This window comes from Rattus norvegicus, chromosome 1 (assembly GCF_036323735.1).
Source record: "Rattus norvegicus strain BN/NHsdMcwi chromosome 1, GRCr8, whole genome shotgun sequence".
Classification (NCBI taxonomy): domain Eukaryota; kingdom Metazoa; phylum Chordata; class Mammalia; order Rodentia; family Muridae; genus Rattus; species Rattus norvegicus.
The window spans coordinates 148,569,565-148,696,213 of record NC_086019.1 but is presented as its reverse complement, the minus strand read 5'-3'; the positions used below and the strand labels follow the sequence as shown (position 1 = coordinate 148,696,213).

The 126,649-nt window shown below is 38.0% G+C and overlaps 1 protein-coding gene across 1 annotated transcript; it reads left to right on the top strand.

Annotated features, from left to right (window-relative positions):
• The first annotated feature begins 12,544 nt into the window (after positions 1 to 12,544).
• LOC134485148 (vomeronasal type-2 receptor 116-like) lies at positions 12,545 to 61,605 on the top strand. The gene is made up of 6 exons (XM_063280968.1): positions 12,545 to 14,076; positions 34,204 to 34,483; positions 39,274 to 40,080; positions 40,781 to 41,008; positions 41,512 to 41,635; positions 60,698 to 61,605. Exons 1-6 carry the CDS (start codon positions 13,880 to 13,882, stop codon positions 61,603 to 61,605), a joined length of 2,544 nt encoding a protein of 847 aa, XP_063137038.1. The 5' UTR covers positions 12,545 to 13,879.
• The last annotated feature ends 65,044 nt before the right edge of the window (positions 61,606 to 126,649 follow it).

Here is a 126,649-nt window from a genome sequence, read left to right as displayed (position 1 = left end):
ACTCTCCATAGATGTCTTATGACACCATGTTCAACAGACACCATGGTCAAGGAAACTCTTTTAAGGACAAAATTTAATTGGGGTTCGCTCACATGTTCAGAGGTTCACTCCATTATCATAAAGGTTAGATCACAGCAGCATTCAGAAAGGAATGGTAACAGGCCAAGGTGAGAATTCTACATCTTCATCTGAAGACTGCTAGCAGAATATTGACTTCCAATAGCTAGAATGAGGGCTTTAAACCCCACACCCTCAATGACAAACTTCCTCCAACAAGGACAAACCTACGACAATAGTGCTACTTCCTGAGTCAATATTTACAAGCCATCACAATAGATAAGTGTGTTTATTTCAGGGTCTTAAATTTATTCTATTAATCAACCTGCCTATGCATATACTACATGTAGGTTTCTTATTGCTCTGTAGTACAGCTGAATGTCAGGAATGATCATACCTACAGAAGTTTTGTTAATACTCACGACTGTTATAGCCATCCTGGTTTTGTTGTTGTTGTTGATGATGATGATGCTGTTGTTTTATTCTTCCATATAACTTTAAGAATTGACCTTTCAAGGTTTGTGAAGAGCTACCTTGGAATTTTGATAGGAATAGCATCGAATCTGTAGATTCCTTTCAGTAAGATTGAAACTATTATTATGTTAATCCTATCAATCCATGATTATGTGAGTTCTTTTGATTATCTGATAAAGTCTTCATTTTCTTTCTTCAGCAACTTGAAGTTCTTGTCATACAAGTCTTACACTTTTGTAGACTGAGTTACACCAAAATCTAATGAATGCTGTACTAAGAGAATATTTAATGGAAATGTCTTATACCAGCAATTTTAACATATATCTGAAAAATGTGGTTAAAAAAAGAAGAAACACACATAAGATGAATAGAATAATCAAAATTGGTACATAAATCAATAAATGAGAAACAAATAAAACAGTGAAAAGAATTAAGAAATACAAGAGCTGGTTCTTTGAGAAAGTCAAGAAGATAAACAAATCATTCAACCAAGCTACCTAAAAGACAGGGAAAGTGCATCCAAATAAACATAATCAGAAATGCAAAGGGAAACATAAAAACAGACTGCAAAGATAATCGAAGAATCATTAACTCTTACCTCAAATGTCTTTACTCCACAAAATTAAAACATTTTAATGAAATTGATGATTTTCTGGACAAATAACACTTAAAAATGTTAAATCAAGATCAAATAACCTATTTAAACAGCTCTTATAACTCTTAGGGATTAAAAAGCAATTATAAAATTGCTCCCAACCAAAAAAAGGTTAGGCCCAATACAAATACTCCTTAAATTATTCCACTAAAGAAAAATAAAAATACCACAGCAAAATTCATTTTATCAGTTCACAATCACCCGGATAATTAAACCACACAAAGTCAACAAAGAAAGAGGATTCCAGATCAACTTCTTTTCTAAACATATATGCAAAAAATTCAATAAAATACTTGCAAATGGAATCCAAACAAACATCAAGATCATCATTCTCTGTGATCAAATAGGCTTCATCCCAGGGAATCATAGATGTTTCAGTTAAAAAAAAATCAATCATTGTACTCTACCATGTAAACAAACTAAAAGAAAAAAATCTATCTTATTATCTCATTAAATGTTGCAATGGCCTTTCACAAAATCCAAAACCCTTTCATATTAAAAGTCTTTGAAAGTTCCTTGATAAAATGTACCCACTTAAACAGAATAAAAGCTATATACAGCAAGACAATAGCAAACATAAATTAAACAGAGAGAAACTTAAAGCAATTCTACTAAAATGTAGGACTTCCTCTATCCCTATCAATTCAATATATCACTTGAAATTCTAGCAAGAGCAATAAGACAACTAAAGGATATCAAGAGGATACAAATTTGAAAGGAAGAATTTACAGTATTGCTATTTGTGAGTGATATGATATTATACCTAAGTGACCCCAACATTCTACCAGAAAACTACAACAGATAATGTAAAAAACATGACCAAAGTGGAAGGATGCAAGGAGAAAAAAAAGAACAACCACCACCATTATTTTATGAGAACACAGGAACTCTAAGGGTGCAAATAGTGGACTTGCATCCCTGGTTTGAATCCTACTTGATATAGTGGATGAGGTTTTTAATGTGTTTCTGGATCATTTTGCAAGTGATTTACTGAATATTTTACATATATATTTAGAGGAAAGGATTGTTGAAGTAGCATTTTTTTAATCAAATGATGAACAGTCTGAGGATAAAACTACAGAAACAAATGTCTATTGTCTTTTCTTAATCTTTATTAACTTGAGTATTTCTTATTTACATTTTGATTGTTTTTCCCCTTCCCGGTTTCCAGGCCAACATCCCCCTAACCCCTCCACTACCCCTTCTATATGGGTGTTCCCCTCCCCATCCTCCCCCCATTACCACGCTCCCCTCAACAATCATAAGTGAACTGGAGTTCATTCTTAGCAGGACCAAGGGCTTCCCCTTCCACTGGTGTTCTTACTAGTTTGTTCATTGCTACCTATGAGGTTGGAGCTCAGTGTCAGTCCATGTATAGTCTTTGGGTAGTGGTTAAGTCCCTGGAAGCTCTGGTTGGTTGGCATTGTTGTTCATATGGGGTCTCGAACCCCTTCAAGCTCTTCCAGTCCTTTCCCTGACTGTTTCAACGGGGGTCCCGTTCTCAGTTCAGTGGTTTGCTGCTGCCATTCGCCTCTGTATTTGCTGTATTCTGGCTGTGTCTCTCAGGAGAGATCTACATCCGGTTCTTGTCAGCCTGCACTTCTTTGCTTCATTCATCTTGTCTAATTGGGTGGCTGTATATCTATGGGCCTCACGTGGGGCAGGCTCTGACTGGGTGTTCTTTCTGATTCTGTTCTAAACTTTGCATCCCTATTCCCTCCCAAGGGTATTCTTGTTCCCCGTTTAAAGAAGGAGTGAAGCATTCGGATTTTGGTCATCCATCTTGAGTTTCATGTGTTCTGTGCATCTAGGGTAATTCAAGCATTTGGGGTAATAGGCACTTATCAATGAGTGCACACCATGTGCATTTTACTGTGATTGGGTTAACTCACCCAGGATGATATTTTCCAGTTCCATTCATTTGCCTATTAATTTCATAAAGTCATTGTTTTTGAGAGCTGAGTAATATTCCATTGTGTAGATGTAACATATTTCTGTATCCATGCCTCTGTTGAAGGGCATCTTTGTTTTTTCCAGCTTCTGGCTATTATAAATAAGGCTGCTTTGCTAAACATAGTGGAGCATGTGTCTTTGTTATATGTTGGGACATCTTTTGGGTATATGCCCAAGAGAGGTATAGCTGGGACCTCATGTAGTTCAATGTCCAATTTCTTGAGGAACCTCCAGACTGATTTCCAGAATGCTTGTACCAGTCTGCAATCCCACCAAGAGTGGAGGAGTGTTCCTCTTTCTCCACATCCTTGCCAGCATTTGCTGTCACCAGAGATTTAGATCTGAGCCATACTCATTGGCGTGAGGTAAAATCTTAGAGTGTTTTGATTTGCATTTCCCTTATGACTAAAGATGTTGAACATTTCTTTAGGTGTTTCTTACCCATTCGGCTTTACTCAGCTGTGAATTCTTTGTTTAGCTCTGAACCCGATTTTTAATAGGGCTATCTGTCTACCTGCTGTCTAACTTCTTGAGCTCTTTGTATATTTTGGATATAAGCCCTCTATCAGTTGTAGGATTGGTAAAGATCTTTTCCCAATCTGTTGGTTGTCGCTTTGTCCTAACAACAGTGTCCTTTGCCTTTCAGAAACTTTGCAGTTTTATGAGATCCCATTTGTCGATTCTTGATCTTAAAGCATAAGCCATTGGTGTTTTGTTCAGGAATTTTTCTCCAGTTCCCATTTGTTTGAGATGCCTCTCCACTTTTTCTTCTATTAGTTTGAATGTATCTGGTTTGATGTGGAGGTCCTTGGTCCACTTGGACTAAAGCTTTGTACAGGGTGATAAGTATGGTTCGATCTGCTTGCTTCTACATGTTGACCTCCGGTTGAACCAGCACCATTTGCTGAAAATGCAATCTTTCTTCCATTGGATGGTTTGGCTCCTTTGTCATAAATCAAGTCAATATAGGTGTGTGGGTTCATTTCTGTGTCTTCAATTTTATTCCACTGGTCTATCTGTCTGTTGCTGTACCAATACAACACAGTTTTTATCACTATTACTCTGTAATAGCGCTTGAGTTCAGGGATAGTGATTCCCCCTGAAGTCCTTTTATTGTTAAGGATAGTTTTAGCTATCCTGAGTTTTTTGTTATTCCAGATAAATTTGAAAATTGTTCTGTCTAACTCGCTGAAGAATTGGATTGGTATTTTGATGAGGATGGCATTGAATCTATAGATCGCTTTTGTTAAAATGACCATTTTTACTATGTTAATCCTGCCAATCCATGAGCATGGGAGATCTTTCCATCTTCTGAGGTCTTCTTCAATTTCTTTCTTCAGAGGCTTGAAGTTCTTATTGTACAGACTTTTACTTGCTTGGTTAGAGTCACACCGAGGTATTTTATATTATTTGGGACTATTATGAATGGTATTGCTTCCCTAATTTCTTTCTCAGCTTGTTTCTCTTTTGTGTAGAGGAAGGCTACTGATTTATTTGAGTTAATTTTATACCCAGCCACTATGCTGAAGTTGTTTATCAGCTTTAGTAGTTCTCTGGTGGAACTTTTGGTATCATATAAATATACTATCATAACATCTGCAAATAGTGATATTCTGATTTCTTCTTTTCCAATCTGTATCCCCTTTATCTCCTTTTTTGTCTGATTGCTCTGGCTAGAACTTCAAGAACTATATTGAATAAGTAGGGAGAGAGTGGGCAGCCTTGTCTAGTCCCTGATTTTAGTGGGATTGCTACAAGGTTCTCTCCATTTAGATTAATGTTAGCTACTGGTTTGCTGTATATGGCTTTTACTATGTTTAGGCATGGGCCTTGAATTCCTATTCTTTCCAGGACTTTTATCATGAAGGGGTGTTGAATTTTTGTTTATATAATGGATTACATTGATGGTTTTCCATATATTAAACCATCCCTGCATGCCTGGGATGAAGCCTACTTGATCATGGTGGATGATTGTTTTGATGTGCTCTTGAATTTGTTTTGCCAAAATTTTATTGAGTATTATTGTGTCATTTCTGATTTTGTTAATTTGTACACACTCTCTGTGTCCTCTTGTTAGTCTGGCTAAGGGTTTATCTATCTTGTTGATTTCCTCAAAGAACCATCTTTTGGTTCTGTTGATTCTTTGTATGACCCTTTTGTTTCTACTTGGTTGATTTCAGCTCTGAGTTTGATTATTTCCTGCCTTCTATTCCTCCTGGGTGTATTTGCTTCTTTTTGTTCTAGAGCTCTTGGCTGTGCTGTCAAGCTGCTAATATATGCTCTCTCCTGTTTCTTTCTGAAGGCACTCAGAGCTATGAATTTTCCTCTTACCACAACTTTCATTGTGTTCCATAAGTTTGAGTAGGTTGTACCTTCATTTTCATTAAATTCTAAGAAGTCTTTACTTTCTTTTTTTATTTCTTCCTTGACCACGTTATCAGTAGAACATTGTTCAATTTCCATATATATATATATATGTGGGCGTTCTTCCCTTATTGTTTTTGAAGACCAGCTTTAGCCCACGGTGGTCCGAGAGGATGCATGGGATTATTTATATCTTTCTCTATCTGTTGAGGTTTGTTTTATGACCAATTATATGGTCAATTTTGGAGAAAGTACCATGAGATGGTGAGAAGAAGCTGTATCCTTTTGCTTTAGGATAGAGTGTTCTATAAATATCTGTTAAGTCCATTTGGTTCATGACTTCTCTTAGTCTATCTATGTCTCTGTTTAATTTCTGTCTCCATGATCTGTCCACTGGTGAGAGTGGAGTGTTGAAATCTCCTACTATTATTGTGTGAGGTGCAATGTGTGTTTTGAGCTTTAGTAAGGTTTCTTTTACGTATGTAGGTGCCTTTTTATTTGGAGCATAGATATTTAGGATTGAGAGTTCATCTTGGATTTTTTCCTTTGATGAATATGAAATATCCTTCCTCATCTTTTTTAATGACTTGTAGTTGAAAATTGATTTTCTTCGATATTAGAATCGCTACTCCAGCTTGCTTCTTCTGACCATTTGCTTGGAAATTGTTTTCAAGCCTTTCACTCTGAGGTAGTGTCTGTCTTTGTCTCTGAGGTGTGTTTTCTGTAGGCAGCAGAATGCAGGGTCCTCATTGCATATCCATTTTGTTAACCTATGTCTTTTTATTGGGGAGTTGAGACCATTGATGTTGAGAGACATTAAGAAATAGTAATTATTGCTTCCTTTTATATTCATATTTCAATGTGAGATTATGTTTGTGTGCTTTTCTTCTCTTTGTTTTGTTGCCAAGATGATTAGTTTCTTGCTTTTTCTAGGGAATAGCTTGCCTCTTTACGTTGAGCTTTACCATTTATTATCCTTTGTAGCACTGGATTTGTAGAAAGATATTGTGTAAATTTGGTTTTGTCATGGAATATCTTGGTTTCTCCGTCTATGTTAATTGAGAGTTTTGCAGTATACAGTAACCTGTGCTGGCATTTGTGTTCTCTTAGGGTCTGTATGACATCTGTCCAGGATCTTCTGGCTTTCATAGTCTCTGGCAAGTAGTCTGTTGTGATTCTGATAGGTCTTCCAGGCACACAGCAAGCAAGTATTTATGGCTTGGCATTCATACACAGTTGTCCCTGGCAGCACCACGCTTTGAGGGATTCAATTTGAGTTGTTCCCAGAAAATAAAGTGCAAAGGAGATAAACCAAAAATCACTATTGCTGGACTTATCCAGATAGATCTGCAGGCAGGAAATTGGGATAAATAGTGTCACATGGTAATTGCTGATTTCTACAGACATCTGGGATTGTGGTTAGAGGTTTAGGTTGCAATTATAGTTGCAGCCTTAATATTCATTCATTGTGACGTTTTTAACATTAACAAATAAAACAAATAATGTATAAACTCCTATTTTCATGTTAGTATTCTTCTCTTACCTGTTTTTCCCTTTACATTCCAAATCTTGTCCCCCTTCCAGTTCCTACTCCAAGAATTAATAACATCCACCCTCCATGTTGCCTCTGGGAGGGTGCTCCACACACTCCACCACCACCCATGAATAACCCTTTCCGTGGGACATCAAGTCTTTACAGAATTAGGCATGTCCTTTTCACTGAGGCCAGACAAGACAGATATATGTGCTCTAAGCAATGGACCAGCTGATTTATGCTCTTGTGTTAGTAGCTTAGTCTCTGGGATCACCCAGGGTTTCAGTTTAGTTGATATTTTGGTCTTCTTATGGGGTTGCCTTCCCCTTGTGCTCCTTGAATCCGTCTCCTAATTCTTCTATAGGATCCTTGACCTTAGTTCAATTGTTGGCTGTAAATATTTTCACCAGAGTCTGTCAGCTAATGATAGAGTTTCTCAAAGGGCAGCCTTGCTAGGCTCCTGACTGTAAACACAAAATGGCGTCAGTAAGTGTCAGGGTTTGGTGCCAACACGTGGGATATATCCCAAGTTGAGCCAGTCACTGGATGGCCTTTCCTTTGATTTCTGTACATTTTGTCCTTGTATTTATTTTAGTCAAGAACAATTCAGAGTCAACCCATGAGGAATATCCAATGGCCAAGAAGTACCTAAAGAGATGCTCAACATCTTTAGACATCAGGGAAATGCGAATCAAAACAACCCTGAGATTCCAACTCATACCAGTCAAAATGACTAAGATAAAAAAGTCAGATGACAACAGATGCTGACAAGGATGTGGAGAAAGAGGAATATTCCTCCATTGTTGGTGGGATGGCAAACTGGTACAACCACTCTGAAAATCAGTCTGGAGGTTCCTCAGAAAATTGGACATTGGACTATAGGAGGACCCAGCTATACCACTCTTGCACATATACCCCAAAGATGTTCCAACATACAACAAGGACACATGCTCCACTATGTTCATAGCAGCCTTATTTATAATAGCTGGAAACAACCCAGATGCCCGTCAACACACGAATGAAGACAGAAAATATAGTACATCTACACAATGGACGATTACTCAGCTATCAATAACAGTGATTTCATGAAATCACAGTAAAACACATATGGTATGTACTCACTGATACGTGGATATTAGCCCAAAAACCCAAATTACCTAACATACAGTACACAGACCACACGAATCTCAAGAAGACAAATGACCAAAGTGCAGATGCTTTACTCCTTCTTAAAATGAGGAACAAAAATATTCATAGTAGGGGATATGGAGGCAGAGTTTGGAGCACAGACTGAAGAAATGGCTATTCAGAACCTGCCCCACATGTGCCCCTTATATATACACCTACCAAGACTAAATAAGATTGAGGAAGCTAAGAATGGCATGCTGACAGTAACCAGATATAGATGTCCACTGAGAGACACAGTCAGAGCATATCAAATACAGAGGTGTATGAAAGCAGCAAATCACTGAACTGAGAACGGGACCCCCATTGGAGGAATTAGAGAAAGGATTGAAAGAGATGAAGGGGCTTTCAATCCCAATAAGAACAACAATGCCAACCTACCAGAGCTCCCAGAGATTAAACTACTACCCAAAAACTATAGATGGACTGACCCATGGCTCCAGCTGCATACGTAACAGAGGATGACCTTATTGGGCACAAATGAAAGGAAAAGCCGTTGGTCTTGCCAAGGTTGGACCCCCAGTGTAGGGGAATTTGGGGGTTTGGGAAGAGGGTATGGATTGGGAGGGGAACACACTTGTATTAGAAGGGTAATGGGATGGGATAGGAGGCTTATGTCCAGAAAAATCTGGAACGGGAATGACCTTTGAAATGTAAATAAAAGATATCCAATTAAAAGAAAGAAGGAGGACATCCTGAGTTTTGCAGGCAAATGGATGGAAGTAGAAAATGACATGCTGAATGAGGTAAGTTGGAGCCAAAAGGACATGCATGGTATGTTCTCACTAATGGGTGGTTATTAACAGAAAAAATTAGAGAATATCCAGAACACAGGCCACAGAATTCCAAAAGGTCACCAACCTGAAGGGCTCAAATGAGTTTGCCTCGGTCCCACTTTAGGGGGGGGTGATAAAGCAACGAAAAGCAGGGAGGAAGGTAGGGAAGGAGAGGAGATGAAAGGGCATTCGTGTTAAGGGAAGGGGAACATGATCTTTTATTGGGTGGGGGAAAAGATTTAAATCCTGAGGGCCAACAGAAAGAATGGAAATAGGAGACCTCTGGAGAAAGGACTTTGGGAAGACCCTATAGATTGTACTAGAGACCTATGAAGTGAGAGACTCTCAGGTCTCAAAGGTGGGAACCCTAGATGAATGGTCCTACAGTGGAAAGAGGGAACTTATTTAATCCACCCCCAGCAGAGAGACAGGGCATCAAGTAAAGGATGGGGTTGCTATCCTACAGCTAAAGGTCTAACCCATAATTCTTCCTCTCTGAAAAAAAAGCAGGGATGGATATGGAGAAGAGCCAGAGGAAAAGCAGGTCCAGTGACAGGCCCAATGTGGGATCTAACTCAAAAGGAGATCCCAAGACCTGACACCATTTCTGAAGCTATGGGGTGTTCACAAAAAGGGACCTACCATGACAGCTCTCCAAAAGACCCAACATGCAGCTGAGCCAGATGCAGATATGTGTACCCAACCAATGAATAGAAGCTGCTGTCCCCTCTTATTGAATTAGGGAAAAGCTGGAGGAAGGTAAGAAGGAGGGAAATCCTATAGGAGTACTAGCCATCTCAATTAACCTGGAACCCTGAGATCTCTTTGACATTGGATCACCAACCAGGCAACATACACATGCCTCTGAGATGAGGTCTCCAACACATATACTGCAAAGGACTCCTGGGTCTGTGTTAAGTCAGTGAAGATGCACCTAACCCTTAAGAGACTGGAAACCCTAGGAAGTTTAGAGTTGTGTTGGGGTTCGTCGGGTCAAAACATCCTTGTGGAGATGGGGGGAGGGCAGGAAGGAGTGGGAGGAAATATGGGATTTGGGACCTTCATGGAGTGGACAGTTGGACCAGGCAGGGAATAAAATTTATAGTGTAATATGTATATGTATATGTATACATGTATGTAAATGTATATACAATCCTGAAGGGATTAGGGATACAAGGGACATACCTAAACATAATAAAGACAGTGAACACCAAGCTCATAGACATCAACTTAAAAAAGAAACAAAAAGCAATTCCAATAAAATCAGGAATAAGACAATTTTGTCTGCTCTCTCCATACCTATTCAATATAGTGTTTGAACTCTGAGCTAGAGCAATGAGACAATTAAAGGATATATAAGAAATATGGGCTAGAAGTTAGGATGGTTTGAATAAAAGTAGTATCAGAAGTTCAAGCCAGGTCAATTTCTCTCCCTTCTTAGTGCCTAATTCAGATTAGAACTCTCAGCTATCTTTTTAGTACCATGTATGACTGCTACTACCTTGTGTCACAGAATAAGTATAATGAACTAATCCTCTGAACCTGTATGCCAGCCCAAAATTAAATATTTTCCTTTATAAGTTTCACCACAATCATGTTGCATCTTTGAATCAATCAAACTCTAAAAGAAAAACTGGTACCAGGGATTATGGTAATGCTGTGATAAGCTAGACTATGCTTTTGTTTGGAGAAATGTGAACTTTGGGACTTCTGTATAGAAAAGCAATTGAATTTTTAAGCTGACCTTAAGGGGCCATAGTAGTATGAACATGGAAGACAATTGTGCAGAAAGTGATATGAACTATGACATGCTGGCACATGAAGTTTACAGCTTAGAAACATTTATTGTTATATTTTCATGAAGAATGTGACTGCTTTTGGCCCTTGGCTAAAATAAATCTACCTGAAGCTAAATTGAAGAATTTTGGATTAACAGCAATAGTAGTATAAAATAATTCTAGTACTGACTATGTTGTCTACTTATTAGTGGACAGTCCTATAAATATCTATAATGAAAAAGAACAATCTAATAATATATACACAGTAGGTGAAAAAAATGAATACTAGGAAAATGTTTGAAGAAAAGTCTGATCCTGCATGGAAAAAAATGAGTGGTGATTTAATGGTAAGACCCCACTCAACCAAGCTTACAAATTATGGAAAGAAAATAAAAGCTTGGGCCCCAGTATATTGATGCATACTTTCAATACCAGCTCTTGGGGGAACATATGTAAGCATATATCTCAGTTCAAAGCCAGTCTGACTACAGAGAATGTTCCAGAACCACCAAATGCAGACAGTTAACAAAGCCATTGGGAAAAAATGTAGTGAACTTATAATTGAATTGGGAAGGACAGGACCAGCCCCAGAAAGTAGCAGAAATCGATAGCTTTGGCCATGTAGTTCAGGATTAAGAGTTAAGGATACAAGAAAGTAGATATGGAATATCCCACCATGAGTAAGGAAAGCTATAAGGCAGGTGTTCAACAAGAGAGTCCTGGAATGGATAGGAATGCTGCCTACAAGTTATGTTAATTCTATGGCATAGAGAGAGATAGATAGATAGATAGATAGAGAGAGAGAGAGACAGAGACAGAGACAGAGACAGAGAGACAGAGACAGAGAGACAGAGACAGACAGAGACAGACAGAGACAGAGAGGCAGAGACAGAGAGGCAGAGAGAGACAGAGAGGGAGAGAGACAAGGGACAAGGAGGGAGGAAAGGAGGAAGAGAGAGAGATGATAGAGACCAACACAGAGAGACAGAGAGACAGAGACAGAGATAGCCAGAGAGAAAGATAGAAAAATGCAGAGAGTGACAGAGCAAGGCAGAGAATCAATAAGCTGACTCCTTCACTATATTCTGGATCAGTGCCTTGCTTAGCAAATGTCAGAGCTTTCTCTCGCAGCAGATGAGAATAAATACAGCATAGCCAAACATTATGCAGAATGAGAGACCTTATAATAATCCTTGGCCTTAAATTGAATATCTCTATCAAATCCTTCTACTCAGGACTCAGAGAAATCTGAAGAAGGGTAGGCAGAGTATGAGAGCCAAAGAAGATGGAAGATCCTCTAAATCAGTCTGATAAGTCTCCATATGGACATAGAGAAACTGGGCACCATGTACAAGGCCTTCACTGGTCTGCATCAGATAGGTACCCAAAACTAAAGAGAGAGAGAGAGAGAGAGAGAGAGAGAGAGAGAGAGAGAGAGAGAGAGAGAGAGAGAACATACATTCCTACTCCTACCACAAAAGGATTCATCAATTGATAAATACTTTTAAATGATAATTTGGCTTACTCAAAATGAGACATACCAGGATGGGGGTGAGGGAACTACTATACTAAGGATAGACTTCATGCCAGTATTACATGGTAAATAGAAAAGAAACTCAAGTGCACATTTTGGAATATCTTATCTCATAATGTAATATAAAATGTTTGCTTTATATTTGGTAATTTTTTATTATGGACTAATTTTATGTATTTTAGTATATTTTTTCTTCTCTTTTCTACCCTGCAAATCCTTTTCATATACAATGTGGCTTCCAAGTTACTATTTTTATGGGGTTTCTGAGTCTCAAAACAAGTAGCTCTGTGATTCCTGTGCCTTCCTTTGGCTTCTCTTCTTTACGTTTATCAGTTTCTCCCAAGTACCAGGGATTAGTTTTTGATTGTTATGTTTTATTTTAGTTTATCTTAATTATCCCTAAGACCTTAGATACCTGTTTGTTTTCTGGGAAACGGAAATTTGGTGAATAACAATAGGAGGTTTTATGAGGAGGAAAGGAGAAAATTAGTAAGGGGAAAATGTGATCAAAATTTATGAGTTGAGAAAACAAGCTATTTTCAACAAGAGATAAAATTAAAACGAGAAATAATTCTTCTTAAAGAGGAAAGGAAAAGATACCCAAATGTATTATTTTATGACCAGGAAGAACTTATTCTAAAACTACTGAGTCCATTCCAGGTAGTACTCTATTCATATAAAAAGAATAAATAATGAGTAGAAGTACTATTTCAGTTAGGGAAATGTCACATCTTAAGATATCAATCCATGGGAAATGAGACCCATATTATGCACAGAAGTCAAACTGCATTTTAACGTCTGCCTTGATATTGAAAAACTGCTAGGTATTCCTGATTTCAGAATGATGATTGGTTCTCTAATACCTTCTATTTTGTGAGATTTAGTTCATTATAATGGTAATTAGGTATGAGGGAAATGAGGGAATGTGCATGTGAAAATGTGTGTACATGTGCATAAACATTTATATGTGTGCATGTGTGTGTGCATGTGTGTGTGTGCGTGTGTGTGTATGCATGTGTGAAAGACAGGAAGAAGAATGTATGTTCTGTGGGTGTGTAGATGTCTGGACACCAAATATATTCCATATCACATTCCATATCACAGATATTCTAGGACATGGTACCTCTATGTCTATAGTACACTCTGTCTAGGAGTAGTTGTTTCCTAAGTTCCATAACAAACTTGCTGATTATGTCTGATATAATCTGCATCGAGTACTTAAAATTGTGATTTTATAGTTAACCCAGGAGGATACTTGCCTGGAGACGTCAAGTTGACTGATATGTACAGAATCATAAATACTATTGAAGAATGACCCTTAAACAAAATTACTGAACGTTGCTTGCTCCTGGGCATAAGAACACAGATGCAGAGCCCGAGGCCCGAGAATGCTGATGAGTTCTCCAGAGAGCAAGCTAAGAAGAAAAGAATTAATATAAATGCAGTGATTAGCGACTACGATAGTAAAAATAGGCATAGATATGTATGTGCCTATCTTGAAGGTGCTTTTCTGTGTAACTTGCTTTGCTGCACGTTTACAAATTATTTTTTCTTGGTGAAATTACTAAGATGTTCTCTTTTCTGTTTGCAATTCTTGTCCTGAAGCTTTCTTTTCCTTTGTGCAGTCCAATTGACAACCGTTGTTTTTGGAGATTAAAAACCAAGACATTTTGGGAAGGAGACAAAGAACTTGATTGCTTTTTTTTTATTTATACAAGGTTTGGTCATGTAAAGAATGAACAGTTCAGTGGGAATCTAGACAAGCGGTAAGAGCCTTTAATGTATTTCTCCTTAATTGTATATCAATGGAAATAATACATAGCATGGATATACTTTGCCAGACCTTAATACTCCATACTCTATGTCTTCTCTCTTATTTGCTTTCCCCCCTAAGACATAACCAAGATTTATTTTGTTTTATACCTGACAATTTCCATACTTATCATGCTTACTGTATCTGTTCCAACATTTCAGAGTCATATTTTTAATGCAAGAGTCTATATCACATATACTGCCTACCATTTTGTATATTCATACATTTTTATAGGGGCAGTGACATTTCATAATGTAAAGTGATGTCCTTGATCAAAACTCATCAGCATTGAATGGCAATTCTTGTCAAGTGAAGTATTAATACCTCCTTTTGGCTTTATGTGCACATTCCTTTTTTATTGAATATTTCATTTACATCTTAAATGTTATCACCTTTCCAGATTTCTTTTCCATAAACCCTCTATATCATCTCCCTTACCCCTTCTTCTGTGAGGGTGTTCTTCCACCCAACCTTGCACCCCTTCCTGCCTGCCCACCCTGACAGTCCCCTATACTGGGGCTCCAGCTTTGGCAGGGCCAAGGGCTTTTGCTCCCATTGGTGCTCAACAAGGCCATCATCTACTACACATGCAGCTGGAGCCATGAGTCTGTCCATTTATATTCTTTGGGTCGTGGTTTTATTCCCTGGGAGCTCTGATTGGTTGGTATTGTTGTTCTTATGGGGTTTCAAGCCCCCTCAGCTCCTTCAATCCTTTCTCTAACTTCCCCAATGAGAACCCCATTCTCAGTTCAACCATTTGCTGGTATCATTCTCCCCTGCATTTGTCACATTCTGGCTGAGCTTCTCAGGAGACAGCTACATCAGGCTACTGTCAACATGTACTTACTGGCATCAGCAATATTATCTGGGTTTGGTGGCTGTACATATATATATATATATATATATATATATATATATATATATATATATATATATATATATGACTGGATACCCAGACAGGCTAAGGTCTGATTGGCCTTTCCTTCAGTCTCTGATTCAATCTTTTTTCCTTATCTCCTTCTATGAATACTTTTGTTCCCCATTTTAAGGAGTGAAACATCTGCACTTTAATTGTCCTTCTTGAGCTTCATGTGGCCTGTGGATTTTATCTTGTGTAATCTGAGCTTAGGGGCTAATATCCACTTATCAGTGACTGCATACTATGTGGGTTGTTTTTGTGTTTGTTTGTTTGGTTTTCGGGTTTTGTTTGTTGTTGGTGGTGGTTTTTGTTTTGTTTTTTGTTTGTTTGTGGTTTTCTTGTGATTGGTTTACCTTACTCAGGATGATATTTTCTTGTTCCATCCATATGAGTATAAATTTCTTAATACTGCATTTTTAAACTAACATCACAAATATGGTATATTTATTAGTGTTAATTTTAAATTTCCATGTGTTGACTCTCTGCTGATTCCCTTTTCCTTGTTTCTGATTCATCAAAAATGTTTTGCTTATTGTGAGAATATATACACAATGCATTCTATATCTGTATTTTTACCATAATTTTTCTTTATTAATGAAGTATACTGGATTTAAGATCTATTTTGTGCCATCATGGCAATGCCTCCTATGGCATGCTAAGGACATTGCATGTACATCATAAAGGAGAGTGCACAAAAAAAAATACTATAAATATTTGGTAGTGACCACTGCAAATGTGAAACAGAACTTCATCTCTGAGGCAAATCACAGTGAGGTTTTAGTTGAATTTGCATTAATTATTTATAACATATGGATAAATGCAAAGATGATTTTAGGGACTGTGGAAAAGAAGCAAGACAGTTTCATTAAAACAGTGGAAACAATTAAAAATCTGCAGTGATCTGGTCTAGAGATATAAAACATATCCACAGAGATGATGAAAAATGAGAAGTGATACTAAATGTCATCATATATTGGTTAAACAGACAAAATAATATTCATGATAAAATGGAAAAGCAAAGAGATATTTCAGAGAAACAAGGAATCAGAGAAATAAAAATATTAGAGGTAACAATCAATAGACTTTGAATTTGAAGATCACTTAAATTAGGCAAAGTTCTGCTGTATGCTATCTTAAGTATTCTGGAAGTTAAAGAGAAACTGTTTTCTTAGAAGTTGAGGTAAGGGTATTTGCAATTCCTCAGATCTGATGAATTAACATACGTCAGTGATGTGATCTCCCCTGTGTTCAAGTATTGCTAGAATACTTTTCTATCCAATAGTGAATTATGTTAGCATAGATCCCACAAACTACAAAAGTTGCTGTAATAGTATTGATCATTTCTTTGTTTTTGTCTTTTTTTTTTTTTTTTTTTTTTTTTTTTTGGAGCTGGGGACCGAACCCAGGGCCTTGCGCTTCCTAGGTAAGCGCTCTACCACTGAGCTAAATCCCCAGCCCGTATTGATCATTTCTTAAACTTTGTAAATAAAAGCACAAATTTATTGAAAACTATTATTATATATAATCTTCTCTCAAATATCCATTTATGATATAAATTATCATAAAAGCATGTTTCTATACCTGAAATTTGTCTCCATTCATATATTTTTCCGACACATTTGAATGATGTTTAATAACTATTTGGATACTTCTCTTATGGTTAATAACATGAAAAAATAGTTAACAAAGTCTGACATTGCACAAAATATATTGGAGCACATATATACCTATACATTACCTATATGCTCTTTTGTCAAATTTAGTTAAGATATAATTTATGGAGTCAGTGGAGTAATGATGATTTTGTAAACACAGCTACATTACAAATTATTTAGCTGAAATATATATATATATATATATATATATATACATCATTTTGGATGTATACCTATATGCCTTATGGAAATTTATTTGGAATTATGACTAGCTATTCTGCCCAATTATTTTCTTTTAACATTTTTATGGTATTTTATTTATATAGACAATGAATATATATTATATACATGATTATATACATAGGTGAGCAATCCATATATTTTCAAAATGTTTATATAAATATAAACAAGTAGTCATGATGATATTAATCTATAATATTTCATATACTTATACATTTATATATAACAGTTTTCTAAAATCATTATGAAAAACAATGAAAACACAGATTTTAAAATAATATTCTCTTTTTATGTTCTAAAAACTTCATACATATGCCGTGGATTTTAATTATATGGATATGCTTCTTCCTACCTCTTTTCAACTACTACCTACCAGGACATCTCCCTCTCAAATTTCTGCTTTCCTCTTTGTTTTAAATCAATAACCCCTAAGTCCAATTAGTCTTACTCATATGCACAAGGATATAAAACCAACCACTTGTGAATGGGCTACCTACCAGTGGCCACATAATCAAGGAACTGACTTTCTCTCCCTCTACAGTCACCAATGGTGATCAGCACCTCTGCCAATGATGAGGCATGTGGAGTCCCTTCCCAGTGAACATTGGAAGTTTCCTCTGCTTGACCTTGTATAAGTTTTATGCAGGAGACTCTTGTGAGTTAATGAAATTTAACAGACATGTCATTTCTGTAAGTTAGTATTTATTTTACCGATTTCCTCTCTGTTCCCTAGCTATTGCATTTTTCTGCCTCCTTATACTTCATTTTCTGAATGTCACATGGGGATAAGTGACTCACCTGCAACTGAACACTCAGTGTTATTTATGTTAGATACATTGAATAGCCATAAGTTTCTCAGTAGTTACTACTCACTGAAAGAAGAAGCGTCTCTGACAAAGCAGAAAGCAATACAAACTGCTGTAGAAGCATCAATACTTAAAAAGCAAATTGACAGTATGACCACTTGGCAAAGCAGCTATCTCCCCAGTCAAGAACATTTGGCCATATTTACAGTACCAGACAGGAACAAAAATTGCAAAGTGCTTGGAAAATCCCATAAATATCCCACTACAATGTGACCAAAAGACACATAACAGGCAGGTCAGTATTATGAAATGCTGAGCACTGTGTTGGGTAAGACCTTTGTTGTCCTCCTTTCTAGATGCCTACAGACCACCTTCTGGAACTGTGTAAGCTAGTTATTAGGGAAATCGTTCCTGAATCATAAAGGATGATTTATTTACATCCTACATTCCAAGTGAGTGGATGTAATCAGCAATAAGTACATAGTAGAAGGTACGATCTAGATATGGTGAAGAGCAAAGAGTAAAGGCAATGGTCTATGTTTTGAGAAGAAAAGAGTTTTGTTTTATTCACAATTCAGGAAAGATGATCTAGAACTGTCAGAGTCTTGACGTTACTGTGGATATCAGGGCATATAGTATCACAGAGGTGAAAGCAAGTGCAGAGATACTGAAATGAAAAACAAGTAGCGAGAGAACAAGACAGCAAGATCTCAAAAGAAATATGTTAATCTTTTATAAACACAAACCAATATCCTTACAACTTAATGTGTCCATCATTACTACCAAGCATCAACTTGTGGAATATTCAATGTTTAAGGGTCTCTTGAATAAATTCAAGTCTAAACTGTAAGATCATGAATATAAGAATTGTACAGTATTGACATTAAAGCCCATCCAGTCACTTTACATTCCAGTCACTGCGGTCTTCTGGTCCTCCATCATAGATTCCTTCTCTCCATCTCCCCTTTCTCTTCTCTTCAGAGAGGGTTGGGACCACCTGGGCATTCCACCCACGCTGGTACATCAAGTTTCTGCAAATTCAGACTCATCACCTCCCACTGAGGCTAGACAAGTTAGCCCTGTTAGGGAACAAATTCCAGTCAGACACCAGCTTTAGGGACAGCTTTTCTTCAGTTGTTGGAGTATCCAAATGAACACCAAGCTGAACATCTGCTGTGTATGTGCCAAGGACCTTAGTCCAGCTTGTATATGCTCTTTGGTTGGTGGCTCAGTTTCACATAGCCCCCAAGGGTCCACGTGGGTTGACTCATTTGGTCATCCTGGGAGTTTATACCAAATACAGGCCCTGTAATTCTTCCCTGAAATGTATCATGAAAGTGCCTGAGGTCCACACAAAGTTAGAGTATGGGTATGTGCATCTGTTTCAGTTAGCTGATGAATGGAGCCTCCCAGAGGACAGTTATGGTAGGGTCCTGTCTACAAGCTTAACAGAGTTTCATTAATAGAGACGGATTGGTGCTTGGCCATGGGATGGGTATCATGTCGAACTGGTTATTACTTGGCAGTTCCTTCTGTCACTGTTCTATCTTTGTCAATGCACTTCCTGTAAACAGGATAAATTTTGAGTCAAAAATTTTGTGAGTGGGTTGGTGTCCTTATCCCTCCACTAGAGTTTTTGCCTGGCTCAGGAGGTGACCTCTTTGGGTTCCATATCCCTACTGATTTGCATCTAGGCTAAAGTCACCTGCATTGACTCCTGGGAACCTCCCGCATCCCAAGTCTCTGGCGCATCCTAGAGATTCCCCCAGTCTCCACCACTGCCAGCTGCAGATTTCCATTTATTCTTCTGGCTCTCTTGCCCTTTTCTCTGTCTCTCCACACACTTGATCCTGACTCTCCTCCGCCCTCTCCATCTCATCTTTCAACCGTTGTCTCTAGTCTTCTGCATTGTATGACTATTTTACTCACCCATCTAAGTGAGATTCAATCATTCTTTCATAGCACTTCCGTCATGTTTAGCTTCTTTGGGTCTAGATTGTATGGTGGATATCTTGCACTTTATGGCTAATATCCATTTATCAGTGAGTTCATAACATGCACATAATTTAGGGGCTGGGTTTTCTTGTTCAGGATGATATTTTCTAGTTCAGTCGACTTGCTGGCAAAATGTATGTTCTTCTTGTTTCTAATAGCTCGTATACCATTGTGAATGTGAACGTCATTCTCCATATACATTCTTCAGCAGAGGGACATCTGGGTTGTTTCCAGTTTCTATATATTACAAATAAAACTGCTATGAATATAGCGATGCATGTGTCCCTGTGCAATGGTGGAGCATTTTGGGAGGTATATGCCCTGGAGCATTATAGATGGATATTTAGGTAAAACTATTTACTAATTTATGACTGATTTCTAGATTGCTGCACAAGCGTGCAATCCCACCAGCAATGGAAGAGTGTTCCCCATTCTCTGTATTTTTGCTAGCATGGGATGACATTTGAGTTTTGATCTTAGTTATTACATCTGGTATAAGATGGGATCTCAGGGTTCTTTTGATTTGTATTAACCTGAGGACTAAGGACTTGAACATTTCTTTAAGTGTTTCTCGGCCATTTGATATTCCTCTGTTGAGTATTCTGTTTAGCTCTGTTTGACATTTTTAATTGAGTTACTCATTTTGTTGCAGTCTACCTTTTTGAGTTCCTTATATATTTTGAGTATTATCCCTCTGTCAAATATAGGGTTAGTGAAGATTTCTTTTCTCACTCTGTAGACTGTTGTTTGTAGCTATAGACTGTGTCCCTTGTCCTACAGAAACTTTTCACTTTCATGAGGTTCTATTTATCAACTGTTAATATTCAAGCATGAGCTATTGGTGTTCTTTCCAAGAAATTGAGCCCTATTCCAATTTTTCCCAAATATTTAAAGTTTCTCTTCTATTAGACACAGTGTATCTGATTTTAAGTTGGTGTCCTTGATCCACTTGGATTTGACCTTTGTAATGGATGATAAATATTGACCTATTTGCATTCTTCTACATGTTGACCAAGAGTTAGACCAGCACTATTTTTTGAAGTTTTTTCCTTTTATACTTTTGGTTTCTTTGTCAAAAAAATGAAGTGTTCATGGGTGTGAGGGTTTTCCTAGGTCTTCAATTATATTACATTGATCAATATGTCTGTTTCTATACCAATACCATCCAGGTTTTATTACTATTGTTGTGTAGTGTAGCTTGAGATCAGGGATGCTGATTCCTCTAGAAGTTTTATTCTTCAGTAATATTTTTTCTGTCTGGGTCTATTTCATTTGCCATATAAAGTTGCTCTCTCAAATTCTTTAAGACTGTCTTGATGGTTTGATAATAATTGCATTAAATCTATTCATTGCTTTTGGTATGATGGTCATTTTCCTTATGTTAATTCTACTAATACATTAACATGGAAGATTTTTCCACATTTTAATATCTTCTTCAATTTATTTTTCCAGAGACTTGATAATTCTTTTCATACAGGTGTTTCACTTTCTTGGTTACAGTTAAACCTAGATACTTTATACAATTTGTTCCTACTGTGAAGGGTGTCATTTGTATAAAGGAGGGCTATCACTTTGTTTGAGTTAATTTTGTATCCTGCCACTTTGGTGAATGTGTTTATCCACAGGTAGGAGGTCTTTGGTAGAATTTTGGGGTTGCTTTTGTGTAATTTCACATTGTCTCCAAATAGGAATGCTTTGACTTCTTTTCCAATTTGTATCTACTTGATCTTTTTTAAGTGTTTTGTTGCTCAGGCTTGAACTTCAATTACTATAATGAATAGATAGGGAGACAATGGGCAGCATTATCTTGTCCCTGATTTTAGTGAGATTGCTTTAAGTTTCTCTCAAACTTAATGTTGGCCATTGCCTTGCTTTATGTAGCTTTTATTATTTTTAGGAATTTGTCTTGTGTCCATGATCTCCCAGAACTTTTTTTAAATGAATGACTTTTACTTTTTTTAACACAAATGAAATATCAAAAATTAGATGCATTTAATGAGATAATCATCTGATTTCTTTAACTCTCTGTTTGTTTATGTGGTGGATTATATTGAACTGTCCCTTTATCCCTATAATGAAGCCTATTTAATCATACTAAATGATGTTTTTGATGTATTCTTGGAATTAGTATGTGAGAATTTAACTGATTGTTTTTTCATAGATGTTCATAAGAGATATAGGTCTGAAATTCTCTTTCTCTGATGAGGCTTTCTGTGGTTTGGGTATCAGGATGACTGTGGCCTTATAGAATATATATGGCAGTGTTCCTTCTGTTTCTGTTTTTTGGAAGAATAGCTTGAGGTGTATTGGTATTAAACGTTCATTTTAAAGTCCATTAGAATTCTGTTCTAAAACCATCTGACACTGTGATGCTTTTCATTGGGAGATTTGAAACTACAGCTTGGATTCTGTTTGGGGACTATAGGATTATTTAAGTTGTTTGCTTGATCTTGATTTAATTTTGGTGTTATCTGTCTAGAATACCATTCATTTTGTTTACATTTTGAAATTTTGTGAAGTACAGGCTTTGGAAGTAAGACCCAATGACTTTTTTAATTTCCTAAATTTCCCTTGTATCTCTATCTTTTCACTTCTGACTTTGTTACTTTTGATGCTTTCTCTTTGACTTTTTGGTAGTTTTGCTCATGGTTTGTCTATTTCTTGATGTTTTCAAAGAACCAGCTCTTCCTGTTAATTATTTGTATTGTTCTCCTGTTTCTAAGTGATTGGTTTTGACCATGAGTTTGACTAGTACCTGTCCATTGACTATGACATATCCATTGGTGAGAGTGGGATGTTGAAGTCCTCATTGTTGTGTAATGTTCAACGTGTGGTAAGACCTTTAGTAATGGTCTTTTATGAATGTTGGTTTTGTTGCATTTGGGATACAGACATTCAGAATTGAGATGTCATCTTGGTACATTTTTCCTTTGATGAAAATGAAATGCCCTTCCCCAAGTGTTTGGATTAATTTTGTTTTAAAATCTATTTTATCAGCTACTATACTAGATTCCACAGCCTGCGTCTTTATTCCATTTTATCAGAATACCATTTTACAGCCTTTATTCTGAGGTAGTGTCTATCTTTTCTCTGAGGTATGTTTTTTGGTATGCAGGAGGATAATGGGTCCTGTTTATGTATTCAGTTTGATAGGCTGAATCATTTAATTGGTGACTTGAGTCCAATGATATTGAGTGATATTAATATCCAATGACTGTAAGTTCCTGCTTTTATGATGTTGGTGATGGCTCCGTTTGTGTGTGTGTGTGTGTGTGTGTGTGTGTGTGTGTGTGTGTGTGTGTGCGCGCGCGCATGGGGGGTGTATGTCCTCTTTTTGCTTTTCTGTGAAATGATTAATTTCTTGTGTTTTCTTAGTGTAGTTATCCTCATTGTCTTGGCATTTTCCTCCTAGTATTCTCTGTAAGGATGGATTAGTTGAAATATATTGTTCAAATTTGGTTTTGTCATGAAACATTTTGGTTTCTCCATTTACAATGATAGGAAGTTTTACTGAGTAAAGGAGTCTGAGCTGAAATACCTGGTTTTTATGTCTCTGTTGAAAAACCAGGTGCAATTCTCATAGTTCTGTATTTATATATTACTTAGTCATTTTCCCTTGAAGCTTCTAGTATTTTTTCTTTGTTCTATATATCTCATGTTTTAATTATTATGAATTAGGAGGATTTTATTTTCCAGTACAATATATTTGGTGTTCTACAAGCTTCCTATACTTTTGTAACCATCTATTTTCTTTATTTTCAAATTTTGTTAGATAACCTTATTACCATCATATTTAATTTAAAACATTTTGACCATTTGTACAAAGGGAAAATCTTGTTAGTATTATAAATGCCACCTTTTAGTATTTAGAATTAGCCCAATATTGTGTGGAAGTTTTGTTTGTCCACTCATTTTAAGAGTTAAAAACTGATAAAATACTCTTTAATGTTGTCCTTGTTTTTTATATAACTGTGGGGGGTGTTGACCATGGCACCATAAGAATCTTCTTCTGAGACCAGCAGGATCAGAACTCACTTGGTCCTGCGTTTTGGGATTGCTTCAGATCATGTAACCATGTAACCAAGGGACCTCAAACCAAGTGGTCACAGGTAGTATGCCAAGTCACTTACCAATGGAATTCTTACCCAGGCAAATAGAGTATCACTATCATCTCAAACTCAGTTAAGAGAATGCACTTACCTACCCCTCAATACCATCCCACTCATTAAGTTTTATATACTTCCTGACCTTATGTAATAAATGCCATAAGCTAATTCACCAAGAATTGTCTTACACTGACTGTTTTTAATTGAGCAGTAACAAATAATGGAAGTCTTTCTTTCCTCAAGCACTCATCATTGTCCCTTTGGACCCACCTGTTGAGGCAAAAATCAGAACCACATATGCCTTTTATTTTCAAATACTGTTTACTAACTGATTAAATGTCATTTGTGACTGAAGACTTAATAATATTCTTTGACTATTATTTGTGATACACAATTGACTGCATCATGTTATAGCAATAGTAATATGACGTTTTAGGAAGCACAAAATATCAGATTCTGTCAGACAGTTCATATGAACATCCTCTGCCATTATAGTGTACCTGAAAAAGTAGTCATACAATAATCCTATACATTGTTTTCTATTAACAGACCAAATAGAACATTGGAATTTTACTCTGAAAATAATTAGAGTATTTGGAATAAAACAAACATTGCAATCTATTATAATAAATTTATTGAATTATAGGAATACATTCAACATTCTGGATCAATATTCTATATGTATGAATGTTCACAAAACATATCACTTTAGAAAGGTTATCCCTTCTACAAACATATTCCTCAACATTCAGGATGTCCAGGTGTTGCAGTTACAAATGCCTCAGACAGAACTGTGGGAAGTATGGAATAGTGAGGTCTGTTGTTTCCCCTAATTTCTGACAAGTTTACTAAACTTCTGAGTTGAAATAGCATTTCTTGGTATATGGTTAAGAAATTTAAAACCCACATATGTTAAAATATCTCATGTGTACCTAATCAAAAAATTGCTGTGAGTGAGAAAATATGCTTTCCTTGAGGTTTTTGTTATTAACTAGAACTTGTAGGGTTTTTTAACTGTTTCTAATTAATTTTTTACTCTCCAAATTTTATTCCCTTTCTGGTCCCCCCTCCAACAGTTCCATATGGCATACCTCTTCCCAACTCACCTTGTCTCCAAAAGGATGTACCCATTTACATCTCCCACCCTACCAGACCTCTAAATGCATTGGGTCCTCCAGTCTTTTGAGTTTAGGTGCGTATTCTCTGAGTGAACACAGACTCAGCAGTCCTCTGGTGCTTATGTTTTAGGGCCTCCTATCAGCTGGTGTATACTGCCTAATTGGTAATCCTGTGTCTAAGAGATTTGGGGGTCCAGGTTAATTTAGACTGCTGCTCCTCCTACAGGGTTTCCCTCCTTCTTAGCTTCTTCCATCTTTCCCCTAAATAGACAAAATGGGGCAGCAGCTTCTGTTTTTTGTTGGGTACACATATCTGCATCTGACTCTTTCAGCTGCTTATTGCGTCTTTTGGAGAGCTGTCATGGTAGGTCCCTTTATGTGAATGCCCCATAGCTTTAGTAATGATATCTGGTCTTGGGGGCCTCCTCTTGAGCTGGATCCCGCTGGGAATCTGTCACTGGACTTTCTTTTCCTCATGTTATTCTCGATTTCCATCCCTGTGGGGCAACCCCATCCCATATTTGATGCACTGTCTTTCTGCTGGAGATGGGATTTACAATTCCTCTCCCCACTCTAGGCCATTTCATCTAGAGTCCCTCCCTTTAAGTCCTGAGAATCTCTCACCTCCTGGGTTTCTGGTACATTCTGAAGGGTCCACTGAACCTCCTACCTACCGAAGTTGCCTGTTTCCATTCTTAATGCTGGCCCGGGCTTCAGTGCTTTTCCCCCACCCAATACAAGATGATGTTAATTTTTCTACAAACACTCACCCCCTTTCCCTCCCTTGTACCTTGTTCCTCCCAACCCACTTGTAATTGCTTTCTTCTCCTCCCAAGTGGGACTGAGGTGTCCTCACTTGAGCCCTTTAGCTTGTTGACATTTTTGAGTTCTGTGGACTATATTTCAGGTATTCTGTATTTTTTGGCAAATATCCACTTATTAATGAGTACATATCATGTATGCCACTTTCTATCTGAGTTACCTCACTCACAAAGTCATTTTATAGTTCCATTCATTTGCCTACAAAACTAAGGATGTCCTCATTCTTAATAGCTGAGTAATATTCTACTATGTAAATAAACAGCATTTTCTGTTCCCATTCTTCTGTCATAAGACATCTGGGTGGTTTCCAACTTCTGGCTATCACAAATAAAGCTGCTATGAACATAGTGAAACACGCGCTTTCATAGCATGGTGGGGCATCTTTTGGGTATAATCCCAAGAGTGATATTGCTGGGTCTTCAGGTAGATCTATTTCCAGTTTTCTGAGGAAACTCCAAATTGATTTCCAATGTGGTTGTATCAGTTTGCAATCCCACCAGCTATGGGGGGGTGCCTTGTTCTCCACATCCTTGCCAACTTGTGTTATCACCTGAGGTTTTCATCATAGCCATTTTGGTTGCAGAAAGTAGGAACTTCAGGGTATTTTTGATTCACATTTCTCTGATCACTAAAGACTTTGAACACTTCTTTAGGTACTTCTAAACCATTCAAGATTCCTCTGTTATGAATTTCAGTTTAGTTCTATACCCCATTTTTTAATTGGGTTTTTTGCTCTTTCGTGGTTAGTTTCTCGAGTTCTTTATATATTCTGGATATTGGCCCTCTATCAGATGTGAGGTTAGTGAAGGTATTTTTCCAGTCTGTAATTTGCAAGTTTGTCTAATTGACTATGTCAATTACAGAAGCTTCCCACTTTCATGAGGTTTCATTTATCAATTCTTCATCTTAGAGCATGAGCCATTGGAGTTCTCTTTGGGAAATTTCTACCTGTGTCAAAGAGATCAAGGCTCTTTACCCCTTTCTCTTCGTTTAGATTGACTGTATCTGGCTATATTTTGGGCCCTTGATCTACTTGGACTTGAGATTTGTGCAAGCTGACAATTATGAGTCTATTTTCTTTTTTTCTACATATAGACAGCCAGTTAGACAGCACCCTTCATTGAAGACACTTTGTATTCCATTGTATATTTTTTGCTTATTTATGAAAGACCAAGTGTATGTGTCTGGTTTTATATTTGGGTCTTCAATTTTATTCAATTGTTTAACCTGTCTTGTCTCTATACCAATATTATGCAGCTTTATCACTATTTCTCTGTAGCAGACTTTGAGATTCAAGATGGTGTTTCCCTTTTTTCCTGGTCCTTTTTGCTGGAACAGACTGCCAACCATTCTGCTCCCCTAGAAGACACCATATCCTGAGGCATTCCATAAATTCCGTTGTACTCAGAGCACTTGGTAAGAAAATTCCCAAAGTCCAAGCTGCAGCTGAGAGCCCAATGGACTAAGGGACCTACCCCCCCCCACTACTTCAACCAAATAAATACTACTCCCATTTTCCCTGGTCTTTCTGCTGGGACAGACTGTTAGCTAGACTTCTCCCTGGAAGAGACTATATCTTCAGATATATCAAAGGATCAGCTGCACTCAGCATTTGGTAAGAACAACCCCCCAACAAGTCCCAAAGCAGCTTCTGCAGTCCAGTGGAATCAGGGAACCACCATCTCCCCAAACCCCCGACCCACCAAATACAAATCCCCTACTGCTTGGTCCTTTATGCTGGGACAGGATGCAAGCATATCTGCTCCCTGGAAGAGGCTATATCCACAGACATACCAGAAGACCCACTGTAATCAGAACATTTGACATACTATCTTGAAATATCCACAGACATACCAGAAGAACCACTATACTCAAAATATTTGATATCACATACTGAGGCATTCCAGAAGATCTGCTGCACCTGGGGCATCTGACACCATTATTGGAGACATCCCAGGAGATCTACTGCACTTGGACACCACAGCTTGATGCCATCACTAGGAGAACTCAAATGCCTGCCCTGGTTGCTATATCCAGCAAAACTCTCAATCAGCATGGATAAGGAAACCAAAACTTTCAAGGACAAAATGAAATTCAAACAGTATCTATCTACAAATCCAGTCCTAAGAGATCAGGAATTCAAGGCATAAACCTAAGAATAATAAAAGCAATTTACAAAGCAGCTCTCTGCTCCCAAACCCCGTGGGAGAGAGACCTCACTGCCTGATCAGGTGGGCACTCCTGAGGCTGCAGAGCGGAGGAGACCACCAACACTGCCCACCCCTGCCCACATCTCTGGCCCAAAAGGCAACTGTATAAGGCCTCTGGGTTCCTGTAGGGGAGGGCCCAGGAGCGGCAGGACCCCTGCGCCTGAGACACCGCCGGAACCTGAGGGAAACAGACCGGATAAACAGTTCTCTGCACCCAAATCCCGTGGGAGGGAGAGCTGAACCTTCAGAGAGGCAGACACGCCTGGGAAACCAGAAGAGACTGCACTCTGCGCACATCCAGACGCCAGAGGAAAACACCAAACGTCATCTGGAACCCTGGTGCACGGAGGCTCCCGGAAAGAGCGGCGCAGATCTTTCCGGTTGCTGCTGCTGCAGAGAGGACTTAGGCAGTACCACACGAGCAAACTTGAGCCTTGGAACCACAGGTGGGACCAACTTTTCCCCTGCGGGAGGACTGCCTGGTGAACTCAAGACACAGGCCCACAGGAACAGCTGAAGACCTGTAGAGAGGAAAAACTGCACGCCCGAAGGCAGAGCACTCTGTCCCCATAGCTGGCTGAAGGAAGGCAGGGGAGCAGGTCTGCAGGGCTCCTGAAACACAGGCTTATAGGACAGTCTAGCCACGGTCAGAAATGGCAGAACAAAGTAACACTGGAGATGATCTGATGGCGAGAGGCAAGCGCAGGAACCCAAGCAACAGAAACCAGGACTGCATGGCATCATCGGAGCCCAATTCTCGCACCAGGATAAACATGGAGTATCCAAACACACCAGAAAAGCAAGATCTAGTTTCAAAATCATATTTGATCATGATGCTGGAGGACTTCAAGGAAGACGTGGAGAACTCCCTTGGAGAGCAAGTAGAAGCCTACAGAGAGGAATCGCAAAAATGCCTGAAAGAATTCCAGGAAAACATAAATAAACAAGTAGAAACCCATAGAGAGGAGACACAAAAATCCCTGAAGGAATTCCAGGAAGACACAATCAAACAGTTGAAGGAATTAGAAATGGAGATAGAAGCAATCAAGAAAGAACACATGGAAACAACCCTGGATATAGAAAACCAAAAGAAGAGACAAGGAGCTGTAGATACAAGCTTCACCAACAGAATACAAGAGATGGAAGAGAGAATCTCAGGAGCAGAAGATTCCATAGAAATCATTGACTCAGCTGTCAAAGATAATGTAAAGCGGAAAAAGCTACTGGTCCAAAACATACAGGAAATCCAGGACTCAATGAGAAGATCAAACCTAAGGATAATAGGTATAGAAGAGAATGAAGACTCCCAGCTCAAAGGACCAGTAAATATCTTCAACAAAATCATAGAAGAAAACTTCCCTAACCTAAAAAAAGAGATACCCATAGACATACAAGAAGCCTACAGAACTCCAAATAGATTGGACCAGAAAAGAAACACCTCCTGTCACATAATTGTCAAAACACCAAACGCACAAAATAAAGAAAGAATATTAAAAGCAGTAAGGGAAAAAGGTCAAGTAACATATAAAGGCAGACCTATCAGAATCACACCAGACTTTTCGCCATAAACTATGAAGGCCAGAAGATCCTGAACAGATGTCATACAGACCCTAAGAGAACACAAATGCCAGCCCAGGTTACTGTATCCTGCAAAACTCTCAATTAACATAGATGGAGAAACCAAGATATTCCATGACAAAACCAAATTTACACAATATCTTTCTACAAATCCAGTGCTACAAAGGATAATAAAGGCTAAACCCCAACATAAGGAGGCAAGCTATACCCTAGAAGAAGCAAGAAACTAATCATCTTGGCAACAAAACAAAGAGAAGAAAAGCACACAAACATAACCTCACATCCAAATATGAATATAACAGGAAGCAATAATCACTATTCCTTAATGTCTCTCGGCATCAATGGCCTCAACTCCCCAATAAAAAGATATAGATTAACAAACTGGATATGCAGTGAGGACCCTGCATTCTGCTGCCTACAGGAAACACACCTCAGAAACGAGGACAGACACTACCTCAGAGTGAAAGGCTGGAAAACAACTTTCCAAGCAAATGGTCAGAAGAAGCAAGTTGGAGTAGCCATTCTAATATCAAATAAAATCAATTTTCAATAAAAATCATCAAAAAAGATAAGGAAGGACACTTCATATTCATCAAAGGAAAACTCCACCAAGATGAACTCTCAATCCTCATCTTCGGTTGGTTTATATACAAGTGTGCAATTTCTAGGCTTGAAAGTAAAATAATGCTATCTGGTGCTGGATAGAGGAGCCTTATTTTTTATTATGGCAGCTTGCTATTTTTGTAACATGGTGATTTGGTTGAACACAATAAAGTACATTAGTAACTGATCTCCCCTTCTTCCTGGATGAGTGAGGAGATGATTAAATGTTGATGTCAGCATCCTTGAGCATATTCAGATGAGCTTCTGCTTCTGTTGAAAAGGATGCTGTGTTTGATTGTGGTCCGAAGCTTTGAAGCACTACTTGGCATCTCCTTCCTTGGAGGTCTCACTGTTTAAACATAACAGATTTGATAGCTTGTTGGTAAGGTGAGGTCCAGCTTGTCTCCACTAGGTCATCTTCATGTGAATCCGGTGGTTATACGGTTTTGTTTTAGGGATATTTCATTTTTTTAATAACGGTTTTAGCTGACATTCGTGGAGAGAATGAATCCTTAGAACTGTGCCACTAGTGAAAGGAAATCCTGTCTAGAGTATGTTTCTTTACAAAGCTGTGTCACACCATCCTTTGGGCCCTCTGCTGGAAAAGTAGAATCAAGTCTCAAATAATGCCTTTTAAATTGTATCCTCTAGTATTATAGATGTAGGACAGTACTGTATCATACCTCTGTGGATGTAAAATAGCTTGTACCTGCTTTATGATATGTAGTAGTGACTGTGCTTTATCAGAGCTGTTTTTAATGATGTTGCTCAGAATGTTTTCTTTCCAGATGATGATTGAGAAGCTAATTTAAAAAAAAATGGTGCCATGTACCACAAGAGTAACAGAACTGTGCTGTTTTCTCGGGTTTTGTTTTTTTACTTTTTTTTTTAATGGAGTGTGCTGGATGTCTCTACAGTTTTGTTCAGATGACTGCAGAACCTGGAAAAGCTGTTGCTGCTGTTGATGCATAACACACTGCTATTATTGGTCTTTTTATATAAATATAAATATATATATATATATATACAGATATATAATTTGAATTTTTTGAAACTTTAGCTGTGCTGTCAACTTTGGAAAAAAGTATCCCCGTTTACTGTGTTGAGTTGGCACTGTACAGAAATTAACAGCCATATTGGTCTAGAAATGTTGAACTTAAGTTTCTTCCATTTGTACAGGGGTAACACACTGTATTAAATATGTGAGGTCTTATCTACGTGGGTTTGATTACAAAAACTAATAAAGTATTCTCTAAATTTTAAAAAAAAGTTTGGCTTAAGGCCACACTTTATGTAAGTATACGTGAAAGGAAAAAGACACTTTAGGAATATAATTATGATGTCTTGAGAGATGCTCAGTCGTTAACAGCACTTACTGCGCTTCGAGAAGTCCTGAGTTTAAATCCCAGCAACAAGCTGATGGCTCACAAGCATCTGTAATGGGATCTGATAGACTCTCTGGTATGTCTGAAGACAACTACAGTGAACTTATTATATATAAATAAATGTTTTTTAAAAAGAAAAAAAAACTGCATGATATTGGTACAGAGACAGACAGATAGACAAATAGAATAGAATTGAAGACCCAGAAATGAACCCACACACCTATGGTCACTTGATTTTTGACAAAGGAGCCAAAACCATCCAATGGAAAAAAGATAGCATTTTCAGCAAATGGTGCTGGTTAAACTGGAGGTCAACATGTAGAAGAATGCAGATCGATCGATGCTTATCACCGTGTACAAAGCTTAAGTCCAAGTGGATCAAGGACCTCCACATCAAACCAGACACACTCAAACTAATAGAAGAAAAACTAGGGAAGCATCTGGAACACATGGGCACTGGAAAAAATTTCCTGAATAAAGCACCAATGGCTTATGCTCTAAGATCAAGAATCGACAAATGGGATCTCATAAAACTGCAAAGCTTCTGTAAGGCAAAGGACACTGTGGTTAGGACAAAACGGCAACCAACAGATTGGGAAAAGATCTTTACCAATCCTACAACAGATAGAGGCCTTATATCCAAAATATACGAAGAACTCAAGAAGTTAGACCGCAGGGAGACAAATAACCCTATTAAAAAATGGGGTTCAGAGCTAAACAAACAATTCACAGCTGAAGAATGCCGAATGGCTGAGAAACACCTAAAGAAATGTTCAACATCTTTAGTCATAAGGGAAATGCAAATCAAAACAACCCTGAGATTTCACCTCACACCAGTGAGAATGGCTAAGATCAAAAACTCAGGTGACAGCAGATGCTGGCGGGGATGCGGAAAAAGAGGAACACTCCTCCATTGTTGGTGGGATTGCAGACTGGTAAAACCATTCTGGAAATCAGTCTGGAGGTTCCTCAGAAAATTGGACATTGAACTGCCTGAGGATCCAGCTATACCTCTCTTGGGCCTATACCCAAAAGATGCCCCAACATATAAAAAAGACACGTGCTCCACTATGTGTATCGCAGCCTTATTTATAATAGCCAGAAGCTGGAAAGAACCCAGATGCCCTTCAACAGAGGAATGGATACAGAAAATGTGGTACATCTACACAATGGAATATTACTCAGCTATCAAAAACAAGGACTTTATGAAATTCGTAGGCAAATGGTTGGAACTGGAAAATATCATTCTGAGTGAGCTAACCCAATCACAGAAAGACATACATGGTATGCACTCATTGATAAGTGGCTATTAGCCCAAATGCTTGAATTACCCTAGATGCCTAGAACAAATGAAACTCAAGACGGATGATCAAAATGTGAATGTTTCACGCCTTCTTTAAAAGGGGAACAAGAATACTCTTGGCAGGGAAGAGAGAGGCAAAGATTAAAACAGAGACTGAAGTAACACCCATTCAGAGCCTGCCCCACATGTGGCCCATACATATACAGCCATCCAATTAGACAAGATGAATGCAGCAAAGAAGTGCAGGCCGACAGGAGCCGGATGTAGATCGCTCCTGAGAGACACAGCCAGAATACAGCAAATACAGAGGCGAATGCCAGCAGCAAACCACTGAACTGAGAATAGAACCCCCGTTGAAGGAATCAGCGAAAGAACTGGAAGAGTTTGAAGGGGCTCGAGACCCCATATGTACAACAATGCCAAGCAACCAGAGCTTCCAGGGACTAAGCAACTACCTAAAGACTATACATGGACTGACCCTGGACACTGACCTCATAGGTAGCAATGAATATCCTAGTAAGAGCACCAGTGGAAGGGGAAGCCCTGGGTCCTGCTAAGACTGAACCCACAGTGAACTAGACTGTTGGGGGGAGGGCGGTAATGGGGTGAGGGTTGGGTGGGGAGTACCCATAAGGAAGGGGAGGGGGGAGGGGGATGTTTGCCCGGAAACCGGGAAAGGGAATAACACTCGAAATGTATATAAGAAATACTCAAGTTAATTAAAAAAAAAGAAAAAAAATAAAAAGTTATTGTTATTATCAACAGCATACCACCAGACAGTGAAAATATCGAATCAAATAGGAAGAGGGAAGATCTATATATAAGAGAAAGACTAAAAGTAACAAGGCTATGTGCTTAAATCCAAAAGAATTTTCAGAGCTAGTGATTCAGATAGATATGCCTATCTATTTAATCTACTCATAAATTAATCATGTCTTTGGCCAGCCCTGCTTCTGAGTAAAAGAAATATTATAATTTAGGTGGCAGGTTTATAGGCCTGCGTTTTTTACATATGGTAAGTGTTAGCGTTCCAAAATAAAGGAATGAGCAGATTCACTGTCTTAGAGGAAGTGCTTCCTACCATGCTAACAGATATGGTAATAAAATTGTATTAAAGTTCAAAATTACAGAATCTCACTTGAATCATAATCTACTAAAACATTTTTGAAATCCTTACATAATTACCGAGAAATTATATTCTAATACACCACAGTAACAGTGCTTGTATCACAATAGCATTAGTTTAAAAAAAACAAGCATTAAATACATAAACAATATTAGTGTTATTTAATATTATGTTAAGACTCTAATCTACAATGATCCTTTTCTTCTATTTTCAGGTTGACATCTAAGACTATCCACTTGATTTTGACTCTTTATTTTGCCCTTGAAGAAATAAACAGGAACCCCCATATTCTACCTAACATTTCACTGCTAGTTAAAATTGAATGTGGGCTGCTAGATGATTGGACAATAAACAGTTTATCTTCTAAAAGAGAAAAATATCTTCCTAACTACTACTGTATAAATCAGAGAAGATATTTAATTGTACTTACAGGACCAATGTGGTTAGCATCTGTCATAGTTGGGCCACTCCTATACATAACTAAGAGGCCAGAGGTAAGTTTGAAGAAGCTGATGTTAATGAGGCATTGATTCTTTTCTTTCTGTAAAAATAACATTTATTTGCCTGATCTAATTGTATTCTTTAAAGCTTATGATTAAATAGGCTTGCACTTTCAAGTATATTCTGACCTCTGCCTAGATGGATCAACTCAACTCTTCTGGCTCAAATTCTTCCCTAAAGTCACTAATTGGATATGGCTTTACTCAGCTTCTCATTGATTTGCTTTGCTTGAACAATCACTGCCCATTTGTTTTAGTCTTCTGTCTCCTTTATATTCTGGCTACAACTGCCTCTACTGATGCACATTGAACTGCATGAACTCACAAATTAACTCAACACCATTGCACTGCATTCTTTGCACTGAGTCTCAAAAGTCTGGTTTAACTCTTCTGCATTGAACTCAACTGACTAATTAGAACTCAGAAATCTGCATCCCTCTGTCTCCTGAGTACTTTGATTAAAGGTGTGTACTATCACACCTGCACCTAAACTTTTCTATACTAAAAATTTGCTTTATACTAGGCTGACCTTGAACTAAGTGATCTGCTTGCCTCTGTCTCCTGCCTTCCAAGGAATGCCTATTTCCCAGCAGGATATTTTTTGCCTACAAGTCTTCAGATGTGATCCATTAAGTATAGTCATGTTGCTGGATTAAAATTCCTCTACAGATTTAATTTTCTGATCCTGAGGCTAGTGAAAGTAAGCAAATGAATTTGTCTATTTTGATGCATAGAATTCAAAGCATAAATACACAGATATTTAGAAGCACATGCCATTTTTTTAGCATGAATAAGACTTAAGTGCAATAGACATCTGATGTGCTTCACTATCAGACTTAGTCTTTTCTGTACTTTACAAGACTTAAGAAATTATGTACAATTTTCATAATGGTACAGTTCCTAACATTCCCAAGTTTTGTTTATCACACTTTTTTAGACTAGCAATTTGTTATTTTTATTGATATTTTTATGTACACTTCAAATGTTGTTGTTCTTTGAGAAAATAAACAAGATAGATAAACCCTTAGCCAGAATAAACAGAATGCACAGAAAGAATATCCAAATTAACAAAATCAGAAATGAAAAGGGAGACATAACAACAGAATCTGAAAAAATTTTAAAAATATATTAGATCCTACTACAAAAGGCTATATTCCACAAAACTGGAAAATCTGGAGGAAATGGACAATTTTCTATACAGATACCAGGTATTAAAGTTAAATCAGCATCAGATAAGCCATCTAAACAGTCCCATAATGCCTAAAGAAGTAGAAGCAGTCATGAAAAGTCTCCCAACCAAAATAAAGCCCAGGACCAGATGTGTTTATTGGAGAATTCTATCAGACCTTCATAGAAGAAATAATACCAATACTCTCAAAACTATTCTGCAAAATGGAAACAAACAGAGCACTACCCAATTCCTTCTATGAAGCCACAGGTATGCTTATACCTAAACCACACAAAGATCCAACAATAAAACAGAAGTTCAGAACAATTTTCCTTATGAATATCAATGCAAAAATACTCAATAAAATTCTCGCAGCACAAATCCAAGAAACAACACATCTAAACAATCATCCATCATAATCAAGTAGGCTTCATCCCAGGGATGAAGTGATGGATTCAAAATATGGAAATCTGCATTGGGCACTTGCCTATCTTTAGAGTAATACCCTATAGTTCTGTGGCCAGTTTTTTTTTAACTGAAGTATTTCAAACATTAGTCCATTTGCATTATTTCACACAGTGGTATCTGATTTTTTTTCTTTTAACAACAGCTGCCGACTGCCTATTGTTTTTCATCTAGGGAAATTTTGTGAAATTCCATCTATGTGGGCATGTTCACTGGTATAGACCTTGGACTTTTAAAAAATATTCTACCTTTTAATTTGTATAAGTTCTTTAAATATTCTATGTATCACTTCTCTGCCTTTTGGCTAAGATCAAGTGTAAATATTCTATATACAAATCTATTCTCAAATACATGACCTGCAAGAATTCCCCCCTCCCAGAAAAAAACAAAATATGGAAATCTGTCAACATAATCCACTGTATAAACAAACTCAAAGGAAAAAAAAACACATGAACATGTAATTAGATACTAAGAAAGCATTTGACAAAACTCAACACTCTTCAGGTTAATAGACTTGGAAAGATCAGGAATTTAAGGCCCATACCTAAACCTAGAAAAGCAATATACAGCAAACCAGTAGCCAACATCAAAATAAATGGAGAGAAACTTGAAGCAATCCCACTAAAATCACAGACTGGACAAGAATTCTCACTCTCTTCCTACTTATTTACTATAGTACTCTAAGTCCTAGCCAGAGCATTTACACAACAAAAGAAGGTCAAAGGGATAAAAATTGGGGAAGAAATTCAAAATATCACTATTTGCAGATGATGTGATAATATACTTAAGTGACCCCAAAAGATCCACAGGAGTATTGCTACAGTGGATAAACAACTTCAGATAAGTGTCTGGATATAAACTTATCTAAAACAAATCTGTAGCCCTCCTCTAGTCAAGGGATAAAAAGATAAATATAGTAAAAATGGCCATTTTACCAAAAGCAATCTACAGATTCAATGCAATCCCCATCAAAATACTAAGCCAATTCTTCAGAGAGTTAGACAGAACAATTTGCAAATTCATCTGGAATAAAAAAAATCCAGGATACCTAAAACAATGATTCTCAACAATAAAAGGATTTCTGTGGGAATCAATACCCCTGAACTCAAGCAATATTACAGAGCAATAGTGATAAAAAACTGAATGGTATTGGTACAGAGACAGGCAGATAGACCAGTGGAATAGAATTGAAGACCCAGAAATGAAGCCGCACACATATGGTTACTTGAGTTTTGACAAAAGAGCCAAAACCATCCAATGGAAAAAAGGATAGCATTTTCGGCAAATGGTGCTGGTTCAACTGGAGGTCAGTATGTAGAAGAATGCAGAGCGATCGATGCTTATCACCCTGTACAAAGCTCAAGTCCAAGTGGATCAAGGACCTCCACATCAAACCAGATACACTCAAACTAATAGAAGAAAAACTGGAGAGGCATCTCGAACACATGGGCACTGGAGAAAATTTCCTGAACAAAACACCAATGGCTTATGCTCTAAGATCAAGAACCAACAATGGGATCTCATAAGACTGCAAAGTTTCTGTAAGGCAAAGGACACTGTTGTTAGGACAAAACGACAACCAACAGATTGCCAATAGATCTTTACCCATCCTACAACAGATAGAGGGCTTATATCCCAAATATACAAAGAACTCAAGAGGTTAGATCACAGGGAGACAAATAACCCTATTAAAAAATGGGGTTCAGAGCTAAACAAATAATTCACAGCTGAGGAATGCCGAATAGTTGAGAAACACCTAAAGAAATGTTCAACATCTTTAGTCATATGGGAAATGCAAATTAAAACAACCCTGAGACTTCACCTCACACCTGTGAGAATGGCTAAGATCAAAAACTCAGGTGACAGCAGATGCTGGTGAGGATGCGGAGAAAGAGGTACACTCCTCCATTGTTGGTGGGATTGCAGACTGGTACAACCATTCTGGAAATCAGTCTGGAGGTTCCTCAGAAAATTGGACATTGAACTACCTAAGGACCCAGCTATACCTCTCTTGAGCATATACCCAAAAGATGCCCCAACATATAAAAAAGACACGTGCTCCATTATGTTCTTAGCAGCCTTATTTATAATAGCCAGAAGCTGGAAAGAACCCAGATGCCCATCAACAGAGGAATGGATACAGAAAATGTGGTACATCTACACAATGGAATATTACTCAGCTATCAAAAACAATGTCTTTATGAAATTCATAGGCAAATGGATGGAACTGGAAAATATAATCCTGAGTGAGGTAACCCAATCATGGAAAAACACACATGGTATGCACTCATTGATAAGTGGCTATTAACCCAAATGCTTGAATTACCCTGAGGCACAGAACACATGAAACTCTAGAAGGATGACCAAAATGCAAATGCTTCATGTTTTCTTTAAAAGGGGAACAAGAATACCCTTGGCAAGGAATAGGGAGGCAAAGTTTAGAACAGAGGCAGAAGGAACACCCATTCAGAGCCTGCCCCACATGTGGCCCATACATATACAGCCACCAAACTAGATAAGATGGAGAAAGCAAAGAAATGCAGGTTGACAGGAACCGGATGTAGATCTCTCCTGAGAGACACAGCCAGAATACAGCAAATACATAGGTGAATGCCAGCAGCAAACCACTGAACTGAGAACGGGACCCCCGTTGAAGAAATCAGAGAAAGGAATGGAAGAGCTTGAAGGGGCTTGAGACACCATATGAATAACAATGCCAACCAACCAGAGCTTCCAGGGACTAAGACACTACCCAAAGACTATACATGGACTGACCCTGTGCTCCAACCTCATAGGTAGCAATGAATAGCCTAGTAAGATCACCAGTGGAAGGGGAAGCCCTTGGTCCTGCCAAGACTTAACACCCAGTGAAGGTGATTGTTGGGGGGAGGGTGGTAATGGGGGGAGGATGGGAAGGGGAAGCCCATATAGAAGGGGAGGTTGAGGGGTTAGGGGGATGTTGGCACGGAAACCTGGAAGGGGAATAGCAATCGAAATGTAAATAAGAAATACTCAAGTTAATAAGGATATAAAAAAAAGTAGGGAAACTACACCTTTCACAATAGTCACAAATAACATAAAATACCTTGGTGAGACTAGCATTTTATATTTCGGCTTCCTCATGTTATTTCTCACATTCTATGGCTTACAGCTTTACTATGGGCCATTTCACCCTCTCTTGAGCAACCAAGAACTGTATCCATATCTTTACCAAATGGCTCCTAAGGACACATCTCTGGCACTGGCCATGGTTTCTTTGTTTGTCCATTTCAGCTGGAACTGGGTAGGAGCTGTTGTTTCAGATGATGACCCAGGTTATGAATTTATCTTGGAATTGAGAAGAGAAATGCAAAGGAACAATTTTTGTTTAGCATTTGTGAGTATCATTGTTAGTGATGACAATTTATTTCTGAAAAGGTATAATATCTATTACAACCAGATCAAGATGTCATCAGCAAAAGTTGTTATCATTTATGGAGACAAAGACTCTCCTCTACAGGTGAACTTTAGACTATGGAATTTATTTGATATCCAAAGAATCTGGGTCACTACATCACAGTGGGATATGATCATAAATAATGGAAAATTCCTCCTTAATTCCTTCTATGGGACTCTCAGTTTTTCACATCACTATTCTGAATTATCTGGTTTTAAAACATTTATCCAGACAGCATACCCTTCAAACTACAGTGATGACTTTTCTCTTGGTATATTATGGTGGGTGTATTTTAATTGTTCTTTGTCATTATCTGAATGTAAGAATCTGCAAAATTGTCCAAAGGAAAACATATTTAGATGGTTATACAGGCACCATTTTGAAATGTCTTTGAGTGATACTACTTATGACCTATATAATTCTATGTATGCTGTGGCTTACACACTCCAACAGATGCTTCTGAAACAAGCAGATACATGGCAAATAGATGATGGAAAAGAACCAGAATTTGACTCTTGGCAGGTAATCGCTCTTCCACTACATATCTCATAGAGTCATAGACTTAATTTTTCCGATGAATACTGTAGCTTCTAAGATTCTAAGTTCTTTTCTTTCAAATACACCAATTGCTGTATTCCTTCACTGCATATCATTGAAAATTCTTTTGTTTCTTAAACTCAAGTACAGCCAATACTGAAACTTCCATAATTTCATAATCTGTTTGTGCTAGTTTCCATAATATTTCCACAATAAATGTGTTTCTTATCTTTAATATTTGAATCAAAATATGTTGCTTTCTCATGAAATTCTTATTGGAACAAGAAGGTGACTGACCTTTTTAAATGATCAAGGAATTGATAATCTATGTAATGAATAGGTCCCAAATAACAGAAAAATTCTAGCATTTTCTTCCTCAACAAGGGCCTCAATTTCCTACTTGGCTATCAGATAATAATATACAGAAAATGAGGTAAAGAATGTTTAACTATTCCCACTCATATTTAAGCTGTGCATATTTTAGAGAATTAACTTCACTGAGAAAGAATTATTTAGGAATTTTAATGTTATTGTGCCTATATGTGGCATTTTTCCCACTCTGATATCAGACTATTTGTAATTAAGACACATTATTAAGACAAGTTAAAATCAGAGACAGATTAAACTTTATATTTTCTTTCCTAATCTGTAGGCATAGTTAAAACTAAAATAATAAATGTTTCAGATGCTCTCTTTCCTGAGAAATATCCAATTTATAAACCCTGTTGGTGACAAAGTGAACCTGAATCATGAAGAAAAACTGGATACAAAGTATGAGATTCACCAGACTTTGACTTTTTTGCCAAATCCTGTATTTAAGCTGAAAATAGGAACATTTTCCCAAAATCTATCACATGGTCGACAATTATATATGTTGAAAGAAATGATAGAGTGGAACACAGGCCACCAACAGGTTTGTTGGATTTACTTGTAAAACACTACATGCAACATAAGTTGATCTTATCATTTTCATAGGATACAGCATTTTAAAATTTATTTACAAACTCATTTCCTATACTCCTATACTTGTTTTCAAGACAATTTATTTCCACTAGGACATGTATCTATCTTTACCTATCTATCTATCTATCTATCTATCTATCTATCTATCTATCTATCTATCATCTATCTATTTATCTATCTAGGATTTATAGACATAGATAATATATGTACATATAAATGTACATATTTGTATGTAAGTCATGATATAATTATATAATTCAAAACAATTATATAAATCACAATACAACTATAATTTTATCACAGACTGCAAAGAAGTATTTCTTCTTAATTTAATGCATTATGAAGACATCTTTTTCAGTTTTTCATTTCATTTCTTTTCATTGTCTATGTCATTGTAACTACTGACAGGTAGGTAAATGTTTTTATTTATAATTACATTGTGATTTTCCTCAGTCTCCAACCTCAGTTTGCAGTATTCCTTGTAGTCCAGGATTCAGAAAATCCCCTCAGCTGGGAAAGCCTGTTTGCTGTTTTGATTGTACACCCTGCCCAGAAAATGAAATTTCCAACATGACAAGTAAGTATTTAACTTACCAAAAGTTTAATTACATTGATTAATTTCTCTCATCTATACATGGTTCTTAATGAGGAATTACCACTACTGCGAAGTTAAGTCTCAACCTAATATAAAATGAATCAGGAATTCTGACCATTGACTTAGAAGCCTCCCAAAACCTGGATTACATTTTGACTCATTATTCTCAAAACATTGTACCTAATAGTTTCTTTTGGAAATTGCTTTAGAGTTCTAACAATCACTATAGCATTTCTCTTCAGCAGGATGTATCATAGCACTATGTAATACACCTAAATTTAATCTTCTCTGAGAAATGTGAGTTGCATATACTTATTTATCCAGTATACTACAAGTTTAAATGAAAGGTGTCGATGCTCAGAGATGCTGAAGCCTGTTTGAAAGGCGGGTATTTTGTAGTGTGTCCTAACATAGGGCATGCTGTCATTTCATGAATTGTATTTTCATTTGTACTCAATCCATAAATGAGTTTGGAAAGCAGGATAGAATTTTAAATCAAAATTTTAGAATAATTTTGAGAAGAATTATGAAATAAACATTTCATATTTAGAAGGATATATCTTCTTTGTGACAATGATCCTATGATACATTGATACTGATGCCATTATTACTGCACCAAGTTATTGAATGATGGAAGTAATTTCTTTTGCAGTTATGGCACATATGTAAATAATAAATGTACACTTTCATTTAATGTACTTACCTTTTGTTTCATATAATTTGAATTTCTACATCCTTTTGTTTTGTATAATTTAAATTTAAGATGCACGTAGAATTCAGAGACAGAGAATTGAAGTGATAAGCACACAAGTGAATAGTAGGTTAAGACCAGCTACTAGATAGTGGAGTACTATCTAGAAAATATTGAAGAGTATTATGTTTTAAATATACTGAATAAGCAATTGAAAACAATGATACCCCTACAAAATGGAATATTACTCAGCTATCAAAAACAACGACTTTATGAAATTCCTAGGCAAATGGTTGGAACTGGAAAATATCATCCTGAGTAGGCTAACCCAATCACAGAAAGACATACATGGTATGCACTCATTGATAAGTGGCTATTAGCCCAAATGCTTGAATTACCCTAGATGCCTAGAACACATGAAACTCAAGACGGATGATCAAAATGTGAATGCTTCACTCCTTCTCTAAAAGGGGAACAAGAATACCCTTGACAGGGAATAGAGAGGCAAAGATTAAAACAGACACAGAAGGAACACCCATTCAGAGCCTGCCCCACATGTGGCCCACACATATACAGCCATCCAATTAGACAAGATGGATGAAGCAAAGAAGTGCAGACCAACAGGAGCCGGATGTATCGCTCCTGAGAGACACAGCCTGAATACAGCAAATACAGAGGCGAATGCCAGCAGCAAACCACTGAACTGAGAATAGGACCACCGTTGAAGGAATCAGAGAAAGAACTGGAAGAGCTTGAAGGGGCTCGAGACCCCATATGAACAACAATGCCAAGCAACCAGAGCTTCCAGGGACTAAGCCACTACCTAAAGACTATACATGGATTGACCCTGGACTCTGACCTCATAGGTAGCAATGAATATCCTAGTAAGAGCACCAGTGGAAGGGGAAGCCCTGGGTCCTGCTAAGACTGAACCCCCAGTGAACTAGACTGTTGGGGGGAGGGCGGCAATGGGGGGAGGGTGGGGAGGGGAACACCCATAAGAAAAAGGAGAGGGGAGGGGGATGTTTGCCCGGAAACTGGGAAAGGGAATAACACTCGAAATGTATATAAGAAATACTCAAATTAATTAAAAAAATGAAAAAAAAATAAAAATAAAAAGAAGAAAGAAGAAAGAAAAAAATGAACAAAAAGCAAAACAAAAAAAAAAGAAAAGAAAACAATGATACCTCGGAAATTTTAAAATTTGCTTACTACTATTTGTATATTAAAAATTTGAAAAAACATTTTATAACAAGTAATAATTATAAATTTCTTGAAAAATAAAATGTTTGAATATTTTCCCAAAAGGTTAGATATAATTGCTTAGAAAATATAAGAAAACATGATTAATTATAAAGAAATATACATTCCTGAATATAATTAACAATTACATTGCTTTTAATTTTGTGCTATTGTCTATCCATAATTGAAACAGATTTGAAAATGTCATATGTTACATAATATATGTTAACCATCTCTCCTGTGTTTAATGGCATGTTTACATCTTCAAGAGATAAAGTTTCCTTTCATGCTGTTTTGGAATATGTTTTTATTTTTTGAAACACGCGAAGACTAGCATCATAAAAAACACTTAGAAATATTTTAATTTTTAAATCCTCATTTCTCCTACTTCTATAGGCTCTTCCACTATTCCTCTCCCCCTTTCCTCTGAGAAGATGGACCACCCCCATATCCTCTCACCCTGGCACACCAAGTCTCTGCAGTGCTAGCCATATCCTCTCCCACTGAGGCCAGATGAGGCAACTTAGGTAGAAGAACCTATTCCAGAGATTGGCAACAGCATTAGGAATAGCCCGTTTCAGCACATCAGGACCTACAGGAAGACCAAGCTCCAAATCTGATAAATATGTGCTGGGGTCCTAAGTCCATTCCATGTGAGCACTTTGGTTGGTGGTTCAGACTCTAAGCCCCCAATGGTCCAGGTTAGCTGACAGGTCTGTCTTCTGTGGAGTTCACATCCTCTTCAGGAGCCTCTATCTTTTCTACCACACTCCTATGAAAGTCCAGAACCTTCAGCCTATGTTTGGACATGGGTCTCTAAATCTGTCTGAGTCAGTTTCCCTCAGAGGACAGACATATTAGCTACCTGCCTGCAAATATAACAGTTTCATTAATAGAATCAAGGATTAGTGCTTGCACCCAGGATGAGTCTCCAGTTGAGCCTGTTTTTGGTTGGACATTCTCTTAGTCTCTGCTCCATCTTTGTCCCTATATGTCTTGTAGACAGGATAAATTTTGGATCACAGTTTTGGGTGAGTTGGTTTACTTATCCCTCCACTGGGATTCCTGCCTGGCTACATAAGGTGGCCTCTTCAGGTTCATACCCCACTTCTGCAAATCTCATGTAAGTCACCACCATTGATTCTTGGGTGCCTCCTTCAGACCAGGTCTCTGGCACATTCCCTAGGTGTCCTCCACCAGCCCACTACTTCCAATTACAGAATTCTAGTCTTTCTTATGGCCGTCTGACCATCTCTCCTATCCCACCTGATCCCGTACCCCTCCCACCCCTTTCCTATACCCCTTTCTGCCCACTTCCTTCTCTGAATCTGCCTCCAGGACTATTTTATTTCCCCTTCTAAGTGCTATTCAAGCACTGTCATGTGGGCCTTCCTGTTTTGTTTAGTGCCTTTGGGTCTGTGGAATACAGAATGGGTGTCCTTTATTTTATGGCTATATCCACTTATAAGTGAGTACTTACCATGCATGTCCTTCTGAATCTGGGTTAACTCATTCAGGATGATATTCTTAAATTCCATATCTTTTATTTAAGTGAAAGAATGGAATTCTATTGTGCAGCTGTACCTTACATTTTTTCCATTTGTAAGATGAGGGACCTCAGGCTTTTTACAGTACCTGGTTAATTTTAACAAAAATGCTATGAATATAGTTGAGCAAGTTTCTCCCTAGTATAAAGGAGCAACTTTTAGGTGCAGGCATAGGAGTGATATACTTTAGTCTTGAGGTAGAACTATTTGCAGTTTTTGGAGAAAACATAAAATTGATTTCCAAAGTGGTCATAAAGTTTGCAGTCCTACCAGCAATGGAGAAGTGTTCTCCTTGTTCCATACATTTGCCCTGCACTATCCGTTGAGATTTTGGATCTTAGCTATTCTGATCCGTATAGGATAGATTCTCAGAGACATTTTATTTTGCATTTTCATGATGATTAAGGACTTTGAACATTTCTTTAAGTGCTTCTCAGTCATTTAAGATTCATGAGTTGAAAGTTGTTTCCCTCTGTACCTCACTTTTTACTTTGATTATTTGGGCTGTCAGAATCTAACGTCTTATGTTCTTTATAAATTTTGGATAGTAGTCCTCTGTCAGATGGAGGATAGGTAAAGATCTTTTCCCAATTTTGAGGATGCCATTTTGTGCTCTTGGAAGTCTCTCCTTTGCCCTATCAAAGATTTTAATTTTCATGAGGCCCCATTTATCAATTGTTGATCTTAGAACCTGAGCCATTGGCATTCTATTCAGGATATTGTCTCTTATACCAGTGACTTCAAAGATATTCCCCACTTTCTCTTCTATTAGACTTACTATATCTGGTTTTACATTGAGGTCTTTGATCCACTTGAACTTGAGGGGAATTTTTTGTTTGTTTTTTTTTCTTGGTTTTGTTGTTGTTGTTGTTGTTGTTGTTGTTGTTGTTGTTGTTGTAGTTTCAGGGTGATAGGGATTTATTTGCATTATTCTACATGCACCATTAGATAAGTATCTTTTCTGGTTGCATTGTCAAAATTCTAAAGTCCATAGGTATATCATGTTATTTCTGGGTCTTCAATTCATTTTCAATGATAAACCTAACTGCTCCTATATCAACACCATGCAGATTTTATTACTGTTGCTTTGTAGTAGAGCTTGAAATAAGTGATGGGGATACCTCCAGCCAGTTAGTCTTTTACTGTTCAGGGTTGTTTAGATATCCTGATTTTAATGTTTATTTATTTGTTTGTTTGTTTGTTTGTTTTAGCACATGAAGTTGAGTATTTCTCTATCAAGATCTGTAAAGAGTTGTGTTGGAAAATTTGATGGCATTGAATTAAAAATGAACACTGCTTTCAGTATGATGGCATTTTTCTGTACATTTTTACTATGTTAATCCTACTGATACATGAGCATGGACCATATGTTATATAATTTGAAGATGTGAGGGCTGTTGTTTCCCTAATTTCTTTCATGGCCTACTTATCATTTACAATAAGGAAGGTAATTAATTTTTTAGTTAATATTGTATGCATCCATTTTACTGAAGTTGTTTATCAGCTATTGGAGTTCGCTAGTAGAATTTTTATGGTTGCTTATGTTTGTGAATACTGTCCCATGATCCACAAACTTTGAGAATTTGACTCCTCCTTTTCCAATTTCTATCCCCTTGATCTCCATTACTTGTCTTATTGCTCTATCTAGAACTTCAAGTACTGTATTAATTAGATTGGGAGAGAAGGAATAGCCATGCCTGGTTTCTGATCTTAGTGGAATTTCTTTAGTTTTTCTCCATGTAATTTGATGTTGGCTCATGTCTTGTTGTATATTTCTGATTATGTTTAGGTATGTGCCTTGTATTCATGACCTCTCTAAGACTTTCATAGTGAATTCTAAAATATTGGATTTTGCTAAAGCCTCTTTCAACATGTAATGAAGTGCTCATATGATTTTTTCCTATCAGTTTGTTTAAGTGATGTATTATGCTTATGAATTTTTTATAGGGCACCATCCATGCATCCTTTGGATAAATCCTAATTGATCATGGTGGATGGAGTTTTTGATGTGCTCCTAAGATTTGGTTTACAAGCATTTTTTAAAATTGTTTTTGCATCAATGTTTATAAGAAAAATGGTTCTGAAATTCTCTCTGTCTATTCTTTGTATGGTTTAAGCTTCAGGATGACTGTGGCTTCATATAATGAGTTTGGCAGTCTTCCTTCTGTTTCTGTTTTGTTCAGCAGATTCACGGTTGTTAGTGTTAGCTCTTCTTTCAAACTCTGGTAAAAATCTGCACTAAAAACAATTGGACCTGGGCTTTTTTTTTTTTTTTTTTTTGCTCAGGAGCCTTTTATTGATTTCTCTTTCTTTAGGGTTTATAGGAATGTTTTAATAGTTTGCCTGATCTTCATTTAACTCTGTTAATTTCTATTTGTATAGAAAACCATCCATTTAGATAAGACATTTGTTGCAGTTTTTTTTGTTTTGTTTCATTTTGTTTTTTGGTATGACACATAGGCTTTTGAAATAAAATCATTGCATTTCCTATTTGTCTGTTGTTATGCTTCCATTTTCCTTCCTGGTTTTGTTTATTGGGATACTGTCTCTCTGTCTTTGGGTTAATTTGGCTAAAGGTTTATTTATCTTCTTCATTTTTCTCAATAAACTAGCTCTTCTTTTCCTTGATTCTTTGTATTATTTCTAATTTATTGACTTCAACCATAACCTTGATCATTTTCTGCCTACTTTTTAAAAAAAATAAAATCTTATTTTATTACGTTAAGTATTAGGTAAGAAAAAACTGCTTACTCTGTAGTATTTATGAGACTACACATAAGTTACAATAAGTCAATGTTATAAAATACATAAATTATCAGAATTTACATATGGAACAAACAGGCTTTATATTTAACCTCATCAGGAAAATTATTCTTGTGGTTTCTCCTATGACTCACGAGGAAATTATGCAGTCATGCTTGAATTCATACTAAAATTTTCAGATCTTATTTACAACAGAACATTTTTATTTTATTTGTCTTGGATACTTTATGTAACTCCATTTCAAATGTTATCCCCTTTTGCCCCTCTTCTCTACTCCCTCCTCCTCCTGCTGCTTCTATAAGGATATTCCCATTCGATTCACCCACTCCCATGTCAGGGCTTTAGCATTCCGTACGTTGGGGAAATGAGCCTTCACAGAATCAAGGTTATATCCTCCTATTGATTCTGCAGAATGTCATTCTCTGCTACATATGTGGCTGCAGTCATGGGTCCCTCCATGCATATGCTTGGTGGGTGGTTTAGTCCCTGGTAGCTCTAGGTTTAGGTGGGGCATTGGGGTTTTGGTGGTTAATACTATTGTTCGTTTTATGGTGTTGCAAACCCCTTCAGCTATCTCTAACTCCTCCATTGTTGTCCCTTTGACAAGTCCAATGGTTAACTGCAAGCCTCCTTCTCTATATCAGTAAGGCTCTAGCAAAGCCTCTTATGGGACACCCATTTCTGGCACCTGTCAGCAAGCTCTTCTTGGCACCAGCAATAGTGACTGGGTTTGGTAGCTGTATATGAGATGGACTCCCATATGGGGCAGTCTCTGGATGACCTTTTCTGTAGTCCTTGTTCCACTCTTAGTCCCTGTATTTCCTCCCATGAGTGTTTTGTTCTCCCTTCTAAGAAGGACTGAAGCATTCATATTTTGATCTTCCATCTTCTTGATCTACATATGTTCTGTGATTTTTTCCTTAGGTATTCCAAGCTTGTGTTTTTGCTTTCCTTTTCTGGAGGTTTCCTGTGTATCTTTAAATTCTTGGTATGAGAACTTTCTAATTTCTTTATGAAGACAGTGCTATGAACCTTTCTCTTAGCACTGCTAACATTGTGTCCCATATGTTTGAATATGTTGTGCCTTCATTTCACTTGAATTCTAGAAAAGTTTTTATTACTTGACTTCTTTGATGTCCTAGAGATCATTGAGTAGACAGTCCTTTTTTTCCATATGTGTGTAGACTTTCTGGGGTTTCTACTGCTGTTAAATTACATCATTATTTAATGGTCATTTTATAATGTACAATATAGTATTTCAATATTTTGTATCTGTTGAGATTTGCTTTGGGACTGATTATATGGTCAGTTTTGCAGTAGGATTCATGATGTTCTGAGAAGAAGATATATTCTCTTGTGTTTGGGTGAAATATTCTGTAGGTCTTAGATAGGTTCACTTGATTTATAATGTCAGGTAATTTCATCATTTCTGTGCAGTTTTTCCTGTTGGACATGTCAAACTTTTTGACTGGGATGTAAATATATTCCACTATTAGTGTTTGGCGTTTGATGTGCCATTTAAGCTTTATTAAATTATCCTTCACAAACATAGTTGCTCTTGAGTTTGAGGCATACATGTTTAGAATAAAGATAACATCTGGGTAGATTCTTCCTTTGATGAGTATGATGTTTCATTTCTTGTCTGTTTCAATTAATTTTGGTTGAGACTATTTTATTAGCTATAGAATGGTTACTCTACTTTTTTCTTGTAACCATTTGCTTAGAAGGTATTTCTCCAGCCCTATAACCTAATGTCTATCTTTATTGCTGAGATATGTTACTAATATGTAGCAGAATAATTGATCCTGTGCTTGCATTAATCCTCTTAGCCTTCATGCCTTTATTGGGGAATTGAGTCCATTGATCCATTGATGTTCATGAATATTAATGGAAAATGATTTTTAATTTCTGTTATTTTGATGTTGATGGTGTTATTATGTGTGCATGTGCACATTCTTGTGTGTGCCTCTCTTGTTTGTGCTAGTACAGAATTACCATTCTGTTTACTTGGGTGTTATTATTCTCTTTGGAGTGGAATTTTCATTCTAGTATTTTCTATAGTAATGCATTTGGGGACAGATAATATTTAAATTTGGATTTGTCTTGAAATATCTCATTTTCTTTATCTATAATGATTGAGAGTGTTGTTATATATAGTAGTATAACTGGGCATATGTGAATATTTAGAGGTTGCAAAATATCTGTGCAGGCTGTTATAGCTTTTAGAGTCTCTGTTGAGAAGTCATGTGACATTCAGCTAGGTCTGCCTTTATACGTTACCTGGCCTTTTCCACTTGCCTCTTTTAATATACTCTTCTTAGTTTTGTAGACTTTTTGGAAGATATTTTTTCCAGTATACTCTAATTTTCTTTCTATAAGATTCTTGTATGTTCATAGGCACCTCTTTGATCGAATTGTAAAAGTTTTCTTTTATAATTTTGTTAAAAATGTCTCCTGGTCTATGGAACTAGAACTCCACCTTCTTTTTCTATGCCTCATATTCTTAAGTTAGGTTTTTTTCCTGTTATCCCATGTTTCCTGGATTTTTTGGGGAGTGGTATTAGGATTTTATAGATTTAATAGATTCTTTTACTGAGAATAAATTTGTACTACTGATTCTTGTATGCCTGAGATTCTCCCATCTATCTTCTGTTAGTGATGCTTGCATCTGTTGAACCTCTTCTATTCCCTAGGCTTTACATCTCCAGAATTCCCTTGGTTTATCTTTTCTTTATTGCTTCTGTTTCCATTTTCAGGTCTTAAACAGTTATATTTATTTCCTTCACCCATTTAATTGTATTTCCCGACACTAATTTAAGGGATTTATTTGTTTCACTTTTAAAAGCCTCTACCTTTTCGACTGTAGTTTTCTGTATTTTGTTAAAGGGCTCATTTATTTCCTCTTTAAAGGCCTCTATTGCATTTCCAAGATTGAATTTATAGTCATTTTCTTATGCATTGTTTATTTTAGGTAATTCAGTGCTTGCTGAGATAGTATATCTGTATCGTGAAACAGTCATATTGCCCTTTTTTATTGTGTTGTTTCAAGGCCCTTTAGTTACCTGAATGGCTTTAATTACTGAATGTTCTGTTGTAAAGGAGTATTTGGAGGAGGACTAACCTCAGTGATCCTTGCTCAGAATGTCCTGGCCTGGAGTGGGTTGATATGGGATATAGAATAGAACTCTGGTAGGACTTTAAAGACTGAGGGTCTCCAGATGTTCCAGCTCTCTAACTATACTGAAATGCTCATGATAATGTCTAAAACATCCTAAACACTTTCTTGCTCTTTCTAAGGGTAAAAAGTTCTGGCTTAGGTGATGGACACCTGTACTCTAACAGCAGGGGATTAAGTAATGTGACCTTCGTTCTATGTAAGCAGGTACTACTGTGATGCTCTAACTTTCAGTCTGCTCACAAAAAGAAAAGTGATTTTAGAGTTTATAATTAAATTGCCAAAATTTCCTCTCTTACAACATGGAAAAAATGGAATGAATGAAAAAGGTAGATAAGAAAAAATTCTATGCACTCTTCTCTATGTTCGCAGTACTTATGCATCTTTCATAATACATGACTGCATGGTAAAAGTCCATCACAAGTTCACTCACTAAATCAAATCAAAGATCGAATAAGAAGTCTATAACAGTGAATGTTTACATGAATATACACTAGGAATATTTATATGACTAAACATTCATTAACCGTCACAGCTCCACAGGTTCATCAAGCGTTAAAAACTATAACGAAGTTATTAGTGAAGTTTTGTATAGATAAATCCAGTTAATATTTTATCTTCTGTCATAGGACCAAAAATAAATAATCAGTTCCCATTTTATAACCTTTGGTTAATGGTTTTACATTATCTTGAAATGTGTTCTGAGTACAGAAAGTCTGGGTTTTATATAAGAGGCAATTAACTTTTAATATAATTGGAGGCTAACAGAGTCGTCATTGCAGTTTTAACTATCAGAAAAGAACCTAACAACAGTCCCACTATTAAAGAGCTTCATAAATACTCATATAATTATAGGAATTCTTGTAAGATCATCATTAAAAATTAATGATAGCATCACTACCAGACAGTACATCTTCATAGTTCTGCAGAGATTTGCTCAAAAAGAATTGGCTAATTCCTAGTGATTGTTGTATGTGTAACAATAACAGGAAAAGCATATTAATAGCAAGAATCTTTTCTAAAAGGACTTTCTCCTGGGCTTGCCTAATGGAGTTCATCATAGATATTAATCTAAGGCAAAGTTATTTCAGGAAGATCACCTGCCAAGTATTAGCTTATAGGCTCTTGACAGATCCTGAGGCAGCAGGACTCTGATGGGTATTCCAGTTCAGCAGGTCTGATGAAGGTGTGCAGAGACGTGACAAGAAAATGGATACTAACCAGAGATAACAGGATGTTCATGGCACCCGGGCATGCCCAGAGGGCTCAGCAGGCACGGAAAAGAGGTGCAGCAAGGGAATCTCCCTGTATAGTTCTTGATCAGTATCTTTGCTTCCTTAGAAATAGATTAATTTAATTGCAATACAATTAGGACACATAAAATGTGAAATAATTAATTATTCAGTATGCTTTCAGAGGTGTTGAAGGTGAACATCCATATAAATGAGTTTCACATGATGCTGTAAGGGGAATCATTTAGGAGAAAGCACTTTTGATGCCAATGACACTGAAAGAGAGATGTCATTTGGAGACAAAAGTCATAATAACTCCTAAAAGGCTTTGATCCCAGGTCTAGTTTGCTTCCCATTTTTTTAAATTTATTTACTTTTTAATTTTTTTTGAATTGGGTATTGTTTATTTACATTTCAAATATTCCCTTGCTGGGATTCCTCTCCAAAAGCCCCCTAATCCCTCCACTTCCCCTTCTATAAGGATATTCCCCTCCACACCCACCCCCCTTACTGCCCTCTCTCAACAATCCCCTACACTGTTGATCCAACCTTGGCAGGACAAAGGGCTTCTCCTTCTATTAGTGCCCATCAAGGCCATCCTTTGCTACATATTCAGTAGAACACATGGGTCAGTCCATGTATACTCTTTGGGTTGTGGTTTAGTTCCTGGGATGTCTAGTTGGTTGGTATTGTTGTTCTTATGGGGTTACAAGCCCTTCAGCTCTTTTAGTCTTCTCTCTAATTCCTCCAATGGGAGTCCCATTCTCACTTGAGTGGTTTGCAGCTGGTATTTCTCTCTGTTTTGGCTGTGTCTGTCAGGAGAGATCTATATCTGGTTCCTGTCAGCATGCACCTCTTAATTTCATCAATCGTATCTACTTTTGGTAGCTGTATATATATATGGGCCGCATGTTGTGTGGCAGGCCTAAAATGGCCAATCCTTCAGTCTCTGCTCTAAACTTTGCTTCCCTATCACCTCCTTTGGCTATCTTTATTCCCCATTTTAAGATGGAATGAAGCATCCATATTTTGGTCATCCCTCTTGAGTGTCATGTGTTCTGTTGATTGCACCTTGCGTAATTTGAGCTTTTGGGCTAATATCCACTTATCACTGAGTGCATACCATGTGTGTTTTCCTATGATTGGGTTACATCACTCAAGATGTTATTTTCTATTTTAAATTCATTTTCCTATGAATTTCGTGAAGTCATTGTTTTTGATAGCTGAGTAGTACTCCATTGTGTAGATGTACCATATTTTCTGTGCCTATTCCTCTGTTGAAGGGCATCTGGGTTCTTTCCACCTTCCTGTTATTATAATTAAAGCTACTGTGAACATAGGGGAGCATGTGTCTTTGTTGAACGTTGGAGCATCTTTTGGGTATAACTGGGTCCCCAAGTAGAGCAATGTTCAATTTACTGAGGAACCTCCAGACTGGTTTTCAGAGAGGTTGTACCAGATTGCAATCCCACCAATAATGGAGGAATGTTCCTCTTTCATTGTTGCCAGCATCTGCTGTCAACTTAGCTTTTGAACTTAGCCATTCTGATAGGTATGAGGCGGAATCTCAGGGTTGTTTTGATTTGCTTTTCCCTGATGACTAAGGTTATTGAACATTTCTTTAGGTGCTTTTCAGGAATTTGATATTCCTCAGCTGAGAATTTTTTGTTTAGCTCTGTACCCCATTTTTAGTAGGGTTATTTGTCTCTTTGGAGTCTAACTTCTTAAGTTCCTTATATATTTTGGATATTAGACCTCTATTGGATGTAGAATTGGTAAAGATCATTTCCCAATCTGTTGGTTGGCATTTTGTCATAATGACAGTGTCCTTTACCTTACAGAAGCTTTGCAATTTTTTGAGTTCCCATTTTGTCAATTCTTGATCTTAGAGCATAAGCCATTGGTGTTCTTTTGAGAAAATTTCACCAGTGCCCATGTGCTCTTCCCCACATTTTTTTCTTTTAGTTTGAGTATATCTGGTTTAATGTGGAGGTCCTTGATTCACTTGGACTCAAGCTTTGTACAAGATACTGAGAATGGATCAATTTGCATTCTTCTACGTGCTGACTTCCTGTTGTACCAGTACCATTTGTTGAAAATGCTATGTCTTTTCCACTGAACGGTTTTGGCTCCTTTGTCAAAGATTAAGTGACCATACATGTATAGGTTCATTTCTGGGTCTTCAATTCTATTCCACTGGTCTATCTGTATGTCTCTGTACAAATACCATACAGTTTTTATCACTATTGCTCTGTAATATTGCTTGAGGTCAGGGATGTTGATTACTCTAGAAGTTCTATTATTGTTGAAGATAGCATTAGCTACTCTGGGGTTTTTTATTCCAAATGAACTTCCAAATTGTTCTCTCTAACTCTACTAAGAATTGAATTGGAGTTTTGATGGGGATTGCATTGAATCTGTAGATTGCTCTTGACAAAATAGTCATTTTTATTATATTAACCCTGCCAATCCATGGGCTTGGGAGATCTTTCCATCTTCTGAGATCTTCTTCAATTTCTTTCTTCAGAGACTTGAAGTTCTTATCATACAAATCTTTCACTTGCTAGGTTAACATCACACTGAGCTATTTTATATTATTTGGGACTATTATGAAGGGTGTCATTTTCCTCATTTCATTCTCAGCCTGTTTATCCTTTGAGTTGAGGAAGGCTACTGATTTGCTTGAGTTAATATTATACCCAACCACTTTGTTGAAATTGTTTATCAGGCTTAAAAATTCTCTAGTGGAACTTTTGTGGTCACTTAATTATACTATCATATCATCAGCAGTTATATTTTCATTTCTTCCTTTCCAATTTGTACCTCTTTGACCTCCTTTTGTTGTCTATTTTCTCTGGCTAGGACATGATTACTATATTGAATAAGTAGGAAGAGAGTGGGCATCCTTGTCTAGTCCCTGATTTTAGTGAGATTGCTTCAACTTTCTCTCCATTTAGTTTAACATTAGCTACTGTTTTGCTTTATATGGCTAATACTGTGTTTAGTTATGGGCCTGTGCTTCCTGATCTGTCCAGGGTTTATATAATGAGGGGGTGTTGAATGTTGCCAAATGCTTTCTCAGCATCTAATGAAATGATCATATGATTTTATCTTTGAGTTTGTTTCTAATTGTAATTGGATTCTAGTTGTAATTGGATTACATTGATGGACTTCCACATATTGAACCATCCCTGCATACCTGGGATGAAGTCTACTTGATCATGGTGGATGATAGTTTTGATGTGTTCTTGGATTCAGTTTGCAAGAATTTTATTGTTTATTTTTGTGTTGATATTAATAAGGGAAATTGGTCTGAAGTTCTCTTTCTTTGTTCAGTCTTTGTATGGATTAGGTAGAAGAGTAATTGTGGCTTCATAGAAGGAATTTGGTAGTGCTCTGTCTGTTTCAATTTTGTGGAACAGTTTGGAAAGTATTAGTATTAGGTCTTCTACGAATGTCTGATAACACTCTGCCCTAAACTCTGCAGTAAACCCATCTGATCCTGGGCTCTTTTTGGTTGGGAGACTTTTAATGACTGCTTCAATTTCTTTAGGAGTTATGGGGTTGTTTAAATGGTTTATTTGTTCCTGATTTATCTTTGGTGCCTGGTATTTGTCTAGAAAATTGTCCATGTCCTCAAGTATTCTAGTTTAATTAAATATAAGTTTTGTAGTAGGATCTGATGATGTTTTTAATATCCTCACATTGTTTTTGGATCTCGCTTTAATTTCTGATATTGTTAATTTTGATACACTCTCTGTGTGCTCCGGTTACTCTTACTAAAGGTTTATCTATCCTGTTGATTTTCTCAAAGAACCAGCTCCTAGTTTTGTTGATTCTTCATATAGTCATTTTTGTTTCTATTTGGTTGATTTCATTCCTGAGTTTGAATATTTCCTGCCTTCTACTCTTATTAGATGTATTTGCTTCTTTTTGTTCTAGAGCTTTTAGATGTGCTGTCAAGCTGCTGTTGTATGCTCCCTCCTGTTTCTTTTCAGGCACTCAGAGCTATGAGTTTTCCCTCTTGGCACAGCTTTCCTTGTGTCCCATAAGTTTAGATATGTTGTACCTTCACTTTCATTAAATTCTAAGAAGTCTTTAATTTCTTTCATTTTTTTCCTTGACCAAGTTATCATTGAGTAGAGCATTGTTCAACTTCCACGTGTATGTGGGAGTTTTTTTCTTATTGCTTTTATTGAAGACCTGCCTTAATCATGGTGATCTGATATCTTCCTGTATCTGTTGAGACCTGTTTTGTGACCAAGTATATGGTCAATATTGGAGAAGTTACCATGAGGTGGTGAGAAGAAGGCATATCCTTTAGTTTTAGGATGAAATCTTCTATAAATAACTGTTAAGTAATTTGGTTAATAAGTTCTGTAAGTTTCTCTATGTCTCTCTTTAATTTCTGTTTCCCTGATCTGTCCATTGCTGAGAGTTGGGTATTTAAACTTTCTACTAATATTGTATGAGGTACAATGTGTGCTTTGAGTTTTAGTAAGATTTTTTTTTATGAATGTAAGTGCCCTTGTAATTGTAGCATAGATATTTAGGATTGGAAGTTCATCTTGATGGATTTTTCCTTTGATGAATATGAAGAGTTCTTCCTTATCTCTTTTGATGGTTTTTGGTTGAAAGTAGATTTTACTCAATATTAGGATGGCTAATCCAACATGTTACTTTGGAACATTTGATTGGAAAGTGGTTTTCCAGCCTTTTACTCTGAGGTAATATTTGTCTTTGTCTTTTAGTTTTGTTTACTGTATGCAGTAAAATACTGTGTCTTCTTTACATATTCAGTCTGTTAATCTATGTCTTTTTATTGGGGAATTGAGTCCATTGATGTTGAGAGATATTAAGGAAGAATGATTGTTGCTTTTTATTTTTGTATTTAGAGGTGACATTATGTTTGTGTTTTTCTCTTCTTTTGGTTTTGTTGCAAGGAGATAATTTTCTAGCTTTTTCTACGGTATAGTTTCCCTCCTTGTGTTGGGCTTTTCCATCTATTATCCTTTACAGGACTGGATTTGTAGAAAGATATTATGTAAATTTGCTCATATCATGGAATATCTTGGTTTCTCTCTCAATGTTAATTGAGATTTTTGCTGAATATAGAACCCATTTGTGTTCTCTTAGTGTCAGTATGACATCTGTCCAGGATCTTCTGGCTTTCATAGTCTCTTTTGAGACATCTGTTGTAATCCTGTTAGGTCTGCCTTTATATGATACTTTACCTTTTCCCCTTACTGCTTTTAACATTCTTTCTTTGTTTTGTGCATTTGGTGTTTTGACTATTATGTGACAGGAGGAATTTATTTTCTGGTCCAATCTATTTGGAGTTCTGTAGGCTTCTTGTATTTTTTATGGGCATTTTTGCTTTAGGTTAGGGAAGTTTACTTCTATAATTTTGTTGAAGATATTTACTGGCCCTTTAATTTTGGAGTCTTCACTCTCTTCTATACCTATTGTCCTTAGGTTTGCTGTTCTCACTGTGTTCTGGATTTCCTGTATGTTTTGGGCTAGGAGCTTTTTCCACTTTACATTATCTTTGATGGACGTGTAGAAATTTTATATGGTGTATTCTGCTCCTGAGGTTCTCTCTTCAATCTCTTGTATTCTGTTGGTGATGCTTGTGTCTATGCCTCCTGATATCTTCCCTAGGTGTTCTATCTCCAGTGTTCTCTCCGTTTGTGCCTTGTTTACTTTTTCTGTTTCCATTTTAATCTCCTGGATGACCTTGTTCAATTCTTACCCCTGTTTGGATGCATTTTCCTGTAGTTCTTTAAGGGGCTTTTCTTTTTCCTCTTTAAGGGCTTCTACTTATTTACTTGTGTTGTCCTCTATTTCCTCAAGGGAGTTATTTATGACCTTCTAAAAGTCCTCCATCGTCATGAAAAAATGTGATTTTAAATCTAAATCTTGCTTCCCTGGTGTGTTTGGATATCCAGTGTTTACTTTGGTGGGAAAACTGGACTCTGATGATGCCAAGTATTCTTGGTTTTGGTTGCTTGGGTTCTTGTGCTTGCTTCTTGCCATCAGGTTGTCTCTGGTGTTAACTTGTCTTGATGTTTCTGATGGTGGCTTGACCCTCCTGTAGACCTGTGTGTCAGCACTCTAGTAGACCAGTTTTCTTGTTTTATTTCAGCCAGATAAGGGGACAGATTTTTCTGCTCTCAGGTGCGTAGTTGCTCCTGGTGGCTGGCTTTCAGCTCTCAGTGAGAGCAGCAACCAGAAGGGTCCTGCCCCTATTGATCCTAGGTCCCTGTGTGTAGGGGGCACAGATGGCACTAGACATTTTCCTCTTGAGTTGGGAATATGGGCAGAGAGTACTCTCTTCTGGTTTCTCAGGAGTGTCCTCACTTCTCAGGGTATAGCTCTCCCCCTGCTTCTCATGTTATACTTTGAAACTGCATGGTAGACTAGGCAAACAAGGAAGGTTTTACAGAATTTTATTGGTAATCACCAGGATAAGGAGAGCAAAGACTCACTCTTCTGGCTATTTCTCCAGGTCATTTTCTTCCATATATCTCATGAAGTCATGCTTGATAAATAGGACTAAAAGCAGTACTTCAAATAAATCACTAATGATATCAGTAAGTCAATTTATAATAATTGGTCTTTTATTTCTTATTCTACTGTAATGTGAGAAAGGTTACTCCTTTCAAAGAGTGAGTTAGAAGTACTTGGATATCTGATCCTTAGTGGATAATGGATCTTTGATATCATTTTTAAATTGACTAAATAACTTAGATCTTATAATTTGAGTTAAACCCTAATTTTGAATTTTAGTTGTCAAATGTAAGTCTTATATAATACAGTATGTTTTTTTCAGAATGACCAAATTTTTTTGAACATAATTAAATAATTTTGCATCAAAAATATTTGTAAATATTTTTGGATAGCACTGAAAATCAAATAATTATAAATTAGTAAAACTGGTGTGTACAGTTTCTTACTAAAATTCATACATTGAATCCTAATAGTGATGTGTTAATATGTAGAGGTTTTAACTGCAAAATGATTTAGGAAGTTTCTGGTTGGCTTTAATCCCTATTCATGAACTGTTTTCTGAAATTATAACAGAAAATTTTTAGTATGTGGTTTTAACCTTATATCTAATAGATGTATTAAAATATACAGGGAAAAAGCTGGTTTTCTATTTCTGTTTTTCACAGTTTACATAAATGTTAAATATGAAAAGGTGCCTCTGTGTTTTTCATTCAGAAATATATTTAGTTAAAAAATATCAATAGTCTATCATATTCTATCATTTTCTAGCAAGCTACTGAAAATTTTTTGAATATGCAATATAAATACAATCAAGAAGTTTACCTAATTGTACAATGACAATAGATTTTGAAAATGCTCCTAATTCTTTTTTGTTTGTTTTCTTTTTTGGCATTGCTTTGTTTAATTGTGTTTTAATCCATCATTGTATACCTTTACATTTAAAATGATATCCTTATTTCCAGTCTTTCCTCCACACTCCCCCATTCCACAAACCCTCTTGCCGCTCTGCTTTGGCACTTTGAGGATGCTCCTCCACCTATTCAACTACTCCCATCTCACCCCTCTATCATCCTCTTATACTGGGACATCAGACCTCTCTCCCCACCCATTGGTGTACAAGAAGGCCATCCTCTGCTACACATGTAGTTGGAGTTCTTGGTCCCTCCATGCATACACTTTGGTTGGTGGTTTAGTACCTTGGATCTCTGGGTCATCCATTTAGTTGGTATTGTTCATCTTTGGAATTGCAATCACGTTCAGCAGAGGATGGGGAATTATGAGTAACCACTAGAAAGTCATAGCCTCCAAGGATTGAGAGGTTTCAGGAGCCAATGACAAATGCCTGTAGCTAAAATATCCAACAAAGGGAAAATACAACCTGTACAGACCACTTCCATTAGATAGCCATGGCCCTAAGTTCAGGGATGGGGCCAGTCATGCTTCTCAAATGTTTTAACCCAGAAATATTCCTGTATAAGAAAGAACAGGAACAAAAAATGGAACAGAGACTAAAGGAAAGGCCATCCGGATACCATCCTCCCACCTAGGGATCTATGCCATATACACAAAACCAAACCTCCATACTATTGATAATACCAAGAAATGCTTACTGGTTAGAGTTTAATATGTCTGTGCCCTGAAATATTCTACTACTGCTTGACTAATACAGATGCATATAAACACAACCAAGCATAGGACTGAGCCCAGGGACCCAATAGAAATGCAAGGGAAAGGGTTGAAAAAGCTACTAATTCTTAAACAGCAACCAAATATAATGTCCCATTTATCACAAAAGCTAAGGCCATCCTGACAATGAAATCTGATGTATCATTATGTCTTGTGAAAAATTAAGAATTATTAAATCTGATATTTTTTCTTTCCCAGACATGAATCAATATATCAAGTGTCTAGATGATCAGTATGCCAATCCTGGAGGAACTCACTGCCTCAAAAAAGTTATTGTATTCCTGGGTTATGAAGATCCATTGGGAATGTCTCTGGCTATCTTGGCTCTGTGCTTCTCTGCTCTCACAGCTTTTGTACTTAGTATCTTTTTGAAGCACCAAGAAACACCCACTGTCAAGGCCAATAATAGAACTCTCAGCTATGTTCTACTCATCTCCCTCATCTCTTGTTTTCTCTGTTCCTTGCTCTTCATTGGTCATCCCAGCTTTACCACATGTATCATGCAGCAGACCACATTTGCTGTTGTGTTCACTGTAGCTGCATCTACTGTCTTGGCCAAAACAATTATTGTAATATTGGCCTTCAAGGTTACTAATACAAGTAGAAAAATGAGGTGGCTGCTGGTATCAGGGGCACCTAAATTCATCATTCCAATTTGCACAATGATTCAACTGATTCTCTGTGTAATTTGGCTGGGTACTTCTCCTCCATTTGTTGATGCTGATGGACATGTTGAAAAAGGCCACATTTTGATTTTCTGTAACAAAGGTTCAATTCTTGCTTTCTATTGTGTCCTGGGATACTTAGTCTCCATTGCCATTGCAAGTTTCACCCTTGCATACTTCGCCAGAAATCTGCCTGACACATTCAATGAAGCCAAGTTCCTAACATTCAGTATGCTAGTATTTTGCAGTGTCTGGGTCACCTTTCTTCCTGTCTATCATAGCACCAAGGGCAAGTCTATGGTGGCTGTGGAAGTTTTCTGTATATTGGCCTCTAGTGCAGGGCTGCTTTTTTGCATCTTTGCACCAAAGTGCTTCATTATTTTGTTAAGACCTGAGAAAAAATCTTTTCAGAAGTTTCAGAATATACATTCTAAAATTTAAAACATTCATTAAATTTTTCTGACACACTTGCTAGACCAAACTTATTCAGAAGACTCCACTGACACTACTAGTTGAAATCAAATTTTAGATTCAAACATGGAATTTGTTCCCAATAAAGAAAGGAAGCACTATGTATTAAAATTTAAAAACACGTCTTAAATCTTGGTTCTCATAAATCAAACTGTATGATCAGTCATTTCAATAACTGTTTGCTGTATTTCTTAATTTTATGCTTATACTTGAAGAATGTAAAGACTGGGAATTGGTTCTGAGTTTTATGAATTAATTTCTAATTTTACTTTCCTTGGGAAAAAATGTCTAGTGTGTGTTGTTGTGCTCTATAATAAATAATTATGAGATAAATGCATATGGATATTTCATAAATTAAAGGATGCTTTATTTTGATATGAGAGATAGATATATTATGGAACTATGGGTGATACAAAGAAACATCTTGTAAAATAAGAAATTCCATCCTCTTTCAGTTTAAATCCTGGCAGTATGACAATGCTTCACCAAATCATTCCCCATATGTGCAAATATTAGCAGTATTAAAAGGACATTGTGAGTAATTAAAAAGCAACATTAAAAAGTTGAAAAAATGGTATTTGGGGTGGAAAAGAGTTAACTTGTATGGGTTAACAAATAGTATATTTAAGAAAAAAATAAAAAAAAGAATAAAGCAAAAGTATACTAACGTTTTTAATATGTTTTGCTAACAAAAGGAATATAGATTTACTTAAAAATAAGCTGGCTCTCAAATTAAATATGTATTTTTATATATAATTTTAATGCATTTCTTTATAAACTTTTATGCACAAATAAACTTCAGATATTAGAAATGTAAAAAAAACAAAAAACAAATAGTATATTTAATCACATATCATTTTCTAAAAGTCTCACTCAGAAATAGAACCAGTAACATAGTGGAACAAGAAAAAATAAGTAAAACAAAACATATATACTACAAAGTTTTAAAATGGAGTAAATTATCAGTTGTTGGAGGACCTCTACAAATGTTGAGGAACACATTTCACAAAATAACTTCGAGCAGGTCAGTTACAAAATGAAAATGATCTCATGGGGATAATGAATGTAATTTTGATTACTTTCACACAATTTTCAGTTACTATAGTCTCAATAATAAAAAACATAGAATCTTAAATTTTCTAAAGTCTAATTAGCATTTATGAGAAGAACTTTGTTACTTCTTTGTCATTTTATATTTTAGCAATAGTGTCTGATAGAGTTCTCCTCTACCAGGATTGAAGTGAGCATGATTTTGTTACTTTAGTATGTATCATTTCCAAAGAAACAAAGACATCCTTATTCCTATTAGATTCTTTTTTATTTATTCACTTTACACCCTGCTTACTGCCACTCCCCAAGTCAAATACTCCCACAGTCTTTCACCTATATTCCCCTCCTCTTCTCTGAGGAAGTACTGGGCCCCTCCTGAGTATGCCATACCCCGGCACATTATGTCCTTTTGAGTCTTAGTTAATACACTCAGGATGGTACTTTCTAGTTCTCTGCATTTCCCTGCGATACTCAGAATGGCATTGTTTTTAACAGTTGAATAGTAGTGCATTGTGTAAATGAACAGCATTTTCTCTATCCACTCTACCCTCACGGGTGATCTGTGATGGGGGCCTCATATCAGCTGATGTACACTACCAGGTTGGTGTTCCAGTGTCTGGGAGATCTCCAGAGTCCAGGTAAAATTGAGAATGCTGGTCTTCCTACAAGACTGCCCTAATCCTCTGCTTCTTCCAGCTTTTTCCTCATTCAAAAACAGAGGTCAGCAGCTTCTTTTCATTGGTTGGGTGCAAATATCTGCAGCTGACTCTTTCAGCTGCTTGTTGGGTCTTTCCAAAGACACTTATGATAGGTCCCTTTTTTTGAGCTCTTCATAGTCTCAGTAAGTGTCAGGTCTTTGGGTCTTCCCTTGAGCTGGATCCCATTTTGGTCCTTTTGCTGGACCTTCTTTTTCTTAGGATCATTACCATTTCCACCCCTGCAATTCTTTCGTACAGGAAAAATTATGTTTCAGAGTTGTGACTGTGGGATAGAAACCTCATCACATACTTAATATCCTGTCTTTCTGCTAAAGATGGGCTCTACAGATTCCCTCTCCCCACTGTAGAGCATTTCATCTATGGTCTCTCCATTTGAGATCTGAGAGTCTCTCACCTTCCAAGTCTCTGGTACACTCTGGAGGGTCTTCCAAAACTCCTACCTACTGATGTCGCCTATTTCTATTCTTAATGCTATCCCACAGGGCTTCTGTCCTTTCTCCCACCCAATACCAGATCATGTTCCCTTCACTCTTTTCCCTGTCCATTTCCACCTTTCCCCACTGTGATTGCTTTCTTCTCCCTCCCAAGTGGAACTGAGGTGTTGAGTGGACCCTTGAGATGGTTGAATTTTGAGTACTGTGGACTGTATCTTGGGTAACTTCTATATATTTTTGGCTAATATCCACTTGTTAGTGAGTATGTAACATGTGTGCCTTTTTGGGTCTTAGTTACCTCACTCAGGAAGATATTTTCTAGTTCCATCTATTTGCCTTCAAAAGTCAGGATCTCCTTGTTCTTTATAGATGAGTAGCATTCCATTGTGTAAATGAACCACATTTTTCGTATCCATTCTACTCACATGGGACATCATGGTTATTTCCACTTTCTAGATAGTATAAGTAAAACAACTATGAACATAATGAAACTCTTGACCCAGTGCAAGGTGGTGCATCCTTTGGGTATATTCCCAAGAGTAGCATTGCTGAGTCTTCAGGTAAATCTATTTCCAATTTTCTGTGGAATCTCCAGATTGATTTCCAGAGCGGTTGTACAAGTTTGCAATCAGCAATTGAGGAGTGTTCTGCTTTCTCCACATCCTCCTCAACATGTGTCGTCACCTGAAATTTTGAACTTAGCCATTCTGATTGGTGAAAGGTAGAATCTCGGGGTCATTTTGATTTGAATTTCTCTGATCATTAAGGATTTTGAACATTTCTTTTGTTGCTTCTCAGCCATTGGATATTCCTCTGTTGTGAATTCTCAGTTTAGTTCTTTACCCCATCTTTTGATTGGATAGTTTGGTTTGGTGGTGGCTAACTTCTTAAGTTCTTTATATATTTTGGATAATAGCCCTCTATAGGATCTAAGGTTAGTGAAGATATTTTCCCAGTCTGTACATTGCTGATTTGTCTTATTGACTATGTGTTTCACCTTCAGAGTCTTCGGAGTTTCATGAGGTACCATTTATCAATTCTTGATCTTAGGGCATGAACCATTCAAGTTCTGTTTAGGAAATTTCCCCAGAGCCAATGAGTTCAAGGTTCTTTCCTACTTTCTTTTCTATTAGGTTCAGTGTATCTGGTTTTATTTTGATGTCCTTAATTGACTTGGACTTGAGCTTTTTACAAGGTGATAAATATGCATCTATTTTCATTTTTGTACATAGAGACAGCCAGGTAGACAAGCACTACTTATTTAAGATTATTTCTTTTATCCATTGTATAATTTTGGCTTCTTTGTCAAGATCATATGTGTGTAAATGTGTAGTTTTATTTCTGGATCTTCAATTCTATTCCATTGATCAACCTGTTCCTTTCTGTAAGAATACCATGTAGTTTTTATCACTACTGATCTGTAGTATAGCTTGAGGTAAGGAATGATAATTCCCCCAGTCATTCTTATATTCTTAAATAATATTTTCACTATTCTCTTGGTTTGTTTGTTTGTTTTGTTGGGTTTTGTTTTGTTTTTTGCATTTCCAGATGATTTTAAGAATTGGTTTTTCCATATCTTCGAAGAATTATGTTGGGATTTTGTTGGGGATTGCATTGAATCTGTAGATTGAATCTGTCGGATGGCCATTTTTACAATGTTATTTCTGTGAATCCATGAACATGGGAAATCTCTCCATTTTCTTAGATCTTCTTAATTTTCTTTCTTGAGAGACTTGTAGTGATTGTCATACAGATTTTTCATTTGTTTGTTTAGAGTTACTCCAAAGTATTTTATATTATTTGTGGCTATTAGGAAAGGAATTGTTTTCCTAATTTCTTTCTCATCCTGTTTAACATTTGTATAAAGGAAGGCTATTGATTTATTTGAATTAATTTTCTATCTTGCCACTTTGTTGAAGTGGTTAATCAGTTGGAGAAGTTCTCTGGTAGAATTTTTGCGGTCACTTATGTATACTATCCTATAATCTGCAAATGGTGATACCTTTATTTCTTCTTTGCCAGTTTGTATCCCCTTGATCTCTGTTTGTTGTCTTATTGTTCTAACTAGCCTTTGGAGTACTATATAGAATAGATATAGGGACAATGAGCATCCTTGTGTTGTCCCCAATTTTAGTGAGATTGCTTCAAGTACCTCTCCATTTAATTTGATATTGGCTGTTTGTTTGCAACAAATTACTTTTACTATGTTTTGCATGGGTCTGGAATTCCTGATTTGTTCAATACTTTTAACATAAAGTACTGTTAAAAAATATTGTCAACTGCTTTTTCTGCAACTAAGGAGATGGTCATATGATTTTTTTTCTTTGAATGTGTTTATATGGTGGATTACAATAATGGATTTTGGTATATTGAACCATCTTTGCATCCCTAGCATGAAGCCTACTTCTTTGTGGAGAATGATTTTTTGATGTGTTCTTGAATTCAGTTTTCAAGAATATCATTGAGTATTTTTGCATCAATATCCATAAGCATGTTCGTTCTGAACTTCTCTTTTTTGGGGAGTGTCCTTCTGTGGTATAAGTGTCAGAGAAATTTTGGCTTCATAGAATGAGTTAGGTAGTCTTCCTTCTGATTCTCTTTTATGGAGTAGTTTGAGTAATATCGTTATCAGGTCTTCTTAAATGTCTATAATGATTTCTTCTATTTCCTTATGGAATATGGGCCTAGGTAGATAGTTTACCTGCTCTTGATTTAACTTTAGTATATTGTATCTGTCTAGAAAGCCATGCATTTCATCTAGATTTTCCAGTTTTGTTGTGTGTAGGCTTTTGTAGTAAGATCTGATGACTTTTTTGAATTTCCTCCATTTCTGTTTTTATGTCTCTCTTTTCATCTCTGATTTTGTTAATTTGGATTTTGCCTCTAAGCCCTTTAGGTAGTTTGGATAGAGGTTTATCTACCTTGTTGATTCTATCAAAGAAACAGCTTTTGGTTTTGTTGATTCTTTGTATTGTTCATTTGGTTTCTATTTGGTTATTTGTGTGTGTGTGTGTGTGTGTGTGTGTGTGTGTGTGTGTGTGTGTGTTTGTGTGTGTGTGTGTGTGTGTGTGTGTGTGTGTGTGTGTGTGTGTGTGATTTTGGCTATTTCCTGTTATCTACTCCTCTTGGGTGAGTTTGCTTCTTTTGTTCTAGAGTTCTCAGGTGTGCTGTTAGGTCGCTAGTATAAGATCTCTCCAGTCTCTTTACCAGTGCCTTTAGTGCTATGAATTTTCCTCTATCACTGCTTTCATTGTGTCCCATAAGCTTGGGTATGATGTGTCCACATTTTCATTAAATTGCAGGAAGTTCTAGTTTGTTTATTTCTTCCCAGTCCAAACTATAATTGCGTAGGGAGTTGGTCAGTTTCCATGTGTATATTGGATTCCCGTTGTTTTTACTGATATTAAAGACCAGCCTGATGCCATGGTTGTCTGATAGGGTGAATGAGATAATTTGAAACTTCTTGTATCAGTTGAGGGATGTTTTGTCATCAATTAAAAGTTCAATTTTGGAGAAGGTTCCATTAGATGCTGAGCAGAAGGTATTTAGGGTGAAATATTCTGGAGACTTTTGTTAAATCCATTTGGTTCATAACTTTATTAGTTTCACTGTGTCATTATTTAGTTTAGGTTTTAATTACCTATCCATTGGTGAGAGTGGACTTTTGAAATATCCCCCTCTTGTTTTGTGGGGTTCAATGTGTGTTTTGAGATTTAGTAAAGTTTCATTTATGAATGTGTGGGCTCTGGCTTTTGCGGTATATATGTTCAGAATTGAAACTTTCTCTTGGTGGATTTTCCCTTTGTTTAATATGAAATCTCCTTATTCATCTTGGTTGATAACTTTTGATTGAAAGTCTATTTTGTTGGATATTTTTTTTTATTAACTTGAGTATTTCTTATATACATTTCGAGTGTTATTCCCTTTCCCGGTTTCCGGGCAAACATCCCCCTCCCCCCTCCCCTTCCTTATGGGTGTTCCCCTCCCAACCCTCCCCCCATTGCCGCCCTCCCCCCATAGACTAGTTCACTGGGGGTTCAGTCTTAGCAGGACCCAGGGCTTCCCCTTCCACTGGTGCTCTTACTAGGATATTCATTGCTACCTATGGGGTCAGAGTCCAGGGTCAGTCCATGTATAGTCTTTAGGTAGTGGCTTAGTCCCTGGAAGCTCTGGTTGCTTGGCATTGTTGTACTTTTGGGGTCTCGAGCCCCTTCAAGCTCTTCCAGTTCTTTCTCTGATTCCTTCAATAGGGGACCTATTCTCAGTTCAGTGGTTTGCTGCTGGCATTCGCCTCTATATTTGCTGTATTCTGGCTGTGTCTCTCAGGAGCGATCTACATCCGGCTCCTGTCGGTCTGCAATTCTTTGCTTCATCCATCTTGTCTAATTGGGTGGCTGTAAATGTATGGGCCACATGTGGGGCAGGCTCTGAATGGGTGTTCCTTCAGTCTCTGTTTTAATCTTTGCCTCTCCCTTCCCTGTCAAGGGTATTCTTTTTCCTCATTTGAAGAAGGAGTGAAGCATTCACATTTTGATCATCCGTCTTGAGTTTCGTTTGTTCTAGGGATCTAGGGTAATTCAAGCATTTGGGCTAATAGCCACTTATCAATGAGTGCATACCATGTATGTCTTTCTGTGATTGGGTTAGCTCACTCAGGATGATATTTTCCAGTTCCAACCATTTGCCTACGAATTTCATAAACTCGTTGTTTTTGATAGCTGAGTAATATTCCATTGTGTAGATGTACCACATTTTCTGTATCCATTCCTCTGTTGAAGGGCATCTGGGTTCTTTCCATTTTCTGGCTATTATAAATAAGGCTGCGATGAACATAGTGGAGCACGTGTCTTTTTTATATGTTGAGGCATCTTTTGGGTATATGCCCAAGAGAGGTATAGCTGGATCCTCAGGCAGTTCAATGTCCAATTTTCTGAGGAACCTCCAGACTGATTTCCAGAATGGTTTTACCAGTCTGCAATCCCACCAACAATGGAGGAGTGTTCCTCTTTCTCCACATCCTCGCCAGCATCTGCTGTCACCTGAGTTTTTGATCTTAGCCATTCTCACTGGTGTGAGGTGAAATCTCAGGGTTGTTTTGATTTGCATTTCCCTTATGACTAAAGATGTTGAACATTTCTTTAGGTGTTTCTCAGCCATTCAGCATTCCTCAGCTGTGAATTCTTTGTTTAGCTCTGAACCCCATTTTTTAATAGGGTTATTTGTTTCCCTGTGGTCTAACTTCTTGAGTTCTTTGTATATTTTGGATATAAGGCCTCTATCTGTTGTACGATTGGTAAAGATCTTTTCCCAATCTGTTGGTTGCCGTTTTGTCCTAACCACAGTGTCCTTTGCCTTACAGAAGCTTTGCAGTTTTATGAGATCCCATTTGTCGATTCTTGATCTTAGAGCATGAGCCATTGGTGTTTTGTTCAGGAAATTTTGTCCAGTGCCCATGTGTTCCAGATGCTTCCCTAGTTTTTCTTCTATTAGTTTGAGTGTGTCTGGTTTGATGTGGAGGTCCTTGATCCACTTGGACTTAAGCTTTGTACAGGGTGATAAGCATGGATCGATCTGCATTCTTCTACATGTTGCCCTCCAGTTGAACCAGCACCATTTGCTGAAAATGCTATCTTTTTTCCATTGGATGGTTTTGGCTCCTTTGTCAAAAATCAAGTGACCATAGGTGTGTGGGTTCATTTCTGGGTCTTCAATTCTATTCCATTGTTCTATCTGTCTGTCTCTGTACCAATACCATGCAGTTCTTATCACTATTGCTCTGTAATACTGCTTGAGTTCAGGGATAGTGATTCCCCCTGAAGTTCTTTTATTGTTGAGGATAGCTTTAGCTATCCTGGGTTTTTTCTTACTCCAGATGAATTTGCAAATTGTTCTGTCTAACTCTTTGAAGAATTGGATTGGTATTTTGATGGGGATTGCATTGAATCTGTAGATTGCTTTTGGTAAAATGGCCATTTTTACTATATTAATCCTGCCAATCCATGAGCATGGGAGATCTTTCCATCTTCTGACGTCTTCTTCAATTTCTTTCCTCAGTGTCTTGAAGTTCTTATTGTACAGATCTTTTACTTGCTTGGTTAAAGTCACACCGAGGTACTTTATATTATTTGGGTCTATTATGAAGGGTGTCGTTTCCCTAATTTCTTTCTCGGCTTGTTTCTCTTTTGTATAGAGGAAGGCAACTGATTTATTTGAGTTAATTTTATACCCAGCCACTTTGCTGAAGTTGTTTATCAGCTTTAGTAGTTCTCTGGTGGAACTTTTGGGATCATTTAAATAAACTATCATATCATCTGCAAATAGTGATATTTTGACCTCTTCTTTTCCGATCTGTATCCCTTTGATCTCCTTTTGTTGTCTGATTGCTCTGGCTAGAACTTCAAGAACTATATTGAATAAGTAGGGAGAGAGTGGGCAGCCGTGTCCAGTACCTGATTTTAGTGGGATTGCTTCAAGTTTCTCTCCATTTAGTTTAATGTTAGCAACTGGTTTGCTGTATATGGCTTTTACTATGTTTAGGTATGGGCCTTGAATTCCTATTCTTTCCAGGACTTTTATCATGAAGGGGTGTTGAATTTTGTCAAATGCTTTCTCAGCATCTAATGAAATGATCATGTGGTTCTTTTCTTTCAGTTTGTTTATATGATGGATCACGTTGATGGTTTTCCGTATATTAAACTATCCCTGCATGCCTGGGATGAAGCCTACTTGATCATGGTGGATGATAGTTTTGATGTGCTCTTCAATTCGGTTTGCCAGAATTTTATTGAGTATTTTTGCGTCGATATTCATAAGGGAAATTGGGCTGAAGTTCTCTTTCTTTGTTGTGTCTTTGTGTGGTTTAGGTATAAGAGTAATTGTGGCTTCGTAGAAGGAATTCGGTAGGGCTCCATCTGTTTCAATTTTGTGGAATAGTTTGGATAATATTGGTATGAGGTCTTCTATGAAGGTTTGATAGAATTCTGCACTAAACCCGTCTGGACCTGGGCTCTTTTTGGTTGGGAGACCTTTAATGACTGCTTCTATTTCCTTAGGAGTTATGGGGTTGTTTAACTGGTTTATCTGTTCCTGATTTAACCTCGATACCTGGTATCTGTCTAGGAAATTGTCCATTTCCTGAAGATTTTCAAGTTTTGTTGAATATAGGTTTTTATAGTAAGATCTGATGATTTTTTGAATTTCCTCCGAATCTGTAGTTATGTCTCCCTTTTCATTTCTGATTTTGTTAATTTGGACACACTCTCTGTGTCCTCTCGTTAGTCTGGCTAAGGGTTTATCTATCTTGTTGATTTTCTCAAAGAACCAACTTTTGGTTCTGTTGATTCTTTCTATGGTCCTTTTTGTTTCTACTTGGTTGATTTCAGCTCTGAGTTTGATTATTTCCTGCCTTCTACTCCTCCTGGGTGTATTTGCTTCTTTTTGTTCTAGAGCTTTTAGGTGTGCTGTCAAGCTGCTGACATATGCTCTTTCCTGTTTCTTTCTGCAGGCACTCAGCGCTATGAGTTTTCCTCTTAGCACAGCTTTCATTGTGTCCCATAAGTTTGAGTATGTTGTATCTTCATTTTCATTAAATTCTAAAAAGTTTTTAATTTCTTTCTTTATTTCTTCCTTGACCAGGTTATCATTGAGTAGAGCATTGTTCAATTTCCACGTATATGTGGGCATTCTTCCCTTATTGTTATTGAAGACCAGTTTTAGGCTGTGGTGGTCCGATAGCACGCATGGGATTATTTCTATCTTTCTGTACTTGTTGAGGCCCGTTTTTTGACCAATTATATGGTCAATTTTGGAGAAAGTACCATGAGGAGCTGAGAAGAAGGTATATCCTTTTGCTTTAGGATAGAATGTTCTATAAATATCCGTTAAGTCCATTTGGCTCATGACTTCTCTTAGTCTGTCGACATCACTGTTCAATTTCTGTTTCCATGATCTGTCCATTGATGAGAGTGGGGTGTTGAAATCTCCCACTTTTATTGTGTGAGGTGCAATGTGTGTTTTGAGCTTTAGTAAGGTTTCTTTTACGTATGTAGGTGCCCTTGTATTTGGGGCATAGATATTTAGGATTGAGAGTTCATCTTGGTTGATTTTTCCTTTGATGAATATGAAGTGTCCTTCCTTAACTTTTTTGATGACTTTTAGTTGGAAATTGATTTTATTTGATATTAGAATGGCTACTCCAGCTTGCTTCTTCTGACCATTTGCTTGGAAAGTTGTTTTCCAGCCTTTCACTCTGAGGTAGTGTCTGTCTTTGTCTCTGAGGTGTGTTTCCTGTAGGCAGCAGAATGCAGGGTCCTCGTTGCGTATCCAGTTTGTTAATCTATGTCTTTTTATTGGGGAGTTGAGGCCATTGATATTGAGAGATATTAAGGAGTAGTGATTATTGCTTCCCGTTATATTCATATTTGGATGTGAGGTTATGTTTGTGTGCTTTCATTCTCTTTGTTTTGTTGCCAAGACGATTAGTTTCTTGCTTCTTCTAGGGTATAGATTGCCTCCTTATGTTGGGCTTTACCATTTATTATCCTTTGTAGTGCTGGATTTGTAGAAATATATTGTGTAAATTTGGTTTTGTCATGGAATATCTTGGTTTCTCCATCAATGTTAATTGAGAGTTTTGCTGGATACAGTAACCTGGGCTGGCATTTGTGTTCTCTTAGGGTCTGTATAACATCAGTCCAGGATCTTCTGGCCTTCATAGTTTCTGGCGAGAAGTCTGGTGTGATTCTGATAGGTCTGCCTTTATATGTTACTTCACCTTTTTCCCTTACTGCTTTTAATATTCTTTCTTTATTTTGTGAGTTTGTTGTTTTGACAATTATGTGACGGGAGGTGTTTCTTTTCTGGTCCAATCTGTTTGGAGTTCTGTAGGCTTCTTGTATGTCTATGGGTATCTCTTTTTTTAGGTTAGGGAAGTTTTCTTCTATGATTTTGTTGAAGATATTTACTGGTCCTTTGAGCTGGGAGTCTTCACTCTCTTCTATACCTATTATCCTTAGGTTTGATCTTCTCATTGAGTCCTGGATTTCCTGTATGTTTTGGACCAGTAGCTTTTTCCGCTTTACATTATCTTTGACAGTTGAGTCAATGATTTCTATGGAATCTTCTGCTCCTGAGATTCTCTCTTCCATCTCTTGTATTCTGTTGGTGAAGCTTGTATCTACAGCTCCTTGTCTCTTCTTTTGGTTTTCTATATCCAGGGTTGTTTCCATGTGTTCTTTCTTGATTGCTTCTATTTCCATTTTTAATTCCTTCAACTGTTTGATTGTGTTTTCCTGGAATTCTTTCAGGGATTTTTGCGATTCCTCTCTGTAGGCTTTTACTTGTTTATTAATGTTTTCCTGTGCTTCCCTAAGTGTGTTCATGTCTTTCTTGAAGTCCTCCAGCATCATGATCAAATATGATTTTGAAACTAGATCTTGCTTTTCTGGTGTGTTTGGATATTCCATGTTTGTTTTGGTGGGAGAATTGGGCTCCGATGATGGCATGTAGTCTTGGTTTCTGTTGCTTGGGTTCCTGCGCTTGCCTCTCGCCATCAGATTATCTCTAGTGTTACTTTGTTCGCTATTTCTGACAGTGGCTAGACTGTCCTATAAGCCTGTGTGTCAGGAGTGCTGTAGACCTGTTTTCCTCTCTTTCAGTCAGTTATGGGGACAGAGTGTTCTGCTTTCGGGCGTGTAGTTTTTCCTCTCTACAGGTCTTCAGCTGTTCCTGTGGGCCTGTGTCCCAAGCTCACCAGGCAGCTTTCTTGCAGCAGAAAATTTGGTCTTACCTGTGGTCCCGAGGCTCAGGTTCGCTCGTGGGGTGCTGCCCACGGGCTCTCTGCAGCGGCAGCAACCAGGAAGACCTGTGCCGCCCCTTCCGGGAGCTTCAGTGCACCAGGGTTCCAGATGTTCTTTGGTTTTTTCCTCTGGCGTCCGAGATGTGTGTGCAGGGAGCAGTCTCTTCTGGTTTCCCAGGCTTGTCTGCCTCTCTGAAGGTTTAGCTCTCCCTCCCACGGGATTTGGGTGCAGAGAACTTTTTATCCGGTCTGTTTCCTTCAGGGTCCGGCGGTGTCTCTGGCAGGGGTCCTGCCGCTCCTGGGCCCTCCCCTACGGGAACCCAGAGGCCTTATACAGTTTCCTCTTGGGCCAGGGATGTGGGCAGGGGTGAGCAGTGTTGGTGGTCTCTTCCGCTCTGCAGCCTCAGGAGTGCCCTGACCAGGCGGTTGGGTCTCTCTCTCACCTGGTCTGGGAGCAGAATGCTGCTGTGGGCCGGGATCCGCGGGTGTGGGACATCCGGTAAACACAGAATGTGCCCGGTCCTAGAGAAATTCTGCTTCCGTGTGTCCCAAGCTCACCAGGCAGCTTTCTTGCAGCAGAAAATTTGGTCTTACCTGTGGTCCCGAGGCTCAGGTTCGCTCATGGGGTGCTGCCCACGGGCTCTCTGCAGCGGCAGCAACCAGGAAGACCTGTGCCGCCCCTTCCGGGAGCTTCAGTGCACCAGGGTTCCAGATGGTCTTTGGCTTTTTCTTCTGGCGTCCGAGATGTGTGTGCAGGGAGCAGTCTCTTCTGGTTTCCCAGGCTTGTCTGCCTCTCTGAAGGTTTAGCTCTCCCTCCCACGGGATTTGGGTGCAGAGAACTGTTTATCCGGTCTGTTTCTTTCAGGATCCGGCGGTGTCTCAGGCGCAGAAGTCCTGCCGCTCCTGGTCCCTCCCCCACGGGAGCCCAGAGGCCTTATACAGTTTCCTCTTGGGCCAGGGATGTGGGCAGGGGTGAGCAGTGTTGGTGGTCTCTTCCGCTCTGCAGCCTCAGGAGTGCCCACCTGACCAGGCGGTTGGGTCTCTCTCTCACCGGGTCTGGGAGCAGAGAGCTGCTGCGGGCCGGGATCCTCGGGTCTATTTTGTTGGATATTAAAATGGCAACTCCAACTTACTTCTTGGGACCATTTGCTTGGAAGACCTTTTTCCATCCGTCTACTCTGAAATAGTGTTAGTCTTTGTTAATAAAATGTGCTTCTTATATGCTGCAAAATGCTGGACTTGTTTCCATATCCAGTCTGTTAGCTTACATCATTTTACAGGTGAATTTTGAGTCCATTAATATTGAGAGATATTAAAGTAAAATGACTGTTTTTCCCATTATATTTGTTATTTTAGGTGGCTTTATGTGCTTATGGTTCTCTCCTTTTTGCTTTATTGTGAGATGCTTAATATTTTGTCTTTTCTTTGGTATAGGTACCTTCTTTTTCTTTGTAGAATGCTCTTTAGGGCTGGATTCCAGAGAGATACTGTTTGAATTTGCTTTTGTCCTGGAATACTTTGGATTCTCCATTTAAGTTGGTAGACAATTTTCCTGGGTGTAGTAGCCTGGGTTGGCATTTGTGTTCTTTTAGTGTCTGTATGACTTCTGACCAGGCTTTTCTGATTTTCATAGACTCTGCTGACAAATCTGGTGTAATCTGATAGGTCTAGCTGTGTATGTTACATGGCCGTTATTCTTTGCAGCTTTTAATATACTTTATTTGTTCTGTGTGAAGAGTGTTTGCTTTTCTGGTCCTATTTCTTTGGTGTTCTATAGGTTTTATGTACCTTTATCGACATCTATTTCTTTAGGTTAGGGAAGGTTTTTTTCTATGATTTTGTTGAAACATTTTCAGAGCCATAGAGCAGCAAATCTTCATTTTCCTTTATTCCCATTATTATTAGATTTGCCCTTTTCAATCTATCCTGAATTTCTGGTTGTTATGGGGTAGGGGTTTTTAGGTTTTGAATTTTATTTGACAATTGTGTCAATCTCTTTTATGGTATTTCTACACCCGAGATTCTCCCTTCTATCTATCATTTTCTGTTGATGATACTTACATCTGTAATTCCTGATCTCTTTCCCAGGTTTGCCATTTCCAGGTTTGCCTCCAGCAGTATTTTCTTTATTGTTTATACTTCCATTTTTTAAGTCTTGGACTGCTTTATACAGTTCTTTTGCCTATTTGATTGTGTTTTCCTTTATCTGTTTAAGGGTTTTACTTGTTTCATCGTTTAGGGCTTCTACCTGTTTATCTGTGTTTTCCTGTATTTCTTTCAGTATTTTATATCCTCCTTGAAAGACTCTAGTATCTTTATGTGACAGAATTTTCAGTTGTGCTTGTGTATTTAGGGCTTGCTGTTGTAAGAGAATTGGATTCTAGTGATGTAAAAATATACTGGCTTGTGCTGCTTATGGTCTTGTACTTGCCCTGGCTACAATAGGTCTGGAGGCCTTCAGACTGTTGAATCTTCAGAGGAGTAATCAAGCTGTTGTCCTGAGTGAACCTTTCCTCCAGCGGGGACTACAGACTGTGGGTTCTTTCTCTGTGTGCAGCATAACTCCATGGAGACATTCAGTCTTTTGCATCAGTTTCCTGGCAACGACCCAGAGCCTCCAGGTGTTCTTCAGACTGTGGTGTCAATTGCACAGTTGCTTCGTGTACAAAGGAACTCCTGGAATGCCTTCAAGCTGGTGTGTCCAGCGTATTGTGGATCTTTCAGGATGCCTCTCGTTGTGCAGTCAAATGCCCCAAAGTGTAGGAGATATCCTAGGATGCCTCAGGATGTGCTATCATTCTCTCAGTACAACATATCTTTGGGATGCCTCAGGATATGGAGTCTTCTCAGGAGCACAGTAACCAGCAGTCTGTCCCAGCAGAAAGGAATGGCCATAAAAGGAATCCTATTCTGTAGGCAGAGATTTGAAGGTGTGATGGGTCCCAGAGACCCTGTGTTCCCAGTGGCAGCTTTGGGACTATAGGAGGATTCTTACCAAATGCTTTGCATGCAGTGTATCTTCTGGAATACCTCAGTATATGCTAGTCTTCCAGTGAGTAACATATCTATAAATTCTTAATCCTATAGCTGGGACATTGGAGTTCTACTAAGAAAACACTGCCCCCATCACTCACCCCTTTGGCAATAAGTTCAAGGCTCTTTCCATTTTCTCTTCTATTAGATTCAGTGTATGTGGTTTAATGATGAGGTCCTAGATCCACTTGAACTTGAGCTTTGTGCAAGGTCACAAATATGAATCTAATTTCATTTTTTACATACTGATTGCCAGTTAGACAAGCATTTATTAGAGATGTTTTCTTTTTTCCATTTTATACTTTTGGCTTTTTTGTGAAAGACCAAGTGTGTGTAGGTGTGTGGTTTTATTTCTGGGTCTTCAATTCTATTCCATTGATCACCCTGTCTGTCTCTGTATCAATACCATTCACTTTTTAATTTCTATTTCTGTGTAGTATAGTTTGAGGTTAGAGATGATGATTCCCCAGAAGTTCTTTTACTATTAAGAATTATTTTTTCCATCATGGTTTTTGTCGTCGTCGTTGTCGCCGTCGTCGTCGTCGTCATCGTTGTTGTTCTTGTTCTTGTTCTTGTTTTAGCATATAAATTTTGGGGTTTTGATGGGTATTACGTTGAATCTACAGATTGCTTTTGGAACTATGGCCATTTTTACTGTGTTAATTCTACTAATCCACGGCCTGGGAGATCTCTCAATTTTCTGATGTCTTCTTTGATTTCTTTTTTGAGAGACCTGAAGTTATTGTTTAGAGATACCCCAAGAAATTTATATTATTTGTAACTATTGCGAAAGGTGTGTTTTCTGAACTTTCTTACCAGTTTGTATACCTTTGATATCCTTTTGTTGTCTTTTTGCTTTAGCTAAAATATCAAATACCATATTAAATATATATGGGAAGAGCAGGCATCCTTTTCTTGTCCTAGATTTACTGAGAATGCTTCACATATTTCACCATTTAACTGGATATTGGCTGTTGGTTTGCTATATGATGTTTTATAGGTTTAGGTATGGGCCTTAAGTTCATGATCTTTCCAATACTTTTAACATGAAGGGGTGTTCTGTTTTGTCAAATACTTATTCATCATCTAAGGAGATGATCGTGTGATTTTTTTTTGTGTGTTTCTTTATATAGTGTACTACAAAGTAGATTTTTAAATATTGGACCAAACTTGCATCCCTAGAGTGAAGTTTACTTGATCGTATTAAATGTTGATTTTGATTTGTTTTGGGATTCAGTTTGAGAGAATTTTTCTGAGTATTTTTGAATTGATATTCATAAGAGAAATTGGTCTCAAATTTTCTTTTTTGGTTGAGGTCTTGTATGGTTTAGGTATCAGAGTAATTGTGGCTTCATAGATTGAATTAAGAAGTGTTTCTTCTGTTTCTATATTCTGGAATAGTTTGGAGAGTTTTAGTATTACCTCTTCTTTGAATATATTGTATCATTCTGCACTAAAGCCATATGTCCCTGGGCCTTCCTTGGTTGAGAGGTTTGGAATGAGTTCTTCTATATACTTAGGAGATGTGGGCATGTTTAGATTGTTTGTCTGGTACTCATTTAAATTTGTTATGTGTGAACTGTCAAGAAAATCATCCATTTCACCTAGCTTTTCCAATTTTGTTGAGTATATGTTTTGTAGTATCATACTATATCACATCCAAATACGAATTTAACAGGAAGCAACAATCACTATTCCTCAATATCTCTCAACATCAATGGACTCAGTCTCCCAATAAAAAGACACATATTAACAAACTGGATATGCAATGAGGACCCAGCATTCTTTTGCCTACAGGAAACACACGTCAGAGAGAAAGGCAGACACTACCTCAGAGTAAAAGGCTGGAAAAAACTTTCCAAGCAAATGGTCGGAAGTAGCAAGCTGGAGTAGCAATTCTAATATCGAATAAAATTGATGTTCAACCAAAAGTCATCAAAAAAGATAAGAAAGTACACTTCATATTCAAAGAAAAAAATCCATCAATATGAACTCTCAATCCTAAATATCTAAGCTCCAAATACAAGAACAAGAACACCTACATACATAAAAGAAACCTTACTAAAGTTCAAAGCACACATTGCACCTCACATGATAATAGTAGAAGATTTCAATGCCCCACTCTCATCATTGGACAGATCATGGAAACAGAAATTAAGCAATGACACAGACAGACTAAGAGAAGTCATGAAGCAAATGGATTTAACTTATATTTATAGAACATTCTATTCTAAAACAAAAGGATATAATTCTTTCTCATCACCTCATGGTACTTTATGCAAAAATGACCATATAATTGGTTATAAAACAGGCCTAAACAGATACAGGAAGATGGAAATAATACCATGCATCCTATCAGACCACCATGGGCTAAAACTGGTCTTCAATAACAATAAGGGAAGAACACCCACATATACATGGAAGTTGAACAATGCTCTACTCAATGATGAACTGGCCAAGGAAGAAATAGAGAATTTAAAGACTTCTTAGAATTTAATGAAAAGGAAGGTACGACATACCCAAATTTATGGGACACAATGAAAGTTGTGCTAAGAGGAAAACTCATAGGTCTGAGTGCCTGCAGAAAGAAATAGGAGAGAGCATATATAAGTATCTTGACAGCACACCTAAAAGCTCTAGAACAAAAAGAAGCAAATACACACAGGAGGAGTAGAAGGGAAGAAATAATCAAACTCAGAGCTGAAATCAATCAACTAGGAACAAAAAGGACTATACAAAGAATCCACAGAACCAAAAGCTGGTTCTTTGAGAAAAACAATAAGATAGATAAACCCTGAGCCAGACTACCCAGAGGAAACAGAGAGTGTCCAAATTAACAAAATCAGAAATGAAAAGGGAGATATAACAACAGAGCCAGAGGAAATTCAAAAAATCCTTTTATTGTTGGGGATAGTTTTAGCTATCCTGGGTTTTTTGTTTTTCCAGATGAATTTGCAAATTGTTCTGCCTAACTCTGTGAAGAATTGGATTGGTATTTTGATGGGAATTGCATTGAATCTGTAGAAAGCTTTTGGTAAAATGGCCATTTTTACTATGTTAATCCTGCCAATCCATGACCATGGGAGATCTTTCCATCTTCTGAGGTCTTCTTCAATTTCTTTCTTCAGTGTCTTGAAGTTCTTATTGTACAGATCTTTTACTTGCTTGGTTAAAGTCACACTGAGGTACTTTATATTACTTGGGACTATTATGAAGGGTTTCATTTCCCTAATTTCTTTCTCTGCTTGAATCTCTTTTGGGTAGAGGAAGGCTACTGTTTTATTTGAGTTAATTTTATACCCAGCCACTTTGCTGAAGTTGTTTGTCAGCTTTAGAAGTTCACTGGTGGAACTTTTGGGATCAATTAAATATACTATCATATCATCTGCAAATAGTGATATTTTGGCTTCTTCTTTTCCAATCTTTATCCCCTTGATCTCCTTTTGTTCTCTGATTGCTCTGGCTAGAACTTCAAGAAGTATATTGAATAAGTAGGGAGAGAGTGGGCAGCCTTGTCTAGTCCCTGATTTTAGTGGGATTGCTTCAAGTTTTTCTCCATTTAGTTTAATGTTAGCAACTGGTTTGCTTTTTTGGCTTTTACTATGTTTAGGTATGGGCCTTGAATTCCTATTCTTTCCAGGACTTTTAACATGAAGGGGTGTTGAATTTTGTCAAGTGCATTCTCAGCATCTAATGAGATGATCATGTGGTTTTGTTCTTTCAATTTATTTATATAATATATCAAGTTGATGGTTTTCCGTATATTAAACCATCCCTGCATGCCTGGGATGAAGCCTACTTGATCATGGTGGATTATCGTTTTTATGTGCTCTTGAATTCGGTTTGCCAGAATTTTATTGAGTATTTTTGCGTCGATATTCATAAAGGAAATTGATCTGAAGTTCTCTTTCTTTGTTGGCTCTTTGTGTGGTTTAGGTATAAAAGTAATTGTGGCTTCATAGAAGGAATTTGGTAGTGCTCCATCTGTTTCAATATTGTGGAATAGTTTGGATAGTATTGGTATGAGGTCTTCTATGAAGGTCTGATAGAATTCTGCTCTAAACCCATCTGGACCTGAGTTCTTTTTGGTTGGGAGAGCTTTAATGACTGCTTCTATTTCGTTAGGAGTTATGGGGTGGTTTAAATGGTTTATCTGCTCCTGATTTAACTTCAGTACCTGGTATCTATCTAGGAGATTGTCCATTTCCTGCAGATTTTCAAGTTTTCTTGAATATAGGCTTTTGTAGTAGGATCTGAGGATCTTTTGAATTTCCTCTGATTCTGTAGTTATATCTCCCTTTTCATTTCTGATTTTGTTAACTTGGAGACACTCTCTCTGACTTCTCGTTAGTCTGGCTAAGGGTTTATCTATCTTGTTGATTTTCTCACAGAACCAACTTTTGGTTCTGTTGATTCTTTGTATGGTCCTTTTTGTTTCTATTTGGTTGATTTCTGCTCTGAGTTTGATTCTTTCCTGCCTTCTTCTCCTCCTGGGTGTATTTGCTTCTTTTTGTTCTAGAGCTTTTAGGTGTGCTGTCAAGCTGCTGATATATGCTCTCTCCTATCTCTTTCTGCAGGCACTCAGAGCTATGAGTTTTCCTCTTAGCACAGCTTTCATTGTGTCCCATAAATTTGCATATGCTGTACCTTCATTTTCATTAAATTCTATGAAGTCTTTAATTTCTTTCCTTATTTCTTCCCTGACCAGGTTATCATTGAGTAGAGCATTGTTCAACTTCCATGTATATGTGGGCGTTCTTCCCTTATTTTATTGAAGACCAGCTTTAGCCCATGGTGGTCTGATAGGACGCATGGGATTATTTCTATCTTTCTGTATCCGTTGAGGCCTGCTTTTTGACCAATTATATGGTCAATTTTGGAGACAGTACCATGAAGTTCTGAGAAGAATGTACATCCTTTTGCTATAGGATAGAAAATTCTATAAATATCTGTTAAGTCCATGTGGTTCATGACTTCTCTTACTCTGTCTACTTCTCTGTTTAATTTCTGTTTCCATGACCTACCCATTGATGAGAGTGGGGTGTTGAAATCTCCGACTATCATTGTGTGAGGTGCAATGTGTGTTTTGAGCTTTAGAACGATTTCTTTTACATATGTTGGTGCCCTTGTATTTGGAGCATAGATATTTAGGATTGAGAGTTCATCTTGGTGGACTTTTTCCTTTGATGAATATGACGTGCCTTCCTTAACTTTTTTGATGACATTTAGATGAAAATTGATTTTATTCGATATTAGAATGGCTACTCCAGCTTGCTTCTTCCAACCATTTGCTTGGAAAGTTTTTTTCCAGCTTTTCACTCTGAGGTAATGTCTGTCTTTGTCTCTGAGTTGTGTTTCCTATAGGCAACAGTATGCAGGGTCCTCACTGCATATCCAGTTTGTTAATCTATGTCTTTTTGTTGGAGAGTTGAGACCGTTGATGTTGAGAGATATTAAGGAATAGTGATTATTGCTTCCTGTTATGTTCATATTTGGATGTCAGGTTATGTTTGTGTACTTTTCTTCTCTTTGTTTTGTTGCTAAGACGATTAGTTTCTTCCTTTTTCTAGGGTGTAGCTTTCCTCCTTATGTTGGGCTTTACCACTTATTATCTTTTGTAGCGCTGGATTTGTAGAAAGATATTGTGTAAATTTGGTTTTGTCATGGAATATCTTGATTTCTCCATCTATGTTAATTGAGAGTTTTTGCAGAATACAGTAACGTGGGCTGGCATTTGTTCTCTTAGGGTCTGTATTACATCTGTCCAGGATCTTCTGGCTTTCATAGTCTCTGGGGAGAAGTCTGGTGTGATTCTGATAGGTCTGCCTTTTTATGTTACTTGACCTTTTTCCCTTACTGCTTTTAATATCCCTTCTTTATTTTGTGTATTTGGTGTTTTGACTATTATGTGAGGGGAGGAGTTCCTTTTCTGGTCCAATCTATTTGGAGTTCTGTAGGCTTCTTGTATGTATGGGTATCTCTTTCTTTAGGTTAGGGAAGTTTTCTTCTATGATTTTGTTGAAGATATTTACTGGTCCTTTGAGCTGGGAGTCTTCACTCTCTTCTATACCTATTATCCTTAGGTTTGATCTTCTCATTGAGTCCTGGATTTCCTGTATGTTTTGGACCAGTAGCTTTTTCTGCTTTACATTATCTTTGACAGTTGTGTCGATGATTTCTATGGAATCTTCTGCTCCTGAGATTCTCTCTTCCATCTCTTGTATTCTGTTGGTGAAGCTTGTATCTACGGCTCCTTGTCTCTCCCTTTGGTTTTCTACATCCAGGGTTGTTTCCCTGTGTTGTTTCTTGATTGCTTCTATTTCCATTTTTCATTCCTTCTACTATTTGATTGTGTTTTCCTGGAATTCTTTCAGGGATTTTTGTGTCTCCTCTCTATGGGCTTCTACTTGTTTATTTATGTTTTCCTGGAATTCTTTCAGGCATTTTTGCGATTCCTCTCTGTAGGCTTCTACTTGTTCTCTAAGGGAGTTCTTCATGTCTTTCTTGAAGTCCTCCAGCATCATGATCAAATATGATTTTGAAACTAGATCTTACTTTTCTGGTCTGTTTGGATATTCCATGTTTGTTTTGATGGGAGTATTGGGCTCCGATGGTGCCATGTAGTCTTGTTTTCTGTTACTTGGGTTCCTGCGCTTGCCTCTCGCCATCAGATTATCTCTAGTGTTACTTTGTTCTGCTATTTCTGACAGTGGCTAGACTGCCCTATAAGCCTGTGTGTCAGGAGTGCTGTGGACCTGTTTTCCTGTTTTCTTTCAGCCTGTTATGGGGACAGAGTGTTCTGCTTTCGGGCGTGTAGTTTTTCCTCTCTACAGGTCTTCACCTGTTCCTGTGGGCCTGTGTCTTGAGTTCACCAGGCAGGTCACTTGCAGCAGAAAAGTTGGTCTTACCTGTGGTCCCGAGGCTCAAGTTCGCTCGCCGGGTGCTACCCACGAGCTCTCTGAGGTGGCAGCAACCAGGAAGATCTGCGCTGCCGTTTCCAGGAGCTTCAGTGCACCAGGGTTCCAGATGGCATTTGGTGTTTTCCTCTGGCGTCCGAGATGTGTATGCAGAGTGCAGTCTCTTCTGGTTTCCCAGGCGTGTCTGCCTCTCTGAAAGTTTAGCTCTCCCTCCCACGGGATTTGGGTGCAGAGAACTGTTTATCCGGTCCGTTTCCTTCAGGTTCCGGCAGTGTCTCAGGTACAGGGGTCCTGCCGCTCCTGCGCCCTCCCCTACGGGAACCCAGAGGCCGTATACAGTTTCCTCTTCGGCCAGGGATGTGGGCAGGGGTGGGCAGTATTGATGGTCTCTTCTGCTCTGCAATCTCAAGAGTGCCCGTCTGTCCGGGCGGTGAGCTCTCTCTCCCACGGGATTTGGGGGCAGTGAGCTGCGGGCGGGGATCAGCAAGGTTGGGAATCCAGCTAAAAACCGGAAGTGTCATATCTCCCTTTTCATATCCTATTATGTTAATTTGTATACAGTCTCTGTGTCTTTTATTTATTTTGCCTAAGGATGTATCTATTCTGTTGCTTTTCTCAAACAACCAATTCTTAGTTTTCTTGATTCTTTGTATTGTTCTTTTTGGTTCTAATTGCTTGATTTCAGCTGTGAGATTGATTTCTTGCCATCTACTTTTCTTGGATGTTGTTGCATCTTTTGGTTCTAGAGCTTCCAGATGTGCTGTTAAGTTTCTAATGTAGGATCTCTCCAATTTCCTTATAAAGCCACTTAGTGCAATGAATTTTCCTCTTAGCACTGCTTTCATTGTGTTCAATAAGTTTGGGGAAGGTGTGCCTTCATTTTCACTAAATTCTGGAAAGTCTTTAATTTCTTTTTTTATTAGTTCCCTGATCATTTGGTACCATGGGGTTCTAATAGGAAGGTATATTCTTCAGCAGTGGCTGAAGAGCTGTTTGGGAAGCACAGATGCCATTGAGGGAACTAGGAACCAGAAATTTTGTGTTTGAACCACAGTTTACTACTCAATGTGAAACTATGTTCATAAAAGAGTTAAAGAAATAGATAATCCAGAAGGAACCATGAGACCAGTATGGGATTATAGTGGCTTTTCTAAGCCCTTTCATGCATCAAGATCTCTATAATGTAGTGAAGACATTGGTTGATCTAAGTGATCGTAGAAAATGGGGGAATATATTTGTCTAGAATACTGGAAGACTAAAGTGAGAATATTTGTGTCAATCTGGAGTTCCTAAGGAGAAAAAAAGATAAAAAGTCTAATTGTGTGCTATGGAGTTTCTGAAGAGCATTTTAAATTCAGGGGAATAAATTCCATTTGGCATCTATAATAAAACAAGTCAGGTAAATGTAATAAAGCCTCTTCAGGAGTTGGATAACTACCTCCCCAGCCAGTATAAAACAGGTACATTTCCTTCCAACAAAAGGTTATACTAGCAGTGGAGATACTTTGTTCAGTACCCTGTAGTGAAAAGAGTAGTAATACAGGAACATTGCCATCCCAGAGCCAATCTGATCCAGCTAATCAGCAAGTACAGCAAGGTATATCAGGCCCATATTGATCATTGGTGCTCTCACTAGGTCTGAGCTGATAATGAGGCTTCCTGAGTTGATTGGGTGGTGATGTGTAGGAAGACACTATATAAGAAATCAAGGATTACATTAAATGTAATACCTCAGGGAGAAAGACTGAGGATTACAGAGAACTAGTTAAGTTAGAACTGCTTACCAATGCTTTGTAACAAAACTTGATCTTTAGAGCAAAGCAATTGATAGAGGCCGTTCAAATTTAGTATCTTATTAGCTCTAAATTTCTGAGATGACTTGACCTTTGCTGAAAATTGAGTAAAATGGATTTTCACAATGATAAATGAAAGTTGTTTTTGTTAGCCTAGTATTGGTTATGCAGTGGTGGTTTGAAATGTTGCCCTGTTTTGCCATGCTGAAAATGGCATTATTATATAGATGACATAATTTATAAACTACTTAGTGATTTGCAGATTGGGAAAGCCATTGGAGGAACAACCATGTATAATCATTCTTCCAAATAACTTGTAAGAATACTGCTGCTGGTTTTAAAAATAAAATCAACCTCAAAATGTATGCTATACGGTGGAAAGTGGATACTAATGAAGACTATTAGGTTAGAAACTAAAAATACCTGTGCTTTGAGTAGATTGGCTTCTTATGAATTGTTTGCCAGGGAATTACCTGAAACAATACATATTATAAAACTTGTTCTTGCTTTTTTGCCAGGACTATAAAGATGGTAAAACCTTATGGATAAAAGTAATGCACTTGCAACTTTGACTGAATAACATGAAGAAATTAATCTGGCTCTACACTTAAAATGTCTATTATCCTAGCATCCTTTTACATTGTCAAGAATGACCACGAAGGTTCCATCTGAAATGTCACCAACATTACGGCTTGACTTTTTGTTTGTTTGTTTGTTTGTTTGTTTTTCTCATCAGTTTTTATTATTGTATATTTTCCATCTTTATTAAGTTGGGTATTTCTTATTTACATTTCAATTGTTCGGATGTTTCTGGGCCAACGTCCCCCTAGCCCCTCCCCCTTCCCTTCCCCTCCCCATCCTCCCCCCATTACTGCCCTCCCCCCAACAATCACATTCACTGGGGGTTCAGTCTTGGCAGGACCAAGGGCTTCCCCTTCTACTGGTGCTCTTACTAGGCTATTCATTGCTACCTATGAGGTTGGAGCCCAGGGTCAGTCCATGAATAGTCTTTGGGTAGTGGCTTAGGCCCTGGAAGCTCTGGTTGGTTGGCACTGTTGTTTATATGTGGTCTCGAGCCCCTTCACACTCTTCCAGCCCTTTCTCCGAGTCCTTCAACGGGGGCCCCGTTCTGACTTCAGTGGTTTGCTGCTGGCACTCGCTATTCTCTGCCAAGGGTATTTTTGTTCCCCTTTTAAAGAAGGAGTGAAGCATTCGCATTTTGGTCATCCTTCTTGAGATTCATGTGTTCTGTGCATCTAGGGTAACTCAAGCATTTGGGCTAATAGCCACTTATCAATGAGTGCATATCATGTGTGTTTTTCTGTGACTGGGTTACCTCACTCAGGATTATATTTTCCAGTTCCATCCATTTGCCTATGAATTTCATAAAGTCGTTGTTTTTGATAGCTGAGTAATATTCCATTGTGTAGATATACCACATTTTCTTTATCCATTCCTCTGTTGAAGGGCATCTGGGTTCTTTCCAGCTTCTGGCTATTATAAATAAGGCTGCTATAAACATAGTAGACTGCTTGACATTTGACAGTGCATACTAAAGTACCAACATAACAGGCATGCTTTTCTTTCTTGTGCAATAGTGTCTCAGTTATCAAAGAAAAGACCAACTTTCTCCAATTGGATTCAATGTGCACTCAACAAGAAGGAGGTTAAGTCTGGTGATTTAACCTAAAGTAGAAACCTGAAGCTAAGTAAGCTACTTCTGTGGCTTTTCTCAGTTGATGTGATATGCCTGTGAAACTCTTTTTTGAAGAGTTATTCTTATTAAATACTTATTCTTGAGTGTTATTGTCAGCCTCAAGCCATAATCAATGAGTAAAATCATGAAAACAAGTATTTCTTCTTATGATACTGTGACCTCAATTTTAGCCATTTGTGGACATATATAATCTTTTCCTCTAAGGCACAGTGATGACTGACGAAGAAGAATCAGAAAAAATGTAAATAAGGAAGAGCTTGGGTAATTTGTAACATTTTCATTTGATACTCAAACTTTCCAATGAGCAGGAAGTTACTTAGGCAGGAAGGTAAATAAAAAGCAATATCTTCAGGTAGTCCCTGAAACTCAGCAGACTCACTAAGCATCTCCTTGTGAAAGGAAGCTTTAAAAGCTGAGTCCTTCTCACAGAAAAGATACTTTAGATGAAAGAAATCCTCTTCAGGAAGAAGAGTTGCAAAGAAAACTCTTGAGATACCAGCCTGACTGTTTCTCAGGGGGTCAACAGTAACGAAGGACACAGATGAGAATCCCGTCCAAATTCCCATGCCACCTGGAACACGTAGAGATCCCAACTGACTCTGGACCCACCTACCTTGCTGCGGAGCTCCACCTTCCTTGCAGTCTGATTCCCCACCCATGGCTTTTGTGCCTCCCATGAGATCTGCAGTAACCAGGGTCACAGGAGGTTACTTTAACAAGAGGCAAAATAGTTTAGGCTGTCACCTCCATCTACAACTGTGGCATATCCTGCCATTCATCCCCAGAGGTGTCCCAGGAGGCTCACATGGAAAGGAACACAGGAAGTCTGCCCTCAAAAGGGACTCAGAAGGCCTTCTCTAACCACAGATCCGGGGTCTCCCTGCCTCCAACAAGAGACAACATTGACTATCTACTAGAAGACCAGCTCTAACCCGTCTCACAGAACATTAACTGCCTCCAAGTAGGCCAGCTCCAGTCACAGGCACCCACACCAGATAAGACCAGAGATAACGAAATGAAAACAGGCAATTGCAAGAACATAAGTGGCAGAAGTCAAAGCAATTTGGCATCATCAGAACCTAGTTTTCCCACCACAGACAGCCCTTGATCCTCTAACAGGCCTGAAAAACAAGTTTCTGACATAAAATCGCCATAACGTTAATATGGTCATTTCCTCAGAATATCAGGTTGGAAAAACGATTTATCCAGCAAATGCATTCAAGGAACAAGCTAGGGTAGCCTTTCTTTTTTTAACTTATTTTTTTAAGATTTATTTATTTATTATATATAAGTACATTGTCGCTGTCTTCAGACATACCAGAAGAGGGCATTAGATGGTTGTGAGCCACCATGTGATTGCTGGACCTCTGCACTCAGGACCTCTGGAAGAGCAGTCAGTGCTTTTAACCACTGAGCCATCTCTCCTATACTATCAAACAAAATATATTTTGAAACAAAGTCAATCGAAACATATAGGGAAGGTAACTTAATACTCATCAAAGAAAACTTTATCAGAATGATATTTCAACCCTTAACATCTCTGTGTGAAACACCAGAGCATACATATTTGCAAAAGAAACATTATTAAACTGTAAATCACACATCAAATCAAATACATTAAAAGTTTGAGACTTGCACTGATGTTCACAAATATTAGTGACCAGTGATATTTTGATGTTGTGAATGTTGTTGTTGATGTTGTTGTTGTTGTTATTGGAGGTGGAGGTGGTGGTGGTAATGGTGGTGGTGCTGGTGGTGGTGGTGGAGGTGTGTGTGTGTGTGTGTGTGTGTGTGTGTGTGTGTGTGTGTGTCCTTTCTTGGTTTGCTGGAATCATATTACTTATTTCCCATGTTTTCTTAGATGTAGTTATCCTTCTTTGGTTGGAGTTTTTCTTATAGTATTTTCTGTAGGCCTGGATTTGTGAATAGATATTGTTTCAATTTGGATTTGTCTTGAAATATTTAGTTTTCTCTCTTTATGGTGATTAAAAGTTTTGCTGGATATAGTAGTCCAGGTTGGCACCTGTGGATTTTTGAGGTTGCAAGATATCTCTCCTAGCTCTTCTAGCTTTTAGAATCTCAGCTGAGATATGAGATATAATTTTGATAGATCTCCCATTGCATGTGGGAGAATTTTCTTTTCTGCTCCATTGTTATTGGTATTCTATAAGCTTCTTTGTATATTTATAAGCATCTTTTTCTTAAGTTTGGGAAAGTTTTCTTCTATAATTTTGTTGAAAATAGTTTCCAGGCCTTTGAGCAGGGACTCTTCACTTTCTTCTATTCCTGTCATTCTTAAGTTAAGCCTTTTCATGCTATCCTGGAATTTCTGGACTTTTGTGTTAAGAGTTCTTTTAGATTTAACATTTTCTTTGAATGATGTGTCATCAATTTCTTCTATTGTATTTCCTTCACCTAAGATTCTCTCTTCCATTTCCTGTATTCAGTTGGTGATGCTTGAATTCAGGTTCTCTTCCCTAAATATTTCTTCTCCAGGATTCCCTCAGTTTATGTTTCCTCTATTGCTTCTGTTCCACTTTCAGGTCTTACACAATTGTATTTATTTCCATCACCTATTTAATTGTATTGTCCTGTATATTTTAATGGATTTATTTGTTTCACCTTGAAAGACTTCTACTTCTTTACTGTATTTTATTTTATTTCATTACAGAATATATTAATTTCCTCTTGAAAGGCCTCTATCATCTTTAAAAATGTATTTAAGGTCATTTTCTTTGAATCAGTTCTGTTAGGACATCCAGGACTTGCTGGAGTAAGGTAGCTGTGCTGTGAAGTTGCCATGTTCCTAGGTTTTTTATTGTTTGTTTTTTTATTCCCAGGGCTTTTACCCATCTGGCTGGTTTTAGTCACTGGATGCTCCTGGTGAAGTAGGTATTGGGAAGGGGGATAACCTTGATGATCCTAGTGTGGCAGGCCTCTGGTAAGTGGCCTTGTGCTGTGGAAGCCACCATCTCTGAGGCAACCTCTTGTCCCAAAAATAGACAGGTCAGCATGCTCTTGTAATAATGAAACTGCAGACTTCTTTGTATACAACTGACACCAAAGTTGTCTCCTTGACAATGAGCAGTATGCCTGAGGGCCAACTGCAGGGAAACTTCTGCCAATAGCAGCACTGCCTCCCATAGCAGCCATACTTCCACATCTTTTGCAAGCATGGCCACTATACCCAGTTGGCCAGCCACCAGTTCTAGTCCTATACTCATCTTTGTCCCAGAAAGAAGCAGATCGCCAAGAATCATTCCTGCCTTGAATCAGGGCCACCACCACCACCAGCAGAAGCCACATGCAGTACCCTAGTCTGTTTTGATTTCATTTTGATACATTTTGTGCATTCCTGTGTGTACAGTAGCAGCTGTGGCTCCAGCTACCTGATAGTCAGCTATGCCAAATTATTCCAGAAGCCATACTCTGCTATGTTCGTGTTTATCTTTCATTTCTTTCCCTTCATTCCCATGTGCAGCAATGGCTATGCCGCTATCCCTCATTATGGTGGTGAATTTGTCTTCCCCATCTACTCAACCCCTACAATGGCAATGGGAATACAGACCATGTCCTAGATGAGCAATATACATTTGAAAAATATACTCTTATATTAAAGATCTGTTTCTTACTTCAACGGACTCTGACTCAAAAGCTTAGAAAATATTAATGAAATGGATGATTTTCTAGACAGTTACCACTTACCAAAGTTAAATCAAGATCAGATAAACAATTTAAACAGGCCCATAACCACCCCTAAAGAAATAGAAACAGTCATTCAAAGTTTCCCAAACAATAAAGCCCAGGGCCAGATGGTTTTAACATCTATCTGACTTTCTACCAATTCTAAAAAGAGATAATACCAATTCTCTTCAAAATACTCCACAAAATGGAAACAAAAAGAACATTGTCAAACACATTCTATATCACTCCAATACCTAAACCACACAAAGACTCAACAAACAAAGATAATTTCAAACAGATTTCTCTTACAAACATTGATACAAAAGTACTCCACAAAGCACTTCCAACCCAAATCCAAAAACACTTCAAAAACATAATCCATCAAGATCAAGTAGGCTTCATCCCTGGAAAGCAGGGATGGTTCAGTATATGAAAATCCATCAATGTAATCTACCATAAATCAAACTGAAATAAAGATATCACTTGATTATCTCATTAGATGCTAAAAACACCCTTGAGAAAATTCAAGATCCCTTCATCTAAAAGGTATTAAGGAAATCACGGATACAGAGCCCATACCTAAAAATAATCAAAGCAATATACAGCAAGCCAATAGCCGATGTCAAATTAAATGGAGGAAAACTTGACGTTGTTAGCCAGAGAAATTACACAATTAAGGTAGATCAAGGGGATACAAATTAAAAAGGAAGAAGTCAAAGAATTGCTATTTGCAGATGATCTGATACCATATATAACTGACCCAAAAAATGCTACAAGAAAACTCCTACAGGTGATAAACAACTTCAGCAAAGTTGCTGGATACAAATTTAATAAAAATCAAAGTTATTTACAATAGCCATAAATAATATAGAACATCTTGGTATAACTCCATTCAAGCAAGTTAAAGATTCATATGACGGGGTTGGGGATTTAGCTCAGTGGTAGAGTGCTTGCCTAGCAAGCTCAAGGCCCTGGGTTCGGTCCCCAGCTCCGAAAACAAAAAAAAAAAAAAAAAAAAAAAAAAAGAAAAGAAAAAAAAGATTCATATGACAAGAATTTCAAGTTCCTAAATAAAGAACTTGAAGAAGATATCAGAAGATGGAAAGGTCCCCATGCTCATGGAGGGATGGGTAGGATTAATAGAGTGATAATGGCCACTAGACAAAAAGTGATCTACAGATTAAATGCAATATACATCAAAATGCCAACACAATTTTTAATAAAACATGAAAGAGTAATTTTCAACTCCAAATAGAAAAAAATCCAAGATAATCAAGACAATCACAAAAAATAAAAGAGCTTTTCCCCATTTTAAGAAGGAATGAAGCATCCAAACATTGGTTGTCCTTCTTCTAGAGCTTCATGTTTTCTGTGAATTTTATGTTGGATAATTCCAGCTTTCAGGCTAATATCCACTTATCAGTGAGTGCAAACCATGTCTGGATTTTTATGATTTGGTTACCTCACTCAGGATGATATTATCTAGTTCCATCCATTTGTCTCTGAATTTCATGAAATATTGTTTGTGATAGCTGAGGAATACTCCATTGTATAGATGTATCACATTTTCTGTACCCATTTCTGTCTTAAGGGTATCTGGTTTCTTACCAGCTCCTGATAATTATAAATAAAGCTGCTATGAAAATAGTGGAACATGTGCCCTTATTGTATCTTAGAGCATGAGTGGGGTATATTCCCAGGAAAGGGATAGCTCTGTCCTCAGGTACTACAATGTTGAATTTTTTTGAGGAACCTCCAGATTGATTTCCAGAGCGGTTGTACGAGTTTGCAATCCCACCAACAATGGAGAAGTGTTCCTCTCTCTACACATCCTCACCAGCATCTGTTGTCATCTGAGATTTTTTATCTTAGCCATTCTGACTGGTGTGAGGTGGAATCTCAGGGTTGTTTTGATGTGCATTTCCTTGATGACTAAAGATATTGAACATTTTCTTAGATACTTCTTGGCCTTTCGATATTCCTCAGCTGAGAATTCTTTGTTTAGCTCTGTACCCCATTTATTTTAATAGGGTTATTTGGCTCTCTGGAGTCTAACTTCTTGAGTTCTTTGTATATTTTAGATATTAGTGCTCTATCAGATGTAAGATTGGTAAAGAAATTTTCCCAATATGTTGGTTGCCATTTTGTCCCAATGACAGTGTCATTTGCCTTTCAGAAGCTTTGCAGTTTTATGAGGTCCCATTTGTGGATTCTTGATTTTAGAGCATAAGCCACTGGTGTTTTGTTGGGGAAATTTTGCCCAATGCCTGTGTGATTTAGACTCTTTCCCACTTTTTCTTGTACTAGTTTGAGTGTATCTGGTTTGATGTGGAGGTCCTTGATCAACTTTGACTTAATCTTTGTACAGGGCAATAAGAATGCTTCGATTTTCAAAATTCCAACTCAATTCTTCATAGAGTTAGAAAGAGCAATTTGCATATTCATTTGGAACAACAAAAAACCCAGGATAGCAAAAAAAAAAAAAACTATCCTCAAATTAAAAGAACTTTTGTGGGAATCACCATCCCTGATCACAAGCAGTATTTGAGAGAAATAGTGATAAAATCTGTATGGCACTGGTATAGAGACAGGCAGGTAGATCAGTGGAATAAAATTGAAGACCCAGAAATGGACCCATACACCTATGGTTACTTGAACTTTGACAAAGGTGCTAAGACCATCCAGTGGAAAAAAGATAGCTTTTTCAACAAATGGTACTGGTTCAACTAGAGGTCAGCATGTAGAAAAATGCTAATGGGACCTCAACAAATTGGGAAAAGACAACCATTTTCCTACCTTGATGATAATGGACTGAAACTCTGAATCTGTAAGCCAGTCCAAATTAAATGTTATCTTTTATAAGACTTGAACTGGTCATGTTGTCTGTTCACAGCAGTACAAACCTAAGACAGAAGTTACCAGGGACTGGTGTATTGCTGTGATAGACCTGACTGTGCTTTTGTTTGGAAGGTAGGAAAATGGCAGCATCCAGATAGGCATGGTGCAGGAGAAGCTGAAAGTTCTACATCTCCATCTGAAGGCTCCTAGCAGAATACTCACTTCCAGGTAGCCAGGACTTGGGTATTAAAGTCCACACCCACAATGACACACCTAGTGCAACAAGGCCACATCTCAAAATAGTGCTGTTCCCAGACCCAAGCATATATAAACTATCACACAAAAGAAGCAAACATACTCAAGAGGTATAGATTGCAGAAATAATCAAGCCCAGGAGTGAAATCAATCAATTAGAAATAAAAAGAACACAAAGACTAAACAAAATAAAAAAATGATTCTTTGAGAAAATTAACAGGATAGACAAATCCTTAACCATACTAGGGGAAAGGCAGAGACATGGTATACAAATTAAGAAAACCAGAAATGAAAGGGGAGACATTACAACAGACACTGAGAAAATTTAAAAAAAATCAATAGGTATTATTTCAAAAGCCTGTAGCCTATGAAATTTGAAAATCGAAATGAAATTGATTTTCTAGACAGATACCACTTACCAAATTTAAATCAATATCAGGTAAATTAAACAATTCTAAAATGCCTAAGGAAAGACCAGAAGTTACTAAAAGTTTCACAACTAAAATTTCTAAGACCATATGATTTTACTGCATAATTATACCAGAGTTTCACAGAAGAGCTTATATCAACACCACTCAAACTATTCCACAAAATAGAAACACGAAGAACACTGCTAAATCCATTCTATGAAGCCATAGTGACTATAATATATAAACTACAAAGAGACTCAATACAGAAAATTTCTGAGCAATTTCCCTTATGAATATTGATGTAGAAATACTCACAGAAAATCAAACAACATCCAAATACACATCAAAAACAATATTCACCTTGAATAAGCAGTCTTCTCCAGAGACACAGAAATGGTTCAACATAAAAAAAATCAACAAAATCCATCATATAAACAAATTGTAAGAAAAAGCCATATGATCAACTCATTACATGCTGAAAAAACTTTGCAAAAAATACAACAATCCTTCACGTTAAATGTCTTGGAGAGATTGGGGTTACAAGGCACATATCTAGACATAATAAAAGCAAGATACACAAAGCCAACAGCCTACATGGATTAAAATGGAGAGAAACTCAAAGCAATTCCATGAAAGTCAGGGACAAGAAAAGGCTATGCAGTCTTTCAATAAGTATTCAATATAATAGTTGAAGTTTTAACTGGAGTAATAAAACAACAAAAGAACAAGAGGACACGAATTGGAAAGGAAGAAGTCAAAGTATTCACAATAAACACAATTCTACCAGAGAACTTCTGCAAATGAAAAAAAAAATTATAGCAATGTAGCTGGACACAATGTTAACTCAGGAACATCAATAGCCAGCATTTATACAAACAATAATTTGGCTGAGAAATAAATTGTGGAAATAACACCCTTCACACATATAATATACTTTGGTGTAACTGCACTAACCAAGTGAATGAACTGTATGACAAGAAAAGCAATTCTCCATCAATGTTAATTGAGTGTTTTGCTGGATACAGTAACCTGGGCTGGCATTTGTGTTCTCTTAGGGTCTGTATGACATCAGTCCAGGATCTTCTGGCCTTCATAGTTTCTGGCGAGAAGTCTGGTGTGATTCTGATAGGTCTCCCTTTATATGTTACTTGACCTTTTTCCCTTACTGCTTTTAATATTCTTTCTTTATTTTGTGCGTTTGGTGTTTTGACAATTATGTGACGGGAGGTGTTTCTTTTCTGGTCCAATCTATTTGGAGTTCTGTAGGCTTCTTGTATGCCTATGGGTATCTCTTTTTTTAGGTTAGGGAAGTTTTCTTCTATGATTTTGTTGAAGATATTTACTGGTCCTTTGAGCTGGGAGTCTTCACTCTCTTCTATACCTATTATCCTTAGGTTTGATCTTCTCATTGAGTCCTGGATTTCCTGTATGTTTTGGACCAGTAGCTTTTTCCGCATTACATTATCTTTGACAGTTGAGTCAATGATTTCTATGGAATCTTCTGCTCCTGAGATTCTCTCTTCCATCTCTTGTATTCTGTTGGTGAAGCTTGTATCTACAGCTCCTTGTCCCTTCTTTTGGTTTTCTATATCCAGGGTTGTTTCCATGTGTTCTTTCTTGATTGCTTCTATTTCCATTTTTAATTCCTTCAACTGTTTGATTGTGTTTTCCTGGAATTCTTTCAGGGATTTTTGTGTCTCCTCTCTATGGGCTTCTACTTGTTTATTTATGTTTTCCTGGAATTCTTTCAGGGATTTTTGTGTCTCCTCTCTATGGGCTTCTACTTGTTTATTTATGTTTTCCTGGAACTCTTTCAGGGATTTTTGCGATTCTTTCAGGCATTTTTGCGATTCCTCTCTGTAGGCTTCTACTTGTTCTCTAAGGGAGTTCTTCATGTCTTTCTTGAAGTCCTCCAGCATCATGATCAAATATGATTTTGAAAATAGATCTTGCTTTTCTGGTGTGTTTGGATATTCCATGATTGTTTTGATGGGAGAATTGGGCTCCGATGGTGCCATGTAGTCTTGGTTTCTGTTGCTTGGGTTCCTGCGCTTGCCTCTCGCCATCAGATTATCTCTAGAGTTACTTTGTTCTGCTATTTCTGACAGTGGCTAGACTGTCCTATAAGCCTGTGTGTCAGGAGTGCTGTAGACCTGTTTTCCTCTCTTTCAGTCAGTTATGGGGACAGAGTGTTCTGCTTTCGGGCGTATAGTTTTTCCTCTCTACAGGTCTTCAGCTGTTCCTGTGGGCCTGTGTCTTGAGTTCACCAGGCAGCTTTCTTGCAGCAGAAAATTTGGTCTTACCTGTGGTCCTGAGGCTCAAGTTCGCTCGTGGGGTGCTGACCACGGGCTCTCTGCAATGGCAGCAACCAGGAAGACCTGTGCCGCCCCTTCCAGGAGCTTCAGTGCACCAGGTTTCCAGATGGTCTTTGGCTTTTTCCTCTGGCGTCCGAGATGTGTGTGCAGGGAGCAGTCTCTTCTGGTTTCCCAGGCTTGTCTGCCTCTCTGAAGGTTTAGTTAGCTCTCCCTCCCACGGGATTTGGGTGCAGAGAACTGTTTATCGGGTCTGTTTCTTTCAGGTTCAGGCGGTGTCTCAGGCAGGGGTCCTGCCGCTCCTGGGCCCTCCCGCACGGGAGCCCAGAGGCCTTATACAGTTTCCTCTTGGGCCAGGGATGTGGGCAGGAGTGAGCAGAGTTGGTGGTCTCTTCCGCTCTGCAGCCTCAGGAGTGCCCACCTGACCAGGCGGTTGGGTCTCTCTCTCACCGGGTCTGGGAGCAGAAAGCTGCTGCGGGCCGGGATCCATGGGTGTGGGACTTCTGGTAAACACAGAACGTGCCCGGTCCTAGAGAAATTCTGCTTCCGTGTGTCCCAAGCTCACCAGGCAGCTTACTTGCAGCAGAAAATTTGGTCTTACCTGTGGTCCTGAGGCTCAAGTTCGCTCGTGGAGTGCTGCCCATGGGCTCTCTGCAGCGGCAGCAACCAGGAAGACCTGTGCCACCCCTTCCGGGAGCTTCAGTGCACCAGGGTTCCAGATGGTCTTTGGCTTTTTCCTCTGGCGTCCGAGATGTGTGTGCAGGGAGCAGTCTCTTCTGGTTTCCCAGGCTTGTCTGCCTCTCTGAAGGTTTAGCTCTCCCTCCCACGGGATTTGGGTGCAGAGAACTGTTTATCCGGTCTGTTTCTTTCAGGTAGTATATTTAAGTGATCCCAAAAGTTCCACCAGAGAACTACTAAAGCTGATAAACAACTTCAGCAAAGTGGCTGGGTATAAAATTAACTCAAATAAATCAGTTGCCTTTCTCTATACAAAAGAGAAACAAGCCGAGAAAGAAATTAGGGAAACGACACCCTTCATAATAGACCCAAATAATATAAAGTACCTCGGTGTGACTTTAACCAAGCAAGTAAAAGATCTGTACAATAAGAACTTCAAGACACTGAGGAAAGAAATTGAAGAAGACCTCAGAAGATGGAAAGATCTCCCATGCTCATGGATTGGCAGGATTAATATAGTAAAAATGGCCATTTTACCAAAAGCAATCTACAGATTCAATGCAATCCCCATCAAAATACCAATCCAATTCTTCAAAGAGTTAGACAGAACAATTTGCAAATTCATCTGGAATAACAAAAAACCCAGGATAGCTAAAGCTATCCTCAACAATAAAAGGACTTCAGGGGGAATCACTATCCCTGAACTCAAGCAGTATTACAGAGCAATAGTGATAAAAACTGCATGGCATTGGTACAGAGACAGACAGATAGACCAATGGAATAGAATTGAAGACCCAGAAATGAACCCACACACCTATGGTCACTTGATTTTTGACAAAGGAGCCAAAACCATCCAATGGAAAAAAAGATAGCATTTTCAGCAAATGGTGCTGGTTCAACTGGAGGGCAACATGTAGAAGAATGCAGATCGATCCATGCTTATCACCCTGTACAAAGCTTAAGTCCAAGTGGATCAAGGACCTCCACATCAAACCAGACACACTCAAACTAATAGAAGAAAAACTAGGGAAGCATCTGGAACACATAGGCACTGGAAAAAATTTCCTGAACAAAACAAAAATGGCTTATGCTCTAAGATCAAGAATCGACAAATGGGATCTCATAAAACTGCAAAGCTTCTGTAAGGCAAAGGACACTGTGGTTAGGACAAAACGGCAATCAACAGATTGGGAAAAGATCTTTACCAATTCTACAACAGATAGAGGCCTTATATCCAAAATATACAAAGAACTCAAGAAGTTAGACCGCAGGGAAAAAAATAACCCTATTAAAAAATGGGGTTCAGAGCTAAACAAAGAATTCACAGCTGAGGAATGCCGAATGGCTGAGAAACACCTAAAGAAATGTTCAACATCTTTAGTCATAAGGGAAATGCAAATCAAAACAACCCTGAGATTTCACCTCACACCAGTGAGAATGGCTAAGATCAAAAACTCAGGTGACAGCAGGTGCTGGCGAGGATGTGGAGAAAGAGGAACACTCCTCCATTGTTGGTGGGATTGCAGACTGGTAAAACCATTCTGGAAATCAGTCTGGAGGTTCCTCAGAAAATTGGACATTGAACTGCCTGAGGATCCAGCTATACCTCTCTTGGGCATATACCGAAAAGATGCCTCAACATATAAAAGAGACACGTGCTCCACTATGTTCATCGCAGCCTTATTTATAATAGCCAGAAAATGGAAAGAACCCAGATGCCCTTCAACAGAGGAATGGATACAGAAAATGTGGTACATCTACACAATGGAATATTACTCAGCTATCAAAAACAACGAGTTTATGAAATTCGTAGGCAAATGGTTGGAACTGGAAAATATCATCCTGAGTGAGCTAACCCAATCACAGAAAGACATACATGGTATGCACTCATTGATAAGTGGCTATTAGCCCAAATGCTTGAATTACCCTAGATCCCTAGAACAAACGAAACTCAAGACGGATGATCAAAATGTGAATGCTTCACTCCTTCTTCAAATGAGGAAAAAGAATACCCTTGGCAGGGAAGGGAGAGGCAAAGATTAAAACAGAGACTGAAGGAACACCCATTCAGAGCCTGCCCCACATGTGGCCCATACATATACAGCCACCCAATTAGACAAGATGGATGAAGCAAAGAAGTGCAGACCGACAGGAGCCGGATGTAGATCGCTCCTGAGAGACACAGCCAGAATACAGCAAATACAGAGGCGAATGCCAGCAGCAAACCACTGAACTAGAATAGGTCCCCTGTTGAAGGAATCAGAGAAAGAACTGGAAGAGCTTAAAGGGGCTCAAGACCCCAAAAGTACAACAATGCCAAGCAACCAGAGCTTCCAGGGACTAAGCCACTACCTAAAGACTATACATGGACTGACCCTGGACTCTGACCCCATAGGTAGCAATGAATATCCTAGTAAGAGCACCAGTGGAAGGGGAAGCCCTGGGTCCTGCTAAGACTGAACCCCCAGTGAACTAGTCTATGGGGGGAGGGTGGCAATGGGGGGAGGGTTGGGAGGGGAACACCCATAAGGAAGGGGAGGGGGGAGGGGGATGTTTGCCCGGAAACCGGGAAAGGGAATAACACTCGAAATGTATATAAGAAATACTCAAGTTAATAAAAAATAAAAAAAAGAAAAAAAAAGAAAAGCAATTCTCTGAAAAAAAGAAATTGAAGAAGACATCAGAAGATGGAAAGATCTTCCATGACATGGTATGGGTACATTAACATATTGAAAATGGCCATTTTACAACAAACAATATACAGATTCAATGCTATTTCTATCAAAATTCCAACACAGCTTTTACAGACCTTAAAAGAACAATTCTCAACTTCATTCATACAGGTAAAACAAAAAATGCAGTATAGCTAAAACAGTCCAGTACAGTAAAATAAGTTCTGGGGTATCACCATCACTGATCTCAAACTGTAACAGAGAAAAATAAATGATATGATAGTATTAAAATATACATGGTACAAAAATAGACATATTGAACAATTGAAATTTATCGAGTACCTTGAAATAAACCCACATACCTAGAGAAACTTGATTTTGGATCAAAGAACATAAAACCAGACAATCCAGAAAATAGAATCTTCAGCAAATCAATGTTTGCATGTAAAAGAATGTGTATACATACATAATCACCCTGCACATAACTCAAGGCCAAATGGATCAGAGACCTCAACATAAATCCAGATACACTAGATTTAATGAAGTGAAGTCAGGAAGTAGCCTAAAAGCATTGTTACAGGGGAAAATGTCCTCAACAGAACACCAATTGTTCAGGTTCTAAGATCAACAATTGCTAACTGGGACCTCATGAACCTTAAATCTTTGGTAAGGCAAAGTGTGGGAGGAACGATTGACTCTGCATAAACATAACGGTGGCACTCAGCCATGACGGCAACTCCTGCATTAGGACCTAATTGAAGATTGCTTGAGAGACTAAGGATTGGTGATGCAGACACTGCCAGCCAACCAGAACTGCTGCTTGAAAAGATGCTTACTTGGGACCAATGCGACATGGGTAGAGGGTATAAAAGGCACGCTAAAGGATTAATAAAGGGGGGTTGCTTGCTACAGCATCCATACTAGCTTGTTTCAGTGTTCTTTTTTTTTTTTTTTTTTTTTGTTTTTTTTTTTTTTTGTTTTTTTTTTTTTCGGAGCTGGGGACCGAACCCAGGGCCTTGCTAGGGCCTTGCTCTTGCTAGGCAAGCGCTCTACCACTGAGCTAAATCCCCAACCCCTTGTTTCAGTGTTCTTATCAGCTCCTGGAGTCTGAGTCATTATTCTGTGCCTTGTCATCACCAATACCCAAGAGCATGCATGGTAGAGTAGCAGGTTTTCTAGGATACAAGTAGCATCTGCCATCCAACGTGGTCCTGGACTACATTATCCTCCATTTGAGGCTTCTTGTAAACCTCCTTTTCTGGGAGATCTTTTTGCTTGTTGCCACAAGGACTGTGGTTAGACCTGATCTGTTGTTCTTTTTCTCCTGGAGGGACTGCGGTCGCTTTTGGTTGCTTGTTCCGTGAGTTGACCATTAGTGTTTTATGCTGTTGGTCCTGTGAAGGACCTATTTTCTGTCTTCTTTATCTTTTTTGTCCTCTCATCCTGGTGACTGTCACATTTTAACTTTCTGTTTTGTTTGGAGAGTGAGCATGCAGACACCTTTTCATTCTTCTTTGCCTTTGTCTGCTTCTCCTGGCAACCAACAGAGTCTCTCTTTTGGATTCAGTTTGAGGTTGAGCAAGTGGACATCTTTCCTTTCTTCTTTGTCTTTGCCCACTTATCTCTAAGAGCTATTTGCTTTCACTTTCTCTGTGGATTCATACTGGTGCCTCATAAAGAGGCTGGTTTCCTAGATAGTGGTACTGGGGATTGTCTCCTGAATGTCTTTTTCTCCCAGGGACATCATGCAGCCATAAAGCTTTGGAGTAACACCCTATGGAGTCCTCTGTTTAGTACAAGACTTTCAACAACTCATCTGTCAAATCTGTTGTTGCTTTGGCCTTCTCATCATTATGGGTTCCTTCCCCTCCACCATCAAGGAAACCTGTTTTGGTCAGTGAAAATCCTTCTGGTGAAAAATGGCCTCAAGTTTAAAACTCATGACTTGGATTAATTTGGCAATTTGGGAAGGAAGTTGCTGTTTTGGTCCCCTGTATATTTCTGGAGAATATGTGGAACCCTGACCTCTCTTCCTCACCAACAAGGAGCAAAGATGGATTACTCTTTCCTTATTCTTTGTCCCCATCTTCCTTGTAGTCATCAACAGTCTTAAAAATTCTTCCCTAGAGGAAGTGCTTTCGCTGAGCAGAGGATGATCTGAAGGCATCTCTGCTCTGGCCCTCCAACTAGAAGGCTCCAAACCATCCTCTAATCCTGCTTTCCCAGGTCCCTTGCTCACAACCCCTTCCATCCCTCCCCCATTGGAGGTCCACCAGGCTTGCCAATGGTGTGATCTAGTGGGATGTTGCCTTCTGGTGGTCATTCTTGTCATTGTCATATTTGTGATGTCTGTCCCTCATGCTCAATTCCCTCTCCCCCAGTGTTTTATTCTCCTCAGTAATAACAAGAGGCATTCCCCATCAATCTTGGCCCTGATGCTGTAACTAGGTCCTGGATTCCCAGTTCTCTGGAAAGCTTGGCACTAATCAGAAACATTAATGCCAGAAACACTTCTGGCCCAGATTCCCCCTATGTTGAACAAGCACTGAAGCAATCGTCCATGCATCTCCAGACATATTATGATTTCGTATAATCTCTTTAGGGCTATATTTGACCTTCCCATGTTTCTTAATTGGAGGTCTGCATATCATGACTCGGCTGAAAATCAGACTAGAATTAACCTGGAATACAACCTTAATGTTACATGCTTATTGAACATGGGTCGTACATTAACCCTGTCACTCAGGCCACTATCAGACTGCATGCTTACTTTAACCAAGTGGATGATCTTGCTTTTAAGGCTCTTAAGACATGCACCCCTAGAAACCCCTCTGCTTACTTCTGCAACCATATCCAGCTGTCTGAGCAGTCCTTTACAAGCTTCCCATGTGACTGGGACTGTGGAAAGGCAGGTCAATGCTGTCCCAACCAGAGATATGCTCATCAAGCAGCTCTCATGGGAGCCCCTTAATACCCCCACTCATGATGCTGTGGCAGGGGTAAGGAATGATGATATCCATAAATGCATTTTTGCCACTAGTGATTTAAACCCTGGTGTGGTCCCCATTGCATCCCTGACTGCTTCCATTAACACCTTTGTCATTGGCCATGTACAAAGAATGCATCCTCTTCCTGAAAGGCCTCCTTATCACACTTGTTGCAGATATGGCAAGCCCCTTAACTATGACCAAGACTAGATGTTTCTGTTGTAACAAATGTTACCATTGCACTAGGGAATGCCATTCTCAAAAGCAGGAAGACAGTTTCAACTCCAAAGGGGCACCCCTCAGCCCTGCCAGTAAGAGAAAGCCCTGCTTGGCCAGGAGCATTTTGAAAATTGCCTGTGTTTCTTCACTCCACAATGATGGCTGTACATTTAGACTGCATACCCATTAAAGGGTTGGTTGACACAGGGGAAGATGTCACATAAAAACCAAAAAAAAAAGGTTGGGGATTTGCTCAGTGGTAGCAGCCTCAAGGCCCTGGGTTCAGTCCGCAGCTCTGAAAAAAATTATTGAGATTCCCCCATTGGAGATTCTGGCCTGGGACCTCCACTATAGGAGTGGAAAGCCAACTGGCCACCAAAATGACTACCTTACCTGTCGGTTGGCAGAAGTTGGACAGCAATCAAGTATCTTTTGCATTTTCTGTGACTGATACTCCTTGAAACCTCTGGGGAAGATATATTCTGGAAGGCATGAGTTCTGTCCTTACTATGGATGATTGTGCCTTTTTTGATAATGTTATACAACATTGACCAACTGGACCTCACAGGTCTCAAAGTCAGGGATCACCCCTAATTCTAATGGCCACTGTCATCCAGAGCCATTTGACATCAAGGCATCTGACCCTGTAACATTGGCCTAACTGTTGGAAACCCATATCTTGGTGGACCAGTGACTCATTTTGGAACATAAGCTTTCTGCTCTCTAGGAACTAGTCTTGGAACAATTAGCTTTGGGTCATTTGGAACCCTCAACCAGCAGACATGATATTCCCACTTTTGTCATTAATAAGCAGTCATGGAAATATAGGTTTCTGTGGATTTGAGAGCCATTAATGAACATATGGAAAAATGGGAACTACTCAAGATGGACTGCCTTATCCTAGTGCTATCCCACCCAAGTACCATGGAAGGATCCTAGTTAGAAAGGATTGCTTTTCCCAAAATTATTCTGGCTCCCCAGCACAGACACTATTTTACACTCACACTATGGGAACATAATATTAATTAACCAGCCAAAAGGTATCAATGGACAATCTTGCCTCAGGGCATGTAAAACAGCCAGACCATTTGTCCTCTATACATTCCTGGAGCCATACAGGCAGTCCCCAGGGATATCCTTGTAGTCCATAACATAGATGATATTATGCTTGTACACCCTAGCCTGCCTGATCATGAAAGGGTGTCCTCTCAATTGTTGCTTAACTTAAAAAAATCAACTTGAAATTTGCTCCTGAAAAGATTCAGAAACTGCCCCCATATGCCTTCCTTGACTTTTCTGAAAGGATTAAGCCCCTGACCTTCTCCATCATGGCAGAAGAATCCTATTCCCTTGTGGAACTACTGAAATTGTGTGGAACTGTTAAATGGCTCAAACCTTTTCTACCTATTTCAGACCACGAGAGATGAATCACCTCTTTACACTCCTGGAGGGGCCTAGCAGTGCTTCCACCAGGGTTAAAATAATATTGGAAGCTTGCAACTTACTACAGAAAGTTATGGTGTTCCTTTCTGTGCCAACTCTAGACAGACATTATCCAGAGAAACCCCTCCTGGCCATACTTCTGTGGTCTGTTGAGGGTGGTCCTAGGAGTATTATGGCAGGACGGGCCCCTTATGTGGTTGTACCAGGCCCACTCTGGTTTACTTAAGGTTACCTCAAAGTTTGAGATTTCCTTCCACCTTTTGCTTAAGGTAAGAGGTTTAGCAAGGAGAACTTATAACAGGAAGCTAGACAAAATAATTCTACCATTCTTCTTTTGACATTTTCAATCATTAAGGGCAGATTCCATTCCGTTTCAAGAAATGGTGGCAGGGTTTACAGGTTCCCACCATCAAACAAGTGTATTACTGCTTTGCCATAGCTACCAATTACAGTTAAATCCCATAGCATACCTAGCTCTCTCCCCATTCCCAAGGCAACTATGGTTCTTATCCAAAGACCAGGAGATAATGACACAACTCATATTCTCCCTAGTCCTAGCTCATTGCAACCAGGTGAATTATTTTAGCTCCTGACATTTTTTTTGAGTGCTGCCAATGGGAGCCAGTGAGTATTTGCTCAGACAGCCAATATGTAGTACAAGATGACTTTACCATGTCCTTCTCCTATATTAAACATTAAAACAACCTTATACATGTCATCATAGATTCTATACAGAAGGTTTTCAAGAATAGGACACATCCCTGGTTCATCACACACATAAGACCACATTCTAAATTACCTGACATATTAGCAGAATAAAATGAGAGAAATGATGCTCTGATTATGGCTATAGATATGCAATTGCTAGAACAAGCAAGAATGTTATACCAGAATTTTTTTCCCTCAGAATTGACATAAGCTCTTGCCCAAAGTCTTGTAGAACTTGTGCACCTCTTGTTACCTGCTCCAAGTGTCTGAGCCATTGATTATGTGCCCCCAAAGGCAAGTAGAGTCATGCAAGAGGAGGGCCAGATCACAAATAGCAGCAAAGGACACCATTACAGAATGAAATGGCACCATACTGATTAGGAACAATCTTCACTAACAACATCCAACAAAGGACTATTATCCAAAATATATAAACTCTTAAGAAATTACACACAAATAAAACAAGTATCACAATTTAAAAAATACGGTACAGAGCTAAACATAATTCTCAATGGAGGCATCTGAAATGGCAGAGAAGCACTTTAAAAATGTGCAATAACCTTAGTCATCAGGGAAATGTAAAACAAATGACCCTGACATTCCATCTTACATTCATCAGAATGGCTAAGTTCAAAAACCCAAGCGACAGCGCATGTTGTTGAGGATGTAGAACAAGAGGGACCCTCCTCCATTGCTGGTGGAAGTGCAAACATGTACAACCACACTAAAAATCAATTATAATTGAAGAGCCATCTATTTCAATCCTGAACATATATCCAAAAGATTTCTATCATACCACAAGGACAAATGCCCCACTATGTTCACAGTAGCTTTATTTATACCATACAGAACCTAAAACCAACCCATATGCCCTTCAACCTAAGATAGATACAAAAAATGTGGTTCATTTACACATTTTAATACAATTCAGCTATTAAAAGCAAGGATATCAAAAATTTGCAGGCAAATGGATGGAACTAGAAAATATCAGTCTAACTATGATAACCCAAAAGGATATGTATGGTATGTATTCTGTTATAGGTGGATATTAGCCATAAAGTACAGGATAACTATATTACACTATACAGACCCAAAGAAGCTAAATAAGAAGGAAAGCCTGAGCAAGGACACTTGAATATCACTTAGAGGATAAATAAAATAGTAATAATAGGCAGATGGAGGGAAGCAACTTAGTGGGCAAGGATATTAGTAGGGGAATGGGAAGTTTCAAGATCAGATGTGGTAAGAGACAAGAGAGATTGTCGAATGGCCAGGGTTTTGAATGGAGACCATATCAAGGATTTGTCAGAGATCTGTGATGGCAGAGGCTCAAGGAAGTGTATGGAGGTGACTTTAGCTGATACTCCAAGCAGTGGGGATGTGAAACCTGAAGAGGCTACCTCTTCAGTCAGGCAAGACTACCAGTGGAGAGAAAAGGAAAAATACCCACCAACAAAACTTTCAACCCAAAATTTGTCCTGTTTTCAAGAAATACAGGGATAAAATTGGAGCAAAATCTGAGAGAATGGCTAACCAGAAGCTTAACCGTATCAACTTTATACCCATCCCATGGACATGCACCCATCTCTGACACTGTTAATGAAAAATTTTATGCTTGCAGACAGTTTTTTATCATGACTTTCCTTTGAGAGACTCCACACAGCAGGTGACAGAACCAACAGCCATACATTGGAAGAAGTTCATTGTCTCTTATGGAAGAGTAGGAGGATGACTGAGGGCCCAGAATGGAATAACTACTCTATAAGAATATCAACAAAATTAATGAATATGGACCATTGGGAGCACTCAGAGACTGAACTACCAACCATATAGTATACACAGACTGGATATAGGGGATGTCTAGCTCTGTTTTTAATTTGGATTCCTCAGTAACTGAAACAGGGTTGTCCTTAGAGAAGCTGCCTGCATGCCAAGCCTGTTTTTCTGGCTAGGATGCCTTATCGGGTCTCAGTCGGTGAGGACGTACATAAACATGCAGAGATTTGATATGTCAGGGTGAAGAGATACTCAAAGAGAGACTCTACACTCTCAGGGGTATAGGAGAAGGGAAGAGACTACTCAAGAGGAGGATGGAGGGCATCAACAAGGAAGTGAGGTGAACAAATTAATTAATTGGAAAAACTAGAAATAGCTGATCAAAAGTTGTACCAAGCCTAAGTCATATTTTACATCTCTATCATATAGTTTAGTTTCTTCTTTAATACTGAAACACATATAGGTATTTCTAGAGTAATGATAATCATTTGTTTATTATGTAACACAGGCAATACTAGGAGATTCTGCTCAGTAGCAGATGTGTGGGTGTTACATGTATGCAGGTTCTCTGGTTCTCTGGACACTGAATATAGGAGGATACTGCTCCCTATCATGGACACTCCTGAACATAATACCTATATTTCTGTAATGTGCTGTGTCTTTGATATGTTGTTTCTGAAATTTCCAATTGAAAACTCATTTTGGTATGCCGGATACAATCCAACTATGATAAATTTCAACTCTTTCAAATTTTGGAGAGAAAAACAGTGTGGTAAATTAATCAGAACAGCAAATTTCCTTAAGAGGATTCATGTATGAGTTCTTCATGTCCATTGACATGGATAGAATCATCAGAGTTCAGGAGGGAAAGGATTATTATTAAAAAAATTATCAACTCTTGTTTCTCAACTTGACATAGATACTCAGATGCAGAGCACCATACAAGAAAAGCCTCCAGAGAACAAATATTTTTAAACAAAAGTACTGAAGGTCATCATTATTTCCTCAGCAGTAACTACAGTGATAAATAGAGATACAAAGACATACTCCACCACATTAATATACAGGTATCCTCTTTCATTTATTTATTTTTATTATTGTAATGAATAATGAGAACAAGGTGTGATAGTTTGAACAGGTTTGTCACCCTTAGACCCACATCTTTTAATGCTTCCCCAAAATTAGGGGGCATGATCTTGTTTGAATAGGTTTGGCCTTGTTAAAAGAAACCTGTCATTGTAGGGGTGGGCATTGAGGCTTCCACATATAAGTTCCACCCAGCATAGGATGCCACACTCTGCTTAGATGCCTTCAGCTCAAGATGTAAGCCTCTTGGCTCCTCTTCTAGCACCGTCGGACAGCATGGTGCTGTGCTTCCTATCGTGATGATAATGTACTAAACATCTGAATCTGTAAGCTATTTCCAAAAAAAAAAGTCTGTCTTTATAATAGTTCTTGATCATGGTATATTTTGGCATCAATAAAACCCTTACTAAGGCAGAAATTTATTAAGGAGTGGAATATTGCTGCTAGGCCTGTTTAAACGTTGCTTTGGATGAATGTAGATTTGTGGACATTCCAATGCTTCAGGTGGAGCTCAGTGGGCCACACTAGTAGAATAATGGAAATCAATCCTACAGAGTGTTATTTAACTATAGTGTCCTAGTTAAAAAAAGATTCAGAGAAGAATGTTTTATGTGGTCTACAGACTTTTGTTAAGCTATTTTAGTGAAGAATGTAGCTGCTTTTTGCCCTTTTCTGGAGTCTGCCTGAAGTTAAAGTGAAAAGAATTTAATTAATTGCATTTAGGAGGAAGTCTCAAAATAATCTAGCATAGATTCTGTCCTGTGTTTCATCTTAAGAAGAGAATTTTTCATGTGATATAACAAACTCAAAAAACAGAACATACAAAATGTATGGTTCAAAGATTAAAAGGCCATGAGGAAGTGGTATAGAGCTAAATCATGTGTTCCAGGATATTAAAAGGAATTAAGAGAGTGGTGACTTTGGAAAAATCAAAACAAGCTAAGTTTACTGTTTACTTGTTTGCAGTTGCATTATAATGGTATAATGGTAGACATTATTATAAGCTGGTCATTGTTTTCATTTACAAACAAAAATGATTGTGCTTCAAATTGATAAGAGATATATCTTATCCACTGAACTGAGAACAGGACCCATATTGGAGGAATTAGAGAAAGGACTTAAAGAGCTTGAAGGGGCCTGCAAACCCGTAAGAATAACAATGCCAACCATCCAGAGCTTTCAGGGATTCAACCACTACCCAAAGACTATACATGGACTGACCCTGGGCTCCAACTGCATATGTAGCAGTGACTACCCTTGTTGGGGAACCAGTGGAAGGGGAAGCCTTGGTACTGTCAAAGCTAGACCCCCAGTGTAGGGGATTGTTGGGGGAGGCAGCAAGGGGGTGTATGGGGAGGGGAACACAATTAAAGAAGGGGTAAGGGTTAGGGGGCTGTTGGACAGGAAACCGGGAAAGGGAATAACATTCGAAATATAAATAAGAAATATTCAATTTAATTAAAATGGAAAAAAAGGAGTGGAAGCACCCCCATTTTGGTCATCCTCCTTCTTGAGCTCCAAGGGGTCTATGGATTGTATCTTGGATAATTCGAGGTTTGGGGCTAATATCCACTTATCAGTGAGTGCATACCATGTGAGTTTTCCTGTGATTGGGTCAACTCACTCGGAATGATTATTTTCTAGTTCAATCCATTTGTCTATGACTTTCATGAAGTTATTGTTTTTGAGAGCTGAGTAGTATTCCATTGTGTAGCTATATCACATTTTCTGTATCCATTCCTCTGTTGAAGGGCATCTGGATTCTTTCCAGCTTCTGGCTATTATTAATGAGGCTGCTATGAACATAGTGGATCTTGTATATTTTTTGTATGTTGGAGCATCTTTTGGGTATGTGCCCAAGACAGGTATAGTTGGGACTTCAAGTATTGGAATGTCCAGTTTTCTGAGGAACCTCCAGATTGATTTCCAGAGTGACTGTACGAGTTTCCAATCCCACCAACAATGGAGTAGTGTTCCTCTTTCTCCACATCTTCAACAGCATCTATTGTTACCTGAGTTTTTTATCTTAGCTGTTCTAACTTGTATGGATGGAATTTCAGGGTTCTTTTGACTTGCTTTTCCCTGATGACTAAGGATCATGAGCATTTGTTTAGATACTTCTCAGCCATTCAGTATTCCTTAGCTGAGAATTCTTTCTTTACTTCTGTACCCCATTTTTAATATGGTTATTTGGCTCCCTAGAGACTAACTTCTTGACTTCTTTGTACAAATTGTATATTAACCCTCTATTGGATTTAGGATTGGAAAAAAATCTTTTCCCAGTCTGTTGATTACCATTTTGTCCTAATGACTGTGTCCTTTGCCTTACAGAAGCTTTGCAGTTTTATGACGTACAATTTGTTTATTCTTGATCTTAGAGCATAAGCCATTGGTGTTTTACAGGAGATTTTCCCCAGTGTCCATGTATTTAGGGCTCCTCCCTACATTTTTTTCTTCTATTATTTTGAGTGTATTTGGTTTGATGTGGAGATCCTTGATTCATTTGGACTTAAACTTTGTACAGGGCAATAAAAAAGAATCAATTTACATTCTTCTACATGTTGACCTCCAGTTGAACCAGGACTATTTGTTGAACCTGCTATCTTCTTTCCATTGGGTTGTTTTAGCTCCTTTGACAAAAATCAAGTGACCAGAGGTGTGTGGTTTCATTTCTCTGTCTTCAATTCTGTTCTACGGATCTATCTGCCTGTCTCTGTCCCAATACAATAGTTTTTTTTATGACTATTGCTCTGTAACACTGCTTAAGACAAGGGTTGGTGATTGACACAGATTTTCTTTTATTGTTGAGGACAGTTTTCACTATCCTGAGTTTTTTTGTTGTTCTAAATAAATTTGCAAATTGCTCTTTCTAACTCTATAAAGAATTGAGTTGGAATTTTGATGGGGATTGCAATGAATCTATAGATTGCTTTTGGCAAAATGGCCACTTTACTACATTAATCCTGCCAATCTATGAGCATGGGAGGCCTTTCTATCTTCTGAGATCGTCCTCAATTTCTTTCTTCAGAGACTTGAAGTTCTTGTCATTCAGATATTTTATTTGCTTGGTTAGAATTACACAGAGGTACTTTATATTACTTAGGACTATCGTGAAAGGTGACATCTCCTTAATTTCTTATTTATCCTTTGAGTGGAGGAAGGCTTATGACTTGTTTGATTTAATTTTATACCCAGTCACTTTGCTGAAGTTGTTTATCAGGGTTAGTGGTTCTCTGGTGGAACTTTTGTGGTAACTTAAGTATACTATCATATCTTCTGCAAATTGTGATATTTTGACTTCTTCCTTTCCAATTTGTATTCCTTTGACCATGGTTCATTTTCTGATTGCTCTGGCTAGGACTTTGAGTACTATAATGAATAAGTAGGGAGAGAGTTGGCAGACTTGTCTTGTCTAGTACATGATTTTAGTGGGATTGTTTCAAGTTTCTCTCTATGTAGTTTAATGGTAGCTACTGGCTTGCTATTTATTATTTTAATATGTTTAGGTATGTGCATTGAACTCCTGATCTTTCCAGGCTTTTTTCCTGAAGGGGTGTTTAATTTTGTCAAATGGTTTTTCCACGTCTAATGAAAGGATCATTTTTTTTTCTTTGACTTTGTTTATATACTAGATGACATTGATGGATTTCTGCTTATTGAACCATCCCTGCCTCCCTGCAAGGAAGCCTACTTGATCATGATGGATGATCATTTTGAAGTGTTCTTGGATTTGGTTTGCTAGAATTTTATTCATTTTTTGTCAATATTCATAACTGTAATTGGTCTGTCACACCATTTCTTTCTTGGGTCTTTGTGTGGTTTAGGTATAAGCATAATTGTGGCTTGAAGGAAGGAATTGGGTAGTGCTCTGATTGTTTCTATTTTGTGAAATAGTTTGGACTGTATTGGTATGAGGTCTTCTATGAAGGTCTGATAGAATTCTGTACTGAACCCATCTGGTCCTGGGCTCTTTTTGGTTGGAAGACTTTTAATAACTGCTTCTATTTCTTTAGCAGTTATGGAATTCTTTAGACGGCTTATCTGTTCCTGGTCTAACATTGGTACATAGTATTTGTCTAGAAAATTGTCCATTTCCTCCAGATTTTCGAGTTTTGTTGAATATAGGCTTTTGTACTACCATCTCATGATTTTTTTAAAAAATTTCTTCAGATTCTGTTGTTATGTCACCCTTTTCATTTCTGATTTTGTTAATTTGGATTCACTTTCTGTGCCTCTGTATAGTGTGGCTAAGGGTTTATCTATCTTGTTGATTTTCTCAAAGAACCATCTCCTGGTTTTGTTGATTCTTCATCTAGTCCTTTTTGTTTCTACATTTGTGATTTCAGCCTTGAGTTTTATTATTTCCTGCCTTCTATTCCTCTTGGATGTATTTGCTTTTTTTTGTTCTAGAGAATTTAGGTGTGCTGTTAAGCTGCTGCTGTACACTCTTTCCTGTTCTTTTTGGAGGCACTCAGAGCTATGTGTATTCATCTCAGCAGTGCTTTCTTTGTGTTCCATGAGATTGGGTATGTTGTGCCTTCAATTTCATTAAATTCTAAGAAGTCTTTAATTTATTTCTGTATTTCTTCCTTGACCAAGCTGTAATTGAGTAGAGTGTTGTTCAACTTCCATGTATAGGTGAGATTTTTATCATTATTGCTGTTACTGAATACCAGCCTTAGTACATGATGATCTGATAGGATGCAAGGTATTATTTCTATCATCCTGTATCTTTGAGACCTGTTCTGTGACCAATTATTCGGTCAATTTTGGAGAAGGTACCATGAAATGCTGAGAAGTTGTATCCTTTGGTTTTAGGATGAAATGTTCTATAAATATCTATTAAGTTCATTTGGTTTACAACTTCTGCTGGTTTCTCTATGTCTCTGTTTTATTTCTGTTTCCATGATCTGTCAAGTGATGAGAGAGGGGTATCAAAATCTCCTATTATTATGGTACAAGGTGAAATGTGTGATGTAAGCTTTAGAAATGATTCTTTTATGAATGCAGGTGCTCTTGTATTTGGACCATAGATATTTAGGATTGAGAGTTCATCATGGAAGATTTTTCCTTTATGATTATGAAGTTTTCTTTCTTTTTTGATGATTTTTGGTTGAAAGTTGATTTTATTTGGTATTAGAATGGCTACTCCAACTTGTTTCTTTGCACCATAAAAGCTGTTTTCCAATCTTTTACTCTGAGGTAGTGTCTGTCTTTTTCTCTGAGATGTGTTTCCTGTATGCAGAAAAATGCTGGGTCATACTTATTTATCCAGTCTTTTAGATTATATCTTTTTAATGTGGAATTGAGTCCATTGATATTGAGAGATATTAACAAATAGAGATTGTTGCCTCCTATTATTCTCATTGTTAGAGGTGGAATTTTGTTATGTGTCTCTCTTCTTTTGGTTTTGTTGCAAGGAGACTAGTTTCTTACTTTTTCAAGTTCTACTTTCCCTCCTTCTATTGGAGTTTTTCATCTATTATCATTTGTAGGGCTGGATTTTTAGAAATATATTGAACAAATTGTGTTTCATCATGGGCTATCTTGGTTTCTCCCTCTGTGTTAATTGGGAGTTTTGCTGGATCTAGTAGCCTGGGCTGGCATTTGTGTTCTCTTAGGGTCTGTATGACATCTTCCCGGGGGTCTTCTGGCTTTCATAGTCTCTGGTGAGCAGTCTGGTGTAATTCTGATAGGTCTGTTTTATGTGTTACTTGACCTTTTTCCATTCCTGCTTTTGATATTCTTTCTTCGTTTTATGCATTTGGTATTTTGACTATTTTGTGATTGAAAGAATTTCTTTTCTGGTCCAATCTATTTCGAGTTTTCTAAGCTTCTTGTGTATTTATTAGCATCTCTTTTTTTGGTTAGGTAAATTTTCTTCTAAAATTTTGTTGAAAATATTTACAGGCCCTTTAAGTTGGGATTCTTCATTCTCTTCTATACCTATTATACTTATGTTTGATCTTCTCACTGTGTCCTGGATTTCCTGTATATTTTGGCCTAGGAGCCTTTTTTGTCTTACATTATCTTTGATGGTTTTTTCAATGTTTTCTATGGTATCTTCTGCCCCTGATATTCTCCCTTCTATCTTTTATATTCTGTTGGTGATGCTAGCATCTATGACTCCTCATCTTCCCTAGGTTTTCTATCCCCAGGGTTGTCTCCCTTTGTGCTTTCTTTATTGTTTCTCTTTCCATTTTTAAATCCTGAACACTTTTGTTCAATCTTTTTACCTGCTTGTTTGTGTTTTCCTGTAATTCTTTAAGGGCTTTATGTGTTTCCTCTTTAAGGTCTTCTACTTGTTTACTTGTGTTTTCCTGTATTTCTTTAAGGGAGTTACTTATGTCCTTTTTAAAGTCCTCCATTTTCATCATAAAATATGGTTTTATATCTAAATCTTGCTTTTCAGGTGTGTTTGGATAGCCAGTATTTTCTTTGGTGGGAGAACTGGGGTTTGAGGATACAAAGTAATCTTGGTTTCTGTTGCTTAGGTTCCTGTGCTTGCCTCTTGAAATCAGGTTGTCTCTGGCGTTAGCTTGTCAGTGGCTTTACCCTTCTGTAGGCCTGTTTGTCAACACTCCTGTAGACCAATTTTCTTTCAGCCAGACCTTCGAACAGAGAGCTCTGCTCTGAAGTGTGTAGTTACTCCTGGAGACTGTCTTTCAGCTATTGGTGTAGGCAAAAACTGGAAGGGTCCTGCCCCTGACTACTCCTAGGTCTCAGTGCCCAGGGGGCACAGATAGCACTAGGTGATTTCCTCTTAGTTCAGGTATGTGGACAAAGAGGAATCTCATCTGATTTCTCAGGAGTATTCTCACTTCTGAGGGTCCAGCTGTCTTCCCCCATGGGATTGGGGTGCAGGCAGCTGTGAGACTGATTCATTTCAGTTCCAGATACAGGCCAGAACCAGCAAGCTCTTGTCGCTAACTGCTCCTATATTCCTGTATCTAGAGGCACTATGCAGTTTCATCTTGGGTCAAGGATGGGGGCACAGGTGGGCAGAAATGGCAGTCTGTCCTATGGTCTCAGGATTGTCTCCACTTCTGGGTGTTCAGTTCTCTCCCCCATGGGATTTGGGTGCAGGGAGCTATGGGATCAGTTCAGTTCACTTCTCATTAGGAATCCTTAATGCTGTATCCTTCTGCTCTTATCTTTTATTACTTCATCCCTACCTTATTCCTAAATCTACTTTCCATCCCATGCAGTTATATTTGAGGTTTTCCTATAAATGAGATAACAAGCTTTATAGTACTTGATTCCCTTTTGTTAATCACAATATGTTACAGGACAATCTACATTTATAGCATTTATATCCCTGGCATTTACATATGAATTACTATTTTCATATGCTAAGTTCTAATATCTATTCCCCCAACCTCACTGAAATCTTCTCCAAATCCCCTCCCATCTGTACCCATAATCTCTTTGTCTTATTACAAAACAATCGCCTAAACCATAGTACTAAAATAAGATAAAACGGAAATGAATACTCAGAATAGAGAAAAAACAATCAACCAAATATAAGACAAATATAACAAAGAAAAAGCATGGGAAATACATGTAGACAAAGAGACATACACAGTATTACACTCTGGGATACCATGAAAGCAACAGACAACAAAAATTCAAAGGCATAATAGAAATGCAAAAAACCTGAAGAAATTTAATTCCTGACAAAATATTATGAGTCAAAGAATTAAAGATGCCACTCTGTTCATTTAGGTCATTTACCAACTGCTTGTCTCAGGGCCTTCCATTAATAGTGTATGTTGTCTGCATTAAACTAAGTTAGAGAGAAATAATTTTCTTTGTCAGCGTTTATCAATTGGAGATAGTGTCTGTGTTAATAAGGTGCTTTTTACACTTTTTTGCACACTGGGACTCCAGCAGATGTAGACTTGAGCAGGCCCTGTACATGTTGCCATAGCTGCTGTGAGTTCATATGTAGACCAGGCCTGTATTGGAGGACTCTGTTTTCTTTGTCTTTTCCATCCACTCTGACTCTTACAATATTTCCACCCTTTCCCAAGGTGTTCCTTGAGCACCAAAGGAAGGAATTTGATGCAGACATCTCATTTATGACTGTGTTGCCCAAGTTCTTTCATTGTTAGCATATTGTTTAGCTGTATTTCTTCCCATCTACTGCAGGAATATGTTTCTCTGTTGAAGTCTGAACAATGCACAATCTAGGAATATATCAGACTATTATTAGGATTCATTTTGTGGTTGTTTCTTTAGCAGAACAATAGTTTCTGTTTTTTTCCGAGATGCCTGGCCTATGTGCTTTCAAGTTCTTGTCCACCAGAGCAGTGTTGGACATGAGTTCAACTTTTGGAGTAGTCCTTAAAACAAATCATATATTATTTGATTACTACTAAATGCTTTATGCCATCATTTTATTAATATATTTTGTAGACAGCTCATTAATTTAAATCTAAGGGTTTATAGTTAGATTGATAATTAACTTTATTGTTTCAGGAGCATTCATAATACATAGGAGTAATATATCCACTAGTTAGAGAGCATGAAGTCTCCAGATACTTCTTTAACTTCTACTTCAATTAATTGTATGAGTGACAACTCCCTCCCCTACCCTTCCTCTCTCCCTCTCAGTACCATCCCTCCCTCTACCTCTTGTGATTATTTTGGTTCCCCTTCTAAATAGGATTGATTGAAATATCCACATATTGATTTCCATTTTCTTTTCTTTTTGTTTTTTTAGTAAAAATGACTTTATATCCAAATAATAGATCTAATTATCTGTCCCATTTTTAGACATAGATAAGAAAACATCATTTATTTTAAAGATTTATTTTATTTTATTTATATGAGTATAGTGTGGCTGTCAGACACACCAGAAGAGGGCATCATATCTCATCATAGATGTTTGTAACCCACAATGTGATTCCTGTGAATTGAACTCAGTACCTCTGGAAAAACAGTCAGTGCTCTTAAACGCTGAGCCATCTTAAAAGCCCAATTTTTTTTATTAATATACAGCAACTCCAAATATCTCATAAAAAATAAAAAGTCTTATGAGCATCTCTTTCCTTTTTTTTTTCTTCCATTTTTATTAAATTGGGTATTTCTTATTTACATTTCAAATGCTATTCACTTTACTTGTTTCCTGTTCATTAGCCCACTAACCCACCCCCTCCTCTTCTATATCGGTGATCCCTCCCCCATTGACCCCCCATTACTACCCCCCAACAATACCCTAAACACTGAGGATCCAACCGTGGCAAAACGAAGTGCTTTCCATTCCACTGGTGCCCCAATAAGGCTATTCACTGCTACATATGCAGTTGGAGCCCAGAGTCAGTCCATGAATAGTCTTTGGGTAGTGAGTTAGTCCCTGGAAGCTCTGGTGGGTTGGCATTGTTGTTCTTATGGGGATGTAAGCCCTTTCAACTCCTTCAGTCCTTTCCCTAATTCCTCCAACAGGGGTCCTGTTCTCAGGTCAGTGGTTTGCTGCTGGCATTCGCCTCTGTATTTGACATGTTCTGGCTGTGTCTCTCAGGAGAGATCTATATCCAGTCTCTGTCAGCATGCACTTCTTATCCATCTTATCTAGTTTTGTTTGCTGTATATATATGGGCAACATGTGGCACAGACTCTGAATGGCCGATCATTCAGTCTCTGCTCTAAACTTTTCCGCCTTATCTCCTCCTATGAATATTTTGTTCCCCTTTTAAAGAAGGACTGAAGCATCCATATTTTGGTCATCCTTGGTCTGTGCATGTTGGGTAATTCCAGCATTTAGGCTAATATGCACTTACCAATGAGTGCATACCACGTGTGTTTTTCTGTGATTGGGTTACTTCACTCAGGATTATATTTTACACTTCCATCCATTTGCCTATGAATTTCATAAAGTCATTGTTTTTGATAGCTAAGTAATATTCCATTGTGTAGATGTACCACATTTTCTGTATCCATTCCTCTGTTGAAGGGCGTCTGGGTTCATTCCACCTTCTGGCTAGTATAAATAAGGCTGATATTAACATAGTGGAGCATGTGTTTTTGTTGTGTTGGAGCATATTTTGGGTATATGCCCAGGATAGGTATAGCTGGGTCCTCATATAGTGCAATGTCCAATTTTCTGAGGAACCTTTCCAGAAAGCTTGTACCAGTTTGCAATCCCATGGATAATGAAGGAGTGTTCTTCTTTCTCCCCATCCTTGCCAGCATATGCAGTCACCTGAGATTTTGATCTTAGCCATTCTGACTGTTATGAGGTGGAGTCTCAGGGTTGTTTTAATTAGCATTTACCTGATGAGTAAGGATGTTGAACATTTCTTTACATGCTTCTCTGCCATTCGATATTCCTCAGATGTGAATTCTTTGTTTAGTTCTGTACCTCATTTTTAATAGGGTTATCTGGCTGACTACAGTCTAACTTCTTGAGTTCTTTGTATATTTTGGATATTAGACCTCTGTCAGTTATAGAATTGGTAAAGATCCTTTCCCAATCTGATGGTTGACATTTTGTCCTAATGACAATGTCCTTTGCCTTACAGAAGCTTTGCAGCTTTATGAGATCCCATTTGTGGATTCTTTTTTTTTTTTTGAAAAGACTTTTTTTTTATTAACTTGAGTATTTCTTATATACATTTCGAGTGTTATTCCCTTTCCCGGTTCCGGGCAAACATCACCCTCCCCCCTCCCCTTCCTTATGGGTATTTCCCTCCCAACCCTCCCCCCATTGCCGCCCTCCCCCCAACAGTCTAGTTCACTGGGGGTTCAGTCTTAGCAGGACCCAGGGCTTCCCCTTCCACTGGTGCTCTTACTAGGATATTCATTGCTACCTATGAGGTCAGAGTCCAGGGTCAGTCCATGTATAGTCTTTAGGTAGTGGCTTAGTCCCTGGAAGCTCTGGTTGCTTGGCATTGTTGTACTTTTGGGGTCTCGAGCCCCTTCAAGCTCTTCCAGTTCTTTCTCTGATTCTTTCAACGGGGGTTCTATTCTCAGTTCAGTGGTTTGCTGCTGGCATTCGCCTCTGTATTTGCTGTATTCTGGCTGTGTCTCTCAGGAGCGATCTTGATCTTAGAGCATAAGTCATTGGTGTTCTGTTCAGCAAATTTTCTCCAGTGCCCATGTGTTCAAGAGCTTCCTCATTTTTTCTTCTATTCTTTTGAGAGTATCTGGTTTGATGTGGAGGTTCTTGATCCACTTAGACTGAACCTTTGTACAAGGTGATAAGAATGGATCAATTTGCATTCTTCTACATGCTGACCTCCAGTTGAACCAGCACCATTTTTTGAAAATAAAGCAATCCCACTAAAATCAGAGACTAGACATGGCTACCCACTCTCTCGATACTTATTTAATATACTTCTCTACATCCTAGCCAGACCAATCAGACAACAAAAGTAGGTCAAATGATACAAATTGAAAAGGAAGAAATCAGAATATCACTATTTGCAGGTGATATGATAGTATACTTAAGTGACCCCAAAAGTTCCAGTAGAGAACTAAGCCTGATAAACAACTTCAGCAAAGTGGTTGGGTATAAAATTGACTCAAACAAATCAGTAGCCTTCCTCTACACCTAGGATAAACAAGCTGAGAAAAAAATTATGGATATGACACCCTGAATAATAGTCCCAAATAACATAAAATACATTGGTGTGACTTTAACCAAGCAAGTGAATGATCTGTTTGACAAGAATGTCAAGTCTCTGAAGAAAGAAATTCAAGAAGGTCTCAGAAGATGGAAAGATCTCCCATGCTCATGATCTGGCAGGATTAACATAGTAAAAATGGCCATTTAACCAAAAGCAATCTACAGATTCAATGCAATCCCCATCAAAATTCCAATTCAATTCTTCATATAGTTAGAAAGAACAATCTGCAAATTCATTTGGAATAACAAAAAAGCCCAGGATAACTAAAACTATCGTCAACAATAAAAGGACTTCTGGGGGAATCACCATTCTTGAACTCAAGGAGTATTACAGAGCAATAGTGAAAAAAACTGTATGGTATTGGTATAGAGACAGGCAGATAGACCTGTGGGATAGAATTGAAGACCCAGAAATGAACCCACACACCTATCATTTTTTACAAAGGTTTTCCTTTTCCTTAAGCTTCGTATGACCTGTGAGTTATACTGTCAGTTTTTTTTGAGGATTTGGGCTAACAATCAATTGACAATGAATACATTCCATATGTTTCTTTATGAGTCTCAGTTACCTCACTGAGGATATTTTCTAGTTCTATTTGCCTGCGAAGTTCATGAAGTCGGTGTTTTTAATAGCAGAGTAGTATTTCATTGTGTAAATGTACCACATTTTCTGTATCCATTCTTCATTTTAGGGGCATCTGAGTTGTTTCCACCATCCAGATTTTATAAAGAAGGCTTCTAGGAATGTAGTGCAGCATGTGTACTTGTTATATGTTGGAGCAACTTTGGGGTATATAACCAGTAGTGATATAGCTGGGCTTTCTGACAGAACAATTTCCAATTTTCTGAAGAACCACCAAATTGACTTCCAAACTGTTGTGCCAGCACACAATCCCACTAGCAATGGAGGACTAGCCTCACTAATATCTGCTGTTTTCTGAGATTTAATCTTAGCCATTCTGATTGGTGTGATGTACAACCTCAAGTTAATGTTGATTTGCATTTTTCAGCTGACTAAGGTTATTGAACACTTCTTTAGGAGGTTCTTGGTTATTCGATATGACTCAGTTGATTTTTTATTAGAACTGTACCCCTTTTTTGTAGGGTTATTTGTTTCTCTGATGTCAAACTTCTTGAGTTCTTTGTATTGTTTTGATAATAGCCCTCTATGGAATGTAGGTCCCAATCTGTAGGTTGCCCCTTTGGCCTTCTGCCTCACAGAAGCTTGTCAATTTTATGAGGTCCTATTTGTCAATTGTTCATCTTAGAGCATGAGATATTGTTGTTCTGTTCTTGAAAATTTCCCTGTGCACATGTGTTCAAAGTTCAATCCCACTTTTTCTTCTATTAGATTCAGTGTCTCTGGTCTTATGAGGAGGTCCTGATTCACTTGGCCTTGAGGTTTCTATAAGGGGAAAAAGTGGATCAATTTGCAATCTTCTACATGCCAACGATATGTGGTTGAACTAACACCACTTGTTGAAATGGTTTCATTTTTTCCACTAGATGGTTTGCTTTCTTTGTCAATGATCAAATGACCATAGCTGTAGGGGTTTATTTCTTGGTCTTCAACTCTATTCCATTGATCTGCCTGTCTGTCTCTGTACCAATGCCATGAAGTTTTGTTTTGTTTTGTTTTGCTTTGTTTTGTTTTGTTTTGTTTTGTTTTAATCACTATTCCTCTGTAGTAGAGTTTGAGGTCAAGGATGATAATTTTGCCAGAAATTATTTTATTCTTAAGAATGGGTTTTGCTATCCGGGGTTTTTGTTGTTATTCCACATGAAGTTCAAAATTGTTCTTTCTATCTCAGCCAGGAATTGAGCTGAAATTTTGATGGGGACTGTATTTAATCTGTAGATTACTATAATCTGTAACATAGCCATTTTCACTATATTAATTCTGTCTATTCATGAGCATAGGAGATCTTTCCTTCTTCTGAGGCTTTCAATTTCTTTCCTCAGAGACTTCAAGTTCTTGTGATACAGATCTTTCACTTGCTTGGTTAGAGTTATGCCAAGATATTTATAATATTGGTGACTATATTGAAGGGTGTTGTTTCTCTGATATCTTTCTCAGCCCATTTATCCTTCAAATAGTGGAAGTCTACAGATATGTGTGAGTTAATTTTATATCTAGGCAGTTGCTGAAGTTATTTATCAGTGGATGAGGTTCTCTGTTACAATTTTTGGGATCGATTAAGTATACTATTATATCATCCACAAACAGTGACATCTTGACTACTTTCTCTCCAATTTGTATCCCTTTGACCTCCTTTTGTAGTCTAAGTGTTTTCAGTAAAGCTTAGAACTATATTGAACAAATTTTAGTTAGAATTGATTTGAGATTCACACCATTTAATTTGATATTGGATATTTGTTTACTGTATAATGCTATGATTAGGTATGTGCCTTGAATTCCTGATCATTCCAATACTTTTAAAATGAAGGGGTGTTGAATTTTGTCAAAGGCATTTTCAGCATTTAGTTAGATGATCATGTGTTTTTCCCCTCTGAGTTTGTTTATTGTAGATTATGTTGATGAATTTCTGTGTATTGAACCATCTCTGCATCCTCTGGGGAAAAGCCTACTTGATCATGGTGAATATCATTTTTATGTGTGCTTGAATTCCAGTTGTTAGAATTTTATTGAGTATCTTTATATTGATATTCATAAAGCAAATTGATTGGAAGCTCTCTTTCATTGTTGCGTCTTTATGTGGTTCAGGTATCAGTAATTGTGGATTCATAGAATGATTTGGATAGTATTCTTTCTGTTTCTATTTTATGGAATAATTTTATAGGTTTTGGTTTTAGGTCTTCTATGAAGGACTGATAGAACTGAATTCTGCACTAAAATTACCTGGCCCTGAGCTTCTGTTTGTTTGTTTTTTGGTTGGTTGGTTGGTTGATTGCTTTGGTTTGGATTGTTTTTCATTTGTTCGTTTGTTTGTTTTGGGGGGTTGGGAGACTTTTAAAGACTGTTTCATTTCCTTGGGGTTTATGGGACTATTAAACAGTTTATCTGATCCTAATTTAATTCTGGTAACTGGCATTTGTCTAGAAAATTATCCATTTCATCTAGATTTTCCAGTTTTGTTGAGTATAGCCTTTTGTAGCAGAATGTGATGATTTTTTTTAATTTCCTCAGTTTCTGTTGTTATGTCTCCTCTTTTACTTCTGATTTTGTTAATTGGATACAGTCTCTGTGGCCTGTAGTTAGTTTGGTTAAGGATCTATCTAAGGATTGACTTTCTCAAAAATAAATAAATAAAAATAAATAAATATAAAAAAAACAGCTCCTAGTTTTCTTGATTGCCTGTATAATCTTCTTTCTTTCTTCTTGGCTGATTTCATCCCTAAATTTGATTTTTTCCTGCTGTCTACTCCTCCTGGGTATATTTGCTTCTTTTTATTCTAGACCTTTAAGATATGCTGTTATGCTGCTAGTGTAGGATCTTTCCTCTTTCTTTTTCAAGGTACTCAGAGCTATGAGATTGCCTCTTAGCATGACATTCATTTTGCCTATAAGTTAGGTATGCTGTTCCCTCATTTTTGTTAAATTCTAAAAAGTCTGAAATTTCATTCTTTATTTCTCCCCTGATCAACTTACCATTGACTTTACAGTTGTTCAGCTTATATTTGTTTGTGGCCTTTCTCTCGATTTTGTTGTGAAGACCAACTTTAGTTCATGGGGATCTGATAGGAAGCTTGGGATTATTTCAATCTTCCTATATCAATTGAGTCTTGTTTTGGGTCTGATTATGTAGTCAATTTTGGAGACATTACCATGAGGTACTGAGGAGGTATATATAGTTTTTTTTTTTTTTGTTTTAGGGTGCAATGCTCTGTAGACATCTGTTAAATCCACTTGGTTCATAACTTCTGTTAGTTTCGCATTGTTTCTGCTTACTTTCTGTTTCTATGATCTATCCATTGATGAGGGTGGGATATTGAGGTCTCCCACTACTATTGTCTGGGTTTCAATGTGTGCTTTGAGTTTTAGAAACCCACACGACTATAATCAGGGACTTCTGTGGAAGAGATTGGGAAGGACTGAAGAAGCTGAAGCAGATTGCATCTCGATTGGAATAAGAACAATATCAACTCTCCAGACCTCTCAGAGCCTCCAGAGACTAAATCACCAATCAAAGTGTGTATATGGGTGGTTCTATGGTTCCTGCAACAGGTGTAGAAGAATATTGACTTCTCAGTCATCATTGAGAGGTAGAGGCTTGTTGCCCCTGCAAAAGGAGAGGCTAGAGGGGTAAGGAAGTAGTGGGTGTGGATTTGTGGTTATACCCTCTTAGAGGAAAAGTAGTGGGGCAATGAGATGGGCATGTGAGGAGGGGAGACTAGGAAAGGAGCCAACATTTGATGTTTAAATAACTAAAATAACTAATAAAAATTAGTTTTGATTGCAAAGAAAGCCTCATATCAAAATGACAAAGAACCCACACATTTTGTAGCATATTACACTAATACAGGTACTGTTATAAGGAATGTCCATGTAAAGGAATATTATTCTCATATATTCAATGCCCAGATACCCCAAAACCATGAACTTTGAGACTCAGATGTGAAGTGGATAATTCTTGATTCTTTAAAATCTCTGATGTGTCATATGAGGTTTTTCTGGAAACTCTCTTGGGAAAGGAAATGTGATGTGTTGCTGAAAGTCAGTTGTGTCATATGGTGCTTTCTGGAATCTTTCCTCTGAGAAGGCAGGTGATGTTTTGCTGGAACAAGATATTACAGAGGGCAAGTGATGTTTTCCATCAGATACTAAACCTGATAAACACCTTCAGCAAAGTGGCAGGGTATAAAATTAACTCAAATAAATCAGTAGCCTTCCTCTACACAAAAGAGAAATAAGCCTAGAAAGAAATTAGGGAAACGACAGCCTTCATAATAGTCCCAAATAATATAAAATACCTCGGTGTGACTTTAACCAAGCAAATAAAAGATCTGTATGATAAGAACTTCAAGCCTCTAGAGAAAGAAATTGAAGAAGACCTCAGAAGATGGAACGATCCCCCATTCTCATGGATTGGCAGGATTAATATAGTAAAAATGGCCATTTTACCAAAAGCAATCTACAGATTCAATGCAATCCCCATCAAAATACCAATCCAATTGTTCAGAGAGTTAGACAGAACAATTTGCCAATTCATCTGGAATAACAAAAAACCCAAGATAGCTAAAAATATCCTCAACAATAATAGAACTGCTGGGGGAATCACTATCCCTGAACTCAAGCAGTATTACAGAGCAACAGTGATAAAAACTGCATGGTGTTGGTACAGAGACAGAAAGATAGACCAGTGGAATAGAATTGAAGACCCAGAAATGAACCCACACACCTATGGTCACTTGATTTTTGACAAAGGAGCCAAAACCATCCAATGGAAAAAAGATAGCATTTTCAGAAAATGGAATGCTGAATGGCTGAGAAACACCTAAAAAATGTTCAAAAACTTTAGTCATAAAGGAAATGCAAATCAAAACAGCCCTGAGATTTCACCTCATGCCAGTGAGAATGGCTAAGATCAAAAACTCAGGTGACAGCAGTTGCTGGCGAGGATGTGGAGAAAGAGGAACACTCCTCCATTGTTGGTGGGATTGCAGACTGGTACAACCATTCTGAGAATCAATCTGGAGGTTCCTCAGAAAATTGGACATTGAACTACCTGAGGACCCAGTTATACATCTCCTGACCATATTCCCAAAAGATGCCCCAACATATAACAAAGACACGTGCTCCACTATGTTCTTAGCAGCCTTATTTATAATAGCCAGAATTTGGAAAGAACTCAGATGCCCTTCAACAGAGGAATGGATACAGAAACATCCACACAGTGGAATATTACTCAGCTATCAAAAACAATGACTTATGAAATTCATAGGCAAATGGATGGAACTGGAAAATATCATCCTGAGTGAGGTAACCCAATCACAGAAAAGCACAGATGGTATGCACTCATTGATTAGTGGCTATTAGCCCAAATGCTTGAATTACCCTAGATGCACAAAACACATGAAACTCAAAAAGGATGACCAAAATGTGAATGCTTCACTCCTTCTTTAAAAGGAGAACAAGAATACCCTTGGCAAGGAATAGGGAGGCAAAGTTTAGAACAGAGGCAGAAGGAACACCCATTCAGAGCCTGCCCCACATGTGGCCCATACATATACAACCACCAAACTAGATAAGATGGATGAAGCAAAGACGTGCAGGCCGACAGGAACCGGATGTAGATCTCTTCTGAGAGACACAGCCAGAATACAGCAAATACAGAGGCGAATGCCAGCAGCAAGTCACTGAACTGAGAATAGGACCCCTGTTGAAGGAATCAGAGAAAGGACTGGAAGAGTGTGAAGGGGCTTGAGACCCCATATGAACAACAATGCCAACCAACCAGAGCTTCCAGGGACTAAGCCACCACCCAAAGACTATACATGGACTGACCGTGGGCTCCAACCTCATAGGTAGCAATGAATAGCCTAGTAAGAGCACCAGTGGAAGGGGAAGCCCTTGGTCCTGCCAAGACTGAACACCTAGTCAATGTGATTTATGGGGGGAGGATGATAATGGGGGGAGGATGGGGAGGGGAAGCCCATAAGAAGGGGAGGAGGAGGGGTTGGGGGATGTTGTCCTGGAAACCGGGAAGGGCAATAACAATCGAAATGTAAATAAGAAATACTCAAGTTAATAAAGATTAAAAAAAAGGAAAAATATAGAGCCTCACTGACAGTAAGAGGATGGTTTTACATCACAATGCTTAGTAACACTTCAATGTTTTTTCTCAGGTCTTCACTATGTAGAGAGAAATGAGACAAATAACTTCTCACACTATTTTA

Excerpts from the sequence above, each read along its gene's own strand:
- LOC134485148 (XM_063280968.1), top strand. The coding sequence starts at position 13,880 with ATGTTCTCTTTTCTGTTTGCAATTCTTGTCCTGAAGCTTTCTTTTCCT. Across the intron at positions 14,077-34,203 it reads AGTGGGAATCTAGACAAGCG|GTTGACATCTAAGACTATCC; the intron begins GTAAGAGCCTTT and ends TTCTATTTTCAG. Across the intron at positions 41,009-41,511 it reads GGAACACAGGCCACCAACAG|TCTCCAACCTCAGTTTGCAG; the intron begins GTTTGTTGGATT and ends GATTTTCCTCAG.